The sequence below is a fragment of the Sphaeramia orbicularis genome, chromosome 17 (assembly GCF_902148855.1).
Source record: "Sphaeramia orbicularis chromosome 17, fSphaOr1.1, whole genome shotgun sequence".
NCBI classification, from domain to species: domain Eukaryota; kingdom Metazoa; phylum Chordata; class Actinopteri; order Kurtiformes; family Apogonidae; genus Sphaeramia; species Sphaeramia orbicularis.
This window is the reverse complement of record NC_043973.1, coordinates 9782810-9926988: the sequence shown is the minus strand read 5'-3', so window position 1 is coordinate 9926988 and position 144179 is coordinate 9782810. Positions and strand designations below refer to the sequence as shown.

The 144179-nt window shown below is 37.6% G+C and overlaps 6 protein-coding genes across 9 annotated transcripts in view; 1 reads left to right on the top strand and 5 right to left on the bottom strand.

The window, feature by feature from the left end:
- Positions 1 to 34252: 34252 nt before the first annotated feature.
- Positions 34253 to 63996, top strand: LOC115437327 (protein APCDD1). Its single transcript, XM_030160544.1, has 5 exons — positions 34253 to 34616; positions 45359 to 45542; positions 46570 to 47095; positions 59817 to 60138; positions 62767 to 63996. Exons 1-5 carry the CDS (start codon positions 34577 to 34579, stop codon positions 63228 to 63230), a joined length of 1536 nt encoding a protein of 511 aa, XP_030016404.1. The 5' UTR covers positions 34253 to 34576; the 3' UTR covers positions 63231 to 63996.
- A 5242-nt stretch (positions 63997 to 69238) lies between these two features.
- vapal (VAMP (vesicle-associated membrane protein)-associated protein A, like) lies at positions 69239 to 85577 on the bottom strand. Its single transcript, XM_030160545.1, has 6 exons — positions 85422 to 85577; positions 78883 to 79035; positions 76250 to 76353; positions 74214 to 74294; positions 70977 to 71156; positions 69239 to 70374 (listed from the first exon to the last, which is right to left on the bottom strand). The coding sequence occupies exons 1-6, from the start codon at positions 85477 to 85479 to the stop codon at positions 70213 to 70215; spliced, it is 738 nt and encodes a 245-aa protein (XP_030016405.1). The 5' UTR covers positions 85480 to 85577; the 3' UTR covers positions 69239 to 70212.
- Positions 85578 to 88935: 3358 nt separating this feature from the next.
- Positions 88936 to 99178, bottom strand: rab31 (RAB31, member RAS oncogene family). Its single transcript, XM_030161175.1, has 7 exons — positions 99022 to 99178; positions 96196 to 96275; positions 95866 to 95947; positions 94831 to 94902; positions 92821 to 92927; positions 92546 to 92655; positions 88936 to 90875 (listed from the first exon to the last, which is right to left on the bottom strand). Exons 1-7 carry the CDS (start codon positions 99055 to 99057, stop codon positions 90778 to 90780), a joined length of 585 nt encoding a protein of 194 aa, XP_030017035.1. The 5' UTR covers positions 99058 to 99178; the 3' UTR covers positions 88936 to 90777.
- Positions 99179 to 100906: 1728 nt separating this feature from the next.
- Positions 100907 to 111536, bottom strand: ralbp1 (ralA binding protein 1). Of its 3 annotated transcripts, none has more exons than XM_030160571.1 (10): positions 111452 to 111536; positions 109348 to 109650; positions 107067 to 107498; positions 106376 to 106725; positions 105666 to 105827; positions 104204 to 104335; positions 103659 to 103769; positions 103393 to 103514; positions 103176 to 103296; positions 102488 to 102832 (listed from the first exon to the last, which is right to left on the bottom strand). In XM_030160571.1, exons 2-10 carry the CDS (start codon positions 109595 to 109597, stop codon positions 102488 to 102490), a joined length of 2025 nt encoding a protein of 674 aa, XP_030016431.1. In that variant the 5' UTR covers positions 109598 to 109650; positions 111452 to 111536. The 3 variants fall into 3 exon arrangements, with proteins under 3 accessions (XP_030016433.1, XP_030016431.1, XP_030016432.1); XM_030160572.1 differs by lacking the exon at positions 111452 to 111536 and adding an exon at positions 111358 to 111375; XM_030160573.1 differs by lacking the exon at positions 111452 to 111536 and having other exon boundaries at positions 100907 to 102832; positions 109348 to 109597.
- A 764-nt stretch (positions 111537 to 112300) lies between these two features.
- On the bottom strand, positions 112301 to 137506 carry twsg1a (twisted gastrulation BMP signaling modulator 1a). Its single transcript, XM_030160565.1, has 5 exons — positions 137228 to 137506; positions 134936 to 135096; positions 119684 to 119783; positions 113526 to 113786; positions 112301 to 112867 (listed from the first exon to the last, which is right to left on the bottom strand). Exons 2-5 carry the CDS (start codon positions 135062 to 135064, stop codon positions 112686 to 112688), a joined length of 672 nt encoding a protein of 223 aa, XP_030016425.1. The 5' UTR covers positions 135065 to 135096; positions 137228 to 137506; the 3' UTR covers positions 112301 to 112685.
- A 4253-nt stretch (positions 137507 to 141759) lies between these two features.
- Positions 141760 to 144179, bottom strand: part of ankrd12 (ankyrin repeat domain 12) — a 37161-nt gene continuing 34741 nt past the window's right edge. For both annotated transcript variants that reach the window (XM_030160560.1, XM_030160561.1), the window contains 4 exons: positions 144000 to 144098; positions 143665 to 143808; positions 143434 to 143529; positions 141760 to 143006 (listed from right to left, as the gene is read on the bottom strand). In XM_030160560.1, the coding sequence (XP_030016420.1) occupies positions 142821 to 143006; positions 143434 to 143529; positions 143665 to 143808; positions 144000 to 144098 (525 nt within the window). In that variant the 3' untranslated portion in view covers positions 141760 to 142820. The remainder of the gene's footprint in view (positions 143007 to 143433; positions 143530 to 143664; positions 143809 to 143999; positions 144099 to 144179) is intronic.

The window sequence follows — 144179 nt, the reverse complement described above, 5'->3', positions numbered from 1 at the left end:
ATCAGTGGTATTGCCATAGACAGAGTGGACAGAAGAACCATGACTTCACTCACTGGTTGAACTGCTGCTTTGAAACCATCAGTTTGCAGTTTGGTCATCTCTGTGTTGGCTTTTTGTTTCTGAAACCAGAAGTGACCATATTTTATGACACCAATTTTATGATATCATTAATCATTTTATAGTCATGTTTGTGGAACCTACTAGTTATAAGTACTCGGGAGCTGTCGGGAAAATGTTCTATTCCACCTTGAGATCTGATTAACTGAGGAGAAATGTACAGATTGTCCACCAGATTATTTATGAAAGGGTCAAAATAAAACAAATCAGACCAGAATTACTCTTTGTGTTTTTAGAGAGAAGTTTAGTGTAGTCTGTGGAAGAAAGGCTTTTTGGAGCCAACCCCAGTGGCTGTCAGCAGTATTACACTTTAACATGCTAACGTACTTAACCTAACATAATGTAACATACTTCCACTTCATTTTGGAGTTGATGTCCTTTTTTTTTTTAGATTCCTTCGCATTGGCTTCAATTTTACGTCATGGTTGTTGCCTCTTGTGATGAACCTGCGATAAACTAAAGCACAGCCAGCAGCTAAAAGGTCAGATACGTCCCTCAGGGGTTACTGGAAATGAAAATCTGATCTAAACAAGGAGTGTATACTGCTGCTTCCCAGCGACAGATAAAAAAATTAATAGTTCTAAAGGTTGGAGCAACTGAATAAGTTAGGTTTGTGTTTGTTTTTTTAAATTATGAGAGGTTGTGTAAGTTCATCTTCACAACAAAGTAGTGAGTATTTAATGTCACTGTAAGCCTTAGGTTTTGTTTTATTTTCCTTCTTCAGTATTTGTAAAATGAATCATTCATTGGGCTGAAATGAAATCCTCCAGTGAGGTCATGACATTAGGCTGATAACAGTCTCTTAAACTCAGACGGTTTGGAAGGAACATCAACCTCCAAATGACAGTCTGTCACTCCATGTGGCTTTGTCAACAACATTCGGCAGAGCTTCTCCATCCAAACATTGCACAGCAGTAACTGTAACAGTCTTTGGGTTCGTATCGGGTGCTCGAGACTCCTACGGGTCAGGAACCTCAGAGCCATGGAACAGATGCACACGATTAACTCAGGCTACTTCAGATTAGTCGCCTTTTGAAGTTCAAGTTCCTTTTTTGTGACATTTTCTTTTGGAGACCAGTGATGCTTTGTAACCTGAGATGAGGAGGAGGGGTGGGGGCATTGGGAGGGAGGGGGTGGTGTTGGGGTCTTTTTGGGTGGTCTGCTCTGAAATGAGGAATGCTAAGAGTTTGCCTTTCAGCTCATACAGATTGCTCTGTGGCCCAGTATCTGATTTGGCCCTCTAACCCCAATCCTTACCAGATTTGAGTGTTCCTGTTGGATTCTCAAGCTCGACAAAAATGCATCAGTGTATTGAACCAATTAATACTGCATGATTTCATATCAAGAATGGGTATCAAAGTTTATCCATGCTTCAGCAGATTTTAGTGTTTCATGAGAATCAAGTGAAGCACAGTGTTTGTGTGTAAAGCAAACTACGATCCTCACGTCATATTGTTATAACATGAAGTCTATGAAATAATTCTAACTTTTAAAAAAAAGTTTAAAAAAAATATGTTGTAACTGTCTCTTGTTCCTGTCTGTTTTGCCTGCTACATCGTTTTTGTTCTGTTCAATTACAACTCAAATTGCACACATTTTGTTCATTTTGATATAATTATTTAAGACTCGTGTTAACTTTTGAAACATTCATTCATTCATTCATTCATTCATCTTCTGAACCGTTTTATCCTCAAGAGGGGGGCGGGGGTGCTGGAGCATATCTCACCGACGTTCATCCCAGGGCTGATATATAGAGGCAAATAACCAATCACTCTGACATTCACACCTATGGGCAATTTAGATCAACCAATTAACAAGGTCTCAGTCAAATTTATTTAATAGCACATTTAAAATAATGCAAAGTACCTAAAGTGCTGCACAAAGTTAGAGATAAGATACAAGAGATGCTAAAACCTATTGGTGCATGTCTTTGGATGGTGGGAGGAAGCAAGAGAACCTGGAGAGAACGCACGCAAACATGGGTAGAACATGCAAACTCCACACAAAAAGGTCCCCACCTCTGAAACAGTTTGAAATAAATGAACTGTAACAACTCTGTTTATTCTGCTGTTTCTCTTTCTCTCTCTTTTTCTCTCTCACCTCTCAGCCACACCTCCCCATTACTCTCTCTGCCACACCTCCTCATCAGCTGATCACCTTCACCTGTGAGCACAGCTGGGCTCATCAGGCGGGGTGTATATATTCACCTCTCTGCCCTCTGTTGTCTGCCAGATTGTTTCTACTCAGTGTGTGACTTTCTAGTGTTTGTTCCTGTCTGGTTCTTGATCCTGATCCTGATCCTGATCCTGATCCTGATCCTGATCCTGATCCTGATCATCATCATCATCATCATCATCATCATCATCATCATCATCATCCCTGACCTGCCCCACCTGCCTATCTGACCACGTCTGCCTGTCTGAGCCTGGTAACCTACCTGCCTTTGTTCGACCATGTCTCTCTGTCTGATTCCCGGATGACCGACCTGCCTTCCGTCTCTGACCACGTCTCCTGTCTTCGTCCCTTTGGTTTCGTTTGGATATCCTGGTTACCAACCTCTCGCCTGCCCCCGACTCTCCTACTGCCTGCCCCTTGTCTGTTGCTTGTTTGTTGGACAATAAAAACGGTTCATACTGAGCCCCTGTATCTGCTCTTGGGTCCTCTGTCGTACTCGTTACATGAACATTAAATCACAAAATCAGACACAAGAGGTTCAGTGTGTTGCATTTTCTATGTATGAAACATGGATTTTTTTTTATTGTTTTGTTCATTTTTATTAAAAGTGGTCTCCATGCCTGGACAAGGTCCAGTAATGCAAAATAAAACTCAGTTATTTCCCTCAAATGCATTATAACTAAAGTGATAAGAAAATTTTGAGCATGTAATGTATAGTACATAGATATTTTGGGAATAAAGGAAAAAATTAGGAAAAATAATCAAGCACACCACAGATTTCTGTAAACTATGCTTAAATTGAGCTGAAATCCAATCCAAATAAAAAATATACATATAAATATAGATTAACTTGATGTTGTTTCCTGACATTATAGAAAACTGAAGCTGTCTTTCATGCTTCTGTGTTGAGTTGCATCTGGGTCAGAGCTGACAGTTCAGTACAGCTGTCAGTCATATTATTAATGCATCTACCTTTACAAAAACACTCGTGATTAGATAAAATCTGTGTCACAGGGTAGATTTTCTACACGCTGAAAAAACAAAGCAAGGAGTAGAAGCAGAAGTCTCGTTCTTTCAGAGAACCAGTCAAACATAGAATCTTGCCCAGTAATGATCAAAAACAAACAAAATTAAGCAGCTTTACACGCTAATGTGCATCATTAGATTCCACCTCTGCTTCTTTTTGGAACCGTTATCTAGCCACAGTTATTTCAAAATGCTTATACTGTAGGAAAACAAACAACTCTTAGCCTCAGGTTCAACTTTTTAAAATCTTGTTCAGTCTTTGAAACACTTCAGTCCTGTCATCAAATGTTTACATCTTTCAAATGTGAACATACATAAATGTTAAAGTAAAGAGGTTTATCACAGCCACAAAATTAAAAGCCCACATGACCCTGTCACATTCTGAATGCACTCCAAAAGATATGGATCCATTTTTTCCTTTGTGTAGATGTCGAGGCTTCAGGTAATTGACATCATCAACATGCGTGTGGGTTTGTGCTAATTTTATGAAATACTGAAGTAATCGTAAGGAAGCTCTTTAAATTTAATATAGTTAGATGAGTCATACTGGTTAGGACAGAGTAAATGTATTCCTCAAAATACAGCCCTGCAAATAAATATGCAGAAGAATGTCTGGTGTACTGATTTATAGGTCTAATAAAAGTCTCACTTAAGGAACCAATATTGCATTGCATGCATGTAAAAAAGAAAAAAAAGAAGGGGAATAAAGGTTTCTGGCTTTGAGAAGCAGTTGCTGTTCACAAAGGTTGGGGACTCATTTGTCCTTTACATAAATGTGATATGTATTTATAAAATGGGAACCAAATGTTCATAAATGATTAATTACTTGGCTTAATCGAGTCACATATGTGTCACAGAATTGGATCAATATGTTTGTTCGTCTACTGCATGCTGCAAACTGCACGCAACCAAAACAGAAAAACAAAATCAGCAGTAAACACTTATCAGCATACTTCTGCATAAGCAACAGAGACATAGATGAACTGTTTTCTATTAAACCTGATGGAATAATCATTCAAAGCAGCTAAAGGAATTCTCTTTTATAAATAGAAGTAAATACAAACAAAAATGAAGGACACGTGTGCTTGCTTTGCAGTGACAATTATGCTATTAACAGAACTGAGAGGACAATCATCTGAATCAGTTATTTTTGATCAAATAGGTTTTATTAGTTGTAGAAGTAAAGCCAAACAGCAGGAAGAGTTGAATCCATGATCCGAACACACAGAATGATTGGAGTGTAGCTGTTTACTAAAATCTGCAGCTGCACTGCTCTGATTTCCTTCAGATCAGGGCACGCTGACAGATCATGAGGCAAGTGTTAGAGATAGTTTAGATATTGTCAGACATTTTCTTAGTTACTCCTCCCATCTGTCTTCAACCTGCTAGAGAGCGACCAGACAAAATGTCCCTGCCAAGAGATGGAGTCAGTGAAATGTTTGAAAATCCATTGCCTCGCAACTCATCAGTAATGGCATGTTTGAAACAGTGTGGGTTAGGAGGGAGGGAGCAGAGAACGAGACGGTTTTGGACCCTGTGACAAATTCCCTGCAGATTTCTAATGGCTCAAAGAGTCAAACAACACCCTGAACCGGCCATTAATAAACTCACATGTGAGACTCAGAGACAGAGGAGGTTTTGCAGGAGTCTTTCTCATAATTAGTACTCAACAATTTCATGGATAGTCCTGCATTTATATGGAAAAAAAAAAAACTAATTCTTTTTTCATAGGTTCCCCAAAGATCAGGCTCCATATGAGGTAACTTCTCTAATAATACCATTCCTCCCAGTTCTATGTTGTACATAGTTCTGTTGTTGGTACCACAGAAATCTTCAAATAATAGTTTATAGACAAGAAATCCTGAGATGCACTCTTTGTATTATGCAACCTAGGAAGTCATTTTGTGTCTTGTTTGTTATATATTTTTGAATCCCTTCTGTAATGTAACAGGTAAAAACCTAGCGTGACTCTTAGATGAACACAATGTTATTTTCCATTGACTGATATCTGCCTCATTTCTAGTTTTCTTTCCTGTCTTTTGTATGAATGCATCTCCAATATGTCCATTTGATATTGCTGAAATGAAACAGCTACAAGAGTCCATCAGGAGACTGTTTTATTCTGTATGTACTCTTGTAAATTACCAATAAAAAACTCATTTATTATCCAAATTCATTAATGCTTTATAGCATCTTTAAGAAACATGATTGATTGATTGATTGATTGATTGATTGATGTATTTATTTCAAATATGAATGTCAAAACAGAAGAAAATAAACAAAACACTTAAAAATAAGACATAAGACATTTTATATATATGCAAAAAGGAGTGAGAAGAAGCATAACTTATAAACTCCCACCCCTTATCCTTATATAATTAATAACAGTAATAATCTTCCTAGTCTAAGCATATCTATACTATATACTATGATATGCCTGATACTTATTATTAAATCATTTGGTTTCTAAACATGATCATCAAACACTGCAACATTCTCTTAGATTCACATTATCATGATCATATTCATGTTGTTATTTGATACATTACTTCTTGCAAATAGTAAAGGTGGCCACCCCCATAGTTTGTATAGATCGGATGGAAAAATAATTACATAAAACAAATGGAGATCCTTCATCTTCACTGCATCAGACTAAACTGAAGGTGGACTGAATATTCTGTAAATAATTCACTGATTACTATGTTGATTTTTCTTGTCTTCAGCAAAACATTTAAACAAAAGAAATGACCGGTGACAGGTGGTCATATTCACAGTGTGGCTGGGCAACCTCACAGTCTTAAATCGTAATGGATTGCTATTTGTCGTATACTTTGCAGACAGATCAGATTAATATTATATCAAATTAAAAAGCAAATAACATTTTCAAATCAAGCTTACATTTGTTTTAAGTGACCTGTTTATCAGTATAGTAACAGTTTATTACAGAGATTCATATATGTATATTGTATATATTGTTTACATATGTGTATTAATATGTAAATTTATAGATTAATATAGGGGTTTGGACTCTAAATAACAGGTTGCCAAGCTGGTGAGTTTCAGTCTTAGTCTAGTGTTTGATTTTAGTCAAACACATTAGTTATATTAACTTGCAGAGTTTCTGTAACTTATAAGTGGTGGGGGGATCGATCCAAATATTGATAGTATCGATACCAAGTTGGTATCGGTATAAGATCGATTCTAGCATGGTGAGATCGATACTTTAGTTTCAGTTTTTCTCTTGTACACATTGCTGCGGTTTCATCAAAGAGGTGAAAGCCAGGCTGAAAATGAGACAACGGCAAGATGAATAATTTGTAAAAAGGCTATAAGGTACAGATCATTTTGATTTCATTTTTGTATCATAGTTTCTGAATACTACCTGAAAAAAATAATTTGTTTTCTGGTGATCATTTTGTACACTTTGTTTATTTAAGAAAAAAATTCCAGACATGACAATGTATGGGGCAAAATTGTTTTGTTACTGTTCTATTGTTTCTGGGAAAAACTGATTTTGATAATAAAGTATTTTCTATTTAATAATAAACTTTGCCCAAATTCTGGGTTTTAATTATTTAATAATACAGAAAGAAACATCACAAAATGCTTAAAGGTCATAAAAATTAATTGAGATTTAGCAATTTGATGATGCATCCACCTTAATTATTGAAACATATCGGTATCAGTATTGATATCGGTGATACTGGCCCTGTAGTTACTTGGTATCAGATCCATACCAAAATGTGCAGTATCGCACATCACTATGACTTATTGGTTTGCTGCAGCTGAAGAAGTAATGGTGAAGATGCCCTATATGTAAAAGACCAGCTTTTGAACCCTCATGTGAAGTGAGTCTTATTTACACAAATGGTTTAGACTTGCTTGCGTAGGAAAACATTATTGATTCATTATAAAACCCTGATGGGACAAAATATGCCGCCCCAATCTAGATAAGTAATGGAAACACCACAAATATGAATGTGTATGTTTACTTCATTTAGATATTGTCAAAATGGATGAATGAATGATTTATTTATTTTTGAAATGGGACAGTTCGTATTAATGAACATTTACATGTAAATACAAGAGATTATAGACATACGGCTAATTTCCATCTTGAGTCCCGTTGGCAGGTAAAGGAAAACAACAAAACAAAAAAAAACAAAAAAAAAAAACAGCTTACAGGTAACAAAACATAGACACACAATTATATTATAAGTATCCCATTATTACAAATAATGTAATAATTTCAGCCTAAAATGATGTAAAAAAAATATATATATATACAGTTTTTTTTGTCATATACAACAACAAAAAGCCTTAACCAATCAGAGAAAACTATACAAAAACCTAGTTTGGTTGTAACTTGCCTGTTCTTAAGCGGTCAGAAAATTATGAATCAGGTCATGGATTTTACCTCATCACCTGGCACTATTCCATGGTGAAAAGTTGTTGTCAGGCAGAAAAACAACAATACTACTCAATTATGAAAGTCAGTGTGAAGAGTGAGGGGGATATATGAGGATCTAATAGCAGAAATGGAATATAATATGCATAATTATGTTTTCATTAGAGTATAATCACAGAAAATGAGTATCACAATGTTTTCATTACCTTAATGTGAACTGCTAATATCTACAAAGTGAATGAGTTGCCTCAACCATGTTGCATTGCCCTGTTTCTACAATAGCGCCAAATGTACTATCGCTTTTCTTTTTTTATATTAAGGTGCATCAATGTCATTTACTATGTTTGAGTGTGGACCATAGTTGATATGCCCTTAACTAACAATCCCAGAAAGGACAAAAAAAGAAAGAAATTTAAGGTCTTTCATGTTTTTTGCAGTAATTGTTGTCAAGAGTGAGAGTTAATCATTTTATTACCACCTGCAGCTTCTCTACTAAAGTTCAATACATGGAATAAAGTCCATAACAGTGTTAGATATGTAAAGTTATTCTGATAAAACACACAGAGTAAGAACATTATTTTGTGTGATTGTCTTCTTGTGAATATGTACTTCATGATATAAAGTTGGCTTCACCATAGAACACAGGTGTCAAACATGTGGCCCAGGGGCCAAATCCGGCCCGCCAAAGGGTCCAATCTGGCCCGGGGGATGAATTTGTGAAATGCAAAAATTACACTTTAGATATTAACAGTCAGTGGTGTCAAAATCATTTTAATTCAGGTTCCACATACAGACACATACAGTCAAATTAGATTTCAAGTGGGTCAGAACCAGTAAAATATTATCATAATAACCTATAAAAATTGACAACCCCAAATTTTCTCTTTGTTTTTTTGGTGTAAAAAAGTAAAATTACATGAAAATGTTTACATGACCAAACTATACTTTTATAAAAAAATAAAAAATAAAAAAAAAACACACAAAAAAAACCAAAACGTGAATAACCTGAACAAATATGAACAAATGGAAATGTCTTAAGTTAATGTAATTTTACCAATATTCTGCCTGTTACTACATGTTTTTTGTGATTGTAATGCACATGTGTAAATGATCAACTGATAAACCGAGGCATAATATTGTTAAAATTGCACTTGTTTTTCTTAAGACAATTCAAATTGTTCATGCTATTCAGATTTTTATGGAAACTTTACAGATGTAAACCTGATCATAATAGAATTTTACTTTTTTCACTGTTATTATTTTACTGGTCCGGCCCACTTGAGATCAAATTGGACTGAATGTGGCCCCTAAACTAAAATGAGTTTGACACCCCTGCCATAGAATTTTAAATGCAGAGAAAAAGTGTGTTTTATATAAGAGGGTGGTCAGTGATAAAAGAGTAAAAATAACCAAACTAGACTTAAATTTCCAAACTAATCATTTTCAGTATTGTGTGCACTTAAAAGACCATGTTTTGACAGTAGTGGATTAAATCAGTTGTGTCTGGTTTTTATCTTTGTTCTTATCGTCACCAGATCCAGTTTCTAATGTTATCTTGGTCACCACAATTGACTTTCTAACATTTCATCCCTGAAGAGGACATTCATTCAGCATTGTTTGGAAGCAGGAAGAGTCAGTGAAAAAATGTACATACTAGGGAAATTAATGATGTAATTTTGTACGTTCTGATCCAAATTTTCCTTCAAACAGTTCAGTAACCACTGCTTTAGTATGAGAGGATGTTTTGGCATTATAGAAGATTATTATGGATCTGCAAAGCATCAATCAATGAACATTTTAAAGGCATTACGTACAACTTTTATCTTTCGCTGTCTGACTTAAAGTGGCCTAATATATATATTTACGTACTCAGGCAAATCGAAACCACCTTGGAACTTTAAAAACTCAAACAAGCTATAAAAATTATACATTAAATGCAGTGGAGCCCATATTTTATGTCCTCTACCCACTCATACATACGCCTGTGCTTCACATTCATTGTTGAGTGCACCCCACAGTACGACATAAAAGAATGGGGGATTATCTTTTCAATTTGCCCCAGCTCTTGATGTTATGCAAACAAGATGGAGGGAAGGAGGGTAAAAATCCTGTTAGTCGAACACTGTGGAATCCATTTCTTGAGCTCAGAAGAGTGAGATCTGTCAGGCTTGAAGTCCTAATGTGCTGCAGCTGATTCCTCCACCCCCCCCCCCCCCCCCCCCCCACCACCACCACCACCACCACCACCTCCCTCCGCTTTCACAGCCTCATTCCATCTTTCAATCATAAGATTAGAACAGATTCTTAATAGGACACAGACTCGACGTTCCCCCACTCGGTGAAGGCCTACAGGCATCCTCATCATATTGTTCACATTCAGCTTGAAACACTCTATCGATGACAAAAACTCTGTGACAAACACACAATTTTCATCAAGCAATGGCTCTGGAGGAGAACGACATGATGATGTGCACATTGAGCTTACTGCTTCACTGGTTAGTTTCAACTTTAAACAACACTTAAAGGTTGCAGGGGAGCATTTGTTTATGATCTCGGCCTGTAAATATACCCAATAAACAAGATCAGATCTTTGGAAACTCTTGGTAAGACTCATGTATCCAGGACTGACCATGTTTACGGTTTAAGGAGACCCTCCTCCTGTAAAAATGACCTCCACTTTGCCTGTGCAACCAACTTATCATGATCCATAGCTATGTTTTGTTGAGAGCAAGACATGTTATATTACAGTATATCTAACCACATATTACACTATTCCATTCTCACATATTATTAAGTTGTAGCCACAGAATATTTTTCACCACATATTATAGCTTGATATCAGATCAAAAGCAAATATTTTGGCATTAGCAGCAAGTCTGTGTTGCATATAATATATAATTTTGTTTTATGCCCAAGTGTGCATAGTGATGAAAAATTTTCAAATGACACATGATCAATTTTGACAAATCATTTTGTTCATCTGAATAGAGATTTTTCACAATATAAAGTCTTAACTGTCCATAAAACATGAAATCAATCATGGAATGTAAATTAAGTGCTTTCACTGGTACTTCATATGAGATACTTATCACTGCAATGCATTTGTCAGACAACATTTCATCCCCTTACAGCCAAAAACAAGTATTTTTCAGTGTTCATTCACTGTAATGTTTGACTTTGACTGAGCAGGATGTCTTTGTAGATTTTTGGCAGGATTTGTCAAAAATGTGTGGAGGAAACCAATCCACAAATTTTAGCAATTAACTACATTTGAATATTTAAAGACATCAACCTTTTTGAGGGAAAAATTACAAATCTCAATAGTTTTCCAGTGCCACAGTGTGACCAACTACTTGCACATGTTGAGGTTCAATGTCATATACTAATGTTGGATTTTTGACACTGTATGTCAGATCTGAACATAAATGCATCATTATGTACTTAACTACTAAGAGTAAATGAAGTATTTAAGATGAGCTCAACCTTAAATATGTAGTGTTGTAAGATATAAAAATACAATGTAAAGCAGTAAAACAGTGACATGGATCATTTTACTGAACAGTTACTACTTAGACTTTTCATGCTTTCGATACTTTTAATTCTAATGATCTCAATACCTCAATATTCCCAGTGCTTGAAAGGACAGTTTGTGAGTAGATGTGATAATGCTTTGCTTCTTCTCTTGGTCAAAAGAAAAAAAGGTTGAGTCTTGTGTCGTAATCATGTGTTGGGCAAACACGAGAGGCTCCACAGTGACCTAAGAGCTCAGCATTTGAAGACGTTTTCTGGGTCACTGATGCAGAACTCAACACCCTCTCACTTCTGTCACACACGCACACACACCTGAGAAGAGATTGTGTATCACTCTAAACATGAAAGATGTCCACAAACACACAAATGCACGCAAGAAAACTGACATACAAAGTATATGTTGTGGAGTTAAATTACACACAAGCGTACACCAAAGGCAAACAGGCATGCACGCACATAGACAGTGAGTTATGGGAGAGCGAGACACTGCTGAGTGGTTGCATTGTTGATGACAAGGGCCCGTGAAGGAAGGACAGGCTTCCTGTCTGTGATCTTGTTGTCGTGGAGACAGCAGGGCCCGGTCAAATAGATTAGCTCCCATCGTTTGATCTTTAAGAAGGAAACCAAAGAGGATCCTTAAACTGGCACCACTTTTCCACATGAAATAAACCACTGAAATAGTTTTGGAGTTCTTCTGTCAACGACTTTCATCTGACTCAGTGTGCTCTGGAAAAATGCATTTAAAACCTTTAAACCAGCCTTTTATAGATTTAGAAACTCAAGGATTTGTTTGAGGCAGGAAACATTTTATTGAACAAAGTAAATATTGAGGGATGCAAAATCCAGAAGGGCCTTTTTCTGTGACTTGCAATTTACCTGGAAAGTTAAAGCACTAAGAGCACTTCAGGGACACTTGTATCTTGTTCACATTGGACAAAACACCAACAAACATCTGGCTCTTGTCTTCAGTGTGAAAGAATAAAATCAACATTCATTCCAGAGTCAAATGACTCTGAAGTAGTCATGGGTATTGGCTTCAGAAATGGAAACTGGAACCAATAACTGCTATTTTTCACCTCTTTTCCAGCACGATGCCATAACATGCATCACCATCCACAAATTCTAACAATTTCCATTCAAGCAGTCCTTGAAGAGCTTACTGCTGCTATAAAGAGGGACTGAAGTAAAAGATGTAAAATTGTAACCACCATTACATTCACTAACTGCCATTATGCTTGGCACCATTCCTCATCTTCTGGACATTTGTGACACTGAATATGACAAAACAGAAAAACAGACTACTTTTCCTCAAGCCACTCTTTCTGCAGGCAGTAGGAAAGCAATAATTTACTCATTTGTAGTGGGTTATCTTTCTTTTTGTTTGTGAACCTGGATACATGCAAACTTAAAAACTGTGTTAGAAAGGTATTGGCATGCATGCCTAGTTGTCAAGCTTCAATATTTAATGTTCACATATCACACACTCATGCTTATATGAAGTAAGTGCCTGGGTCTGATGGGCTCGTTGTTTTATGACATTAGCTAAGTCAGTTTCTAAGCGAATGGTATCTTCTGTTGAACAATGTTGCTGCTGAAGAGGAGGAGAAGACAGGCATTGAGGAAACGAACAGAAAAAATCTGACCCAGGATCTTTGCTTTTACTTTATCCAGTGTTTGTTTAGACAAATATTTAATGTGTAATGTGTATATTTTTGCCTCCTCTGCTTGTACCAATATTTAAGGAGAGGACTCAGGTTATTATTATTATTATTATTTTTTTTTTTTTTTTTTTTTTTAAATAAAAATCTCTCAATTACTTTCAGTGTCTTTAATAGTTTTCTTTTTGCTCTTCTACAGCATCAACAATGTACAACAAAAGCTACCATTAACTCAGAAATTGGAATTAGCTTTCAATATTTTCACTTTTGCTCCAATACAATCAGTTCTTGTACTTTCACCACAGTTTATTTACACAAGGAACAATGTACCTCTACAGGAGCAAAGACTAGGTGCACTTTTGCAGCCTTTTACGTTAGCTAACTCCATTTCTGAGCTAATGGCTGTCTCAGCTGTGTTGTGTACTGTTGTGTGTGTTGTGTTGTGTTGTGTTGTGTACTTTCAATGCTGAGAAGTTGTTTTTTGGTTTGTTTGTTTTTTGTGTAAAAATCCTTATGCTCACTCCTGAGTTCATCGATGCTTCTTTTTTGTTCCTCAACAGCAGCTTATACTTAACCCAAGCTGCCATTAGCTTAGAAGTAGACTTAGCTAACATTAACTATACTACCAGCTCCTAGTAGAATCTTTGCCTAAGCACATGAGCATATGTGAGTCTTACATCCATCTTACAGTTCAGTGGTGGCTGCTGGTCTTTAAAACCGGGGAAGCTCATCTTATGGCTCCATCATAAAACTTGTTGTATTATAACAAAGCAATTAAAAATAAAAGGAATGCTTAATTGAGGCTGTTATGCTTCATCTATACCATAACACCACAGCAACACACACTTGCAGGTGTATGACTTGACCCTTTTTCTCTTCAGCTGATGTAGTCACAGCACTTTGGCAAACGACCTCTTTTCCACTGATACCTGCATGGGACTGAGCTCCAACATGCTCCGATGTCGGTATGTTTCAACATCACTGTCATTCATGACAGGTTCAGCCTTTCGAACCAATACCTACTCTTTCAAACAGTTAGTCCAATCCAACATTCAAAGTCTAGCATCCTGGCCCACCAACTGACCCATTCACCCACAGAGACACTGAACATCCATGGGAGGGTTTTGGGTGGGATGATTTTATGCATTTAGCCAATGACGACCATGCTTCCCTGTAGTGGAAAAAAAAACAGCTCAGTGCTGCCTCATAGACAACCCACAGATGCTCAACGTCACTGGGGAATTCAACAGTGTAGGTTACTGATATGAGAATGAATCAAGAAATTTGCATCAGAAAGCAAACGATAAACAGCTGACCACAACGACATAGCCATAAAATTAACTGCATGCTTGCGCAATTTTAATGTAAAGGAAATTCGTATCTTTATTGTAAATTCAACAGTCCAATTCTGCCCATTAATTTCCTGAAATGTGAAGGGAAGTTCAGCTTTTCTTGCTGTCTCAAGGCAATCGCCTCTGTTATAGTTGCCTTTTTAAACAATAGCCCTGGGGCAGATCATTGGGGCAGTCATTCTCTGTACCTATCAATCTATATATATCCATCAGTGACCTGAACATGACCTGTACCATCTCATTGTGGGCTCCATTTGACATATGTTGAAAGCTAGTATTTGTTGTCTAAATGACCACATGACACTCTCCATTCTGTTTATTGTAATCAATGATTAAAGTAATTCTGATCCAGCCGCTCATTTAAAACCTCTTGAAATTCCCTATCACCTCAAAGCTCAAAGTCTGTCACTCACTAAAACCACGTTTCATGCTGTATTTGTCTTCATCCTCTGTAAACAAAATCAACTTCTAGCTGTTTTGTTTATGCTCCACCGGTTTTGACTGACCTCCAATCAAAACAGATATATCATTTCATTGTAGTTAGCATCCAGCATCCATTACACAGGCCGTTCTATTGCCCTGCTTTGGTTTACTGCATAAACAGTTATCTGACATGTAAGATAAACTCTCCATGTCGTGTCTGCCTCACAGAGACTTAGAAAGGAAGGAGCAGAGAGAAGGAAGCGAATGGGCACGAATGGAAAACACGATGGAAAGACTGACTCTGTCTGTCATAATCCTTTCATAATTTTTGAAGAGGTCGGATTAATCTTTGTGTCTGCAGATGTCTTTTGTTTTTATTTCTTCTTCTTAGAAACATTAATGTCCCTTTTGACCGACAACCAGAGGGAATTTGTTTTTGTGGTTGTAGCCAAAGATGGAGCCCTGTAGGCATCCCTCCAAAATCTACAGTGTCACATGAGGGTCATAAATCAAAAGTATTATGAGGTTTGTGTAATGGTACAGTACCAGCAGTTACGGGGAGTCATGGAGTAGACGGATTCGATCCAGCTCGTGTTTTGTCATCCTGCTGATGCGGGTGGTGTGGTTGTTGGTGGCCTGGTGGTCAGACAGACTGTCCTTCAAACAGACGACAACCAAAGCACCAACACGCTGTGTCAGCAGATTTTTTTTTTGCCCACTGAAGTGTTGTTAGAGGACAAATCCACCCGGAAAAAAACATATCTTCACAGCCACTGATGTGATGTATGGTGGATTTTACGATTTCACTTTGGTGGTTTTCTTAATCTGGTAACTGACCAAAAGTTCACCAAAGATCATGTCATGTCCAGATATTTCCAGAACAGCAAACAATAGAGGTTATGGTTGGAGTGATTTTTAGTTATCTCATGCTTTATATGTGCATGTCAAGGTCAGGGTTTATTTTCTCTTTCGCAATCCAAAGTGTAAGAAGCAGAACAAAAACAGCCGTGAGTCTCCTTAGACTGAAATAACTCACTTTTACTGCTGCCATCACTCTCTCCACCTGCACAGAAAACCACATCTGTGATGAGGAACATCAGGCAATTTCAGGCATGTTTCTGGGGTGTCCTCGCTAGTTATTCTGGGAAATGTAGGAGGAAACCACTAAGTGAATGAATCTGATGAGACTGGCACATGTACTATGTGTTAAGTTTTTAAACTGAAGCTTGACTTACATAACTAGTGGGAAAGGAAGTTTTCACATCCTTCACTGAAGTAGGAGTACTTGTGCTGTGAATATACTCCACTACATGTAAAACTACTTCATTCAAAACCGCACCGCAGTAAAAATATTATCAGTAGAATGTGACGTATAAAATGTCAAAGTAGTCATTGTGGAGGTAAATGGTCTCTGTGATGTTTTGCATTTCACTGCTGTATTCGTTTACATTTCACTGCTGTTAATGTTTAAAGTTGAGGTCATTTGAACTTCTTACTGTTGTGTAATTTAATCTAAAATAATGCATCATATTCTATGAGATTATCATATGTTGGAAATCAGCTTTCCATGAGCTCAGACAAAACAGGATTGTTTTCAGCTTTGAATCAGTGCATATTTTAGTGAATCCAAGAGGGTTTTACAGAGTTTGTTTAGCTCAAGGAGGAGAATCTCAAACTCAGTTCAGAAAGGAACACTTCATCCATGACTTCATGACAAACATTCAAATTCAACACATTTGGAGACACTGGGTCACACTATGGATTGAATAATAATTTGAGTTCAGTGTAATTTTTCTCCAAACAGTTCAGAGATCCAAGTTTTTAATTAGCATCTTCTTCTTCGATGTTAGAGGGAAGTTTATAATCTGTAAATATGCAAATATTGTTCATTTCTAAATCCTCTGTGATGGCATCAAGTTTCAGAGGAAAGATGTCTTAATGGCAGCAATATTGTTAGCCTCATAGCATAATTGCCTAAGTCATTATTTTGGCCAAATTGTGATACCTCTCTTAACACTGCTGATTCATTTTTTATCATTAGCTAAAATCTGAAAAAAATATGACTAAGGCAATTATGCTATGAGGCTAACTCAGCTCTCTGTCAAACTCCAATGCAGCCCCAGACCATCACAGATAGTGCTGTAATACTTTTGATGTTACAGTCTGGATGATGTTTTACATCTTTGACACACACACAACCCAATGTCTTTTTTTTTTAACCATTTCAAATATGGAATCAGCTGACCACAGTACATTTCCACTGTGTTACAGTCCATCTGAAATGGGCTCAAATCCAGAGATCGTACTGATGATTCCATAAAGAGATTCAGAGTATCCTTCTGAGGGCTGACAGCAGGTTGACAGCAGTTTCCACTGTTGGCCTTCACACACTGAGATTCCCCTAGAATGTTATTTACTGTAGTTGGTGAAAGACTTCAATTCTTTGTAGTTTTAGACTGAGAAACTTTTTTTTTTTCAACTAAGTGCCAAGTCTCTCAAAAGGTTTTTGCACAAAGTCAAGAATGACAGCTCATCTTTTGTCATCATCACTCCTTTATCCATATAGATGTGATAGTGTTAATTATATAGTTACATACATGGTAGAGGTTTCTAATATTTGTACTAACAGTTGCAGTAGTAGTATATCCACTATTAATACTTGTATTTGGAGAAGTAGTATTAACAGTTATGGACATTTGTTCAAGCTATTGGTAATTATTAACAGTTCTAGTTCAGTTTGCTGTGCATTCATGTGTCTCCCCCTGTTTCCCCCTTCTCCTTTCCCGAATCTCTCTCTCTCTCTGTCTTTCTCTGTTTCTGTTCTTTTAACCCTCTCTCTTTAACCCCAACTATCTCAAGCTATATAAATAAAATTTGATTGATTGATTGATTGATTGATTGATTGATTCATCTTTGCTAACACTGGATACACCTATATGCCCTATTCACACTAAAAAAATGACCTCTTGTCCTGACATAGACAATGTTTGAAGTTGCAAAAATAGATGATTAAAAACCCTGGTTTCTGTGTATCCATGTGTTCATGGAAAATGAGGCCATCATAGCCCATTTTGCTCATGTCTGTTATTACTTTGTATAATGAAGCTGCACCTGAAACATCAAATCCAGGTGTGTAAATCAGTGTATGACCCGCACTAGACTGAGGTCAGCAGGGAAACCTTTGGGAGATGGACCAGACCGGTGTTATGGACAAATCCACATCATGTAAATTACACACTTTCACAACCACAACCAACACTTAAGGAAACTTATGTTTACAACCGAAGCTGTCACTGTCCTTATGACAGGTGACCATATGTGAACCTCTGCATCTGCCACACCCACAGTTTTAAGGCCAACAGAATGAATATTTGTTCTGAACGTAGTTTTTGCGTTGTGGTTGTTTTATAGATATTTCATAAAATGAAGGTTGTCAGGACAGAATTTTTACAATTAAAAACTTTTAGAAAAAACATATCTGTGTCACTGTGGACAGGGCATTAATGTTGAGTCATAATCCCCTCATTTGTTACCAATTAACCTAATACTTATTTGATATGACTCAATAGTGCTCTTTTAGTCTATAAACTTTTCACTCTTATTTTGTTGGTGAGTGAACATATTGAAAATCTTTTATTTGTACTCCTTATGAGTTAAATAAAAATTCACATAAACTAAAAAAAAATCAGATAGTTTTCAGTTTTTTCTGCCATTTTAGGAAATTTCCCAAAATCACACAGGTGGACACTGTATAAAATATATCCATGTTCACATTGTTTTATTTCATCACTGTAGATCACTGCTCTTCCCTCATACCTCAGTCCATCTGGTTTGCTGAGGGTAGCTTTACAGTAAACTTGCCTGACATTGAGCCCCCCACCCCACCCCAACGCCACCAGCGCCACCTCCTCCTCTAGCCCTGCACCCATCCTCTCTCTCTGTTTTATATATGCTCCTCCACCATAAGCCAGTCCAAAGAGCATCTGGATCCTCTTGGGCCTGCGGTCACAACACTGACAGAGCGCCACATCAAAGCTCCCTTCCATCCAGCCCGCAAAGACGAACAGAGCAGAGGAGGAGGAGGAAGAAGAAGAAGAAGAGGGAAATCTGGGACAAATTCTGTTTTACACACACACCGCAAATCTGTCTTTGCTCATGGAAAAATTGTAGCACTCATCATCAGTGGTGTTGCGTTGAGAATCCATCACTCCCTGCCTTGACCGCCCCACTCGCACACAGATTGTCTGACGTCGGATCCCACGCTCGGCTTTCTTTCCACTTTGGCAACAACTTTTCAAGCTCTACAATTTGTTGTCAGTTTCTATTGTATTCAGTGCACATCATGATCAAACTATTATGTCAACACAATAGTGATGGCAGCCTTCAACAGTGTCTTTGCTTCGTGTGTATGATAGATCTGATAGAACATAATTGCATCATTGCGTACTTACCTATTAACAGTAAATAAAGTATTTCAGATGAGCACCATGTATATTAGTAAAACAGTGAGATGGATCACTTTACTGAACAGTAACTACTTTGACCTTTCATACATGTTCAAACTATTATGTCAAGAAAATAGTAGTGCCAGCCTTAACCCGTTATTGGGCAAGTGACTATTTTTTGGTAATTTTTACACACATTATAAGACAGTGACTAGTGACTACAGCAGTTACAGTAAGGAAAGTGAGGCAACAATCTCAGGTCCAATGTGGTCTGCAGTCTGTAAGGTCCACCTCTGCTTGAACAGTGAGTGTAACTGCTTTGTTAGGTACCATGAAGTAATGGTACTAATGTAAGGAATGATCTTCAAAGGGATAATATGTATGTTAACAGGTATTTCTAGCAGCACTTATGTTGTTCTAATGCTCTGAAATACATGTTCCTTTCACATAATATGTGTTTTTCTTGTATTTTTTTTTAATATACAGGGTGGGGAAGCAAAATTTACAATATTTTGAGGCAGGGATTGAAAGACAGTGTATGACCAATTACTTTATTGAAAGTCATGAGAATTTATTTGCCACAAGAAAATTTACATAATAGAAAATGTTTTTATTCTATGTGTCCTCCTTCTTTCTCAATAACTGCCTTCACACGCTTCCTGAAACTTGCGCAAGTGTTCCTCAAATATTCAGGTGACAACTTCTCCCATTCTTCTTTAATAGTATCTTCCAGACTTTCTCGTAATAGTTTTGCTCATAGTCATTCTCTTCTTTACATTATAAACAGTCTTTATGGACACTCCAACTATTTTTGAAATCTCCTTTGGTGTGACGAGTGCATTCAGCAAATCACACACTCTGACGTTTGCTTTCCTGATTACTCATATAGGCAAAAGTTTGTGAAAAGGTATGGATAATAGTGTTAGGTATGATTATGACATCAATATATGTTTGGTTTCAAAACAACTGACGTAGTGCCTGCTGAGAAAAAACAACTAAATGTTCATTGTAAATTTTGCTTCCCCACCCTGTATATTTATTAGATTTCTTTTTGGGGTTTTTTGCCAATTGTAGGTAAGGAACCAAATATGGTAACTTCATTGACTTTGATTTTCTACATGACAAAACAAAAGTTTTTGAAAAACTTCACAAAAGTAATAAAGTCTTATTATGGCCTCTAAGAACACACTAAGGTTGAAATATTGAATTTCTGAGTATTTCTATGAGTGCCCTGTAAAGGGTTAAACAGTGTCTTCTCTTCATGTACTTGGAAGTCCCTTAACTGCCAAAAAGCTGTGTGAAAATCAAAAATCCTCTTAACGTCTTTCCCATCTTCAGGCTCAGGCTCGCACACGAACACCAAAACAGAAAAAAACAACCAAAGGAAGAGGATCAAATGTTGAGGGGTGTGATGGTGCGTTTTTGAAATGTGACCCTCTAGCAATTTCCCCGTCACTTAAAAGCACCAAAATACAAACATGGGTGTACCTGCTGCTTCCTGCTGCTCTTTGTGTTCAGCAGCTGAGTTTTCAAAGAGCAATTTTCCCTCTGCACAGACATGTTTTGACATTCGGTGTGAACGGCAATGAATTACCGTGACAGTACATTTCATCTCTGCTCTTTAAGTATCTAAATTAGTAACAGATGAAAGCAATGCAGTGTGGGCCAAGAGGGTGGAACGCACATTTAACCAAGCTGGTCAGTGGTGGAGAGGTAGTCGGTGGATGTGTATAGTGTGATTCAGCTTGAAAAATATCATACAAACCTGACTTCCACAGGTAGAATTTACTAGAAAAAGGCATTTTCTCTGCCATGTAGACCTGTACTCAGATCATCATAAAATAAACAATAATCCAAGAAACGCCAAAGTAAAAGAACTCTTCGCAAACCTTTATATTATAACCTTTATTGCATTGCTTGGTCATTTTAAACTCCATACATAGGCATTTTACCAACAACATTTCATCAGCAAGTCAAACAGATCTACCAGGTCCTCATAACTCTTTTTGCTCCCAGAAAATGCCCAACACAAATTTCTTTCAGTAATTCAGAACCTTTTTATTTTAGTTTTAGTATTTTGCTGTCAGAACAGCCATTTGATTAGAAGAATATGTCTTACTTTGAACTTCCATCATCCAGTTTAGAAATGTCGCTGGCTTGTCTGATTACAATTCATTACATTTCTCAAAGTATCTTCAGCATTCGTGAAACAGGAAGGTTCTCAACAGTTCGCTCAAACAGCACCACACAAGGCACTACCTGCTAACAGGGGAGGGAATTAATATGGTTTTATTGATACTTTTACCATTTTTGATTCTGCTTATTGGTCTAGTTACACTTTGTTTCCTTCAATTCCTGGTCGATGTGTTAAAAAAAAAGTAGATCTACACAGGACTTTTTAATATTTTGTTTCTTGTTGTATGTTTCCAGTAGCTAGCACTGTTTAGCAAAAAACATGCCAGAAAAAAATGCCAGTATCTCCAAAAAGAAATCTGATGAGCCCTCATGGAAACTTATACACAATACTTGACAGATTATGACAGCTGGTTTATGCTTTATGCATGTAATGAACAATGCCAAATAATGAGGAATTACTTTGGAGTTGCTCTCACGTAAAATATGTGTTTCATTTGGGTAGTTATGAAAAAGAAGTGTGATGTCATGAACATTTTACTGCCAATGTTGATCTGTTAAAAAAATTTTACAAATATTGTGTGGACATGTAAAGATGGTACTAATCGCACAATGAAAATTTAATTTTAGGAGATTGGGAAGCAGTTAAACTTACTGTATGGTACAGTGCTTGGATGGATGGATGGATGGATGGATGGATGGATGGATGGATGGATGGATGGATGGATGGATGGATGGATGGATGGATGGATGGATGGATGGATGGATGGATGGATGGATTTTATTTATCCCAACCTGGGAAATTACAGTGTAGCAGCAGCATGACAAACATACAATAAGAATACAGTACTACAGCAAACATAAGTGAAAAACAAATACAACACAAGAGTAAACACTGTACATAATGAACCTGAAGTCCAAGAAGATCTGTGTAGGATCTGGATAATACCTGTAATGTGCTAAAATACAACTGTAAGGTGCAAAACAAGCTGTAATATTAAGAATGAAGCATTAATTGTTTATTCAGAGATTTTCCTGAAGGAGACACTATTTTAACCATTTTCACATTATTGTTTTATTCGATACAAAGTGTTTTAAGGATGTTTTATGAAATGTCGATGGGGGATCTTTCCTTGAAAATGATAGATGGAGGTTTGACTCTTTTCAAGCACTTGATCTTTGGTTTTAACGCTGCTCCTTCTCTTCACCAAGACTCTGATGGGCGAGGCTGCTCTCCAGTCGTCTTGCTCTCGCATGTGAGCCAGCAGAGCATTCTGGGTACTCGCAGAGTGTTTCACAGCTTCCTGTTCCTCCTCCTCAGATTCATGCCAGAGCCTTTGATGCGTGCAGCTGCCTGTCACACCCAGGGGAAAATCACAAGGACACAAATACTAATCTCTATATCTGACTTTGTGGCAAATGTGAAGAGTTGTTGTTTCGTGTTGATGCTTTTTTTATGTTTTGTTCACAAATTTGTGCCCTGTCACATTAGACCACTAAAACACTTTTGGTATTAAAGGTTCAGTGTATGAAGTTTGCGTGTGCGCTGTGTACTGAAGCTAGGAGTCTGTTTGCCGGATCCTTTTCTAAGTTAATGGTAGCTAATATTTGCCACTGTAGTGAAACAGAAGCGAGGAATTGAAGCACACGCATAACGATTTTTACAGAAAAGTACAGACTGTTATCATGACATATGCATCTGAGACAGTAGCTTAGAAATGGAGTTAGCTAACATCAGAAGTGGCAAAAGTACAGACATTCTTTGCTGCTGTGGCGGTACATACTTGTGTAAATAAACACTCTGGTAAAAGTAGAAGTACAGATTAAAATTCTGTACTACAGCAAAAGTGAAAATGTATAGGAAAATATATACAGAATATACATGAGTACTGTACATGAGTACATTTATATCTAGACTGGGGCGCCGCTACCAATTGTGGACCCCGTGGAAGGTAAACGTTGAGGGCCCTTCATAAACTAAATTATCTATAAATGTGTCATCGGATCAAAATGGGGGGTTTGTGCGTTGTGTAGGGACTGAGGGTATAGGGGTGCATTTCATAAGTACCGTAACACCCACAAGTGGTGTGAAACCGAAACTGAAACTTAGCTTTGGACGTCCAACTCCTGGCTTCTACGCCTCTCTTTTACTCTGGAGCTTACTCAAAATATTCACAACTTCTAACTTATATCCACTGGCCCCCTGGAATTGTTGGGCCCTATGAATTTGTCATGTTTACCCCCCCTTTACTGCACCCCAGTATCTAGAACATTAAAAAATAAGTTTGCTAGCTATATCAGTACATTTCACAACAAACTGCTGCCACTTAGCTGTATCTGTGTAAAGCTAATCTCACAACACATTTCTAGATTTCTGAACCATTCTAAGATCAAGTCCAATAATAAAAGCAAAAAATGCAAAATAATAAACTTCACCCCAATATGCAAATCAGATCTCAATGTCAACACTTTTTCACTCATTTACACCTGTTTAATCCTTGAAGACCTAAATAGTTGCAGATAAAAGCATCTATTGATCTAAAATGTTTAGTAACTTCTGAACCACTGGTCCAATCAATACATTGAAACAAATCAGGTAAATGCAGTTTCTCTGCATTTTAGCAGTTTGGGTGATGACCCAACTGGATGCTCAAAGCTTCCGTGAACATGGAAGCACCTTTAGGTCCTACAACTACACATGTAGTTTGATAAATCACAATGGAAGCAGATTATTGTTTTTATGTTCAGTTAATGATATTAGATGAAAATGACACTTTTTCTTCACCTTTCTCTGTTTGATGTTACAACCTTTGAATTTACTCTGAACTTTTATGAACATCTACATGAGCAGTAAATGAACACAGACATGGACGTACAGACATAGAGTTGCTACAAATTTAGTTCTAGATTTTTAAGGCTTTTTATAAATATATTTGTTGTATGTGATATGCACCAATGGAAAAACCGAGGATTGTTTTTCTTATATGTTGTTTTTCTATCCATTTAGGTTTAAGTCAGTCTCAATGTTGGGAAGGTACAAAATGCAGCAAAATTAACATAATTCAAGCATGTTTTGTAAATGTGAGAATGTAGGGACTAAAACAAAACATGTCAAACAATAACTACTCAGGAAATGTAATTAATGATGCTTGATGACAAAAAGCATATTTTTTATTAGTATTTTTTTTTTCTAGATCAATTACTAGAAATTTCAGGTGACCCCATTTGAATTCCAGGTGACCCCACATGGGGTCCCGGCCCCAAGGGTGAAAAACACTTCTTTAATACTTGTCAATATGGCACAAACATTTAAACCTTGACTTTGACAACATCTGGCCGCTGTATTGGTTTGTAGAATAGAATAGAATAGAATAGGTTGTGCAACGATATATATATATATATATATATATATATATATATATATATATATATATATATATATATATATATATATATATATATATATATATACACACACACAGGTTGGGGAAGCAAAATTTACAATGAACATTTAGTTGTTTTTTCTCAGCAGGCACTACGTCAATTGTTTTGAAACCAAACATATATTGATGTCATAATCATACCTAACACTATTATCCATACCTTTTCACAAACTTTTGCCCATATGAGTAATCAGGAAAGCAAACGTCAAAGAGTGTGTGATTTGCTGAATGCACTCGTCACACCAAAGGAGATTTCAAAAATAGTTGGAGTGTCTATAAAGACTGTTTATAATGTAAAGAAAAGAATGACTATGAGCAAAACTATTACGAGAAAGTCTGGAAGATACTATTAAAGAAGAATGGGAGAAGTTGTCACCTGAATATTTGAGGAACACTTGCGCAAGTTTCAGGAAGCGTGTGAAGGCAGTTATTGAAAAAGAAGGAGGACACATAGAATAAAAACATTTTCTATTATGTAAATTTTCTTGTGGCAAATAAATTCTCATGACTTTCAATAAACTAATTGGTCATACACTGTCTTTCAATCCCTGCCTCAAAATATTGTAAATTTTGCTTCCCCACCCTGTATGTATGTATGTATGTATGTATGTATGTATATATATATATATATATATATATATATATATATATATATATATATATATATATATACACACACACACACATATATGTGTGTGTGTGTGTGTGTGTGTGTGTGTGTGTGTGTATACGTATATGCATGTGTTTGTGTGCAATAGAGCTATGTGCTAATTAGAGATATGTATAGTGCATGAAAAAGTTGCAGTGCAAGAATTTTATTTAAGTCTATTAAATCCTTGGCGGCTTATATTCGCTTTTAACAAACAGAACCTAAAGAGCTTATTTTGGTTTTCTGCTCACTTACAGAATGCTTCCTCCGTAGTTACGGTTGTGCTTTTGCTTCCATGTACAGATTCGAGTCCTGCCCATGAGTGTTTTGACCAAGCAGCTGGCACCACAGAGGCACAAACAGGGGCCTGTCACAGGAGGGTCAAAGGCCACAAAACCACATGAATCCTGACTCTGGCATGGGAACGCAACAGCTTCAGCCTGTTTTAGGTCTGTTTAAAGAAAGAAACAGCTGTGCTGTGTCACAGATTTCTAAGAATCTTCAGTATTTCCCCTTTTCACTGGTTTCATGTCAGCGAGCTTCTACTCCATTTTTGTTGTTTTCATTATTTTGTTATTTTTTTCCCCTCAGGAGTCATTTTATGCCTTATGAAAAATAATCTCAGCAGCCCTGAAAATCGCCCGAGGTAAACAATCCATCACAGAAAACATGACAGCTTATAGGTTCTGTCAGTGTCTCGGTTTTATCATTATTTCTCTGCGTCGCTCTGAAGGTTTTATATCAGCACTGCATTACGTTACGCTCTGCTTACTGTCAATCACCTGACACCCGCAGTAAGACCTGGAGGTTTCCTGAAAGAAGTCATTTTTCTAAAGCTTGTTTCCTCATTAATGTACTGTAACATGTGGGGCTTCTTGTCAGATGATATTAAAAGCTCATGGAAGGTTGGATATTAAAGCACAGATTTGGAAATGACACAATAAATTGGAAAATGAAAAGAAAACAATGTGTTTGTTGGCTGTATGTTCACTGTGGACTTTTTTTCTGTTCATTTTCTCTCTGGTGTTCTTGTTTTTCTGGGACAGTTTCTCCTTGACCCCCGCTGGACCGCTGTATGCCACATGATTTCAGAGAAGCTCTACACAATAGGATCTCTCACACATTGCACATGGGAGTATTTACCAACACAGATGAAAAGACACCCCCTCCTCCTCTTCTAACTCTCCTCTGTGCTTTTTTTCCCCCCGTTTCAGTCTGTCCCTCGGTTTCCCGCTTGTAGTCTGGATTGATTTAACTGTGCCGATTGTCTACGCAACAGCAGATGTCGGCCATGTTGAACACGAACTTGGAGCCAGTCAGACCCTGTTGACTGACTGGGCTCTGGGTTACTTCACATTTGACTCATTGTTTGGCTGCTGAGTTTTTATAAGGGGGGGGAGGGGGGGGGTTAAAGGGGTGAAGAGTTACAGCTTCTTCAAGAGTGTGTCAAATCATGTTTGCAAATATATTCAACTTTATGTGGCACAGTACAGATTTTAGACAAAATAATCCTCATAATGTCACCTGAGTTATCTTAGCATAAAAAATGATTGTCAACCAAATCATCAAAGTAAAAACATTGCCATTTTATGTTTTTGTGAACTGCATATAGTAATGTGTAACCTAAATCTTGTGATATTTTAGTATTAGCCAATAAAAGAGGTTAAGGATAGGAAAAACAAAGTCAAAATTTTGACAAATTTTTTGCAAACCTTTGCTTAATTTTTTCGTCATATCTATGCAAACCTCATCTGTATTAAACCAAGCTCTGGTATCTATCTTTAAATGTAACAAGAAAATCAGAGATTACAGACTCTTACATTTGTAGTTCATATATACTATGTTGAATGGTTCCACTATGTTGTGAATATGTTATTTAAAAAAAAACAAACATATGTTGTAAATCAGTTCGATTAACCCTTTAAAATACTCCTAGGATTTGGATTCATGCTTTCATCATAATTTTTTTTTGAAGTTACTTGGGGTGAAGTGGATTTAACTTCAGAGCTGTACATGACCCAAATATTTATTAAATAGTTACATATGATCATAACTTCTAATAGGAGAAGTTACAACACTATAACAGTGATGCACAAGAAATGTTGTGAAATGTAGTTTTGATTCAGAAACATGAATTTTTTTTTTACTTTGGTAAGTATAGGATCCAGTGGTAGAAGACAAGACTCTTTAATCTGCATTGTCTATTGTAAGGGAAAAAGGGGCCAGGACCCCAGCTCCAAAATCAAATCAGTTGTAATATCAGTAATGGCCACTAAGATGCCTTCAAATCACCCTAGCTCCGTAGATGTATGTTGAACTTCTTTTTAACAAAACTAAGTCAATTGTTTTCTTCCAGGGGTCATTTTGGACTCATTCCTTTTATTTAGACCCTCTAATAATCTGGCTGTCTATCTTTACATTTTTCCTCTATTAATCAAATTTCAGAAACAGAAGGCTGTTGGGTTTCCTTGGGAAGAGAATAGGAGATTTAGTCAGGAACAGGCCGTGTCAAAACCGGGGGAAAATGCTTGCGAGTCATGCATACTGCTAGGACAATCTGGCAATGAGTGAATGAACCAGAGGACTGATATACTGGCCAGTTGATTAGGCACAGCTAGGAGCAACAGGTGGAACTGATGTGGTTGACGAAGTGTGGAAAGGTGAGGGAGGAGACAGCAGCAAAGTAGACTGTGACATATGTATGGATAGGATTATAGTGGATCAGCATTTATTAAACATTTTAGATCAGCAGACAATTTGGTTGCCAGCAGCTGTTTGAGTCTTTGAGGGTTAATTCAGTTTTCAGAACTTATTCACAGATAGGCTTAAAGGGGTCATATTTTGCTAAACCCACTTGTATTAGTCTTTGGTACATTTATTTGTGTATTTGAACCCTAATAGTTCATAAAGTTTGAATTTGAACCCTCCAGGTGCTGCAAAGGTATCTTTATATTAATTCAGGCAAAAATCAAGTGGATTTCTACAGCCCCTTTCAATTCCTTCTTAATTTGTTACGTTTTATAACTACACTTAACAAAAATATAAACGCACCACTTTTGTTTTTGCTCCCATTTGTCATGAGCTGAACTCAAAGATCTAAAACTTTTTCTGTGTACACACAAGGTTTATTTCTCTCAAATATTGTTCACAAATCTGTCTAAATTTGTGTTAGTGAACACTTCTTCTTTGCTGAGATAATCCATCCACCTCACAGGTGTGGCATATCAAGATGCTGATTAGACAGCATGATTTTTGCACAGGTGTGCCTTAGGCTGGCCACAATAAAAGGCCACTCCAAAATGTGCAGTTTTATCACACAGCACAATACCACAGATGTCACAAGTTTTGAGGGAATATGAAATTGGCATGCTGACTTCAGGAATCTCCACCAGAGCTTTTGCCTGTGAATTGAATGTTCATTTCTCTACCATAAGCCATCTCCAAAGCTGTTTCAGAGAATTCATGAAGAAGACTGTGCGAGGAAAATGGTGGTCACACCAAATACTGACTGGTTTTCTGACCCCCCTGGACCACCCAATACAGTAAAAGTGCACATTTTAGAGTGGCCTTTTATTGTGGCCAGCCTAAGTCACACCTGTGCAATAATCCTGTTGTCTAATCAGCATCTTGATATGCCACACCTGTGAGGTGGATGGATTATCTCAGCAAAGGACAAAGGAGAAGTGCTCACTAACACAGATTTAGACAAATTTATGAACAATATTTGAGAGAAATAGGCCTTTTGTGTACATAGAAAAAGTTTTAGATCTTTGAGTTCAGCTCATGAAAAATGGGAGCAAAAACAAAAGTGGTGCGTTTATATTTTTGTTCAGTGTAGTTATGTCATGACATTTGCACATGTAAGGTCAAGACTTCCGACGAACATTTCTCTGAGTATGACATACTTGTTTGTCACCAACAGTGATTGTAGTCCGTAGACTGAAAATATGTCCAAATTTCAAGCTCTTTACCTAAAATGTTCCGGTGTTGGTTGTATTAACGAACACAAGTGGCTGAACAGGACAGAGCAGTGCAGCCAACAACCTGGAGGGGGTGGGGCATGAAATGACTCATTTGCATTTAAAGGGCCAGCGCTCAAAATGACCTTTCTCGTGTCATTAGTCAGAAATAGGGTTGAAGATGGACCTGTGGAGTTGAATTAATGAAGAATTCAGACCCAAGCAGAGCATTTACAGTTTATGTAGGCCACAGGGAAATGTTTTAAAATGCATAATTCCATTTAAAAAAGCGAAATATCACTCCTTTAAGGTTGGAAAAAACACTAAGCTCAAACTCATACCCAACTGATGAGAATGTTTGTTGTATTATTGTGTGGGTTTCATTGTGTTGAATATGTCATGGTTGTGGTATGCTTCATTGTTATCAGTGTGAAATGTCGTTGGATGTCTCCATGTTGTTTATTTTATGAAAGGCACTCTGTCCCATTCAAAGACAATAGAATTTACCCACTTCTACTGTTTTCATCAACTTTAGTTTTACATCCCATTTGAGCCTTTTCAAGTTGTTGATTTTTTTATTTTTTTTTTAGTTATTACATTCACATTTTCTTATTTGACATGTTTCACATAATTGGAAGTTGATCTCCACTACAAATTACAATAAAATCTTGTAAATTTGAAGATTATTTTTTGTAGTGCCCAAGTATGAGGATGTTAGAGTTTAAATAAGGGTTATCGTGTCCCCAAAAACACAATGCTGTCTAAGTAGTCAGTAAGTTATTGTCTCTTTGGTGCTCATATACCCAGTAACAAACAATCAACAATTAATGTGCCATAACTCAGTGAGAGTTTTATGTTCACTGTGCACCACTCCCTTCTCATTCTGTCTTTTACAGCACCCTCCAGAAATGACACAAACGTCTACAGGGAGACATGAAAAAAAGAGGCAAACAGAAAACAGTGCAGTCATCCAGCTCTTCAGAACAAGGCCTTAATCAGAAACAGAGAGACAACAACTTTGAAATGTCCCCTCTCACATTCATCTGCACTGACATGTTTAGGGACACTGATGCAAAAAATATGTGAGCATAATCCCTGACAGTTTAAAGAGAGATCAATTACAGGAAAATCATAATCAGACTGCACAGTGACACAGTTTATTATTAGAAATTATCCGAACTCTGTAGGAAATGTGACTGCAAAATATCGAAGGACCAGTGTTTCAATAGCTTTACTGTCTCACTGACCCTTTTGACACCCAAAGCAGTCTTATTTCCTCCTCACATTCCTGCAGAGACACAAAGAGAGCAATGCTTTGATTAGCCACACAGGACAACACGGGACAACACAAGGGTCAACACACCAGAACAAACCCCCCAGTTTCACCCCCCCTGCCTCTAGCCTCTCCTCTATACAGCCCCCTTATTACTAAGACTCTTTCCGGGGTTCTCGCAAATCCCATCAGTGTGTTTGTCCGGATCTCGGTCTTCAGCTCTCCGGAACCTGAGAAAAAGAAAAATTGAGAAAGGAGGGCTGAAGTTACTCTCCCAGAGCGTGGATCCAGGATTAGAGGAAACAGAGCAAACACCGTAGAGCGTACCATGGGAGGCAGCCGTGAGGGTTAAGACTCCAAACAATAGAAATTAATTAGAATTTTCTCAAAGGAGCAGTGCTCTACTGATTAAGGATTGGAGGATTATTGGATAAGCACATGAAATACCTGTTTTCTACACAGCAGGTCTTTCACTATCATTTCTACATGTATGTGAAAGCAAGGAGGCAAACTTTACACTGCAAAACCTAGTTTAGTGGTTCATTTGAATTTTGACTGTTTTCTACCTTAAGGTTTAAAATAATCTATCATAATCTGTCATAATATCTTACTACAGTATAGGCTATTGGAAATGATGTTTTTTAAAGACTTTGCAGATAATAGAGGTAAAGTCCTGACCCTTGTGTCCGATGGGACCTAAACTTCAGGGGGAAAAAAATATGAAAATCAGCAAGCAATTATTTATGCAATTTGTATTCCATTCCATATTCAGTTTGTTGTAAAATTGCTTAACTATCTGTGAAAATACGTAAATACAAAGACCACATACCTAAAAGTCAGAGAGGATGTTGATTGCTTCGCATTTGTATCTCCATGACTCTCCATAACAAGACTTACAGTTATTTTCACCTCCATCTATTTGTTTATGGTGAAATACCTCAAGACAGAGGTCACTTTGGTGTTGCTCTTGTGTTTTACATGCGTTTTACACATGTAGTACACTTAGCTGGTAACAATATATTATTCACCATCTTTCCCACAAACTGTGACAAAAATTATTTATCTTTTGCCATTGACCGCTGTCTGTATTTTTTCTGGTTAAGTCCCATGGGGCAGACCGTAAAGGGTGTGAAAGTTAAAAAAAAAAAAAAAAAATCATTTTAGTCAACCTTCCACATAAAAACCGTAGACAAAATTACACAAAATTATGTTTAATTTTCAAACATTAAAATTATGTGCTGTCTGGGTTGAAAGGTTTATTGGGGGAAATTTATCTTGTGGCTACTTAACCTTTATACTTAGCCAACATTTGGCAGTTTGCTAACACTAGCTAGCTGGCTATCCTAAAATGCTATCTAGCTTCTCTTTAGTTGCTTTTCATTGACCCTCAAATTGCACAAATATAACTTACACATAAAAATTCACCTAATAGAAAAATGACAATTTCGCCCAAACGTTTGTTTTTCGATTAAAAGTTTTTGCGCTGGCAAGAGGTGGGTTTTTTGGGCATAGTACAAATGGTATATCACGCAAAACTGCAAAAGTCCTTTTTCCGCAACTAGAGTCACGTAAAAAAAAAAAAAAAAAAAAAAAACAGATGTTGATGGACATTACAACGAGCAAAGAAGAAGAGTTTTAAATGAAACCTGGCGCGGTATGTATGGACACACCAGGAAACTGTGTGATTTTTTAAATTTAGTACGGGATAGAGGTTTAATATATAATAATAATGAATATATCTGTAAATCAACACAATATTTACTTTCCTCACCATATTTCTGGCATGACTTCATGTCTCATCTCGTGATAAATAAACAAATCACTGCATTTGTGACTTAATGGAAAAAACAACATTATGCACTTTGTTTTTTCGTCATTTAGTAAATATCGGTAAAGTTTTGCACATTTGCCCAATGGAAAAGCAACTTCTGTCTTCAAAAAATTATATAAGCAAAAGAGTAAATTATGCTGGTTTAACTATCAATTATTTATTTAAATAAGTCCGTCAAAATGATTTCTAAATTCTCCTTTCTTTTCAAATCATGTTTTCAAATTAGGTCATCACTACTTTGTAAACTAATAAGTGGCCCACTGTTTTCACTAAGGAATAAAAACCATCTTTATGAGGTGTTCAGGTGAGTTTCAGTGCGTGTGTAAAGGCATTCATTACACAGCTGGCCCATTCTCAGACTGAGTGGATGAATGAAGAGGGGCTGGAGAGTCGCCTCAGGGTTAAAGATCAGAAAGACAACGGCAAGGAATCACAGACTGACGGAGACACAGGGTCAGAGACTCAAGGCCAAGGTCTCTGAGACTGAACAGGTGTTGGAGCAGAGAAGACTCTGAGGAGCTTTATTGTTGTTGCTTCCTTCAGGCAAACCATATAATTAAAGCCACAGTCAGGAAAAATGAGTATGAATGAAATGGAGGATGTAGGACAAATGCATTAAAATTCATTCACTGCCCTCCAGAGGCTCAGTTGAATCTGAGAACTTTTAGTTTAATATCAACAAAATAGCCATAATAGACTTTTGTTTTAAAGGCATTTAAGAAAAATTAACCCAATAAACCTAAACTCCTCACACATGGTTGTAGTCTGTTCCTGAGGGGGTAAACAAAATGTGAGTTTTATTGACCTCATTACATTTTAACACAGTTACACATCTGTAATATTGTGAAATATTTGAAAAGAAGATCCGGAAAAGATGATCTCTACAAAAGTGAAATGAAATAGCTTAATTGTGTTTCCTAGTGGCATATTATGTAGCTTTTTTGTTTTAACCTTCTGGAGCCCAGCATTTTGTCCTCTGTAGGGGACAAGAATTTCTCAGCTTTACTTAACAAAGACCCAAACAGCCTTTATTAAGTAATAACAGCATTTTACCTCAATGACTGAGGAAAAATGCAGTTGCTCAGCTTTTCATGATCATCAGATATGACCCATTTGAATGTTCAGCGGCTGTAGTGAACGTGAAAATGTAGTGTAAAAAAAGTCTCTTTTTTTTTCAGTTTTCTCTTTTTTGATAAGCTAACCTTTGAATTTACTCACACTTTTCATGATGTGTGAATTAAAAACCAGGAAAATACATGATTTACTCTGAAAAATGCACAATACAGAGGATAAAATTATAACAAATGGTGATAAATCACTTAAGAAAGGTTAAGGAGAGAGAAAAATTCATTTGGGAACTGACACAAAAGTAGCACTGGGTCGTTATGGGTTAAAAAAAAAAAAAAAAAAAAAAAAAAAAAGAATTGTCCACTGCATTCCCTAAAAAAAATTTTGAAAAAACAAACAAAACAAAAAACAAGAACAAAACAAACAAACAAAAAAACTTGCATCATGCTGTTTCCAATAAATATAATTATATAATGTTAAAAAAAAAAAAAAGCCACAGTTTTTACTTTCCTGGTCAGGAGGAGATGATCTGAATGATCTGATGTTTCTGTGTTTTAATATTCTCCACATAGATCTTGCCTTTTTGTTCAACTTCCTTCCTCCCACACACTTGTACACTTTGGATTTTTTTTTTTTTTTTTTTTTTTTTTTTTTTTTTTTGCCGTGTGCACCTAACGGATGAAAACTTCTAAGACGGACTCCACGCCCATAAAAGCTGTACAGAGGCGGGGGTGGGTCCCATCCACAGCCACTCACCCGTACGGACACGGTGCTCCGAGGCGCAGGGCGCAGGACGCACCGAGGACGCGCGTAAAAACGCGTAAAAGTGATTCAACCAGACTCAACTCACAGCGACACAGTGTTTCATTCCTACCGGAACTCCCGCAGACTACACCTCGGACTTTTCTTTGTTTCCAAGCTCTGTCTCCTCAGATGATGCCTGTGTTTCTCACATGGAATGTTCGCCCAACACTTTGGATACATAATGTGAAGGTTTGTGTCGGAATAACCACAGACGCTGAGTGAAGGAAATCTAAACTCCCCAGTTCGACCATTGAAGCTTGTTTCAAGTCCAAAAGTGCGGGATGGGGCCGTCATCTACACTGCTTTTCATTGCTTTTTTGGGTAAGAAACTTTTCTATGTTGGATGTCTTTTTATTGCTTCTTCACTGATGCTCAGTGTAGTGTTGATAGTGTGGAAGTTTGTAGGACTTCATGCCTCCAGAATGAGTGGAGAGCATGTTTTACTCCACGTGTGCATAGAAAACAAAATAGTCCAACAGCATGTGATGGAAGATTTGATGTGGAAATTAATAAGGAGGGGAAAAGTAATAATAAGGTTTTCCAAAAAGTAAAAACCACTCTGGGGCAGCGTTTGTCAGGTGAGTCTGACATGCCTCTTTTCACCTGAGCACACCTGTTTACCCTCATGTCTGTGTTTGTGTCTGTGTCCAACAGTACTTGTAATAATATTGGCCGGTTAAGTTATGCCTTATGTTGCAGGGTATGTACACGTCTGAAGGCTAAAAGGCAATAAAAAGCTTCCCTGGGGCTTCATGGGGCAGATGAAAGCACCAGGAGAGTTAAGAGCCACTTAAAACATCCATCCCTGATGAAAACCCTGTCTGAGCAGCAGAGGATTATGGGACTGCAGTTGACCCAATCCATCTGCTGCCACTGACAGTGGAAGGCAGCGTTTGGCTGGAACTTCAAATGACCGGGTTGAGATAAAACGATATTTTGGAGTCCACTTATCCTTAAGTGTGTTTAAGTGAATCTAACGTTCAATTAAGTGGTGTGTTATTGCAGCCTTCCATAGTGGCAATGAAAATGCACTGTCAGCCTAGATTAGTGTGTGCTGTAAGTTTACCGAGGATGAAAAACCTCAGCAGGCCTCAGAGAGTGAAACAGCAGAGTTAAAATAAAAAAACAAAAACACTCATTCTCAAGAGTGAATGAACTGGGCTTCTATTGAGCAGCATCTGCTTGTACTTCAGCCTTTCACTGATATGAATCGAATATGACTACTGCTGGACTGAAGTGAAACCTCAACGTTTATTTCATCTGGCAGTAAAAGAATTGTTTGAATAAAAGGGGAAAATAGTTTAATCAAATAGGAACTTGCAATACAGCTGTTAATTGTGAAGTATAATGTAGAAATGAGCCAGTTTTAGCAAAGTTACATGATGAAAACGGGATGTTAGAGGTTGAGTGGCCAAAAATGTTAATCAAAATGATAACAATAGTCAGTATCAATTCTTATCATAAATGTCAGATCATCAGTATTTTTTAGTTTAATAGCCGATTGTTGGTCCTTAGTGAACACCACTGACCCAACAGCCAAACATTTGACAGATCTACAGGTAGAACATCAAAAGCAAATATATTAGAAGAAAAATCCGGATAATGGTACTTATATATACAGATAAACATACAATTTGAGCCTTTGATGATGTGACATTTTATTCCTATTTATATTAATGACACAAAAATTAACATCTCTATAGCATCAAAAGTCTGCAAGAGGTATACTATTTTGTTTTTAAATAATAAAACAATGAGTGCAAAGATGTCTTCTCTGGAACAGTAGTTATGTTTTTTAGCACAAAAAAGAGGTCAGTGTTTGTATATCAGCCTTCATGTACATGTATAAGCTGATGATGCATTGCTTATTTATCATGTTGGAGATATTTTGAAGGTCTTTTTCAGAAAATACAGACTAAAAGATGAATCAGTTACACTAGAAATTAGTAGTAGTAATTAATGGAAGTAATCAACAGTGAAGGAGAGACACCTTCACCTCATTCAAAGTACTGCTGTCAGAGATACTGCCTCACTTGGTATAAATATTCTGTATTAATGTGGTAAATGTGCTGATACTGAACCCTTTACAAACCACTTTATATCAGCTCTCATTATTCTGAGGGAGTTGTTTGAGTTTTTTGTATGTTTGTGGCTGCACAGAGCTCCTCTGGTCAACGCTGGCTTTGTAAGTTGAGTTTTAGGGCTGATTTTTGACCTTGGCCTCTGAAAACCTCCGAAGTCTAGTTACTTAGTCGACTTTATGGTAAGACTGAATGAACCCCAGGCAGCAGTGTGAAATTAGCACTGGAAATAAAAAGCAGACGAAAACCAACTTTAAATCATCTTTGACTGAGGGAGGTTCACATAATTTAATGTCATATATCACGTATGATCCTCTATCAAGAGTGAAGTGGCCATATGTGTGCGTGTGTCTGGATATTTTGGTTCATAATAACTTATAGAGATTAACCACAGGACCATTCCTACATGTGCATACATATTTCTCCTTATTAAGACAAAACCAGAAAATACAGAAATATGGACACAGTATTTAAAGCACACACTAATGTAGAGCTATATTATATCACTTTCAGAGGCAAAAGTTAGTGTTTAATGTGACCGCTGTTTCCATAACAAAAAGACACCAAACGCTGACGTGTTAAATGAAACTAGTGTAATCTCTATATCTCATGTTGTCTATCAAGAGGAGAGTTGAGTGCTAAGGGAGGTCACACAAAATACTTGGCATTTTAACCTGTACAAATCTGTGTTTCTACTTCTCTTTACATATTTCCTGTATATTCAGTTTGCATCTTGATAGAGAGAATATGATGTGCATATGTATGGTACGGTCATTATAAAACTAAAACAATAAGCCTAATGCTAGTCAAAGACTTTGCACAACACTGTACTGAAAATATCTTTTGTTTGGCCTAGATACACATGGAGTTGTTCCATTTGTAATGAGTTTCATAGTGGGTTTTTAGCATTACACCTAAGATGAAGAAAAAGTGAAAAGTAAAAAAAAAAACAGAAGAGGAGGAGACGTAAAAGCGGATGTTACAAAGCTTATTTTCAGGAAGAATAAGCTTGTGGGATGTTGTTTCTTATTCGCAAATTCAGAAAATTAGAATTGTGTGATGACTGTTTTGCATTTCCTTGAGTCACATTCTAAATATTGCAATAATTTAGGTCCAGAGTGTTTTTAAAAATAAAAAAAACATAACCTTAAACCTTAGCCTTCTAGAATTCCACAGAACACCTTGTTCTATATGTGCATATGTATACATTTCCTATATAGAAATCCCATGCGTGTACACATTATATTTGCATTTGAGTCATGATTCTAGTTGTAAAAGCTGGTGCAAAACAACATTTGTGTCTGAAAGGCAGTCGCCGTGAAGGAGAAAATGTAATAAAAATGGCCTATTCAGAAAGTTAAAGTATGAATAAGTGCTGTATTTCTAACTAAAATACTGTACAAAGTCTTGCCAAATCAGTAAAGCAGCAGCCCGACTTTAAAAGCATTCTCTACTCACATGTCATACAGTATTTGGACTTAACTTCCCACCTCTGGATTTAGTCGTGGAGTGTTGTTTTATTTTCACTCCCCACTTGAAATCGTAGTCGCTGCCAGAGTCTGAGATAACTCAAAGAACAGTCCTTTGTCTGGTCTCTGCACTGGCACCGCGGGATTTTTCTCTTCCCATAAACCTAGTGGAGTCCCTCTGCTTGTCAGGGGTCCCAGTGCTGTTACCTCACCAGTGGGACCGGGCCAACTGGAAATGTTCTCTGCGGCTTTAGGACTCTGGGAGTTTTGTGGGCGCTTTGATTTCGATAGAAGCAGCAGCATGGGAAGGCAGCGGTGAGGGTTTGAGGGGAGTTGTTCACATTATTGACTTAATGAGGGAAGAAACTATTGAAGAAACTCCCACTGCTCAGACATTCAACACTTATTAAATGCGAACATAAGAAGCAGTGCAACTTTTCCGTTTTTAAGAAGTAATTTTACAAACAAGCTCTGCATAACCTCTTTGTAATCATTTCCTCATTTATTTCCCCGAAAGGCTAATTTCCATTTTTGTCCTTGTTTGGCTTAAAATAGATTTTTCCTGAATAAAGCTTATGTTTCATTGTAATTATGATTTTTATTCAGCCACAAAGTCTTAACTTGTCCTGGTCTAACACTGCAGACTCTGAATCAGCTTTGTTGCTGCCAATAAGAACATTTCAGCCATGTTTCATTTATCTACACTTGTAATTAAAAACTTTTTCAGCTTCTTCATGCAGGTTCTTTACACATTTCATGTTACATGTGTTCATAAATGTCCCCAAATAAATCACATATCCTGATGTAGGTCATTTCCAAATAACATTACATCTCAATAAAATACATCACTGTAAATTCAGTGAATAAATAGTTGATGTAAGATGACCAAATTAGCCTCATAGCATAATTATTTAAGTCATAAACTATATGGACAAAAGTACTGGGACACGACGAATTCAGGTGTTTCTTTTTTAAGAGGGGTCTGGGATACAAAACAATAATGACAAATGTCATATATATTGTGATGAATATCATTGCATTGGTTAGTTTGGTTAAAATTGTTATCTTTGCTTCTTTGTCCTGTTCATGCTGATTTCAGATATAAACATCAGTATTAATAATCAATATGATATTTATCACAATATAAAACTATATTATGACCGTTGTCATTATTGTTTTGTATCCCAGACCCCTGTTAGAAAAGAAACACCTGAATTCAACATGTCCCAATACTTTTGTCCATATAGTGTATGACTTGGGCAATTATGCTTTGAGGCTAATGATGTGAAAAAATGTTGTGGGGAACAGTCTGTTTTTGCAAAGTACAGTTATGGACAGCTTTTTGCCAAAGCATGTCCACATTTTTTCTTGTCTTTTTCTCTGATCGCTGGTTTGAGTCCTTCTCATACTCAGAATTGCCTCCATTCTGTGTCATGCATGTTCACTGTTTTTCATATTTGTATATTAAGAGGAAAGCAAAGCATCGCAAATGATGGAAAATGCTCCTGTGAAAAGTGTGATATGCAACACAGTGAATTGTCTGACATGTCTCATCATCATATAAAATGGCATCAAAAGAAACTGGAGAGAGAAGTTGCAATTTTAAAATCCTTAATTCAGTCTTCTTTTTTTCTTTTGCTTTTTTGCCATTTTAGCGGTTTAACCACAGGAATAATCCGAATCCAAATTATTCCTTATTGTAGTATTTCCAAAAATTTAGAGAATCTGTGTGTAACGGGCACACATCAGTCAAATTCAGTTTAGAAATCTGCAACAGATCTTTACAGGATCGTTCTTCATATCTTGTTCATCTCCTCCTCAGGTGTTATTTATTAGATTTCCACTAAAGTGTTTGTTTGGATTATATGAAGTGGTTTAGTAGGAGGTACTTGGTGAGGTACTTATCTGTAGTCACTGTATAAGTTACAGTAAATTGCAGTCAGTGCAGAAGAGAAACATGGAAGATTCCATGTTTGTAGTCTTGTCTTTTTATCCAAACTGGAGACTTGTTGGAAAATGTCCATGGGCTCTATGTACTGTATGTAGTGAGTATGTTTTGCTATATTGCATCAATTCTCACAAACACCATATTAATTTATAATATGTAATCTATATTTACATGCAGGCAGTGGTTCATTTTGTGTCGTTTTAAGTTTGTAAATGGCTGTCAGTGGTGGTTTATTTGCACAGGTACATGTTTAAGAAAACAAAAGGAAGGGGCAGCTGCCTCCACTTGAACCCCCAGTAGATCCGAGACTATGTCCATAAGCTTCTAATAACACAGAAACACTCGTAAAGGGAAGTGTTTCATTCTTCTACTCCACTACACCTCACAAGCAATTATTAGTATTATGAATGTTTTACAGAACTTAATACAGTCGCAGGAAAAATGATTAGACCATCAAAAGTCATCAAAAACAACGGTTATGCAATCAAGTACTAACTCCTGTGTGTATCATGTGACTAAAACCGACAGAAAAGAAAACACGGAGTGCCTAAAAGCGCTGGTTTTGGCAGTACAACGCTATAGCTATTGATGTACGAACTTGGTTATTATCAAGAAAACCATGGGAAATGGCTAGATATCAGCTCTCAAATTAAACTCTTATGAGTTATTTTTGTTGCTATCATTATATTTGTCCAAACAAATGTACCTTTAGTTGTACCAGGCATCAAAATGAACAAGAAACTGAAGAAAACAAGGGATGGTCTAATAATTTTTTCCATGACTGCATTTCTTTGTAGTGGAATATCTTCATTTTGCTATGAATAATGTTACTTTTTAAGAGACGCACAGCTTTGTTAGAAACTGGTTTTGCTCCTTTTGTGCATTAAGGACTCTTTGGTAGTGTGTTAATACAGGACTACCCATGACTATGTAGTACACTGTTGAACATACAGATGGAATCATATTGTTTTCAGACACATTTACCTTTTCATTCTTATTCATATGCACCAATAATCACCTTTTTGTCCAGGTGCAATGATTACATATTGAGTCCCAGTTACACTTTAAGAATAATTCAGATTGTCAGAATCATTTCATGAGAAGAGGTAAAAATATTTTATTCCAACTCGATGGGTAACGATGCATATTATGATATAACTGAGTTCTTTCTTTATTTATTTATTTAGGGATCCCCATTAGTCTCTACCAAAGTAGAGACTAATATTGGGAATGGATCCCAGGAAGAATAAAGCATTACAATTTTTACATTTACATTTATATATGATATAACAATAAATAGTTTGAAAGTTTTTTTTGTGGAAATTTTGTTCCATTTACATTCCATTACAATCCATTTACATATGCAGTGTATATGGGGATTCCCATTTGCCCTCCTCCCATGCTACCCTGTGAAAACCTCCTTCTACCCTGTGCAGGATTTCCTAGATCCGCCACTGGACCGCATTATTTACAAATGCAGAGCCCACAGTTCAGGCATATTTTTTTTACTCTAATTTTTTCCCCCAACATATGCATATTAGAGTCTGACTATACCATAACAGTTTCCCTAAAATTATATATAAATTATATATGCGCCACTGTTTGCCTTCAGCATCAGATTGTATTGTAATATATTGAATCATAACCCTAGTATCACAAAACTGTAACATTAGATTCTTGTCCATGCAGAGTACCGCTGCCAACCACCATCGAACATAATAACACCCTGCCTATGAGTACTCATAAGGGACAAACAACACAGAGGTGGTGAAACTACACATATAGTTTATTCCAGTAGAAGTACAGATTCTTCTTGTACTTCTTACTTCAAATATAGATTTATCATCTTTACATGAGGCTCTGACACTATGGGAACATTTCTACCAATTGTTTTTCTGCCAAGCAACATGAAACTCATGTCATTAAAAATAATACTTCAACAATAAAATGTTCAGTATCAGGAATAGAACTGGAAATCTTATGATCCTTATCTGTTTTCTCATTACATTTTGTATGTCTTGGTTTTGTTGTGAGTAAGATACACCAGTGGATTCACCAAGGGGTTGTCCTTCCCATATGCTTTTGTCCGATCCATTTCAGATGGATTGTGATGTTGTAAAGATGAGCATTTATGCCAAATAAAAATAATAATTCCTCTCCAAGGTATTAAAACTAAAGTAACAAGTACTATAAAGTACAATGACATATTTGTACTCAGTTACTTCCCACCATCTGATAAAAGACACCTCAAATAAATCTCAACTAACCCTGTAAATGCTTGTCAATATCCCCACATAATGTTTGTATTTCCATAAAATCCAGTATTTAATAGCTCTTGTATGTCCTTGAGTGCCTTTGAGGGAAAATGAATATGTGTGGCTGTTGTACATGTATTTGTGTTTTTCTAACATCTGGCTTTATATGTGTGTGTTCTACCCTGAAGTTCACCTGCCATTAAACCCTGGGTGCTATTTCACCAGCGGAAACGTGCGAGGTTAAAAGTGTGTTTGCATTCTCCATCTCACCAGGGTTCCTCTAAATTCACACACTTGCGTACATACACACTACTTGTTTCTGCTCCCCTCATTGTGAAAACAAGCTGTTGGCAGTCGCTCAGGGTCTTTTCCCTGCACAGGGCCTGTCTACAGGTGCAAAAAAAACTGCCTAACACACAAACACACATTTAACACTCAGCAAACTGTGAAGCTTTTTCTTTGATTTTTTTTTTTTTTTTAGCACAGTGGAGCAGCGTTACTAATGCCACCAGCTGAGTCTGGGGATCAAGTCTCCCCACTGTCCAGTGTTTCCACTGAGCAGCGCTGTGATGTGGTGATTTACACACAAGCCTCAGCTAACATGCATCGAAGCCGCCTCGCTGGGTGTAAAACAGCTGGATGGTGCTTTGTTCTCCACGGAGCTTTCAGGTTCTTTTAATCAGATGTTTTTGTTCCTCCCTCTGTGTTATTAGTCTCGAATTAAAAGCACAGCGGCGACCACAGCAGCATTCCAGGGCGTTAAATGATACTACCAGGCAAGTCAGGTCCGATAGAAGGAATTTTAGGCAAAGACTTCATATTTCAAGGTTGATTTTGACGATATTAGGGTATTACATGGAATAAATCCTCACTGGAATGTGAGCTTTAAGGCTTTTCTTTGGCCGCAGGCTTTGAAAATGCTTTCATTTCCGATATTTTATCCTCTTTAGGCTCGGCCCATTGTTGAACGTATTTTTTCATGTGGTGCATGGAGGATACACAAACAGGGTGGGAACTGAATATTTTCTATGGTTCCTTTTAAATTTGTTTGTAGCTCCATGTCACAGAGATCTCCTCTAGACCTTTTGGTGTGAGTTTAGATCTGTTATGGGGAGCACAAAGTCTCCTTTTGATCTGCTCTAAGCTGTTCCTTCATCACATGATTAGCTAATATTAACTAATAAATGCTGCGCTCATACCAGGTGTTGCAGGTTCCTGATAAAGCCCTGTAATCCTCAGTTGATGACATGAGTTAAAGTGACTATATTAAGGCCTTGAAACACTTAAGAAAGGCTTAGAAGTTAGAAAATGTGAAGTGGAAACATGAGTGAACTTTCAGGCAACAAAAGTCAATATTTATTTTCTATGCAGACGTAAAGTCATTCTTTAGGTTTTTTTATGTGACATTCAAGGTCAGGTCAGTTCAGTGTTCATACATACCACATCTCTTTACGCAAAAGATTACAAAACTAAGACTTGACCACTTTAATTTACTTGACAAATAAACATTTTACAAAGCCGTAAGTCCCCTTTAAAGACTTGAATATACTATTTTAATAAACCACCATATAAGACCCAAAAAACCCCCAGCAAATCCTTACACTGGAGATTCATGTGTTGCCATTTCTGATATTTTCACCATGTTTGGGTAATTGTATTAATTGTTACACCCCTATATAGAAAATCTAACCTTACACAAATGTCATCCAAGTTACACGCTGTCTTTGTAACTTGAAATGTCTCTGTCCCATGACACACAAATGTCTTATACATTTGATGATTTTTTTGAGGTTGATAAAGTTTATAGACTAAAATATTTCCTAAAATAAAAAACTGAGTCAGTCCCAGTCAGTTTTTTTTTTTCCTAGAACACTCATCTGAAATGTTCGACCGCTTGTATCAAACATTTCAGATGAGTGATCTAGGAAAAAAAAAAAAAAAAAACTAATTTCAACCGCTTGTATCCGGGATCTTGTCCTTTCGGTCATGACCCAAAGCTCATGACCATAGGTGAGGGTAGGAACGTAGATTGACCGGTAGATCAAGAGCTTCACCTCTCAGCTCAGCTCCCTCTTTACCACAACCGACCAATACAGCGACTGCATCACTGCAGACGCTGCACCGATCCGTCTGTCAATCTCACGCTCCATCCTTCCCTCACTCGTGAACAAGACCCCAAGATACTTGAACTCCTCCACTTGGGGCAAAGACTCCCCACCGACCCGGAGAGAGCAAACCACCTTTTTCCTTTTTCAACAAGCGGTCGAAATGAGTTTCCTCCGCAGGGTGGCTGGGCGCACCCTTAGGGATAGGGTGAGGAGCTCAGTCACCAGGGAGGAGCTCGGAGTAGAGCCGCTGCTCCTCCGTGTCGAGAGGAGCCAGCTGAGGTGACTCGGGCATCTGTTTCGGATGCCTCCTGGACGCCTCCCAGGGGAGGTGTTCCGGGCATGTCCCACCGGGAGGAGACCTCAGGGAAGACCCAGGACACGTTGGAGAGACTATGTCTCTCGGCTGGCCTGGGAACGCCTCGGGGTCCTCCCGGAAGAGCTGGAGGAGGTGTCTGGGGAGAGGGAAGTCTGGGCATCCCTGGTTAGACTGTTACCCCCGCGACCCAGCCCCGGATAAGCGGTGGACAATGGATGGATGGACTCATCTGAAATGTAATGTTCTGGTATTGTCACTGCTGGTGTGTGGCTTTCTTTTTCAGCATAATGTCAAAGAGAATAGATTCTAATCCATTGAAATATAATATCCTTTTGTTTTGTAATGGTTAAGGAAGTGTTGGATTTGTGAAAATGCACATTGCAACACTTAGCGTGGGTTTCCTATCAGGTGGTCCTAGCTATTAAAAATGGGTACATACAGGTTACTTCTCCTGTCAGTACCCCTGATTATGATGCTGTTGAAGATCTGGAGTTGGTCCTCAAGTGCTTTCAATGGCTGCTCACTGCTCCAAATGTTTAGTGTGCGTGTGTGTGCACGTGTGCGTGTGTGTGTGTGTGTGTTTTAGGATGGGTAAAATGCAGAGATTGAATCCCTCTATAATATGAATAATAATGCAAGTTATTAAGCTTTAATCTTGTGAACATTACAAACAGGAGTGGTTTAAAACAAGGTGATGGACTAAATAGGACCATATTTAGTACATATTAAACAGAGGAAATTAGTATTAAAGGCTCACTACCTGCTGAAGTTAAGGAAAATAAAGGCCTCAGACGCTATTTGAGGACATACAGGGGTCCTTTTTACAAAGTACAACCCATGGCAGCATTTCTGATCTAAGCCTTCATTGTCAACTTTGTTCCCACAGGCTGGGCTGAAGGTTCATCTCTTCACTTCTCAGACGGCCGCTCCAGCCGTCTTTCCCTGGAGAAAACCTTCGGTCGGTCAGTCAAAGACTCCCAGTGCCAACACATGCTGAAACACCTCCACAACGGAGCCCGGATCACTGTGCAGATGCCTCCTAATGTAGAGGGCCACTGGGTGTCCACCAGGTGAGCAGCTGTGGATGTGTGACTTTGCATGTTGCTGTGAATATTTTGCATTTCCCCTGTAAAAGCCCTATATTCAAAACAAAAATGCTAAGTTTTAGGAGAGTTTTAAGTGCCCAGTATTGGTGTCTGTTCATGCCAAATCTTAAACGCAGTGTGTAATTTCTACAACTACAAGTCTGAATCAAACAGCAATAAAACATGTGGTAGTAGATGAAGTGGAATGGGATCATGTGATTTGTTGTTTTTCACCACTGTTGCTCTGTCTAATGTTACTCAGGCGGCAAACATGTTTACAGTTTTATTCACATTATATTTCATTCTACTCAAGGAGCCATAAAGCAGTAACAGGTGAAAAAATAAAATGGGTCGATACACTGAAAAACTTTGAATCTCTCTGAATTGGAACATTGTTGGAAACACTGGTGTAAGTACGCAAGTAAAAACAAAAAACCCATAGGCTGAATGTGGAAATGTTACTCATCATATATTTATATGTAAAATTTGAGATTTTGTAGGCAACACAACAGAGAAGTTTTTATTCATTTCCCTACAAGGGTTAGTCACACATATCAAGCATATGAGTCATATGTTTTGGTCAAAGACTTTGTTCTAAGATGTTCAGTGCAATGATTTATCATCTCAAGCAGAACATTTTTTCTGGAGCGGATTCAAATCTACCTGGGCCCAGTTTAGGGTTAGAGAGTTAAATCACGTTAAATACAGAAACTAGAAAATGGCTCCTTTCAAATGCATTATAACATGCATATCATCCCAGAAGGATGCCAGAAAAAAGTGGATTTTAAAAGGTTAAAAATGGGCTGAATTTATGGCTTATTGAAAGAAAGAATCTTCCACATACAACATCAGTATGGTTAAGGTTGTGTGCGTTTCATGTAACTCTGGTTTAAACCTAAAGCTAATTTAACCATAAAGAAAACAGAATTTGTGTCAACACATAAACATAACTCCACAGACATGTTGTTAAAGAAAATACACTAATAGCAATTTTGTTTTTTTTCTGTTGCAGCTGTGAGGTGAGGCCAGGTCCAGAGTTCCTGACTCGCTCCTACCGTTTCTACTCCAACAACACCTTCCAGGCCCATCAGTTCTACTATGAAGACAACCACTGCACCAAGCCCACCTACACGCTGGTGGTCCGAGGGCGTCTGCGCCTACGACAGGCTTCCTGGATCATCCGGGGCGGCACAGAGGCAGAGTACCAGCTCCACCGAGTCCAGATGGTTTGTCACACCACCACCGTGGCCAAAGAGCTGAGTCAGAGACTGAACCGAAGCTGCCGAGGGCCTGTGAAGGGTCCCTGGGAGCCGAACGTGATCTATGAGCTGTGGAGCGAGGAGGGTGGCTACGACTGCTCCAGGGAGCTTAACTTCGCCATGCATGAGCTGCAGCTGCTGAGGGTGGAGAAGCAGTACATGCATCACAACCTCGACCACCTGGTGGAGGAGCTGTTTCTTGGTGACATCCACACGGAGCCGTCGCAGAGGTTGTACTACAAACCGTCCAGCTACCAGACCGCCCTCCAAAATGCCAAGGTCAGTTCAGAGGCCGCAAAAACTTGACACCAGTTTTGTTAGATTTGAGTGTGGGTCACTGAGCTAAAGTCTCAGTGTTCAAGATGAATTCTAAGACTTGTGATATATTTGTCCACGATTTAGCTACAGATGATAATTTAGGTTGGTAGATTCATAAACTAATTGAGTACAATAACATTTTACACATCACTTACATTGTATCCTATACTGTAATGATTTTTGAATAATTTTCTTTTCATCTACTGTTGCCATTGGGTTAGAGTTTTAATTTGTCACATTCTTCAGTTTGGACCAAATACTTTATCCAAAATGAAAGTTTCTTTTCCTTTCTCCAACATATTTTATTCCCTCTTGCACGAAGAAACACTCTGTATCCAATCCAAGCAACTCTAAACCTGATCAGAATGTAATTGTAGCATCTGCAAAGGATCTGTTAAATCTGTTTTTTATCTATTCTCAAACTGGAGGTTCTCTTTCCAAACATGTTTGATCTGTTGACGTCTGGAGAGTTGTCTGTACTGACCAGTGAGGGTCAGTAGTGCAGAAACAAGGAGGAGAATCCTTCCCACCCGCAAACTCGGCTTCCTGTGTTCGTTGGAATTGATGATCCAGAGCCACGGCTTGAAAATGAAGCCAATGTGGAAGTATGTTCAAGTGCAATAGTTGACCACTCACAACCAAATCCAAAAAATTCTGGCTCCAAATGACTCCCAAGTAAATATGTTTTTCCATGAGTCAACAAGGCCTCAAACACTGTATGTGAGCCCTCCAATGATAGTACCAGTGATTGTTTTCTGAGATTTTAGGGTTAATACAAGGGGTCATTTGCTGTTTTGGTTTTATTTAACAGTGTGTTATCTGCTGTGTCTGACTTGTAAAGCTTGTTTTGGAGTTTGTTGAATAGGTTTTTCTTGACAGACAGCTCCATTATAGTTGTGGTTAAGAAGTTACACAAATTGAATGAATGAATGAATGAATGGGATTACCATTGTTTAATTACACTAACAATCTGATTAGCATTATTTGGCCACATTAGGTAATGTTAATTTGTTACTGCAGCATATAAATTTAGTTATTTGTGTATTTATGTATTATGGGAGGTTGATGTGAGATTTTAACTTGAAATCAGTTGGTGTTCTCAGTAAGTTAGAAGTGGTGTGAAAGGAAGCATCCTGAACTCATTTAGAAAGTCCTGGTTCTGAGGAGTAAAGATAGTGGGGACCGTGATCTGCTGCGTCAGACTGGCTCCAGTACAATATGATCCAATCCAATCCAACTTTATTCGTAAAGCACTTTAAAACAACCACTGTGGACCAAAGTGAAGTATAGAAGAATAAATTTTTAAAAAAGCAAAATAAGGGAACAAAATGCAAGAATAGATTAAAAAAAGGAAGATGAAACGCATCATTACATCAGTATAGAGGCTATGGTTAGAACATATGTGACCAAACAGGAGGTATCGTTTTATTTTCTGTCCCTAGCCATGTTCTCTGCGAAGCGTCTGCTCCCACTCCACTCCCACTTTGTCAACCATTCACACATAACAGAAACTGCATAAACAGACATTAAGAACAGACTTGGAGAGTGGGTTATTTGAAGAGAGGTCTTTACTTTTGTTTTGATACAAGACATGTCCACTGAAACTGATCATAACTGCTTGGAAGTCTCCCATTTATAGATTACTGTCTTAAAATCCTTTCCTTTTACTTTCTTAAAATTCATAGCCTCATAAGTAACACTCTTCACACAATGTTAATCATATTTAAGAATACTTAACCACAGCTCAGAGCAAGAGGTATTTTTTAGATTAGTGCTAAAATAAGCATCACCACACAAACATGAACTATGTTTAACCCAAAAACAGGCACTGTAACATGTTCACTGTGATGATTTCAAATTTTAAATCTTTTTTTTTTTTTTTTTAAATAAACCTAAAAACAAATCTGAGTAGGTAGTGTGATAAAAGATAATTTTATTGTGTTTTTGTTGATAGACACTGAAACTGAATTGTTGCTCTAAATAGTTAAAATTGAATACTAGTTTCTTTCTAATTCAGTGTTCATATTCTTACTCCTCATACACTTGCACACATTTGCCCCACTAGAAACCAGAAACTGTGTGTGTTTGTACATACTGATTTCATCTCCCACATATGTCGTAAAGAAAGAGCCCCTCTTTTGGCTTACAGGATGTAATTTCTCTATTTACACTGCTGAACAGCAGTTTCCCTGCCGGGTGAAATCCTAGCGTGATGTTTTCACTGTCACCCTTAACAGAGATTACAATGAAATCCTGTTCAGGTTTACTGTCTAAATAAACATTCATTTGTAGGGGGATGATGGGGCTTGGTGTTGCTGATCAGAATGTAAACAGTGTGGAGTGAAGAGCTGTGATCGGACAAGCTCCCCTGTGGTGTTCCAATGACCAGAGCTGCTCTCTTTAAGCCCTTCTGGTCTGTACAAGTGCAATGTGAAACCCCAGCATATCTCTGGGAGCGATCAACATGTGGTATTCCTAGAATTTGGAATCATGCAGCCATATGAATTATTCTAGCAAGCACATACCAGGTCTGATTTCATGCATGCCTGAGGCTCGTATCAAAGAGTTGCATGCTCACTGTTCCTCTTGGTCTTTACTGTATCAAAAAGAAGAATGTGATGCTTGTGCACAGATGCACTGTTTGGTGCACTTGTAAAGTCGCAGTTAGCATCTTTGGAGGAACTGTTTAGTTGTGGTTTTGTTTGTCAGTATTTGGAGATTTGGAGTCTTGGATTGAGGAAAAAATCTCAAATAAAACCACTGGAACATATAGCTGACAAAGTTAACACGTACATTAAAATAGAGTTAAAAGCAGAGGAAATACTGAAAATAAATTAATCATTGAGTCTTAATAAATGTTACAAGTTGCGGCACCTGTTGGTTGTGTAATTAGGGAATGCAATGTTTGCAAAATTGATTCGTTTGAATTGTAAAAGTTTTGAAGACTTGGAGAGATGTGACTACCCCAACGGCAGGTTCTCATCCATGGAGTCTAGAACACACTGCCTCTTCACAGGGAGCATCCAGCATTATGATGCATTGCCACCTCCTAGTATGTTTGATTGTGGACTAGAGGTCATATCTGATTGACTAAAAAGCCCAGAATTGACAAGACAATACTTTCTTTAACAAGAGCCCAATTACAGTTTAAGTTTCAACTGTAAGCTTTACCTCAGGAATGGGTTAAAACTGTCGTGACTTGTGATCAGTATGCATTGTTTACAAAATTTTTTATTATTTCATAAATTGTATGAAATGTCTCTTTAAAGGTGCCATGTGTTATGTTTTAGCAGGATCTAATCATAGGAATGTAGTATTCATAATTCACTACCGGCATACCAGAGTACCAGCAGATGTATGCTGCATGTTAATGCTAATGCTAGGTGCTGTGTGTGTGTTTTAGGATGGGTAAAATGCAGAGACTGAATTTCCCTGCAGGAAAGCAAGTTAACCTTTAGCCTTTTAATTGTCATAATTCTAATTGAATTGAAGTATTTATATTTATATCAGCTCGTCCACCATGTTGCACTTCCACTGTTTCTACAGTAACTCAGAATGGACTTATTTTTTCCATTTTCTGGTAGATAACAAATGAGAATTACACAGTTTCAACTTCTGTCTTAGAAGGGTGTTGAGGTTAGAGTGGTGTAATCTTCAACATCACCATCAGATGTCACAAAATACTACACACACTGAACCTTTAAGCTTGGTAACATACCACTACAGTATATCACCAGTGGGTTGCTATGAATATTCTTAACACCTAAATGTGTTTTTCTGGTGACTTTTGGGTGCAGTTGCTCATTAAGTAGGTACAGACTGTAAACTAGGATTTAAATCATGTATTTTCTTTTGGTGGTAGAAAATATCTCACTGCTTCCTACTCAATTTGACCATTTCTTGAGGTTGTAATGGTTTCTTTTTGGGGATTTTTATTGCCATAGTGACTATCCGATCCATTACTCTTTAGTGCTGTACCCAGAACTGGTCCCTGTCCAGAACATTTTCTGGTGCCAGCATGTTCATTTGTGGTTACTGGGTGGATCAGCAGTGATGCAAGAGCTAGACTGTGGACTGCTTTTAAGCCTGTTTTCTCCATTTTTGTTTTTTGTTAGGGCTTTGCTGCTTGTGTCACTGAAGTGGAGTAATGGCCACTTGATAATGATCCCGACATCTCTGTGTGTTTTTATATTGCTGCTGTCGTTTCGGTGGTTGTTATGTTTTTACATGCTCTGCTTTTTCACATTGCCCCTTAATCCTATTCTTCATGTTAGTCTAAATTTACACAACATAGGTTTAGCCTTTGGTGCTTCATTTTTTCCTCATGTAAAGCGTTTCTGATCTTTTTTTTTCCCTCTGAATTACAGTGGTAATACCTTGGCAGCTTCCAAATAAAGTGACATTCATTTCTGATTTTCCCTGATCTGCTGTGGTTTGGATTGTACCTCATTTGTACGTTACTTCAAAAAGAAAATAAATATACGGCCAAATGTAGAAGTAAAAAATTAAATTAATAAATGTCATTTAAATGATGCAAAGGCAGTAATATCCTTGTTTCATTTCCTAATTTTCTTCAGTTCCAGTAGGCTGTAAAACAGGCCTCCAATCTGAAGTGTAGCCAACAGCTCACAGCAACACAACCCGTACTGTACCTGTTGAGTGTTATTTGTTTTATACTTTGAAAAGTGCAGCATTTTGATAGTAGGCTAAAATGTTTGCTATAGAATCCTGTTTGTTGGTTATACTGCCTTATAATTTCAGCTTCATCTGATGCTGAGAACCAAAAGGACTCTTGTTTTACATCCAATGTCATCATTACCTCATTTAAGGAAAGAAACCAAGTGAAGATGATGTGCTCATGTGGAGCCAAATGCATCCCAAGGGGTTAAATTTACCACTTACCACCATCTTGGCAGTTGATAGAGTCCGAAAACCCAATTTTAAGCTGTGAGTTGGCAAACAAATGGCCGCTTAATCATGGCCAAGAGTTAAACGCTGTGAGGTAAACATGCACCCAAGCTAAAATCTTGTTTAATGAAATAATTTCTTCTAAAAAAAAACCCCAAAAAACATATAAACACACATAGTGAAAAAGGTATTGAATGTGTTTGAGTTTTTTGTTTTGTTTTTAGAGTTTAGTCCAGAATCCGCTGCTCTGTCTTAAGTACTGATGGGAAATGAAACATTAAGTCCAGTTTAAGGAGCAGCTCTGGTGTCCAAACACAGCGCAGGGGCCTGTAATCCTCTAAAACAGGACTTTTTCACTCTGGAGAGTCTTTAATCTCCTGTGTGTATTTGATTGGCCTATACACAGCTTTAATGGATGACAGCTTTTCTGCTGTTCTGCCCAGACCCCTCTGCTTTGCCACACCTGTTGCGTTGCCAAAACGGCCTCATTCGGACAAATTAAGTCTTTTTTTTTTTTTTTTTTTTCACAGAGCCTGAATGCAGCTCAGTTTTATTTTACATGGGTCAACTCCAATTCTGTGCAAATTTCCTCAGTGTACGATCCATCCACTGAAAGGCATCATTTGATCTTATATTATTATTCCAAATAGCCAAAGTACACGCAATGTCATAGGAATATATTAATTAATTATTTATAAGCAGAGGTTATAAAACTTTTGTTGCATGGAGCTCCCGATGCACCTCTGGGCTCTGGACAAAAAACTACACAGGTTGTAGGTTTTCTTTGTAATTAGATTATCACTATTATAGCAGTTATTTAGGTAGAAAATGCTGCAATTTAAAGGTTCAATGTTCAATATTTATCTTTGGTTTTACTGTGAATAAAGTCTATAATTACTGTAATTTAAGTGGTCTGGGGAAAAAAAGAGACCTCTGCACCACCTCTGGACTGTGTCCCAAGGTTTTGGCCGAGCACATTTGTCAGAGAAATTGTGGGTGAGCACATGATCGATACCTTTTGATAACTGATTTTTATGAAAGTTGCTAAGATTGTAAGTCTGCCTTTTTACTCTGTAGATTGATGCAGAAGCATTTTAGTTTCCCTTTTCAGCATTGGATCATTTATCTTTATGTTTGGTCTTGTCATTTTCATTTGTTGAACTTTTTTAGCAAGACAGTTTAGTATGATCAGAATGGATATAATCTCAGCTTGTGTATTGGTCCATTATCATTTTGCCTCTGCAGGATAACTGGAAAAATCATTTCATGTTAATAGTTTTCCATCAAATTTGCTGCAGTTTGTCATTACGTCTTGGTTTGAGATCTCAGTATGTTTTTCTTTTTCAGAAACTCGTTTGTGGTTCCTATTGTACCACTTTATAGTTTTTGTAATCCTCTGATAGCTGCCATTTATTAATACTTGTTTGAGTCGAAAAAATACACATTTATATAGTATAATAATTGGACATCTGTGCATTTTTCTCAATAACCAAGCAAATGGGCTGACTGGATGTACTCTTCTGGAATAAAGGCGAATATTTCTGTTGTGCTTTGGCTGGATTGTCACCTCTGTCCTTCAATTATCTGTGAACTATCACTTTGAAAAACGACAACCTCCGAGCTGCAACCACACCCTGAAAACGACAGTTTTGACAATTTTCTTTTTTATGGATTTATTGATTTTAATACCATGAATTCCTCATGCACATGTTCTACTTAAATAACCTCCCACTTAACCCTATTTAGCAAATGAACAGCATCATGTCTTCACTATGACTAAAACAACCCAGATAACTTTCTACACTGAACAAAAATATAAATGCACGACTTTTGTTTTTGCTCCCATTTTTCATGAGCTGAACGCAAAGATCTAAAACTTTTTCTATGTACACAAAAGGCCTATATCTCTCGAATATTGTTCATAAATTTGTCTAAATCTGTGTTAGTGAGCACTTCTCCTTTGTCCTTTGCTGAGATAATCCATCCACCTCACAGGTGTGGCATTTCAAGATGCTGATTAGACAGCAGGATTATTGCACAGGTTAGGCTGGCCACAATAAAAGGCCACTCTAACATGTGCACTTTTACTGTATTGGGTGGTCCAGGGGGGTCAGAAAACCAGTCAGTATTTGGTGTGACCACCATTTTCCTCGCACAGTCTTCTTCATGAATTCTCTGAAACACCTTTGGAGATGGTTTATGGCAGAGAAATGAACATTCAATTCACAGGCAAAAGCTCTGGTGGAGATTCCTGAAGTCAGTATGCCAATTGCATATTCCCTCAAAACTTGTGACATCTGTGGTATTGTGCTGTGTGATAAAACTGCACATTTTAGAGTGGCCTTTTATTGTGGCCAGCCTAAGGCACACCTGTGCAAAAATCATGCTGTTTAATCAGCATCTTGATATGCCACACCTGTGAGGTGGATGGATTATCTCAGCAAAGAAGAAGTGTTATCTAACACAAATTTAGACAGATTTGTGAACAATATTTGAGAGAAATAAACCTTGTGTGTACACAGAAAAAGTTTTAGATCTTTGAGTTCAGCTCATGAAAAATGGGAGCAAAAACAAAAGTCGTGCATTTATATTTTTGTTCAGTATAGAATGATAGTGGATGGTACCAGACCTGTGTCCAGCACTGGTCCAGTGGTTACATTATCAACTGCAAATCACTATATTGCTTTTTCACAAAATCACTTTTTAAGTGTTGGATAATCAGTATTCATTCATTCATTCATTCATTTCCTGAACCTGCTTTATCCTCACTAGGCTCATGAGGGTCACTGGAGCCTATCCCAGCTACTTATGGGCGAAGGCAGGGTACACCCTGGACATGTCGCCAGTTCATTGCAGGGCTGACATATAGAGACAAACAATCAGTCTCGCATTCACACCTATGGGCAATTTAGATTAACTGATTAACCTATCAGTGCATGTCTTTGGATGGTGGGAGGAAGCCAGAGTACCCGGAGAGAATCCATGCAGACACAGGGAGAACATGCAAACTCCACATAGAATAATCAGTAGTAACATGAAATAAGATTTTACAGTCTGTACGAGTAGAGAGTGCATCAACAGAAGGATATGATAATTATAGCATGATGATTTTATATCATGATAAATACTATACATTCTCTCATCATGAGCTAATGTTTTGTTGTTTACTTCATTATATTTTGTTCTTGAACAAATGCTTTCTGTCTGAAAATATCCATGTTTGGCATGTTCTTAAGGCTAGTTCAAAACCAGAAGTGGTTGTAATGATGATAATGATGACGATGATACTGATGATGATGAAAAACTGAGTTTATTGAAAACTGCAGATCTGTGTGGGTCATCAGCGTCTTCACTGCCTTAGAAAACTGGCACGCTTCCACATTGACCGAACCATTTTAACTTTGTTTTATCATTCCTTTATTGAGTCTGTTTTATCTTTTTGCCTGGTGGCATGGTTTTGGTCAGACCTCAGTTGCAGAGAGAAACTCACTGAATCAAATAGTCAGATGGTCCAGTCGCCTGATTGGTGAGTCCCAGTTTTGTCCCGCCTCCCTGTACACTAAACAAGTACAGAGAATGGCTTCATCAGTTCTTAATAATGACTCCTATCCTTTACGAGGTGAATTTCAGCTCCTTTCTTCTGGACGGAGGTTCTTAGTCCCAAGGTGCAGGACACAGCATTATAAAAACAGCTTTGTTCCTGTCGCCGTCACTGAGCTCAATACGAAATGGTGACGTTGCACTTTATTAACTTATTTTAGATATTTATTCTGTTTCTTTGCTCTATTTATTATTATTGTGACTTCAAATTTTTAAATGTTATGCTCTTATCCTGGTTTTTATCCCAGACTGTTTTCATCTTCCCTGGGTTTTTATTGTGTTTTATTGCATCTTGTTTTTATTTATTTGATCTTATTTATTTATTTTATTCTTTTACTTATCCATGCTGCTATACTGATGAATGGTGGAACACTGAGCACTTTTTGTCCTGTGTTTTTGTCCTGTCTGTAAGCTCGATCAAGTTCCTGTCTAACATGTTCAATGTATGCCTTGTTGTAATGCCAAAGCAATCACCTCAACTGCAAAACAAATCTACCCACAGGTACAAATAAAGTAACCTTGAACCTTGATGATGATAATTGTAGTAATATCTGGTTTCATCAAGTTTCTCTCGGCACTGAAATTGAACTTTTATCTTATAAAGAAAGAATGCTTTGACATTTATTGTGATCATGATCTCTGTTGACGAGTATGTAAATGTTCATCATGGTTCCATTTTTGTTCCTGTTGCTCAGAACATGTAAGGAGGCCACGGTCAAGGTCCAAACAGTATTCTGGAGTTTTATGGGCTTTAAGTTCCTGCAGATCTGGAACACTTTTTCCACACCTGCCACATCTTCCCCTTTCCACTTTCTCCTTTTTTTTTTTTCCTTGCAGCATATTATGCAGAAAGTCGATGTTTAACCAAATGTACGTGGACTTCCCCTTCTGCATACTGTATGACCTTTTCCCTCCATATACATTTCTGTTCCGACAACTGCACAAACACACACTTGTAAAATGACACACAGGAGGCCTCTCTTCCAGTCGTCCCATTAACCTCTCACTCAGAGGTGTTTATGGAACTGCAGTGGGATTATCTCATCTGATACTCCTGTTTTTTTTCCCTTTTTTAGTTATTGTTAGACTCTTCATAAATCACTTGCAGACACAATGATGTCTGGGAAAAGAGTGATTGTGTTAGGGAGGTTAGGTCTTAAATTCTGACCACCCTCAAATAACTAAAACTCCACTGCCTCTCTGGAGTTTAGGTCTTGGGAGAGATTTTATGAAGACTTTCAGGCCCGACTCTATTTTTCTCAAGCCAGAGACCTGCAGCTGTCCTGTCTGTGGATACTACGACATCATGGGGCTTTCATAAACCAGACAGGATATGAAGTGAACATGATTAATGCTCATTCACAAACCCTTTTTGACAATATGACAATGATCATATCCCGGTTCTGTTTTTTGAGCAGCAGGACAGTTCGGCCTGCCGTTTGCAGGGCGACTTCCTGTTGTCACTGCTTTTTGTTTGAGCAGACATCTGTCTTTTTACAGTAAATGATGTGATCACCCTGAGAAAATGCTGAAACCCTGTCTGGCTTCCAACACCCAAGAGGTTCAGACTCAGGGAAATTGTTTTTCCTCCTTCACCTCTGAACACATGCCAGCGGCCCTTTATGTGGATTTCATGACACAATATAGTGATGATAGAATAAAAACGCTTCCAGCTCTGACAGATTTCATAACACATGCTGGACTTCAACTTAGTAACATTCAGTGGCAGCTTGAACTTCATGTTTTTATCAATTTATAGCCACTGCAGTCTGTTATTGATGTCATGAGATGGCTTCATCACCATAAGGCAGGTCCTGTGCAGTTTTCACCTGTATGAGTTCTACTTTTTAGCATCATTAGAGATACTGATAGATTTGCTCACATTAACCAAATGCAGCATTAAAGCTGAAGTTATTAAAGAAGGGGTGGGGGTGGGGTTTGGTGGTGTTTTCCTGTAATCTTTGATGGTCTGTGTTTATTATGTCATCAGCAGGATTTGTTATATCACTATTAATTTTTAATGCCAGGGTGTGTGTTCGGATGAAATGTGCTACTTTCACAAGTGCAATGTAGATACATGCAGACAGCATTCCTCCATTTAACTCAAAAATGACTTGAACAAGAACATTTGTCACGGAAGTGCACTGCATTCACTTAAAAACAACAAAAACAAAAAAAAATTAAATGTGTTTCTCATAATTGTGACATCAGGATCCTGCAATTATGAGAAGTTGGATATAGTTGTCAAGCACTGCCATATGTAATGAAAAAACTTTAAAAATGTACATTTTTACATAAAAATAGATACAAAATAGAAGATGCTCTAAATGGTGATAAGTCACTTAGGAAAGGTTAAAAATAGAGAAATTAATTTGGGAACTGACATAAAAGCAGCACTGGGTCTTAATGGGTTAAGGCATCCAGTGTTTTCTTTAATGAATGTGATGCATTTGAGGGAGCTGAAGGACATGTCAGTTTTAATCATGTTATTTTATTTATTTATTTTACACTTTCATTTTTATGATAGAAATAAACAAAGGGACTCAGACACAGATAAGTAAATGCAGAGTTCATTAAGCAGGCTTTCATGCCTGTGATGTGCAGCATAGCAAACAAAACAACGGACTAAAAAGCTCCTATTTAGTATCTATTTCCTGTTGAATAGTAGCATTATCTCCTCCTGTGTTTTTGTCCTTGGTTTGTCTGTAACCGGAGCGTGAAAGTCATCTTCATGAGGTGTATATAAATGATGACTAGAAAACAGTTCAGAGTTAGGGGGGGTTCTTTTAAGCCAATATTTGGTGACAGCTTTTTTTTTTTTTTTTTTTTTTCTTTTTTACAATTTTAAAGCCCCAAATCCTAGATATTAGATGCTTTACATTTTAGCAGACAGTTTGGATATGTGGACATTACCAAATATGTCCATGTGTGGGTATATTTGATGCTAAGTATTTTCTTTTTTCTGATAAAATGGTTAGGTTAGTCATTAATTATTTTTTTTAAGTTGATTTTACCTCACAACCCTTCAACATCATGTTTTGGTATACTCTTCTATAATTATTGTAGAATAGAATAGATCAGATCTTTATTGTCACCATTTCAGGAACAATGAAAATCAGTTTAGCAACTCAGTTCTGTTTACCAGGAGATTCCAAAACTGTAAAAAGAGATTGTATATAAAAACTATCACACGAAAATTAAACAATGAAGAAAAATAAAAAACACTGAAAAATGTACAAATGGCCAAATCTATTCCACAGATAGAAGAAATATGTGCAAGATATATATATATATATATATATATATATATATATATATATATATATATATATATGGTGGGGAAGCAAAATTTACAATATTTTGAGGCAGGGATTGAAAGACGGTGTATGACCAATTAGTTTATTGAAAGTCATGAGAATTTATTTGCCACAAGAAAATTTACATCATAGAAAATGTTTTTATTCTATGTGTCCTTCTTTCTCAATAACTGCCTTCACACGCTTCCTGAAACTTGCACAAGTGTTCCTCAAATATTCGGGTGACAACTTCTCCCATTCTTCTTTAATAGTATCTTCCAGACTTTCTCGTAATAGTTTTGCTCATAGTCATTCTCTTCTTTCCATTATAAACAGTCTTTATGGACACTCCAACTATTTTTGAAATCTCCTTTGGTGTGACGAGTGCATTCAGCAAATCACACACTCTTTGACATTTGCTTTCCTGATTACTCATATGGACAAAAGTTTGTGAAAAGGTATGGATAATAGTGTTAGGTATGATTATGACATCAACATATGTTTGGTTTCAAAACAATTGACGTAGTGCCTGCTGAGAAAAAACAACTAAATGTTCATTGTAAATTTTGCTTCCCCACCCTGTATATATATATATATACACACACACACACACACACACACACACACACACACACACACACACACACATAATAAAGCATATATACAAGGTCAAATTAAAAACAAGGTACGTGAGTATTGCACTGAGGAAGGGTGACATGTAAAAACTCTTCTGTATATATGTGTTGTATATCTCTGAAATATGAGTCTTTTTTAAAATGTACGATGCTGCATTTTTAATCATATTTTTCTGTCTGTAATGTATGTTAACACGTTTACACATCATTTCGGTACAGACGTTGGATGTTTTGTCTCCTCAGAACCACGACCACGGCTGCATTGCGTGTCGGATCATCTACCGTTCAGATGAGTTCCACCCACCCATCCTGCCGCCCCGGGCCGACCTCACCGTGGGTCTGTATGGCCAGTGGGTGAGCCAGCGCTGCGAGGTCCGGCCCGAGGTGCTCTTCCTCACCCGTCACTTCATCTTCCACGACAACAACCACACCTGGGAGGGCCACTACTACCACTACTCTGACCCCATCTGTAAACACCCCACATTCACCATCTACGCCCGCGGCCGGTACAGCCGAGGCCTCCACTCCACCCGCGTCATGGGTGGGACGGACTTTGTCTTCAAAGGTAAAGGCTCATATCTAGTCATTTACAGCAACACTTCTATATATAACCCTTTAACTTCTGTATATAACTCTTTAACCCATAAAGACCCAAACCACCACTGGTGACTAAAACCATCTGCTGATCTAAAATGTTTAATACCTGCTTATCCACTAATCCTATCAATACATTTAAATAAGTGGTGTAAACTACCCATTTGGACTCAACTACGGAGTTTCTGAACGTGGAAACACCGTCATCTTCTACAACATTGATTCACCAGTAAAACCCATGGAGTTTGATCTAAGACAGTGGATGGACACACTTGTTTAAAGTTCAGTTAATGATAAATTTGCAGAAAAATTCACTTTTTCTTCAGTTTTCTCTGTTTTTGATATAATAACCTTTGAATTGACTCTGAACTTTCATGAACATCTAAATAAAATATAAGAAATTAAATACAGGAAAATACATGATTTACTGTGAAAAATGCAAAATAAAGAGGATAATATTATAATAATTGGTGATAAATGACTTAAGAACGGCTAAATAGGGAGAAAAATTCATTTGGGAACTGCCACAAAAGTAGCACTGGGTCTTTATGGGTTACATAGAACAACATATTTAATGTTACTTCCTAAATTATATCTTGTAATCCTCAATTTGTCACAAAATTTTCATGAACACACTAAAGCCACTAACACATCAGCTCTGACTCCTAAAACCCACTTTCAACCATGACGGTAGTTCACAGACTTTATGTTTTATAGTGTCCCAAAAATGATTATGTTGGACACATTTTCAGGTATATTTTGCACAGTTTTAAATAATTCAGATTCAGGTCTCAAAGGCTTTTTGAGATGGTCACAAGTTTAATTCAGTGTTCAAGTAGTAAGGCCACACTGGACAATGTTTACGTTTCACATTGTTTTAGAATGCTATCATGATAGTAAGTGTTCCCTGACATGTTGGGTTGTTTCTCTGCGTGTGTGTGTGTGTGTGTGTTTGAAGTGTTTGCCTCCAGGGGTGCTGTAGGACGGCAGTATAAATTTGCTCAACTTTGCATATTCCAGAATTGTTTGAGGCCATTTTCATCTTTCATTTTTAAGGTGTTAAAAAGCACTTCCTGACATGTTTCAGGGTGTTTTTGGAAGGCTCTAAGACAGGGGTGTCAAACTCATTTTAGTTCAGGGGCCACATACAGCCCAATATGATCTTAAGTGGGCCAGACCAGTAAAATAATAACATAATTATCTATAAATAATGTCAACTGCAAACTTTTCTCTATGTTTTGAGTGAAAAAAGTAAAATTACATGTCGAAATGTCAATAAAATTAACAAACTGACATTTATTAAGAAAACTAAGTGTAATTTTAACAATATTATGCTTCAGATTGTCATACACAAAACATTTAGTAACAGGCAGAATATTGTTAGAATTCTACTTATTCTCTTTAGACATTTCAGATTGCTCATATTTTTTCGGGTTATTCACATTTTTGTGGAAAGTATAGTTTGTAAATGTAAATATTTTCATGTAATTTTCCTTTTTTTACACCAAAACAGAGAAGAATTTGGAGTTGTCATTATTTATAGGTTATTATAATAATGATTTACTGGTCTGACCCACTTGAGCTTGAATTAGGCTACATGTGGCCCCTGAACTACAATGATTTTGACACCTTTGAATATCTAATAATAGGCCTTGATGTTAGGATTTAGGACATTTGAGTTTTTCAAAGTCTATATTTTTCTATTTCAAAAATTCATCCCACAGGCCGGATTGGACCCTCTGGGGGGCCAGTTTTGGCCCATGGCCACCCCTGCTCTAAGATGTTGTGGACAACAGCCTCTATTAGTGGAATAGTATGACGGTACTATGTGCTCTGAAAGTGAACATTTTGGACTGGGTTTGGTATGTGTTTCTAAAGTGTTTTATATTACTTCTAAGGCATTACATGCTCCTCCACATGTTCTCCCCATTTCAGGTGGTTGCCTACTGCCTCCTCTGGTGAAGTCGTACAGTTGTACTGTGTGCTGTGTCAGTTTGGACTGGTTTGAGTGTATGCTTCTGAATGGTTTTAGATCATGTCTTAGCCTCTATTAAGTGATTTATGACATATTTCAGGTTTTATTTGAAGGTTTAATATGTGGCCACAGCTGGTGCGAAAGTCTGGCTAGGATGTGTGCTCAAAAAATAATTTTAGACATTAGTGATCCTCTTCTCATTCTGGATGTACAAAGTGGTACCAACAACACAGGAAAGGATGGGGTTAGTCGACTGGACAACAAAGCTGTTTTATGACATTTGTCACACCTTATAGTAAATATAGTAAATTTCAGTGAGACTGACAGACTCCTGACTAAATAAAGAAAACGATTTTATTGGAATAATAATGAGAAATTCTACATAATTTTTTTTTTTTTCATGTTTTGAAGAAAAAATGGTTCTTAATTGTATTTTTAAAGTACCATGTTACCATTAACAGAAAAAGTACCAGACACAGCGGAAGAAAAAGAAGACATTTTCAGAAATTAGTTTTAGTGTTCGTATCTGGCTAAAAATAGTAGAACTTCAGTCAAAGTTCAGTCAAAATTTAAAAAAGGATTTTAGCCTCTGGCTGAGCTCAACAGATCTGTCTTCTCTTGTAGTGAACCACATGAGGGTGACGCCTATGGACTTGGCCACTACCTCCCTCCTCAACGTCTTCAACGGTAATGAGTGTGGAGCGGAGCGGTCCTGGCAGGTCGGGGTGGAGCAGGATGTCACCGTGACCAATGGCTGTGTGGCGCTGGGCATCCGCCTACCCCACACAGAGTACGAGCTGTTCCGCATGGAGCAAGATGCTCACGGACGATACCTGCTCTACAACGGCCAGCGTCCCAGTGACGGCTCCAGTCCGGATCGCCCGGAGAAGCGTGCCACCTCCTACCAGATGCCCCTGGTCCAGTGCTCGGCCAGCAGCCAGTCATCCGAGTACGGCCGGGGGGACGACATGGACAGGCCTCCACGGCTCCATAACAGCTGCAGGGGGCGGCACAGGGACGGCCACAAACATGTCACGGTGCCTCTCATCCTCTTTGTCACATCTCTGCTTCTTTGCTGGCAAAGCTAGAGGGCAGTTTCCTCCAGAGACACAACAGAGCCAACATGTGGATTACAAGAAGACTGAGCAGACAGAAACCACAAACTGAACCCTTTTATTTTCCCTTCCTTTCTGAGGATGAAGTCCCTCTACATTTTCCAGTTACCAAAGACTTGACACTGCTGCACCACATTAACTGCACTTTAAGTGGATCCAAAGACCGACCTGTCTGTTTCCACAAATAGACAAAGAGATCTCTCCAGTATATTCACCACTCAGAGTATGTTCTATACTGTCCTTTAACTACAGCCATCAAGTCATGGCTCGGTGCTGCAGAGATGCAATCACAGACATGGAAACTTTTTCTACAATGAACTCTTGACAATAAGCTTCCTGTCTCACCCAGATATGGAGTTATGCTTTTGGGTCATTGATGTTTACAATGAAAGGGAACTACAATACTTATATTAAAGCCTTCTCTTCAAATATAGCCGTACGAAGTTGTGAACTCAGCAGTTGTCTTCTGTTCTGCATACAGATCTTACTGGTTGGATGCTACAGTGAATCTGACATCTGCAGACAATTACTTTCTGTGCACTCTGAAGAGAAACTGTTGTACTCTATTGTACCGCACAGACAGTCACATCCTTTGTGGCCAACACTTGTTTCCACTGGGACGATTCTGAATAGTTCATACTTAGGTTAAGAAGCTTCATCTGGGGAAAGGGCATATAACAGAGAGTTGCCTCAACAGTGTAAGAGTTCACATACACCAATAAAAAAGTTTTTTAAGTCATTGTTTAAAAGTGGTCTGTTCATTATACATACTGTGTGGCCATAAACCAGCTTTTCATGTTTTGTTTCCCATTATAAAACCAGACTTCAGTTCAATGGAGAAAACACACATACATCCCATTCAGATGTCACAACTATTCAGTCACGGATCTCAGTCAGTCGTCCAGAAAAGTCTAGACATAATCTACCAGAATGTCCACATGATGGTATCCATGGCACCAACAGGAAAGAGGTGTGGTCTGCAGCAGTTCAGTTGCATTTAAAGTGGCAAACACTAGCCACTCTTACACAGAGATCCAGGAAAAAGGTGAGATGGTGATCCCACTTTTTTGCTACCATTGACTGCTTTACACAGCCAACCCAAAGGAGTAACAGAGGTGAGACAGGCTGCACTTTTACACAGCGGACCTGAATTCCAGAATCAAAGGGTTGGTGAAACAGCGCAGCGTATACTGTGACATACAACTTGCGCATTGGAAATATGCCAACGGCCTGATCACAATCAAGGGTACCAGAAAGGGTGCACATATAGATAAAAAAGTCACATCCTATCAAAAAATCAGAGAGGCCATTTTATTTGTCTGATATTTCTCTTTTAAAGTCCAAAATATTTTTGTATTATGGTGTCTACTAAAAATTTCGCAGGCTTGCGAAATCAGAAATTATTGGGTGTACGGACACTCCAGCCTAATAGCCTCCATATTTAATGCCTACAAATATATACAAATGTTTCAGCACTCAGGATAATCATGCATTGTTTATTGCAGAGACGTGTCCAAAGCATGCGTGCTGAAAAATTCCATATATTGACAGAAACAATAAAATTAGACCCACATATTTTGATATGGTGTATGGACACTACTTGGTGTACGGACTCTACAAGATTGGAATGGAAATCTGGCTTAGCACATGGTCGCATCTCTGTTAGATCTTTAAGTCTTCCTGGTACAGGAGTAAATAAACATTTGTGAACAAGTTAAAACAATATATCTATAAGGCATATACGAGATATTATTGATGGAAGTATATTGGTGTTCGGACACTACATGAATTTTGGTGAACAATGCGCCATTGAAAACATGCGGTTCGACGTAAACATCCGTTTGCCACATTGTTACCAAATTTTCTGCAGCCAGAGAGCATACCAAAATCTGTCTAGTTGTGCATATTTAGTCATAATAATACATCAATAACAGGTTCCCATTCTATTATAACAATTAAAGGGCTGTAAAAGAAGGGTTTTCAGAACAAAATGGTTGATTACCTTAATACTGAAAATAAGAATTGATAATCAAACAGCTGTTGAACAAAAATGATCAATAAATGAAAGGCAATGTGATGTGTATATTTTGTAATAAAAAAGACACAGGAGTTGAGTAGTAATTATTTATTGTGTTACAAAACATTATGTACAATAATTTTGCTCTCTTATAACAATGAAATTGTGCACGTTTTCACGCTCATTGGGTTACATTTTATCAGTTTTTATCCAATTTTCTTCAAATTTGGAGGATTGCAAGATCTAGTAATAAGATGGCCAAAGAAACATTTTGGGAATGGTTCTGGGGGTATTTTTTTGCAATACTGATTAATAACTGATGCAAATATACTTGTGCACCTTGATTGTTATCAGGCCGCAAGCATAGTGGTGTTGGCTCTCAAAACAACAATGGTGGAAGAACACAGCGCAGCGATGTTTATTTTAGTGACAACAGCACGCAGATCTTGGCATCTCCCCAATTCGACATCTTTCTGGTCGCGTTATGTTTGTTTACTGTACACAGCCTGCATTCATTTTTAAACCCTCCCCACCCCCCTATCCTCAACGCGGGGGGTCACACATGCAATATGTCATCAAAATGTCACACCTTGGCTGTGCAACTAGAGGTGTTCCTTTTACATAGTGTTCTGGAATCAGGATTCCACCTTTATCACAGCTCTGTTCCTACCTTCAGAGGCATTAGAGCCGTGACAGACGTGGAACCAAATGATCCCAACATTTCGTTTATACAGATGTCATTCCGGAATAAAGGTAAAATATTCCCGGAACAGAAGTGCTGTGTATAAGGGGCTTCTGAAACGGCCCATTTGGAGCAGGAGTGTACAGGCAAGGAAGAATGGAATGACTGAGGTTTTATGAGCTGATATTTCAGTTACTCATCAGTCACAAAAACATGCAAAATAACTGGTTAATTTGATAGAAAACATTACACATCCTTCATTTCTTATTCTTTTATTCAGGATGTCTCACTGAGATCAAGGTATCATTTGCAAGAGAAAACGGTACAACATATACACAGCCCAGCAAAAAAAGAAAAAAAAAAGGCTCAGTGTAACATGTTGTGTAGCTTTGATTATACACATTCACCATTGCATTTTTTCGATAAGCTTTTGCAGTATCCCAGCATGGATTTCTGTCATTTCCTGGACACTGAACCTGAACCTCACCAACTGAATCAACCCCAGATCACAACACTGCCCCCACAGGCTTGTGCTGTAGGCACTAGGCATGATGGGTAATGACTTCATCCACCTCTCTTCTCAACCTGATGCATCCATCACTCTGGAACAAGGGTCAGTCTGGACTCTTTAGACCACATGACCTTGTTCTATTGAAACAGTCCAATCTTTATGCTCAGTATCAAACTGATGGTTGTTTCAGAAATGAGACACTACTCACACTGCAGTAATTATCCAGTGAAAGGATCTGAAATATTTTTCCAAGTTAAATCCAAGTGGCCCACATCTGGGCTGTGTATATACTGTATATGTACTTATAGTTTTATAACACTACTCATTCATACATGGTACACACAGAAATAGCATTAGTTGAAACAGCTGTAAGTATCAGTAGAAATAAAAATAGAGGCAAGTAGAGTTTTACAATCACTTGGCTGAATGAAGTTCAGGCTGTGGTGCAGTTCTTTCCTGTGAAAAAGTAAATGGAAACCAGCCTTCCCAGTTCTGTGCTGGTTTAGGCAACTTACAAATCCAACTTTTTGACCAACTCTACTGGTCTAGAAAACAAGTGAAAACAGTGAATAGTAAAATTATAAAGGAAGACTTGACGATTACTTGGTTAAAACAATATCAGATGAATTTTAATAGTTGTTTTAGCTTTAAATAATATTTTTATATTGATCAGCAGTCAGTGTGTGTCATGTACTTTGATACACCCAGTGGACATTAAAATGTGACTGTAGTACTGTCACATGGTGATAGAAATATTCAAGTCCTTCAGTGAAAATACTAATACCACATCAAAAATACTCCTTTGCCTTTATTAAGGATAGTGTAGAGCACAGGTGTCAAACATACGGCCCGTGGGCCAAAACTGGCCCACCAAAGGGTCCAATCTGGCCCATGGGATGAAATGCAAGAACTACAATGATATTAATCAAGGATATTAATATCATTTTAGTTTTGGTTCTACATACAGACAGATATGGTTTCAAGTGGGTCAGATCAGTAAAATACAATCATGATAACCTATAAATAATGACAACCACAAATGTTTCTCCTTGTTTTGGTGTAAAAAAAAAAAAAAAAAAAAAAAGGAAAATGATTTGAAAATGTTTACATTTACTAACTATCCTTTTACAAAAAATGTAAATAACATCAACAAATATGAACAACCTGAAATGTCTTTAGAAAAATAAGTTGATTTTACCAATATTCTGCCTGTTACTAAATGTTTTGTGTATTTATAGATCCACTGTGATCTGCAAGTTGTAATGCACATGTGCAAATGACAGACATATTATTAAAATTGCACTTATTTTTCTGAAGACATTTCAGATCATTCATGTTATTCAGATTTTTAAGGACATTTTGGAGATGTAAATATTTTCAGACTGTAATTTTAATTTTTTCACTGTTATTATACTACTGGTCCAACCCACTTGAGATCATATTGGGCTGAATGTTGCCCCTGAACTAAAATGCATTTGACACCCCTGGTTTCGAGAGACAGGACCCCAAGTTGCTGTGATGGGGCCTTGGGCTGTGTGGGAAGTACTCCACCAGGTGAACCACCACAGCACCCTGAATCACACATGTAAAGTAAAAAATTCTCTGCTGCTCTAAGTTCAGTGTTAAACGCTGCACTATCCATTTGAGTGATAGTAAAATGTACTGCATGAAAACATATCATGTTAGAGATGGACGCTGTCACCCACTCATCCTGTGGAGCTTCTGTGTGTCAGTGGGATGATATAATAAAACTGAATGAATTAGTTACTGAAATGTTGAGTAAAAGGTTAAGATACCACCAGTAGGAATGAGGTCCATGGTGTGATGGTGAGTCTGTCCCTGTCAGATCGCCACAGATCTGGAGCTGCTGACTAAGTCTGATCTTGTACCTGCAGTAAAACCCTCCTCTGGACAAAACCCTGTTAGGGATCAGACTCGTTTCTTTCCGAGACAAACTTTACAAAAACTTTTCAGTAGAAAACAGACAAAACCAGCACCAACAGTGTATTTCTGTGATGGATGTGATTCATTATGGCCTTGACTGTGCAGGAGTATTAGGCAAGGTCTGATCACAGATTTGTTTTTTCTCTTCTCATGGGCAGGACACAGCATTAGAGAATTTGATCATGGTTAACAGGGAGATTAAAGCCCCTTTGCCCTTACATGAGAAAGGATTTTAATATAGGTTTCTTTTTTTAGATTCAAGTATTATGCCTCATTATAGAGAATACAGCCATTTAACTTACACCAGATCATTATTCCTTTCTCTGCAGCCAAGAGGGAAAAAAAGCCCCCGTGGTCTTTTCCCATGCTAGCCTTTCCTCTGGGAGTCAAAATGAATCATAATTTTGTGCTTGAATAAAATAATTGTAGGTTTTCCTTTTGTGACAATAAGAACATTTCATGTTTTAACCATCAGGCTGAAATGACAACATTTGAGGTCAACCATTGAAAATGTTGTCATACTCTAAGTACCAATACAGCCCTGGGGCTTGAGGTATGGGGCATTTTTTCCCCCCATACATTTTAAACCTCCAACACCTTTTAAAAAGTGTAGATAATAAGCAGAAACAGTTCCAGTTATTCCTTCAGTATCAACATGACGTTACACCAGTAAGAGGACTTCAACTTCAGTTCAAGATTATTAGAGGATGCAAAGTTTTACTAGTTTTGGCAACTAATAGCTGAAAAATGTCAGCTTAGTGTATTTAAAACACATGGCAGACTCACACTTTTTCTTCTTTCTTTGTCATGACTTCAGGGAAAGGAAAAAAAAAACAAAACACAATCTCCAGTTCCCAAACATTGGCTCTGATACTGACAGAAACCTTGGCTCATGAGAACAGCAGACTCATGTTAGCGTTCCAATTAAAAAAAAAGAAAGAAAAAACATGAGTGTATTATTGAAGAGAGACGCAGGAAAAGACAGCTATCAAAACCACATTTTTAAAATTTTATTTCTTCAATGCTTAATACCATGGAACAGGATTGTAAGAATGGAGACCTTATTTCAGTCAATATTTGCCTCAGAAGGAATATACGCTGTGTATGATAATAATAATAATAATAATAATAATATTAATAATAATAATAATAATAATAATAATAATAATATAAAGTCTGCATTGGTGTGTGTCAGGAAGAGGAAAGGACAGAAATATACAAGAAAGAGGCACCTATATCCCCAGCTGGACCTGAACATTCCATGACAAGTAGAAGAAATTACAAACTGAACAAAATTACTTCAGAGGCAATCCAGCAACTGGTAGCAAGGTCTTCTTGATTGAACTCATTTCCTTTTGTATTTAAAAGGATTTAAAACAACATTTACAACACACCTAAAATTCCATTGAACTCCTATTAAAAAACAAGAGGAAAAAAAAAAAAAAAACCCTAGTTGTTTGACGGCCTCTTGCCCATGGGTGTAACTTCCATAACTGATGATAGAATACAACTTTCAGTGTCCCACCACATTACCTGGATATCCAGCCATCAAAAACAGAAAAACAAAAAAGGGAACGATCGCTTTTTTTGTCGCCTTTCCTTTCTCATCTCTTTCTTTCTGTGTGGTGTGTGTGGACTAACCGTGTGAGATTGTAAAAAGGCGACGCCTTCAAATGATGCTGTACAGATGTGTTCACTACCAATGATATGGCAAAGTCAACAGAAGGACTTCTTGGTTTTTTTACTTTTTCCGAGCCTTTTTGATTCCGGAGGGGGATACGGCTGGCATGCATCTCCCAGTCTACAACATGAACTTCCCTAGGAAGAATCCGATGAAGATGGCTGCTATCACAACAAGGAGGGAGGGCAGGGAGGCAGGGCTGGCTTCTCTGCCCAGGAGGCTAGTAGAGTTTGATGTCATGTGGTCTGAGCGGGGTACCTTTCTCAGTCTAAGACCTTCATCCTGCAAAAAAATAAAAAGGTACACAGCATGTTAGCATTTCACAGCAGAGCAGCAAACAACTATGAGAAATAAACATGTGAGAAATTAATTCAAGGTTTACAAAGACATGAATTAATTAGTCCCTAGACGAAAAACGAGAGAGCAGATTTCCAGATGAAAACAAGGCTTTGGACTGAATTTGACCATTAAACCTGCTCTTCTTCTGAGGTAAATAAAGGTAATGGCCACTAATGAGGGAATGCAGTGTATTAGTGGACATCATACATCTGTGTGGATTCTCTTATTAATGATTACATCCAAGTCTTACTAAAAAAGAAGCACAATGTGTAGTTCAAACACACCTACTACTTTTCCTGTTCAGTGATCAGAGCAGCTGTCAGTTATGCATTTATCCCTCCTACCTGTCTGAAAAATCCTGTGGTTGCCTAAAATCTGCACATCACAGGGGTAAATTCTCTAGAAAAATTTTTTTTCATTTTTTGCCTGACGTGACATCATTTTTGGCTTGTTTTGTCACTGCAGTTCATCTTTATACATATGAGACAGGATGAAAATTAACACCTGAGGTATTTGGGGAGTCATTTCTCATTAAAGAGTCCAACCTTTAATTGCCGGTTCTCCTCGGCCAGCTTGCTATTTTCAATCTGCAGCCTCTTGCACTTGTCCTGTGCTTTCTTCAGGTCCGAATCGTCCGGTGAGGCAGCGGCGGGCACTGTGGATGCCAACGACTCGGCCTTCACAGAGTTCATCACCGGGGCTGCTTTGATCGCCTCCACTTCATTCTACTCGACAGGGAGAGGGAAGAGGAAAAAGGCATGGAGTGAAATCCAGCATGCCCTGAGCTAAGTGGGGAGGTTAGCCTCGAGACGGGAGCCCAGGCCAAAGAAAAGGCAGCCTTGTCCACGGGCCCAGAAGCTTGATGTAGCAGCAGATCAAAGAGACCAAAGAGGAAACGCATCTCTCCAAAAAGTCATGTTTGATGTGGCTTTGTTTTGTGGCACAGACAACATGACGACATGGAGAAATAGAAGCTTGCATTGTGTAAATACAGCTTTTGTGTTGCAAATGCAAGCTGACAAATATGCAGGATATGATGTTACGCTTGTGCCACGATCTAAGACGAGCATCTATACACACCCTATGAAAAACACAGGTTATTTGACAAAACAATGCACTGGATTATAAATCAATAAGTTAGATTACAAGTATAAGGGCTCGTAGGACAGACAATGACCTGTTATGTGTTTGTGGTTTAGTAGCTGTTTGAGGAGATGCTGCTTTTCATGTGGTGGTGTTTTATCAATTCAAGAAACTCAGAGCTAAAGGGTGCATTCTGACAGTTACACAATTAAACACACGTTTCTTCTTCCTTTATTTCCAACTTGGAAAATGCAAAACATCATCTAAACAAGTGACAGCAAAACAGCTTCACCTAAATAAACCTGTCAAACAAGATTAGAAGGTTTAATGGTGTCCTTTTCTATTACATTACATTTCAATTCCTGTTGAAAAAGTGAAATTTACTCTGCTTTGCTTACTAGAAAAATGTTAGTCTGACACATGTCATGTGAAGTACACACACTGAAGCAGATACTGTGTGGACTCAGCAGCCCTCACTGTAGCTGCTTAGCCTAAGTCCAATCCATTTGGTCCCTGGTGACATTTTCACCTGAAAGCACCGGCAGGGGTCAGCTGAGTTATCAAACTACACTGCTTATCTAAATCCAGATTACACCAAGGCCATGTTTACACAGGCTCCCAGTGTTCAGGGTGCAAACTCATGCAACGCAATACAACAGTGCCAAGCAGTAATCTGCTTTGGTAATGCTGTGTTGTTTGATGACCCTGTTGCAAGTTGAACACTGTGGTAACTGGGAGACTGAATATGGATTTTCATCTGTATTTTTATCTCAATCCAACAAACCACCCAATTCAGATCCTACCATTTTTGAGGTTTCACATCTTTGGTGGGAGTTACCTGAAGCTTCACCAGAGTGGAAGCCAAATCAAGTCAAGATTTACCTACCGCTCAGATTACAATGTCTTAAAGGAAAAACAACTTTATAGTGTTTTTTGTTGTTTTTTTTTTAACAATAATGCCATCTTTAGAAAATCTGGCTGTGAGGGGTTTGATGAGGCATGGATTCCAGGCAAACACTACAGTTGCCAGCTGCAGATAACGGTCTGCATTTCATTTCTTCCGCTCCAGAGGACCAGGATCGTATCTGTCATGTGGTCACTGGGTAGTCTGGCTTGTTAGGAGTACTCTGCCAGAATATGGGTGAATAATTTAGTCTGAGCAGTGGCAGGATTTTCATTTGCCTTTCTTCCCGTATTTGTGCATTACTGCTTTGAAAGTCTCTGAGCTGCAACTACAACCTGAAAATAGCAAGTTTTGGCACAGCCTCATCTTTTTATGTGCCGTTTTCTTTTGTAGGGATGTAGTTATTAAAATATCAATGTGTACCTGATGTGCACACACTCTACCAAAGCAACTTCTCTCTTGGCAAATGCCCTAGAAAATCAATATTCAACTGAATGATGGGATATAAAAACCTGAAATTGATTTTTTTCATACAAGTGAATGAGTAAAGTTTGAAGTCTGACCCTTTTACTCAGTTCTACACTTCGAAAAAGACAAACTGACACTTGTACAACATGATAAAAAGTACATTAATGTAAGCATTCTTGTTTATGATTTTGCACTAATATAAGAGGTTCCATGTACCACCATGCAGGATTAGCTCTCTGAGAATCCCTTATAGATCCCAGCAAAATAGTTACTAGTTTGAAATTTTATTTGTGAAACAGTGGTGATGTCCTTTGGGTCTGTCCAATGTCAGTAGTGACATTACAGGAAGGCTACAATGCTCCAATTTGTCATTCAGGTTAAATATCTTTGCCTGAAAATGACTATGAATAATGAATGTTGCAGAGTAATTAATAATGTTGCATGACTGTTATTTCTTGTGCCATTTAGGGTTTTGCAAATACCAGTTTGGACATAAATTACCAGCAGAAGCTTCAAGGCATCAGCCCTTAATTAAACAGTGCAAGATCATTTAACCCTTCACTGTGGGTTACATGGCTCTAGTTTTTCGATAAATGATCTACTAAATAACAGCGCCCGGGTATAAAACGCCTACATCTACTTTCACACTGAAAAACTTTTCCCAGCAGCTGCACTTGTTACTCATGCTAGGTCTACTTGGGTTCACTGAGGGTGGAAGAGCTGACGATCGCTGCTAAAAGGCAAACTGATACCGTTCAATCATTCAGTAATAAAACATGACTATGACCAATTTTGCTCAAGACGTCATTGTTGCTGCAGCGACTTTTACTTGAACAACACTGTTGTCATCCATATTAACAAGAAATAAAACATTATTTGTCAAGAGAACAATGACTGCCATCTGTGAAGCTGTCATCATTGTTGTCTTCTTCAAAGCAGGTTGGAGTGTGTCTGTACCTATGAATGACAAACTCACGGGCTGAGCTTCGATAACCATCGGCTGAAATTAAAAGGCAGCCATTTTATATTTTATAGTTTTGTTCCAGTTTTTCCTCATTTTCAATCTTTCTCCAATTTCTAAACTACTCCAGGAGTTTCACTATACTAAAAAAGTAATATATGTAATGTGCTGCGTAGGAGGGAAGCATCCATGTGAAAAGACAAATGACCATGAATATCACAAAAAGGTAGAAAAACTGGGATATTCTGGAAATTCTCACAGTTCAGCATTCAACATCAGCCCTTCATTTACAAAATTATACCTCAGCTAATGATTATAGTTATGTGGAAATAAGCTGCTTTTACAATGTGCAGCGGCAACTCTTACCACTTTATCGTTTTCAGAAGGCAGCTCGAAGACACATCTCAGCTTGGAATCCATGAGATCATCGGGTTTTGCATCTTTCCACTGGCGGAGATGAAAAATGGGCATGTTATTCATCAAGCCAAACTGCTAGCAGCTGGATTCTATCCACACACACATACATACATTTCAGCCTTCTTTATACAATTCATATGCAATGCTGCCGTGGATCTTTCCACTGATTTTAAGTCTGAATTTTCTGAGTCTTTTCCAAAAGTCCAAATCACTGCGTATAACTGTAGTTTTCCTTATAAAATATGATATACGTCTCTGGGAAGCGAAAACCTAAACATAAATCAATGGTGTAACGGAACTGCAATTAGGTTGAGTAACGCAATATAAAAATTACAACTGATCAGTAATCTTACTTGATTCCATATTAGTTATTATGTTCAGTCATCTTTATTGCACTACACTTCCTGGATTCTGATTGACATTTAGGACGAGCCTGTTCATGAACGCAACACAGCTACAGGGAATGTGTTTTACTGACTGGGCCTCTGCTGCCCTCTGGTGGACAAATTGAGAATGCAGTGCAATGTAACTTTCTTCTCTATTGGAAACGTAGTAGAAAAACTGTCTCAGCTGATGGTTTTATGTTTATCCACACAAAACTACTTCTGAAGTTTGCACTTCACTTTCACGACGATCAAAGTCTGAGCCCATGGGCCACAAGAATATGCATCTGAATCATTCATATTTGACTTGTTCGTGTTCAATAATCTCATTGAAAAAACTTAATTTTATTACAATATTTAAAAATCCAGTTATCAGCGAAGCTGTGGTTTTCTCTTGTTCCAGAGATAGCCCAAACTCTCTCTTGCGTCTAAATCAACAGCATGCACTGTAAATTTTAACACACTAATTTAAGTCACACTTGCTCTGAAGTGCCCAACATCCTCTGTAACATAACTTAATAACTGAAATTTCCATCAGTGCTACTCTGAACATGTACTATAACTGTAGTATATTGTATTATAACTGTATAACAAACAGTCTCTATAAAGTGTAAGAAAGCACATGGATAATACCTGATGTGTGAATGAGAGGGCAGAGATTACAGTTCAAATCAATCATTGCAAATGCATTACAGTGAAATCAGTTGTAGGTTGGGTAACTACTATCAACCTAATATGATGTTACTCTCCTGACCTGAATGAATGTGTCTGGGTATGTAGTTATATTGTCTTTATGAATGAGGACATGAAGCTGTGTGTGTCAAAGGGACACAAAAATAGTGTTTGTTTGATTAAAGCCATCGGTGAGTAGGTCATGACGTTACTATGAGCCTTAGAGGAGAACAAATAGATACTTAAACTCCTTTATTCCCTCTGCTATCAGGCTGCTTAATGAAAGAGTTGTAGTGTGCCTGTTGACTTACTGTTTTTTTTGTCCTTTTGTGATGTTGTGTGTACACATATGTCAATGACGCATTAAGCTGCTCACTGACAGTATATACGATGATGATGTCTGAAATGTCGATGTCTCTGTTTTTGTATACTGTAGTATCTATCTATCTATCTATCTATCTATCTATCTATCTATCTATCTATCCATCTATCCATCTATCCATCTATCCATCCATCCATCCAGTTATTTTAAAATGCTTTACAAAACAACAAGAGAAAGAGAGCTCAATTGTTAATCTTCCCCAGTAAGTCGCTTTGGAAAAAAGTGTCTGCCAAATGCATAAATGTAAATGTAATGTAAATGTATCTACAGGTTTCAATTGATATTCCCTTAAATTACCTAATTTTTGGTAAAAATCAGTGAAAAATAAAATCACTCCTTTGCACACTTAATTGACCTCTCTGTCAAAATACTACAGAGAAAACAAATGAGTCACTGTTTCAGTTTCACATAGCTCAACACTCCGACTATAAATGCTTTAGTGCTGGAGAGACTTTGAAAGATTCAATACTATGAATGTGACTAATTGTTCTAAAAACAAATGGATGCCATCTTTGAAAAAAGAAATCACACAAATCAAAGATACTCACCAATGAATCCATGTCAGACACATTTGGTGGTGCAAAAATTGTCTGCACCATGAATTTATGTTTACTTTTTTCATTGGGGTCATAGTCGAAGGGCTGCAGCATGACTGTGAAAGAAAAAAAAAAAAAAAGCAGTGTTAAAACACTCAGAAAGCATCTCTTAAGGTTTTCCTAAACATTATGTGATACACATAGGAAATCTTCTGGCTGGAGGATCTCCACACACACATCAAAAGCAGTAGAACCCAAAATGCACCTAAGCCTCCTGAAAGCCTACCGCTCTACACAGAAACTAACTCTCTTCAAACTACATTAAAACCAATATGTGCATGTTAATTGGATAAACAGTACCTTAAGTCATGAAAATGTTTATTATATGTGTCAATCTGAAGTGCATTGATTTAACCTACAGTCAAAGCCTTATTGACATCATGTAACTAGCTTCGTTTAGTTCATTCTACCATCTCCTATTCAATTTGAAGGGGGATTTTTTTTCCCCCCTAATTTAATTTAGGATATCTAAATTGCTAATATGATTGTCCACTTAAAGTAGAAGACTATCCATCATTCTAGAATCAAATAATTCAGTTCAGTCAGTTCTTCAAGGTGGCTGTATCTTCAGAGGTTGTAATGAGCTTGAAATTATGTCACTGTAGTCCAGTAGCAGCAGTTAAATGGAGCGATACTTTACCATATTCAGGCAAAAGAGAGTGTGTGAATCATAATGACCAAACAGACTGAGGAGAGGTGTAGGGGGGTGGCTTAAGAGGTTTTTAAATGGACACTGCGACACCTTTTCACCAACTGTGAATGGTACCATTGTAACAGTGCAATTTGCATGAATTCAAGCCCACAACAGGCGCTGAAAACAACTTTGACTGTCTTCTCATATCTGTCTGCATGTCTTCTCTTTTTCCCATTGGTTTTATGAGTACCCATGACGAACCAATAAAGAACTGCTAAAACAAGATGTGACATGGGAATAACACTGGATTTACTTACACAACATACAGTATGGCCAAAAATTACAGGAACAACAAGGCCAAGACCTTAATGAAATATTCTGTAACATCACAGAATCCTTATCTCGTGCCCTTGTGGAACTCTTATTTGACCATTTTTCTAAACTGTGGTTTGTAGAGCAATACACACCAGCTTCACACCAACATTGTGCTGTCCTTTAGTAGTTGGAAATCAGCATGTTGATATTTGGACAGGCTCATTGTTATTAATATTTCCTTCAGTAATGTAACCAAAAAGGAGTATTCGGAATCTTTCTGTCTCTGTGGTTTTTCTAGCATTAATAAATTCAGTGAGATTTCTTACTTGCTGGGTATCAGTGTTTGTAATGTTACTTCAAACTAGTTATAGTTTACAAGAATTCATGCTACTCAAAAAAAGTTTTTACCTTGTTTACTTGGGTTTGGCTAGAACTACCTTTGTACTTTCATTGCATTATGTGTGGAGAAAACGGATGTCAAAATAATAGACAGAAATAAGATATGTGTAGTCTGTTTTAGATGTAAATGAACAGGGTGCTTGCTCTTCATCCAAATAAAAATTCCAGACTTTTTCAAAACTGCTATTTTTTTCTCCAAGACCTTGACTATGTACTTTAATACTTGCCTACTGTTTTGGTTGAGATTGTACCTGTTGTGTGTAGTTGAAAAGTTCATTATGATAAATGTATGTATGAATGAATGAATAAATGAATGCTTAATTTGCAGTGAATTATGTTTTACTGACAGAATCATTCCAGTACTGACCGGTTTGTGATATCATATCAAGTTTCTTATATGCTTTCCTCATGTATTTCTTATCTTAAGATTATGTGCCTATGATCATACTCTAAAATTCACCTATGAGAGGAACTTTTTCCATACTTTAGTAAGACTTTCACACAAAATTCTAGACTTTTCAAGGTCTGGAAAACAAGTGTTTCAAAAGTCCATACTTTTTAAGACTTTCAAGATTTGCGCAAGCACCCTGATGTAAGATGTAAATCAGAATCATCACTTTGTCAGATGTATTTATTAACACACTATGGAAAGAGACACTTGGGTGAATAAGGTTATGTCCACACTACTATGTTTTTGATTTAAAATGCATGATGTCTGCTGGGGTTACACCTGTGTCTCCACTATTCGGGTGTTTTAGGATTCTGAGAACAGTTCTGAAAATGTTGCTGACCCTGTTTCACGTGGTTGACTCCAGGGTTATGTTATGTTGTCTGGACAGACAGGAATGAAGACTATTGGAAATGATAACGTGTACACCTGACTTCACCACATGAATGGATAATATGTCCTGCCTTGATTTGTTGCGCCCCTATCACATGACCCCTTCACAGAAAACAAGACCTTAACCGTGGTTACAAGCTGTTAATTCATGGCTATAGAATTGCACGTTTTTGTTTTAGTTAAAATCTGCAAGTTATCATGCCACTGCTGACTATGTTCACAGGAGACAGGCTGTTTGAGCGATTCGCAACGAGTCCCATGTCAGGTCACGTTGTCAGTCCCCACTTGTCAGGTGATTCACGTTTCAAGCATGTTAGAATGGATGAAGATTTATATTAGATAGGCTATGCATTAATGTGGTGGTGCCTCAAAATCTAGATTTCTTCAAAATCTCACCAGATATGTTGACAGCTGCTCCGGCTTCGATGACACCGCTGTTTGGTCGTACACAGTACCTCCGCGGTGCTGTCGTCTTTACCTTGAAACATACTTTTCTGTCAGAGGGGTTCTTCAGTTTCAGATTGGTGGTGACTACATCTGTAAAAGGACCTGACAGACACACAAATAACAGCTTGTTAATTTTTTTGGTATCTTGGGAGTCCTTTCCTCTTGCTGAGAACATACTTCTAATGCAAGAAAATGAACAAAACCACTTTACAAATAATATTCTTCTTACCATATTCTTATTACCTTATTCCTATTAAGAATATGTTCTGACGACACAGTGTATAGCAAACAGCTCAAAATAGGAAAGATGCTGAAACTACGGATGCACAAATATAGGCTATCTGCCGACATTTGCTGATATCAGCCAATACTGGTACCAGCATTAGATGTCATGTCACTGATGGAAAACACACTGACTAGTGATTGAATCAGGCCCTTCACAATTACTACTTGATACTAGATAATTTTTTTACTCATAAGGTTTATAAAACACACTTACTTGTAGTGGAATATTTTCCACTTAGTGTACCTTTATTGACAACTTTTAACACCACTGCTTTTATGCATGTGGCTCAGTGAGCACCATGATCAGTTCACACTGGAACCTGAAATTGGGCCCCATTTTGACAATGTGAAGTAACAACAAAAATCAGTTGCATATGAGCAACAAATCTGACCTGAGCACCAAAGCTGGTACTGTAAACAAGGAGAAACATGTTCACAGGAATTTTAAGATCATATGAATACACAATAATAGATTATTACATACTGAAGGATACTGTTTGTTGCATGTTCACAGTTACACAGAGGAAATTCAATATTTCAGTTGCACCTTATCATTGGAAAGGAGACAGACACGCAGTGTTTTGGTGCCAATGTTCAAAAACAGCTTTAAAAAGATCAGTTGAAAAATACTGTCAGTCTGCATCTCAATCAGGCCCACATGATTGGGAAGACTAATCAAATAGAGAGAGTCTTGGCCTAAAGCTCAAATGCAGGATAGCTCCATGATAAAGTCTCAGTGGTAAACCAGGTACATGGAGATGCAGCAGGAAAAAATTTGACATGTCAAAAATACAAAACATTTGAATTATTACAAACTTAAGCAAATTGCTTCAATTCACATGGTTTAACATTACAGTATAGCCATGACTGATGAGCACCACTACATACAACCTAAACGATGCAAAGCTTGACACGAGAAAACCATCAATATCAGGATCTTCAAAATGACCCATGTCCCCTGTGTATGTTTTCCGCTAGCTACAGCCTTACCACCTGAATAAATTAAGTTTATTTTCCAATCAGCTAATTTCATAAAGATGTCCCATGTTCATATTAGAAATTGAGGTCCTGACCAACTCAGGTCATATAACAGGAGATCAATAGTTAGCTCTCCATCTTGTGATAGTGCTTGTTTCAAATTAGGTCCTTAACCATGGCCAGCAACATCCAGCTTTGATGAGCCATGTCATGTTGAACACAGCTGGATGCCAAGTCAAAGGTACCCCAAACTCGATCAGTACAATTAGCCCGGGAGCCTAGAAAAAAACAGGTCCCATGATGCACGGGTAGCTCGCATCGAAGCGGTGCCATGGGCATTGGACTACGTATAATGTGTCCATTTATACAGGGTTTCTACAGGTTTCTACAAGTTAAATTTAAGACTTTAAGACTACTTAGAACAGAATTGAATGCCCATTTCACAGCCTATATCATAGCCATAATGGAAAAAGTTTGTGACTCCTAGAATTTAGGAAAATGTATTCATTTACTCCAACACCTTGGTTCCCATTGTTCCAAGTAATTTCTCACTGGGGGCTACAAAGTTAGTGATAATTTCAACATAAATTGCCATTATTAGACTAACGTTACTTTCTTTGCAGCTTGGACATTTCCCAGACATATTTAAACACAATACAGCAAATAAGTTTATGGCAATATAACTTAAGACCTACCATATCAAATTTTATACCTTTTAAAAACTTTTTTTAAAGGTATTAAACGCAGATTTGTAAATTCAAGTTTTTTAAGACTCTTTAAGACCCCAGGGGAACCCTGCTTATAGTTTTTGCTCACTGGTAATATGAACTCAGGCATCAGAAGAAATCTCAGAAAATGGTAAACACTGTTCCTAACCTAACAACTAATAGGCAAATTCCCAAAGAAAATCTTAAAATCACCAAGATGTTCCAAGAGGTGCTTTTTGGATGTTGTCTGTGTTTTATCTCTAGTTTTTCTAAACTTCAGTAGAAAGCTACCATTATGACAATGTTCTAAAATTTTGTGAAATACAATATTCTTGTTGAAAAACATAACATATTCTCACATTATCACCCCAAACCCACCAGCTTTCAACATAATTCTTCCCTAGTTGGAAAAAACATGAACCCAGAAAGCACCTAAGCCTTCTGAAAACCTAGGGGAAACCCTGTTATGGCCTGATATTCATACAACATACTGCTTTATCAAGTGTACTTCAGGAAAATGTTGCATATTTTCCCTTTGTGTTAAATGACACTGTAGTAAATAGGTTTATATATTTTGTTATCGAACTGCTTTGAGTACTGGAAATTACTACTGAGCAGAAAAATAAAAATATTTCTACGATAGTAGGGTGCCCTGGTGGCTCTCCTGGAACAGTGCATATCTCATAGGTTGAAGCCTGCCCTTTAGCTTACTCAAAAACACGGACATAGTTCAGGACATATTATGCATGAAAATATATCTTCTGTATGCTACAGCTGGACTGAAAGTCTGGAGTTCACCAAGCCTTTATTAAGCTCTCATTCACACCCAGTGCTCAGAGATAAGAAGCAATGCATGACCAGAGTGAAGTAGCTCCACCCCACTAAAGCCAACATAGAGAGTTATGATCTTGACTGAACCACTGTTTAACGCAGGTGAGTCACAAACACATTCCAACAAACCTGAAAAACCTCGCCCCTAGCACTGTCCATAGCCCATGACATTACAGACACACACACACACACACACACACACACACACACACACACTCTTATCTGTGTAACTACTAGGCTACAGGTTTCATGTAAGGGCATGGCTTTGGTCTCAGCATTGGTGGGTACACAGCCCCTGTCACCTTAGGACCTCCACTGCGACACACCTGCTGCAGACATTCCGACTACTTGCCTACTGATGACAGAAGCCAGGGTTATCTTAAATTGTCTGACATGAACTGGCACACTTTTCCACAGTGGAAAGGCTGGTGAAATTTATATTTGTCAAGATATACATAATGTAAATGTATCTTCATCACATCCCCTAGCTATCACTGATGGATGTAAGTGTCAAAGAAATTTCAATCCTATGAATAATAATCTTTAGAACATTGTGAATGAGAAAATAAGAGTTGTTCATAGGATTTAACAGAACAACAGCACTCAGGAGACACAATAATTACAGCTTCACAAGTCTTTCATTCTTCTAACTTTGGACATGCCTGAGGTATTTCTGTTTCCCTGTACCTGCAATAGTAAGCAAATGATTTGGGCTAAAATCACACTATGAGTGCCCATAAAGCAGAAAAGAACTCACTTTATAAATGAGAGAAACAGCTCAGATAAACACTGACTGTATTCAACAAAACCCCATGTTAGGCAGGCCTTAAGACCTGAGACAAGCATGTAATCGCTTCTGCAAAAAGGAATTTAAGTCTGATTGGAATAATTTTGTACCATCTATTTTATAGAGTGTAACAACCGTGAGCATGGCGAAAACCACACAGATATTATACAGTGAAGCAGTTGTTCACATCAGATATACGCCCACACAGCCTACATCAACTGCCTAACTCTGAGATGCCACCTTTGCTCGAGCAGCGTTCGCACCATCTCTCTCATCTCATTGCATGTATGCTGAGTTAGGGTCCCCCAGGCCAGTCCTATTCTAAAAATACCAGCCAAAGGAAAGGAGGGCTGCCCCCTCTAGCTTGCTGGAGGAATCCCAGCAGAGGCTCTAAAACAGACTAGCTCTCAGATACATGCAGACCGATTTAGCTCAGTCTCTGTGACAGTAAAGGAGCTGTGGTCATCTTCCTTCTCCTCATATTGCCTCTCAAAGGGCAGAGCGGGAACCATTTCATTTAGGCCTCCTCAAAAGAAAATACTGTGATACTTTCTTTTCCAGGGTAGATCTGATCAATTAAACATTTGATTTCACACTATTTGTGGTGAGCAATAATTATGTAACAAAGGGGAAAAAAACTCTCCGTAACACACTGTAATCTAACCCAAGCCTGTTTACACAGGAAGATAAACGCAGGACTAGTCAAATGATCAAAAATTAAAATTAGTGAAAACACCACTGCATTTGCACCTGTTTTACATGATAATTTCCATTTCATAGTATGCCATTTGTAGGAGTTAAAGTCAGTATGACGTTTTCCTCATGCAAGTGTTGTGACACTGATTGAAAAATGACTGTAAGTTAATGATTCTGTCAGTGTCAACCTTACCTTGGCCTTAACTGTCAAATGAAGCCTCGATTCAGTATTCAAGGGTTCAAAATTTGATCTCATGAGAGAAAATGTAGACCTTGTGACTGATCAGTAATCAGAAAAAGTCTCATTAGAGCAGAATTTCTTAATCAGGTAAAATGAGGCGGTCCCTGATCAAATTATGATGGACTGTGTCTGCCATCAGGCTTATTCTAGATCTAAATATGAAGGTTCAACTCAAGGACAAACATTTATTTAGGCTATTATTTAGCATTTAATATATTTATCATGTATCTGGTCTGAGCTCTAGCTAAAAATTGTCAGCAACTATCAGTATCCAAAATAATCTGACTACGGCACCCCCACTTGCTGAAAACTGTACACTTTTGGGCACAATTATAGTATTCTTAAGGTTAAAAGTAACCATTACAAATAAGTTACTTTTAAGCTTAACCTGGCAATAGAAGAGGACACATCTCTTACTTCTAAAATTTCACTGACTTTCAAGTTCAAAAAGGTCCATTCATTCTCTCTTCACCACCTCAAATTCTGAGCAGGATGACGCAGTAACAGGCTTCCTTTCACACGAAAAAAAAAAAAAAAATCACAGCCTATGGAATCATCAGCAAAGCATCAGTGAAATCAATCTGAATCATGATTATTATTATATAATAAGTTTCAGGTTCACATAGTATAATTCATCAACAAAATAACCCCCACCACACCCAAGCAGGACTCTGAGTGTGGTATTTGAACTGGTGACCTTTCTAGCAATCCTGACAAGTCCAGGCTCCAGCTATTACCCACTCATACCAAGTCTAACAAAGTAATCAGGCACTTAGGATAACAACAGGCTGATTCAGCACAATTAAACAGAGCCTTAATTGCAATAATACCTCTGTCAGACACAACCTGTTATCTGGGACGAAATAAAAGAAATGCAGTGAAATGTTCTGGGTTAAAATAAATAATGATCAAGAGAAAAGGTAGTTCAACGAAGAAAGAAATGCCCGCTTTTCCCTACAGTTGTAAAATCACAGCTTTGGGATTTCAGTCCCATCCAGATTCCTCTTGACTTTTAACACTGTGTATGGTCAGGAGCAACAGTTGGATTCAGCATAATTTCAACGAATGAAAATACATCTGGTTCAATAAAGGCGAGAAAAGGTTGATAGTCAGGTCTGCGAGAGGAAAGAATGGGTGTTTGTGTTGGAGGATACCTGTAATAACACCGTAGCCACATATTAGAACTTTTGCATTAGCGAGTTAGCCTATGTTAGCCAACTGTTAAGTGACACATCACTGAAAGTTATTGCTTCCAGTTTAACCAGTGTGCTTGACTTTTAGTCTACTAGCAGGTGTGTAGTAGGAATAATACTGCTGTCTAGTGTTGAACAAATAAAACTAATGTGAATGAACACAGAGTACCCATTTAACGTTAGCTACTGAAACCTATAGGGTGATATTTATTGTAGTGTTAGCTAAGTTTGTCATCACAACTGTCAGTCATTCTTCTATCTGGACAAAACTATGTCTCGACCACAGGTGTGTCAGGCTGGACGTTTCATTTCGCACTTTAAAAACCTACATTGTTCCCATATAACGTGTCCTGGTTATGTTAAACATTTCAGGGAATAGGCTGTGCCCTGGAGAAACAACAGTTTGCTGCTGCTAACACTAGCAAGCAGAGTAGCTCAGGGTGCCGCTCAAGTTAAGTCTGTAGCTAAAACAGTACGTTATATGTATACTTTAATTGTTTTGACAAGCCCCAACCCTGGTCCTAGTCTGTTCCACACTTTGCTACGTGTTGTCAGCTAGCTGCTCAGGCCGTCTAGATGCACGCCACGCCGGCTATCCACGTCACTACAGTTCGAGGATACAGCGGCCCGTCATGTCCCTGGCTAACTTAAAATGGCGGTGAATGCTAGCTAGCTGAATTCGCTGGAGGGAGTGTAAAATTATTTCAGTCAGGCAATTCTCCGCCAGCACTCAGAGACAGCTGCTCACGCCAGAAAACGGGTTCACCTACCTTTAAATCTGAGGTCGGAGGGAGGGTCGAGGATAAGGACCTGGTCCAACTTTGACATTTTAGCTGGGGATGCACTTGATTTCGGGAGCAACTGACAAGTGGAATTCCTAGATCCCTTGCCACAACTGAGTCAAATGCTGACTGAGCTTTGAGAACGAGCATGTGGGTACAAATACTTGAACGCGCGAGTGCACAACCCTGTTGCGCGCCCTCGTGGCTAAGCAACTGATGTGATTATGGTACAGTGAATTAGTTCCCTTTCTGCATGCACAAAAAGACACGGGAAGGAAAACATTTAACTTGGTTCTGGGCTTAAAAAGAAACTGAAGGCTATTCTCTACACTGCAAAATGCATTTGAGCCACAACATGTGGGCCTAATTTGTTAACACCTCACGCTGAGTGAACTATACTTAAAAAACAGAGGAACACTCACATCCTGCAGACAAAACAGCTCAGAAAAGTATTAAAACTGAGCAACACATACCATCATAACACTATTTCCACATGTTGAAATACAAAACGGTAAGCACATTTTTAAAGATTTCAAGCAGAATTAAAAACATCATCTAATGTAACAAATTTCAACCATAAGGCAAAATTGTGGGTTGAACAACAACAAATCCGTGAACACTGAATGACATTCAGTATTAATCTAATCTGTCATTAAGATCTTGTTTTACATAATTTTGTTTTCTTAACTTGAGGTGTTTGACTGTTTCTTGACCTGTGTCAAAAAACCTATGTATGTTGTCAAATATTTAGTCTTGGCTGATTTTAATGTTGTTTTGTCGTAATGTTTTTTATTTGTTTCTTTGATATTGCATTGTTTGTTATAAACCTAACCAGGGACATGGTCTGCAAATGAGCTACAATGGCTACAAGTCCCATATATATTTTATTGGTTACATATTTTTCAATGTAACAATGGTTAAATGTATGGTTCCTCTCAGATAGATAGATAGATAGATAGATAGATAGATAGATAGATAGATAGATAGATAGATAGATAGATAGATAGATAGATAGATAGATAGATAGATAGATAGATAGATAGATAGATAGATAGATAGATAGATAGAGTACAGCCTATTCATAGTCTGCACTTACTAACTATAATAACTTAATATTGGCTGGTCAATTCTGTACATACATTTCCAACTTCACATATTATGTAAAATATTATTTACTGAAGTTGCCTTCTGTGGATGCATGTAATTGAGCATGGTTCCACAGTAAACAAACCTAACTGTTGTCACAAGATTCAGGAAAATCACATCAAGATGTCTGATTTCATAGGTAAAAGTAACAAAATGTAGTGTGACAAGTCCTGGCAGTACAGCAAAGGAAAGCCACACTGTGTTAGATCGCTGTAGCTAAACATTCCAGAGTGTAGAATTATTTTTCAAGCCATGAAAATCAAGCACAGATGAGATATGTGCAATCTGTCATGTTTTAATGCCACGTGATAGAGGACGGACCCTTTAAGACAGATCTACATGATATAATGTTTGATAGAAAATACTGTGTGTAATAATAATAATAGCAGTTTGAGAATATGCACAGACTCCTGATACAGCAGTGCAGTCTGAACCGTTTACTGATTCCAGTGACAACTGTGGCTGTGGTTAAATCCATCTTCGTGACAAGAAATGCAGACCCTCCCTCTGTAAGCTGCTGAGACGGTAATCCACTACAGCAGACTGAATAAGGCCTCAGTCTGTATGTAATTTGTACAGTTTACAGTTATTTCACGTTTACAACATATGTGCAGATATTACACATGACTAATTTGTTAAGTGTTTCTTATTTTCAACACTGTGTTCCTTACTTTGAAGCTGTAGAGGTTAGTACATACATGACGCTTCCAGACACAGGTGTGTGTGAAAAAAGAAACATTTGAATCTTTCTAGTTATCGTTAACCTCATAGCATAATTGTGAGTGTTTTGATATATATATTTGATATATATTCAGAGCTATATATATATATATATATATATATATATATATATATATATATATATATATATATATAAGTTTGTATATTTAGAGCTTTATATATGTATATATTTATATATTTTTCCTTTTCTTTTTCTGTTGTTTTGATAATTTCTTTCCTGCTACTTTTTAATATACTTGAATGGAGTGACTGTAACATCCAATAATTTACCCCTGGGATTAATAAAGTATTCTGATTCCGATTAATTAGCCTAAGTCATATATTTGGCCAAATTGTAATATCTACATAACTTTACTCTTCTTATGTTGCTGCTTAATTTTATACATTAATCACAATTTGGCCAAAAATGTGACTTAGGTAAGTATGCTAAGAGGCTAATGTTCAGGGTGAAGCTGTCAAGTAGATTACAGTAACAGGGACAAAGTCTCCACATCATCTCTATACCAATAAATGTGCAATAAATGACCCTGTTTTACCACAGTCACTTCCTCAATCAAATAAACTGCATTAGGGTTCAGTGACATCATGATAATTATCAGTCTACATTATTATTTTTTTTATAGAAATGAAAATCATTATTTTGATACACATTCATCTTTTGTCTTTAGGGTTTGTTTTGAAAAGTTTTTTTTCGCTAATTTGCTGACAAAATGTTTTTCCATATTTTGATGTGGAACAAACATTTTATCATGATACTTTTTTGAGCGTAAAGAACAGTTTAAACAACAAAACAAAACACACATTTCATACTGTTATCTCATGGTATTAATTAAATCAAAAATAAAGAAAATGCAAAACAAAATAACAAAAAAAAACTGTAAAAAAAAATAAAATAAATAAATAAATTAAACCTTATATAATGATCTGGTTTCTTCAACCAATGATGTATTTTTCAAGGCTGATATAATAACAGTAGTTTCCAAGTTGATTGGCATCTAATAGACTGATATCCCCCCTGAAAAAAAATCAACACTGTTGGAAATTTTACTGTTTCTGACTATATAAAAAACTGGATAACTGCTGAACTGAACTTGTCAGTTTAACTTGTAAATACAGAAACTGAAAATCAATCAATCAATCAATACATCTGGATCTCTAAATATGAAACTCAGTGTAATTAATCAGTACTAATAGAACTGAACGACTAATTGTCAGAAATCTTAGCAGTGGATTTTTTTCTTTTTGAGGCATTATTTATCTGAAAGTGAGAAACTCCTCTTGAGAAGCTTAATATTAAGTATCACTGCCAATATCCACTCATACTTGTTTGTAAAACATCGTATCAGCACTGATTAATCAGCCAAAATGGGTAATCACTCTATCCCTCATTTAAACTTAATAGAAATACTAATTCGACACCTATCATGGCACTTATCAATTAATCAGCAATAGCACCTAAAATTAACATTTTTACTGTAAAAACATTTTATGGTCATGTCAACCTGTCCTTGGATTGACTGTAGGCCAATAAAAACTCAGTGTCTTTGATGAGCAGTTAAAAACATATTTATATCCTTTCACTCAATTAAGGTGACACAAAAAGTCAAACAAGAAAGAATTTTAATACTTTATTATATCGATTAATAAACAAATGTTAATCTGTTCTACAGAGTATACAAAGGCAGCATGTTGTAGGCATACAGGATGGTTGCAGATAATTGGCAGTTTAATACATACAATACACATATACATACACTTAGAATTAGTCTGTACTGATTTTTCAGACAAGTAAGTCATGCATTATTTGAGGATTACGTATGTGCACTTATGAGCCGTGACATACAGTAATGTACATGTACATAACGGAAAATATTAGAAGGCACTTGAATGGCAAAAAAACACAGCACTTCCTGTGAATTTGATCACAACTGTGACATGTAATCTCCAAAAAAAGTCAATGGCAGAATACAACTATGTATCTAATATTCAGAAAATAGTGTAAAAAAAAAATACTTCAATACTTGTGCAATTATGTTTTTATTAAACAATTTTTTTTCTGTTTTTTTTTCATAGGTAAGGTCACAATTGTAGTTTTGAAGGGAATTTGGAAGGACACTCCATATAGAAACCATGTATTATGCAGACTATAAATGCATTGAAAACATTTTAACCTAACAAATGCATCATACACATTGGTAAAAATGGAAGAGTTTTCTCTCTGTTTTCTGTTAGCACTGTCAGAGCTGCAAAATTGCTGTGTATTTTTTAGTTTGGTTAAACTCAATGTTACAATTGAATGGATAGTAAAATCACCATACATCGTCTTAGTTTATACAGCTAGGCTAACATCTGTACTGATAATGTAATGTATTGGCTTAAGGTAATATTCCCACATGTTCTTTGAGTTTTGTTAGTTTGTAAAACCAGCCTTTTGGTGCTTTAATCACTGGTGACAGGTTAAGAATAAAACATATGCAGGTCTATTGATGAAACCCTTCTTTAGGTAAACAAAAGCAGTCGCTTACAGTCATTCCCTGTAGTGAAACTCAGACAAAACATTTCAGCATGTAGAAAACATCTTCGACAAATCACTATGTAAACAAATCTAGTACTGGTCACAGTGTTTCAACGTGGGGTGTCATACTGTAATTACAATTTTTAGGCCTCTTAACGGTTCATTCTGCAGCATTACAGTTAAACCCTTATACAGCAAATGTGCGTGAAAACACATGACAAAGTGGAATGTAAAGCTGCTGTGTTTAAGCTACAGAACCGAATGCTCACCTAGAGTTAAATCTCGACAGCCTCTTATTCAAATATTTCAATATTCAACACAAGAGTGAGACATATATGAACACAAAACTTCCATAAGGAGAAAAATGAAGCCATGATTAAAATAAAAAGACTATCAATAAAAGTTGTGTGCCATTTAAGAGCCACAGTGCAATGAAAATCTAGACCAGTTGACTCTCAAACTAAAAATGCAGATTTCTCAACAGCCAAAACCTGACTATATGAAGCACATTAGTTGAACACCTCAGTGGCTCAATATTAACTTGTGCCTCAATTTCATTACTATGTAGTAAAATCTTTATTTCTGCTAAAGGGGGAAAACACTGATGTTTTGATGTAATTTAGGCACGACACCACCTGAGGGGGACAAACTGAAGGCTTCCTCCAGACTCCCATCACAACTACTACTAATACATTTGGGTAAAACAGATGTGCCATGTGTTGAAATTTGCACATAGATCTGTATAATATTGCTGGCAGGTTTCTCTGTTCAAAGTTACAATAAACCACACATGTAAGCTGACCTCTATCTGTCCACGGTGTTGTCTTTCACTAGAATAAGACACTGTGTGCATTGTGGACGATGTGCGCTGCTGGGATGATGAGGGAGGGGTGGTGGAGTCCCTGGTGCTGACACAAGTAATCCCATCAGTTCCCGTTGGTACTAGCAGCATCTCCTGGCAGATGGAGGAGGCTGTTGGGTGAGTTTGAAGGACTTGTTGCTATCTACCTCAGGGTTTTCCAGGGGTGGAATCTGTTTACCTAAAACACACACAGAACATGGTTATTCACATCATTTCCATGACAGATTTCACCCAAGAAAATAAAATGTTAATAAATCTACACTAGAAGAGAGACGAGTAGTCCACTCTTCTCCTTCCAGTGATATTAAACCACAAGCAAAACGCACACTATGAACAATGTTTTCCTCCTTTTTATAAGTTGGTTTAACTATTACCATGTTAACCAAAGTCTTAGTTGTAATTTGTCAATTGTAACCAGTGGTCAGTTTATGTGTTCATTTATTTTTTTAATTGAACTGACTTACCACTAGGCTACATCCACAGGTATATCTGCTGTGTTCAGTCCTAGTGGCTATCACCAGATATGAATTCAATATAGCCTCTGAATTCCTAGTGATGTCTTTGCTGTCTTTTCCAATAACTGTGTTGCAATTGGATTTATCATGAAACCACTACATTCCCAACAGGCAAGTTGGCATTTGAGCTATTTGCAACAAAATCCTGAGTGTAGTGTTTTGGTTATCACCATCTAGTTTTGGGGGGGTTTTCTGGCCCTAAAAGTGATAATATTTGGGCAAAAGGCTGGTGCTGAGGTGTTAAGGGTAAAGTACTAACCTCTTCAAGGTATCTGTAATGATAATTTGTTGGAATCTTGCAAAGTTTTTGTGAAATGTAAGTAAGTAAGTAAGTAAAGCTTTATTTATATAGCACGTTTTAAAACAACATGTTACAAAGTGCTTCACATAAAAGGGAGATAGATCAAATCAAATCTTAAGCCAATTTACAGAAACCCAACAGAATCCTCCAGGAGCAAACACTTATGACTGGTGCTAGCAAATAATGTCATCAACTAAATGTTGACACATACAGTTGTGTTCCATAGCAGTGGTGCAGTATAATGCACTACTGTACAACGCCAAACCAATTATGCTATCAGGCCAGGTAAAAAAAAAATAAAAAAAATTAAGAAACAGTGAAATTCATGAAACAGTTATGTAACAAAATCTTTTGATAGTCTTTTTTGTGTGGCTTCTTAACCAAAAAAAAACATATGTGTTATTCAATAAATAGAAGCTCTAGCTCAGCAGGAACTGTCAAACGCGCCTGAGAAATAAAACCAACATGAGAAACAAGGTCCTCCATTCACCCTCATATCTAAGAAACACCAGGGTCTAGACAAAGAAAGAATACTAACTCATTGAGTGAGATGTTTGCAGTTTTTGAATACAGTCAAATAGAGTGAAGGTTGTTTTTGGAGCCCTAAAGTGGATAAGGATGATATTACACTTAAGCGCTTCACAACTATTAAAACCATAGACTGTATAGGCAGAGATCTGATTAATGGAGAAATAATTTTAAGACAAACCACCAGAATACTTATTAGACGTACCAAATGTAAAGAGGAGCCTGGAATGACTCCTAGAAAAAAGTTATTGACTTAGTATTTTTAAAGATAGGTTTAGTGTTAAGACATGGAAGTCAATCCCAGTGGTCATCAATGGTATTACAGCTTAAAGATACCTCTGCATTGGCATTATTTTGGAGCCGAGGTACTTGTGTCTTGTTAAACATAAATATAAGGGCTTTTCTCCAGGCTGCTTTGTGGTAATTCAGTTCTTTTTACAGTAAACTTCAAATACAAAACAGTTTCTACACATGACACATATGCAACTCGTGTTTGAAACCTACTTATTTTCTGAAAGAGCTCCTCAACGTTGACAGCATTTCGGGCACTAGTCTCAATGAAAATAGCTGCAATTGATTCAGCAAACTCCTTGGCTTCCTTCATAGGAACTTCCCTGTTTAAAAGAAGGATACAGAAGTCAAGTGTGAGCAGATTTACAAGAATTTATTAAAATCTGACACCAAGCACCGACAAGGTAGACTGTCTGTCATCCTTAATCTTTTAGACCAAAGTATCCCTGAAGTTTTTTTACAGCCTGATAAAAACAAGATGAGCTCACCTGATGTCTCCTAAATCATTCTTATTCCCTGCTATGGCTACAACTATGTCCTCTGGACCATGTTCCTTCAGCTCCTTCACCCATTTCTTCAGTGTCTGGAAAGAATCCTGGACAACAAGTTCATATTATGGTCAGTGCTAGAAGTGGCAACTGAAGACATATTTTTGGGAAGGCCAGGGGAATATCCTGGTCATTTTATGAGAATCTAGCCAACATTTTTTAGCAACTTGTGTCACACATTTAGTGCATTAGAGAGTGTTTTTTTCAGACAAGTTTCCATTAACAGACCAGAAAAAAATGACATTTGTAGGTCATGGAAGGAAAGGAGAGTGATGGAAACGTAATTGAATTTTACATTAGGCTCAGAGTGTGAAACTGGCTCCTACAGTTTCACATATTAAGTACACCAGGGAGTTGTGGAGGCAGCGACAGCTTTACTGTTACAGCTCTAGATGAAGGTCATCGCTCAGGACAATCAACAGGAAAAGCTGTGGGATGCTTTATGTTCACTGTTGTTACTGTTATTTTATCAGCTGGAAATATGATGGACTGTCACTGTTTTGGTTTAAAGACCTTAATATGGACAGAGAACATACCCTTACGTGTAGTTTGTTATATTCCATTAGATTACTCAAAGTGAGAAATTGACATTGTCATGACATGAATTATTATTACTACATGTTTATTCTTGATTGCATAAAGCTCAGTCAAAATTGATGTTTACATTTGTGGTATTTGTGGTGTAACTGCATGTACACATAAGAACCAGTGTGATGCTTTGTCTGGCAAAAAGGATGATGGCACAATTGTTTTCTTCATCATTTGGTTACTAAATCATTAAAAATGAAAATAAAGTTATGCAAATTTACATTTCAACAGTAGAGCATTTAATTTTTACTTAGTTTCTGAAATACATTTTGTTATCTGCCTGATGACTAATCCTTCAAATAAAAATAACACCAGCAATGTCCCTTTCTACTCTTTCACAGTTTGAAATCTGTGAAAAAGATCATATAAACATGTCCATTTAGAGTCCACACACACTTTTATAAGGCAAAATTTAGAAACATTTCCGTGACCTTTCATGGACAGATGATATAATTTTCATAACTGTTCACAACTTTTAAGAACATGAACTGAAGTGCACTTTAGTTTATCACTATATGAAAATAAAATAGCAATGTTTTTCATTCTCTAACCACTGGATATTTTTCTTTTCACTAACAAAAATACTACTACTACAAATAATTATTAACCTGAATTATCATATAGATTGAAATGATATAGAAAATTATGGAATTTTATGCAAAACTACACTGTGCAAAGTGATCCTAGCCCTTAATCCCAATGGAAAACCCTGAGGTATGCTCTATTATTAACATTTCTCTTCAGCGTCTTCATCAAAATCTGATAGGCTTGATTTCTCTTTTGTGAGTTTCATTACAGACAAAATCTGTGGATGTACAGTTATCAGGGGTGAAAATGATGGCAAAGATGCAGACCCCTTTGGAGGCCCAGGGGAATGTCATAAAAGAACATTTTCAATTTTCAGTTTTAGCTTGTAGATTTACAATCACTTTTTGCATAAAAATAGGGAAAATTCCTTAATTATTAACTTTCACTGGAACAAAACTAATGTAATCTAATTAATTTCACTGAGACCTTTGACTTCTAAATGTATGTGGTAAGAATTTCACATTTTATTAAAGGAATTCTGTAGCTGATTTTACATGCTATAATTTCATGACTTTTACAAAAATATTTGACAATTTTGGTTACTTTTATGACTTTGCCAGGCTTGGAAAATGAAATTTTACAATCATGTTCTTTATGACTATGAGAACCCTGGGATGGCAACTCCGTCCTCCACATAGATCAATTACTATAGTGCAGATACACTTTCATTACAACCTATTTTAACTCTATTGCACATGTAACACAGTTAGACGTATCTTATTATATATACATTTATTCCCACAATCCCAGACACTGATATGCTGTTGTTCTTACCAGTTTTGTAATGTCATAGACAATAACAGCAGCAGCGGATCCTCGGTAGTACATAGGTGCTAATGAGTGAAACTACAAAAGACAACATATTGATGAGGGTTAGCATTGTCAGTCTATTACACACCTTACAGTGTCTTATATGTCTTATAAACAAAACATCTAAAATTGGGTCAGCCAGAAGGTTGGAGATGGGCTGATGGTTCAATTCCCTGGACCAGCAGAGAAATGGTTGGCTGATGTGCCATTGAGCAAGGCTCTGAACCTCCCATTTGCTCCCCAGGTGCCTGAAATGGCAGCCCACTCCTCCTGGTTTGCACTGTGTGGTGTGTTCCTACACACCTAATACAAAGGGTCTATTTCAGTGTGTATCACATGTTTGTATATAAAATATACTGATAAATAAAGATTCTTCTTTGTCTAAAAAAAGGCCTATGAAGTTTATGCTTAAGAAAATCTCCTCACTATTCCACTTGTTCCAGTGTTTAGAAATGTCTGATATTCTATACAATGGGAGTAGTCCTGGCCTTCTATATAACACTTTCCTTTGCAAAGAGCTTTGCAGAGTTTTTATTTCAAGATTTCCCACTTTTGCTATCTATAACCTATGCTGTTTACCTGTTAGTTAAAACAACACGCTATAACTGAGATGACCAGAAAACATGATAAAGATAGAATTTTAAACTGCGGTTTGCGAAATGCCTTAAAAGGTATCATTTTCTTACACAAGCAGGAAATACTTGGCCTAAGTTTTCCATGCAGTAAGCATATCTGAGAAGCTCCAGCTACTCACATCAAACTCCCATCCACAATGAATCACTGCGATGATACAAGTCTCATGACCTTTGAACCCAACGTGAATCATCCTATTTCACGCCTAATAATAACTCCATGTCATGAGGACCCCCTAACAGTGACAGGTCTGTGTCACTGCTGGAGCTTCCTGATGCAAAATGTAATGGAAAATTAACTTTAAAAAATTGCAATTCATAAAGTGACGTGCAAACATTTTTTGCAGCTGATAGTCGATGAACTCACCCGTTCCTGTCCGGCTGTATCCCAGATCAAAAACTTGTGTAATTCATTTCCACATGGCACTGTCTTGGTCAGGAATGATGCTCTGTGGGCAATAAGGAGCATTTTAGAAAAATGTTTCAAAGAAAATTCTTTACAAAAAATCAAGTAAACAAATGAGTTAGTCAACAATATAAACGCTGAGAGTAAAGAGCCTGGAAAAAGTGCAGCGTGATATTTATTTGGACCTTATTTGATTTCTGAACTATTTTTAAAGTTAAAAGTGTGTCAGGGCACCTGCCTGTGTGGTAATGTAATGTGTGGTCTTTTATGACGTAAACACACTTATCTTACCCTATTGTTGGACTTATGTTGTGATCAAAGTGGTCCTGAACAAATCTGCAAACAATACTAGATTTCCCCACTCCGGTGTCCTGGAAAGAGAGGATCACAAGTTCATGGCAGCACACATACACACAGTCAGTGGTCCCTATTGAACCCAAATATTTATGCAACAGTCTGGTCACATGTCCACCTCGTCAAATAAGTGTTACTTCACCAAATGTGCAGCTTACTCTCTAGTCAATATTACCTGTGCAAGACAGTATACCGTACCTTTCAATAACTGATCAAGGCAATTAAAATTAAAATATTTTAATCTGTTTTGTACCCCATGGCATATATAGTCATGCCTTTTTTGTGAGCCAGGTTTCAAAAACATCTGTCATAACTAGTGATAGTATGTGAATAAGTATAATCAAGTCCTGCACTTAAATTTGACATGTACTTTTCTTAAGTCTTTCCATTCTATGCAACTTTATACTGATAATCACAGCATCAAAGATTTTAAATGAATAGGCTACTTTTTACATCTACCACATTTGTCTGACAACTTTAATTGCTTTTCAGATTCCAATTTTTCCATTCTTCCTGTCTAACAAAAACTACACATCTCCAACTTAAAACATTTGTGATGAACTGAAGGATTTTTCCTTTGTGGGTTGAGGTTGAAACTCCTCATTCTTAGGCTAAATAAACTCTCGTCCCAAGACCGCCAAGACCAGACCTACACCCGGACCTGTAAAGATAGGTTAAGGAGTTTGGGCATCAGACAGAACCTCAGAGTAGAGCTCTGTGGTTCAGGCATCTGGCTAGGATGCCCTCTGGATGCCTCCCTACTGAGGTGTTTCAGGCATGTCCACATGGCAGAATGCCCCAGGTAAACCCTGGATGCTCTGCTCTGGAGAGATTATACCTCTTGGCTGGCCTAGGAACACCTAAGGAGGGTGAGGGAAGTGGGTTTCGCTGCTTAGGCTCCTGTCTCCATGACCCAGATAAGTAGTAGCAGACCTGCAAACTCAGAGGGGCTGAAAAAGGTGACAAAGTAAATCGCCACCTGGGAGTCGTCTGACTAACAATTAACAATTATTGCAATTAACAATTACTGACTGTGTAACTGTAACAATAACACAGCATATAAACTAATAATCATACATCCACTCACTTTTATTTGACAAAAACAAAGTCAACCACATAAATCAATTTAACACATGGTTGACTGTTATAGTAATCTGAATAATACGGAAATCAACTTGCCTCATTTTTACAATTTTCTTCGGAAAATCTGCACAGGGGTACGACAGGTTTCACTACAAGATGTTTACATTGATAAGAATGAGGTTGAGCGTGCCTGGTGGTTTGGAGCATGCGCATATTTCTTAGGGTGTAAAAAAAATACAGGGGTAAAAATTGTACACGACAGCCGAAACACTCGCACAATGCATTCTATCAATGTCACTGAAGATTCTGAAATTCCATTTTATTGAGTGGCTTTGGAGAGTCAGGTGTAGGCCTACAGCGATGTTTGTGAACCTCTAGCGCTTCAATGTGCTGCCTTCGAAGGCCTATTTGGCAATGACTCTCATCAGCATGAGTGAAACCCCCCCAGAAAAAAACACTTCAACAAAAGGCGACTAGTTTGCAAGAATGAGTAGTAGGATGGATGGATGGATAGATGTTGGACATGTGGATGGTCATCCAACACTAGATTATCATGGCCTGTTTTTCTGAACTAATGAGGACTTGACAGGATAGTAATGCTACAAATACATAGCTAATTAAATCATCTATGATGTACTGCTATAGATTAAACTAACCAGCACCACTTTAAACATGTTCAGCAGTAAAATACAACATTAGAGTAGTAAAATCGACATTATATGTAACACCAAAACACTGACAGGGACCATTTTTAATGCACAATGACTACTTTTAGAATACTTTCCATACATTATCCACATTTTGCTGATAATGATAACGACTTTAAAGCCTAATATGTATTTGCCTCCTGGTGGTGATTTCAATTTTCTGACTTTCACCGATGAACTCTTGTACGTGCTCGCACAAGGGTATTAACAACTTATCCTGTGTTTCTGGAATCTGTCGTGGAGTATTTTCACGGTGTGGCATCAGTCCTTGTAGATAAATACAGGATTTGACCACTTCCTGTTCCTCTGTAGTGAATATCAGAGCTCAGTGATGAGGACAGTGAACAGACCTCTGAAGAGTATGTCAGTGGCCCCATTGCGGAGGAATGCACGGGCCTGGTAGACGTTACGAAGCTAACAAGTTGCTAGTTCGTCTTTAATTCATCGGTTAAGTACCAGTTGGCAGTGAAAAGTCCCTGCGTGTCCCTGTCACTGTTTATTCAGAGGAACTGAGTGCGATGTTTTGCTAACGCAGCAGGAAACTAACGGCTGTGCCTGCTTGTAGCGGCTCTATAATGACGTAATGGCCGATATACAGAGCCAGACGTTACACAAATGAGACAAAAACACACAACACAAAACCGTTTACTCGCTGTCTGAAACGTCTATGTTGGAAATAACATAAAGGAGCTAATGTTCGACTGCTGCGCCCACCGGCTGACGAGCTGTTTTTGCTCAACAGGCTATCAAACGGAGTTCCATTATCAAGTTTTCAGAACAAAACCAATGCGAAAAAGTGAAGACAGTTGAAAAATACACGACATTTGAGTGACTATTCGTTGTCAGTCGCATTAGGTAAACTCTATTAATGTGCTCTGAACGTCAAAATGTTCTCGGTTAGTTACAGTTGCAGCCGACTGAAGGAATTTTCCCCCAAAAAAACGGATCAACAAAAACATCTGTCAGGACTTACCCCTAAAAGGCAAACTTTGAGCTCCCTTATAGCCATGGTGGGTTCAGTACGTTTTAAAGCATCGTTTGTTTAATGTTCAGTCAGTGTCTTTGTCTCGTCATGCTTGAAACTTTAGATTTTTTTCCTCTTCTTCAATAAAAGACAAACCCAGCCCCTGACAGACAGACAGACTGGACCTTTCAAAATAAGACTCACACTGTCACTTCATGGCCCATCTGCGATGACTATGCTACTTATAATATAACCAATTATTATTATTATTATTATTATTATTATTATTATTATTATTATTATTATTATTATTATGTTATTTCATTAATACTAAATAAAAATGAAAAGTTTAATTAAATTAAAAAATGAAAATATTTAACAAGGTCCACATTACAACTCCTTATGGAAAGTTCAATCATGTTACTGTCTCTGCGCATGTGCGTTTAACTAGCATCCCTTTAACTAGCTATCTAAGTTAGCTACACTGCTATTACCAAAATGCACTGTCCAGATATCAGAATAAAATAAATACATCAGACCATTTTAACAGAGGAAACTTTTTACCCTTACTTTATTTTTTAAGGTAAAACTGCAGTTTCCGTTCTTTTACTGTTAATTTCATTTTACTTAACTGGGCTAATTATCAAAGTCTGGTGGTTCTATTATCTCTTTAACATTAAAGACTGTTCAGTTTCAAAGTGCGTTGTTTATCGGTCATTCCGGTAATCTAGTCCCTTGTTGATTTCACAAATGATTGTCATGTTTATAATGATAATAACTGAGGGGGATTAATAATATTAAATGAGGGGAAAGTTGTTTCTCCATGTTATGAGTATTCCAATAAATTACAGCCCTGACCAAAAGTTTGGGGAATGATGTTTGTTTGTTTGTTTTCCCAACGCCTTTCTGAGGTACATTGAAGAAAAATTAGAAAGTTTCAAAGAAATTAAAAAACAAATAAATCACATTTAAGCAAAGAATCATTTGTATCCTTCCCAAACCTTCTGTCCATGAGTTTACATGACAACATCCAAAATAACAGGGTGGAAAATACTGAGTTAAAACAACTGCACATGTTCAGGAATCCACATTAAACAAGTTAATCTTAGAAATGCATCTTTTATAACCATGTCATAGATGATTTTTTGTTTTGTTTATTTTTTGACTTAAACGTGCAGGATAAAATAGGCTAATAGGGTGGACTTTTAAGAGTGTGACAAGCATAAAAACTTTTCAAGGTGTAACACTTGAAGCTTTGAGTTTGCACGGCTAAATTATTGTAGGAAAAAATATTTTATCTGCCTTGAGGAAAAGGGTAAAATGGTCTAAGAGGAATTTTGGTCTTTTCTTTGGGAGGCTGTTAAGTACATACCAACAGGGAAGAGGACATCAAGGACATGGTAAAAAAAAAAAAAAGCTGTTTTTTTTTTTGTCTCGCCTGATTTGAGCACATGATTAGAGACAATACAGCCTACAGTTGTCTATAACATGAGGGAATGGTTTGAGTTTTTTGTTTTCATGGTTTATCATTCATTCACAGATTGCAGCATAAAATTCAACACATCAATAAAACAGTGTAAAAGTCAATATAGCATTTTTTAAATCTTGATTACTTCTGTTTCAGATGTCCAAATATACACTCAGATATTTGTTATAAAAAAAAATCTGGCTAATTTGTACAAGTTTCTATAAATGATAAAAACAGAAAAGCCAATGTGCACTAGGAATGTCCATAGGACAGTCTTGAAATAGATGGATGCGTGCCATTGTAATGCTGTGAAAGATAAGTTATTAAGAGAATGTGTAATAGACAATGAAAAGCACAAAATATTAAAGTTTAGAAGTACAAAAGCAAAAGTTTTGTGTTATCAGAAGAAATACAGAATCAGACAAATTCATTAGATTGACACTTTATTCTTCACAGCATTATTCTGTCTGCAACAATAGGCTATAAAAGCTTGGGACCTTATGAAAATAACCTTATGAGAAGCTTCTGAGCCCAACTAGCACTATCCGTTTCAGTCACAGGATTAATAATAACATCTTGAATCATGAGTCCAGATGAGATTGCTTTGATTTGCCTGTGACCAAAGCAGAGGCAGTCACACCAGCAAAACTCCATACAGGTCATTAATAATAATAAAAAAAAAGAATGTATGACAAAACATAAGAGCTGAAAATACAGTATGTTTGCAATTTTACAACAATATACAGAAAGAGGAAGTAGGCCATGTCTTCGCTTAAAACATAACTGAACAATGACAGTACTTTGCAACAGTCATAGATCAGCTGCGAAATGAAATGATTGACTTGTAATGAGTTTACTATTGTCACTTCCAACTGATGGCATGATCAGTAACTCCACACATGAAGAGTTAAATACCACGACCAAATACACAACAAAACTAAACCAGCCTCCTGTTAATCTCTGCACACATTATGGAGACAGTAATCATCACCACAGATTTGTTATTTCACCATTAAACTGCAGAAAAGTCTGTTCCCCATGTTTACATGTTTGTGCGACAGAGGCAGACACCAGAAAAGATGATTGCACTATAGACCAAGAGTTGTCACAAAAACTGACAGTAACAATGCAGCTGTGTTTCTACAGTTTGCAGTGATGAATATACTTTTGTTGCGCATTTGTTTGTCGTTCATGTTTTCATCCACTGGTCAGTCGTGAGGTACAACACCGCTTTGTTTATGTGCATCTGTTGCTCAAAGAAAAGAAAGCATAACAATATATTTATACATATATCCATATATTACTAAAAAGCTGAAATTTAAAATCAATGCATTTCTTGTATAGTCATTTGTATTCTTCAGAATACTTCTTAAATATATAATATATAGACCAATCATAAATTCTTCAGTGTCCAAAGAGTTTTTGTGTTAGTGGTTCTCTGGGGAATCTTGTCCAGTCTCTTCAGTTATGGCACAGTGGTTTTATCCGAATATGTCAAATTTGCATCTAGATAAAGGACAAATTGCCTGACAGGGAGTGAGATTAAATCTAGTGACCTTCTTTTGAGCCCTAACCAGTAAAAAATAAAGTTTTTGTGAGCTACTGGAAAGGTCTACCTTGCGCTCTCTTCTCTACCCGCTTTATGGATCCCTTCATTTCTCCTTTCACCCTCCTCCTTCATACAGGCTTGGCACTGCAAATGTATGTAAAAGTATGGTCCCACCGATTCTCTCATGTGAGTTGCCAACTAATCTGTTACAGCACATTCTCTATATCTACTGTTGTCTGCAAAAACAGGAAACCAAAAATATGTGATATGTGGGAAAGAGTCAAGATGACAAAAGCAGGAAAAGTGATTCTTCCATGAAGATATCTGGGTCACATGAACTCACCTATCCAGCAATGTGAGATCTCTGGTCAGTAACTAGTGACACTACAGGACAACTGACGAGCGATACAGACAAGACTGCAGCACAGAGCCACCAAATACATCACTGTTGTGGCATCTCACATGTTGGCGTCTCTCCTGTCTTTGCTCGGTGAGGGCTTTGCAGGATCCTTAGCTGCTGCTGCTGCCACTTTTCCATTGGCTGGGACTGCAGTATCTGCAGCAGCAGCAGCCGCCACCACCACAGCAGGTGCACCTGCAGCAGCGGCGGCGGCAGAACGTTTGGTTTGCTCCTCACTGCGGGCCTCAGGGCTCGGCTGTGTGGGCGGGGCTTGCTCTGTGGACGGCTGGATGGTCAGCTCCTGCTGAAGTTTGTGGCTCTGCAGGAGGCGGAGTTGGACGCGAAGCTCCAAGATGGCTTCCTGCTCCTCGTGGATGGCCTGGTTCAAATGGGTGTTTTTGTTCTAGTGGGCAAAAAACAGGGTTTAGGAAACATTCCCAACAATATTCAGAGAAAATTCTTTAAATGGATATTTTAATGCCACTTAAAAGAAAATGTCGAACAGACATGGACACATTTGTATGGACCCTATCGAGTTTCAGCTGAGAACAACCAAACCAAAAAAAGAGCCACATGTAAATCTGTACTCTCAATATATAAACTGGATTTGTAACTCGCTGGATTCATTTTAACGCCTCCAGAATCACTTCACACATCACTGGTCTCTTGTCGGTTATACTTCATGTACTACTTACACTTAAAGTTTAGAAGAAAGCCTTTTGCATGATTTAAAAACAGACACTCACCTCCAGTTCCTCATTTTGCTTTTGCAGATCTTCTAGAATCATCTGCAACTCTTCCTCATCCTCACTCTCACTTTCACTGTCAGATGAATACTCCTCTGTCTCACTGCGACCCTGTTGTCGACTGAGGGACACACGTGTAAATGAAATCCACTTCATTTGTAATAACTGCTGTCCATCCTAATCTGGAAGAACAGATTCATACTCCATCATCTCTTACCTCTGTATATCTGCTATTTCTGCACGCAGTCTCTCGATTTCTTCCTTCTCAGTTGCAATCTGTCTCCGCAGAACCTGCTCAAGAGAGATTAGCTCCTCTTGCTCTGTCAGGATCTCATTTTCCTAATTATGGAAAAGAAGACAGGAAAACATGAGATCAATCTGTCTCAGTAGTGCAGAAGTGAAGCACAATAATAAAAAATAAATAAATAAATAAATAAAGCTAAGAATTTGATTACCTTCAGCCCATTCTTAATAATGACTCACCTGGGCTAAGAGGAGGTTAATGACTTCTTCTTCATTCTCAGTCATTTCCTCTTTTGAAACATCTTCCTTCGATAAGCTCGCTATTTCCTGGGCAATCTTACTCTCACATTCCTGGAAAGATGGACGGCAGAAGACACAGAAATGGAGCAAAATGGTCAGGTAATTCTGGTTCCCGAATAATGTCAATGCTGCAACTACCTGTGATTTTTTTTAGCTACTTGTGAGGCAACACCATTTACAGACAGCTGATTCAATGGGTTGCTTTCATGTGTCCCAATAAAATACAGGTGGTGAAGTAAAACTGGTTGATATGGTCAAAAAATTTAATCTTTATTTTTTCAGTGTTATTGAAAAAATATATATATTGTTTTCTGGCTACATCAACTGAAGACAAAACATAATTAAAAATGATTTTAATATTTGTTAAACAAGAAATATCGGAAGTGAAATAATCCTAATGTTGTAATACAAGTATTTTTCATGTTTTTCAGAAAGCAAAACTTTGATTAATTGAATTCATTTGTTCACGACTAACTCTGACTCACCTGACGTTTGGCCTCCCTCAGTTTGCGCTTTAGTGCAGTTAGGATTCTCTGAACCTCCCACAGTCGTTCCTCTTTGGACAAGTCCTTCACGCCTGCCTGGAGGTCCCTGTGCAGGCGGTTTAACAAAAACTCCTAGAAAAAAACAACAACACAGATTTACTAAACAGACCAAAATGTATTTAAGTTATACACACAATAACTTAAAATTAGTGATTTTCCTTCATTAACTACATTTAACTGAAAAAAGAGTAAGGGTCACTGACTCTGGATACAAGCATTAGCTGATACAATCACAGAAAAAATTATTAGACCATCAAAAGTCATCAGAAACAATGGTTATGCAATCAAGTACTTACTCCTGTGGCTAAAACAGTCAGAAAAGTAAACATGGAATCCCTAAAAGCATTGTTTTTAGCAGTACAATGCCATAGGTATTGATGTAAGAACTTAAAAGATTTTCGTTATTATCAAGAAAACCATGGAAAATGGATAGATATCTGTTCTTAAATTAAACTCTTATGAGCTATTTCTGTTATCATTATATTTGTCCAAACTAATGCACATTTAGTTTTACCAGACATTAAAATGAATATAAAATTGAAGAAAACAAGGGGTGGTCTAATAATTTTTTCTGCGACTGTACATTGAAGTGAAATAAATGGCACAGTATGGTAATTGTGTACATGCTATATGTATTTTTATGAATCCAGTTCCATGAAAGACAGAGGATGTGGATTGATAGACTGCTCTAGTATAAAGTATGTGGTTGAAATTATGGAACACATGGTGAAAATATATCAAGTCAGTCATTAAAGGAAACCTGAGGCCAGATATGGTTCGATATGATCGGGCACTGTGACAAGAGAATGAACTACAAACAGATGGAGCTCATGGTACCTACTACACAATTATGTATCACTTCAATCTTCTCTGACAATTACCCATTGTTTAAACTAAAACAGATTTGAGAATATTTCTGAGTAGCAAAGACACAGAAAGATTTTGATATCTTTAAGTTGCTTGCTATCAAATAAGTGCACAAACATATTTAAACAAGAAGCAAAGAAACAAAAGACAATCCTCACCATTTCTGTTTACGGATTAAACCCTAAAACCAAGCTTCGTTTTTATATCACTAGCATGCCCAAAGAATTTACCATAAAAAAATACCAAGAAGCAAGAAAAACAATCACCTCTTCCCAAACATAAATGTAATCAAATTCCATTGTTTTTAATATCTTCAAGTACAAGGAATCAAAACAACTTCAGTCATTACTGTATACAAACTGTGAATGAATCAGCCTGTGAACATGGTATTAATGCAATATTAATGCAAGTAAATGTTCTGTCTAAATTATTCTTAACACATTAGTTGAATATTATCCTTTTTGTTAATCAATAAATTGCATTTAGGTTCCTGTAGTTAGTCATGAGATGGAGGCTGCTGCAGGATTGAACCCACCTGTCTTCGGATCTCCTCCTTGATGCTCTCCTGGGTCTCAGGCAGCGCCGGCATCGTCGCCATGTTAGACCAGCGCAGCGGACGCACCACCGGCTTCAGGACTACGTCTCCAAACAGCTCTCTCACATGTGTGAAGAACATGTAAAGGACACGGTTTCCAATCTGAACACAAAGTAAAAAAATCAAATAAGCGAACACAAAGCTCACCGCATTACATTAACATCATTAAATCCAGTAACTGCATCTGTTCTTACACTAATTGCTTCTAATTCGTTGCTTTGTGTGTGTGTCAGGCTGTCTCTGTACCAAAACATTCCTGCATATTTACTTATCTTGAATAAACTAATTGATAGTGGTCTGTATATCTGTGTTGTGGCGAGTGCTGCTGTTAGTTTAGAATAAGTGGGGCAGCCACAGTCCCCTATGGGAATAAATTAGCTTCACTAAACTGGGCCAGGGTCTCAGAAATGGATGTTTGATCCAAAAAAAAATCTTGGTTAGTTTGTTGCTAGGGGGATGCGTCTTATCTTCCAAAGAGCCTAAATGCAAGCCCTGTTATGCTGTTTGATGTTTACTTTTCTCGCCTGTTGCTGAAATGCTTTTCCTTGCAGCATTACCCCAAATTTACTTATTTACCTCATCTTTTTTTCCTTCTACTGCTATCTTTTCCTGTTAATGTCCAATAGCTTTATCTATGTTTTCCTTCTGACCTGTATGGTTGGGTTGAGGACGATGGAAATGTTCTGAATATTCATCTTGGTATCTGCCTCCCTGGTGATGACGTGGTCCATGTGTGCGACGAGCCAGGACAGAAGGAGGCGGCTCTCAGTCGACACCTCCGTTAACAGCCTCTGGAACTCCGTCACCTTCTCCGCCTCCACCTGCCGACCGCAGGCGTCCTCGAAGCGCTGAGCAAGGTCTCGGCCCAGCAGGTTCTCTGGTAGCTCCCGCAGGTACTGCTTTAGGAGACTGGCCACTGTGTGTGGGTCGTACTCCTCCAGGCAGGGGCACTCCTCACGGTCATACGCTGCTTTCAGTTCATCCACCTTGGACTTCATACCTGAAAAAGACAAGTTCTAATTTTTACCAGCCATCAGGTCACTGGCATCCAAAAGAGTTAGGGTTAGATGTGAGACAAGTTTGAACTAATGTACTTCATGTTGTTGTTTTTTAAACTCTATTTTAAACACAGAAACTAAAAAATATGCCCTTTCAAATTAAGTCTAAAACATGCTTTTTGACACTAACTCAACAAAGGTAGAGCTTAAGATTAGTGTTTCAGCAAAAAAGGGCGAATATGAAAAGGTTAAGACAAGGTTAAATACAATAAATTCTGACACTAGTTTTGTATTTTGCAATACTTTTTTGACTTTATAAAATGATCTTTCAAGGTTTGTATACCTGAGACCCGGTAGATACCCTCACACTTCATGCCATAATTCTCAATGTAGTCCACACACTCTCTGAAGATGGCTGGCAACTGGATGCCGTCGTACAGAGCTGTCCTCTTGACAGCCTCAGTCAGTGGTGCTCCAAAGATGGGCCTAAAGGTGGGTGTCTCCACTGGGACCGGCTCAACCTCTGTTGTAGGCTTCTTCTTCTTCTTCTTCTCTTTCCACTGTTTGACGACATCAGCGGCCGTCAGGTCCTTGGACTTCTTATCCTTGGCCTTGTCCTCCTTAGGGAGCTTCTCCTTCACCTTGAAGTCCTTCTCCTTCTTTTTGGAAAAGCTCGGCTTCTTGAACACGTGGATCCCCTTGGAGCGCTTCATCTTGGATGGGCTCTCCGCTTCATCTGCTGAGCTGTCCTCCTGAAAGGCGGCGTATCCTTCCGCTGGTAAAAGTAGTGAAAGACCACAGAAATAGGGTTACATCTGATGAGAGAAAAACCTGTTTTCCTTATCCTCCTACGACGACGACAGAACCATGATAGCAGTGAAACAGAAACAGGAAGAGAGATGTGCGAGGGAGAGAAGACAGCAGAGGAGGGGGAGAATGGGGACTTGGAAAAGAGGTCAGCCACTGATTTAGCATAGTTCCCACTGCACCTTACGCCTCTCCTCTCAGAGCAAACAGCCACAAGACACGCTCAAACACAGATATAGGCCTTTTCTTCATAGTTTTAGTCTCCTCAAATTTTCTTTACTTTGGGATTTCCCCAGAAAGCTCATTGTGTATCCCACCACTGACTGAGGCACACCTCCACTCGACTCTGTGGGTGTGTCCTGAAACTGTCCATTGCTTCCTCTATCCCACTGTACCCTTGTGCTAGAGCTAAATACAGATATGGAAAAATCCTGACAGAAAGGAGACAATGGGATCGACTACCACGTAGTGAAAAACATTCCAGTAAACCAACATTTTCTACTGCATAATAATTCATTTAGGATATCTCAAGTCATTTCATGGATTATTTTGGAAACAAAAAAAAAGTAAAAACATCAACTGAGATCCTGGTGACTGCAAAAGCCTGTGTCCATGCTGCAAAAAAGTTTGTTTTTTTCCCACCACTAGAACAGAGTGAACATCCAAGAATGGATTATTTTAATTTCCTTTAAACCCTTATATGGTAAAGTGTTAATATTCATCACAGATATGTAACATTCTGAATAACAATTCACGCAGGACCTAATAACTTTTACATACAACAGAATTATATTAATACTAGACATACTATTAAATTTGGTTGAAGAAAAAACTATTTATATGTACACATACTGGAAATTGCAGTATGGTAGGGTTTATTGGATGTTCATCATGAATTTCGATACAATCTAGCCTATTAAAAAACAAGCAACTAATCAGCTTGTGAATGGACATATTCATGATCAAGTTTAGCCAAACCTTTTAATTCTATGACTTAAAAAGGTTTTTGGACTAGATTTTTAACAGTCTGGAAAGTCCCACAAACTCAATACCAGTTTTCACATGATTCTTATCGAGAAAATGTATGATATGAACTAATGTTGCTGGATTTATATGTCCATCATTCAACGTCATTAATTACATTACATCGTGCACAACCTCTGCATAAAAATGAACCCTTGGGGATTATGGTCTCTATAGTCTCACACTGTGGCTTAACTACTTAACAATTTAATTGACTTTCACACCACTACAGGCAGAAACAGGCATTAGAACAGAAATGTATGAAGCTGTTTTTACTGTGTACAGCACTGCACAGAAGATTTCTGTCACCACATATATTTTTTTTTACAGTTAATTTAGTTTCTTGTTGAGTTTATTTTTTAAATGCCTGGTGTTTGAGTGTAATGTGGTAACTATCTTACATATAAATGAGTCTTGTGTGTTGAATTAGAAATTAATTATTCAATACATTAAGAATCCCCTCCTTGAGTTTCGTATGGGAATGTTTGTGGTTAAGTTCACTTGTGTCTATGACCAAAAATAATCAACACTGTCTCATATGTGCTTATATTTATCACTTTTAGTCTGGAATTCCTTGTTTTTACCTCCTGTATGGCAGAAACAATAAGTCTTTACAATTCTCAGAAATAACCAAGAAAAACATTTCTATGAACTCAGCAGAAGTCAAATCTACTAGGTGACATTATATGATACAAACAAAAAGCTCCCATATGGCCGCAATCAAAATAACTTCACTGATGTTATGTCGTCTGCCTCTCTCTAGTCAGTAGAAGTATTACTGGATCATATCTTACTTCTCTTCTCCTTCTTTTTAAATTTGTTCTTCTTCTTGCTGTGCTCTTTGTCATCATCTGAGACATAAGCATCTGGGGCCTCATGGTGATGACCATCATGTGGTGGCGACGGCTCGCCAGTTCGGTACAGCCCAGGGAACTTGGTGGGACTGATCTCTTCAGAGCTGGGGGTGCGGGCCACACCCCCCGGATGCTCAGCCCTGCGCTGCTCTGCAGGGCTGCTGCTGGGGGGCAGGAAGCACTCAGTCATGGCTGCTCAGCCTTGATCACTCCTGTGACTGACACATCATCTCTCCATCACACCTGTAGTGGGAGGAAATGGGAAACAGAGCAGGGTTTCAGATTCAATCCATGTGATGATGCTGTGTTTATACATGTGGACATAAAAATAAAAAAAAAAACTAAAAAAAACAGGTTTTGATGCAGCATGTGTTCATGTGGGAATTCATTTATATCTCTGCACATGTTTGACCTGCTAAACAGCATCTTGCAACACAGACTGTGAGATACATTTGATTCTGTAATTAAATACATAATATTTAAATGTTTAAGTTGTCATTTTAAGTTATCACTACATGTAAATAAGTTTACATTCACTCAGAGTTCAATATTTGCTTTCATGCATCTTGGAATACTCTCTGCCAGTCACGTTGCTGCTGAGTATTTTAAGCCACTCCTGGTACAAAAATGCAAGCAGATCGCCTTTGTTTGATGGACTGTGATCATCCATCTTCCTCTGAATCACATTCCAGAGGTTTTCAGTTGGGGTCAGGTCTGGACATTTGGAATTTGATTTCTTAATTCTTTCCAGAGTTGGAAATCAGAAGACACTTTGGGCCTTGGATAGACTGATCAATACACAAACTTTGTAAAACAAAAAATAACAATAAGCTAATGGCCAATTAAAAGGTCTAAATGACAAAAATATTTTCACATATTTTCAGTTGTTTGTTCTTCATAATCCTTCAGGTAAACTGCACATAACTTTTAAACTAAAGTCAAATAAATCAACCTAAAAATCGTAGTAATAGTAGTAGTAGTAGTAGTAGCAGCAACCAGTAGAAAAGTCAGAGCTCTCTCATGTTTCTTCTTCGCTCTTTTTTTTTTCTCGTATGTTTGATGAACAGCTGCAACAGTAATATCCACCCACCAGATGGGGCTCTGCAATGCAGACTTCAATCTACTTCTCACATGCCAATTCTAACATTTACAGTTAGATCTCATCAGAACTACAGTTAACAAACTATGCTACACTTTGCAGTACTCTATTAAAAGCCCAATCTTTGTAGAGCACTTAGAGACACCCAATTATCTGATGACCTGGGAATTCAGGTTCTTATTGGACCCACAGTCTAACAGTTTGTGTTATGTTAAATTGTGCAGAAAACGGGAACTCCTCAGCCATCAGGTCAGACGTGTTTAAGGAAGTATACGTATAAACGTAATCATTGCTGGGATGTAGCGTCATTTAGAGGTCTAATTAGGTTCAATCATTACTGATTTAATGCTCTTCACAATCTGTCAGTGCACGTAAAATCCCTGTCAAAATTCAGTGTATCAGATTAAAGTCTGACCGGCATTCTGATACACCCAGAGTTAATTTCCATTAAACGCGGCTGCTGTAAGAATGCAAACGTGGTAACTCATAACGACAGTTGCACATTTACTGATACAGCACTGACTGAAAAACTATTCATAAAGGCTCTCTGACTGTCTGACATCTTAACCTTCCTGCGGTTAGGGCCGTTTATCTTCGCTATTTCCTCGCCTTATCTTATCTGTGCAGGAATAACAGCTCCTCACATACCATCGATTTGCTGGTAAAAGACTCACACAAGTTTATACACTCCTAAATGTAAGCATATTTACATTTAGTTCAGTTAAAAAGTAGCAGCTCTCCTCTGAATGGAGGGGCCCATATGCTAGCGTTAGTTCAGCTAGCTGCGAACCTGCTAAGTTAGCTGATTAGCCCAGCCTACCCGTCGCGAATAAAGCTGCAGTTTCGTCCACATGAGATATATAACTTGCTGCAGTTCGTAAACTATATTTTGCAACTGTTGTTGTACCGTTCAACGAGTAAAATACAAAAGCCAAGAAACTTTACCAAGTGCTATTCCGTTCGGTCAATTTCAGAGTGAAGCTTCCGGCTGTCTGTATTCCAAATAAAACCGTCTACGCATGCGCATTCTGACAAGTGCATGATAGGAAATGTAGTACAGGAACTAAACGCTTCAGTTAATATTGACTTCGCCCTTAAATGTGTAGTTGTTTAGCTTGGGGTTTTTGACAAGAATAATCTGGAATTATTGAAAAATGTTTAGACTGTGGTATGATTTTGATCTTAACCACGCGTCTGTGTATGATACAAGTTTGTGTATACAAGAAATGGTCTGACAAGGCTTTGAATAGCAGCACCAGTCTAAATTTGGGTAAAACCACTAACTATTCTGAATCATATGTACTTTCCTAAATGCTGTGGTTGGGCTCAGAGGATTGGTGGTCATCCTGACATATGAAACACATTAGTCTTGTGATCTTCGCTGGCATCGTCTGTTCAAAAATCCCACAGCTGCAGTGGCAAAATGAGGTCATCATCAATATAATAATAAAAAAAAAAAAAAAAAAAAAAAAAAAAACAGACAAACAAGGTCTCATTGTGTGTCCAGTACATTAGTCTTTGCAAACTGCTGTTGCATGCCAATTGGGAACGGAATCAGAGATAGGGCACCCTGCTGCCTTTTGAAAAAGCACTGGCATTACAAAGAGCATTTGTGTGTGGCAGTGAGAGATTGGCATCGGCAAAGCCCCCCTCTCCCTCCATTCGCATGAGACGGTCAGTGAGCAGAGGAACACCTGTGAACTAGAATGATATAATAACAACGTTGTTTCCCCAGGAAATGATGCGTTTCCTGACTCAGGCAACACTAGGCTAAGATTAGAGTGGGAGACAGGCAACAGGGAAAACAAACATTTACTATTCCATTCATACAGAGCAATTTTGTACAAAATCATTTGAAACTTGTGGTGACTTATATCAGACAAAACATTCTATAACACCAAATTTTCTTTATTTGGTATGAGACTGGAATTTTGTATATCATAATTGTAAAAATACATTATACATATACACCTCTAGTAAAAAACACTATTGAAAACATATCTAAAAAATATACAGTGAAACAGGACAGCAGAATAAAAACAATTTGCATGGGTTAAGGGGGGTCAGAGGGTGTATTTTACAAGGTAACTGAGGAATGCTAACACACAACAGTCAGAATTTCTCTGCCCTCAGTCCGCTGGTATGGTCCAGACATTTGGTACCAATATGTGCCCACACTTCAGAAGAGACAGTTCATGCACTTCACAGCCTTGCTGCCGTAGTCCACACATTCAGGCCCGATGCACTGGCAGCAGGCGTTGTGAAACCAGCGGTACTTGGATCCTCCCATTGACTCGCAGTATTGTTTACACTGACGGATAGACACGCAGTCGTCGAAGTAGACCACTGTGCACATGTTCTCTGAAATAGGAATCGACAGGCAAGAAGACATGAGTCACACAGCCAGTAAACATGGTTTATGAAAAACAAACACCATTTCAATTAACCCTCTCTTCCTACTTTTACATTACAAAAAGGAGCTTGCTGGATCTAAGTGTGACCATATGCTTTGGTGAGTGTAATGAGTTAACAGCTCAGCTCTGTGGGAGCACTGTTATTATGAGTGTATCTTTATAGCAAACAGTACAGCCTCAGAGGCAGAAGGCCAAAACAGCCACACGTGGAAGTAAAAAAAAAAGGCAGCAAAGCAACTCCTTTCAACCTTGTTACAATTCCCTTAAGTAGAGGTCTTTTGGCAGTCATAGCCCTGAAATGGTGAAAACCTGACCCAACCCAAACTGGTCTCAGTTCAAGACTTTGTAGTCCACTTTAGCTCTGAGTTGAGTTTGATTTTATTACTACGGGTCATAGTGAGTGTCAATAAATGCAAATGAAAAATGTGACTGGACCTGACAGGCCCAGAAAAGTACGTGAGCACAGAAAGCATCTTGTGGAATGTAAATCAACTCATTCATAAACGTGAACAGCTTGAAACCACTTTGAAGATGTAGGTTATTAAACAGTAACCCACCAAACCACCCCCCGCCCCCAACCTGTGAGTACTTAATGAACGTGTTACCTTGAGTGTCATAGCTGGCATGGATGCTGTTTCCTGGCACCGACACATTCTGGGGCTGGTTGTCCAGTGACTCCAGGAAGGACACGAGGTTCTCGTGATGGGACAGTTCCTCTGCAACGGGGAAGGACACCACCATCATGTTAATGGGAGCATCTCCTTCTGTGAGGGCGCGGAACAGGGAGGGGATCGGACGGTGCAGCTCCTCCACGGTGCTCTTCGACGTGGCAGGGGAGTCGCTGTAGTTCTTGGGGTTACACATCCCTGAAAGAAAAATGAACCATAGTCAAGGGTCAGTTTGCAAAAAGGACATTTGAACATATTAAGTTATAGAGATTTTAAAACATGGGATTTCTTCTATACTTCAGTGAAATTTATTATGTCATTTCTTAATACCACCTGCAATTCATAATAATAAGACACATTTTCATTCTGCAGTATTAATAACAAATTTGAGAGCTGCATTTTGTAGGTTGAAGCTTTTTCACACACTTTTTGAGGAGCCCTGCCAAAACATCGTTGCAGTATTCGACCCTGCTGGAAATTAAAGTTTGTATGATATTTTCTGGTCCAATTTTGACACAGTTTGAGAATGTGGCCAAATACATACACACAACAGAAATGTTCTGTTTTTAAAGCTAAGTCTTTGTGGTACTTTTATGAGAATATTTTGACAGTCAGCATTTCAAGCTCAAATATTCATGGCACGAGATCTTGACTCTGTACATGTACGGAATAAATTCAGATGAGTCTTCACCACAGACTGTATGATAAGGGCAGAGAGACAGTCCCTCAAAAGTGAAGCTAAAGTCTCCCTCTACGGAAGATTGAGACATTTTGGCTGCTGTAAAGCTCAATAATCCTTCAAAACTCTACATCTGTCAAAGAGACAAGTCATACTAAAATCTTTTTTAGGCAGATTGCAAGAGACTCAGTTCTATCCAAATCATCATCGTTCTGATCAGTTTGTTTATAAGAAGTTATTTGATGGTGGAGAAGCAGGGGTGATGAACAGCTGTAATGAATAATTATGGTTGTTAGAGTAGCCAGAACCCAATCCAAAAAATGTTTATACAGTGAGAGGAAATGGCATTGCAGCGTCCATCTTTATCTATAATTCATGGTTTGTGACCAAGATACAGTATAAATACTTTATTATTTTGCCACATGTTAAAAATGGGGAATTTTTGCTGACATTGACCTTTGACTTATAAGAGTCCAAATGTAATCATCTATTGTCACACACAATAAAGAAAACTTGCATGATTTGTCCAAAATTGTCAACAGAAAAATGGTGGCAGCAACATAATCTCCGTGGTGGAAGTAATAACTAATAACTTGGTCGGAGGGGCCGTAGGCGCAGATTGGCAGTCACACTTCTGTCTGCCCCAGGGCAGCTGTGGCTACAAATGTAGTTTACCACCACCAGAGCGAGAATGTGAGAGCAAATGAATAATGGATCCTCTGTACATGCTTTGAGTATGCGTTCACAGAAAAGCGCTACATAAATCTAATCCATTATTATTATTATTATTATTATTATTATTATTATTATTATTAGCGGCAGCAGCATGTGGTTCTTATGTTAAAATGCATAGAAATCTGTGGTGTTCAGTCTGGTTACTACAAAATGTAGACTATTACCATTACTAAACTACATAAAAATGTAGGTGTTATTCACAATCAACTGAAAATATTTGAAATATTGAATATTATTACTACATAATGCCATCTTTCTTACATAGCCTATTATTACATTTCCAATTATGACAGGGTGAATTAAAATGTATAAAATTAAAAGATTTGTATAAAGCCACAGCGGAAACCTGCACAGGGTATCCTGTGACATTATTGAATCACAACTTAATTTAATAATATTGTATTTTGAACTATTTTTTTAAATGCAATGAGAAAAGATCAGTTCACATTATTTCAGTTTTGTGGAAGTCTCAGGATTTTAGACAAACAATTTAAAAGATCAAATTTTCCATGAAGAAACACTATCTCCTCTTATCTTGACTCACCACTGATACAATTCTTATTTATCTAGAAACAGGTTTATTTTATCATTAAAATGCTTAGTGTTGTTTTCTGTGAATTTTAACTCCCTCCAGTATGGTCTTAATATTGACTCAAATCCTCAGAATCCTCCTCTACACAGTCAGATTTGTCACCATGGGAGAAATCCAATTTATTTGCATCAAAAACAGCAACATTTGCAAACAGTGTGAACAAAACATCAGAATGAACCTTTAAAACCACAAAAATGTACATGTGTGTGCAATTACTCAATAAAAATTCCTCTTACTACAACTGAACCCCACAAATGGACAGAAAAATTACAGAGAATATGACGCAATGTTCTCCGTCCTCAACTGAGGCGAGGAGGTGGAAATCTCAGAGAATAAAAACAAAACTTTCTGCGTGGCAACATACCGCTACACCTTGTGAATTGGGGTGAACAGAGAATTTACTTGCAAATCCTAATTTTTTGCATAAATATTTATTGTAGCTGGAGCCGTTTAGGGGTCTCAAATGGACTCAACAAGGGCACTTATATAAAAACAAACTACCGTCAGTAGAGTCTTATCTCAGCTGCTTTTAACACTTCATTTCATTTCCAAATACAGTAGTAATCACTTGACAAAGTCCCCACATCCTCCGATATGATCTGAGTAACCCTTTAAATGAGTCAAAGTGAATTAGAGCTAATGGAGTAAATCATTTAATGGGGACCGGAGTTTGACAGAGGAATTGGATTACAAAGCGGTGCTAAAAGCAGAGCCGGAGCAGCTGTTTTCGATAAAGAGTACACATGGGTCCTCCCTCCTGCCCTCCCAGTCGTCTCCTCTGCTGGGCTCTAACCGCTCACAGATACACACTTCAAAGTAGCCAGCATTTGGCACAGATAACATGTTTAGAGTGGAAACTTACTTAAGTGGTCATAAGGCTGTGAAAAAAGAAAAAAAGCTAAATAAGTCGTATATGTTGCTCCAGCTCCGGGCTGTCCACAGTGGACTGCATTAAAGTTTGTCCAGGAGGAAAAACTCTACGGCCATAACATCTGTGCAGCAGCAGCAGCAGCAGCAGCAGCGGAGTTCAGCGCTCAGTGTCAGACGCTTGTATTTGTGTTCCACATGAAAGAGCTTTAATAAAGCCTCCTTGTCAGCACATACGGCAATATCTGTCTGTCAAAGTTGATCTGAGCGCCTGCACCGGTTTGAAGTGGCTTTCAGACGAGGATCGGACTTAACCGGCCAAATGTTTTCTAGTTTCTCAAATCCAGTTGTTTTGGATCTCCCTGGGATTTTACACCCCCCACTGCCACAAAAACCTGGGCAAAGAGGCTGAGAGTCAAAGTTCATTCCAGCAGGTCGCCCTCCTCGTTCCCTCTCTTTTCCGGCTCCTTCTCCCTTTGATCCAATGGATGGCCTCAGACTTCTCTTCCAGATCATATGTCCTCTGTTGGTCCTCTGGTCAGTCTGACCCACTTTTAGAAGTTTGCTTTAATCATAAGTGTGATTTTTATTTTCATTAATTTGCCCAAAAATAACACAGATGATTCCATGTTATGCTGTTTGAAAATATAAATAATGATCGTGACCTTCGGTGAATTCTGGATGTTTTGCTCCTGTTGTCTGTGGTTTGATTGTATATGAAGCATCCACCCACACCTGTGTTGCACCTGTTTATCAAACTTCACTCCAGCTCATTACCACAACTTCTACTCTACATTTATGTTTCCCAAACATAGGGTCAGGCCCTAACATGGAGCAGGGAGCCATTCTTATTAGATCGACATTTGTCACAGTAAAATACATAACAATGATATGACATGTGAAATAATGTCATTATTAAAGTTGGAATAAAATATTTTTACCTCTTCTCATGAAATGATTGTGACAATGTGATTTATAGAAACTGGGTGTAAATCAACTCCTGGTCGAAGGTGATTACTGATGTGTATAAAAATAGGAATACATCTGAAAAGAAAATTATTCCAATTTTAACAGGCAACAGTGTATAATGTTGACCTCTGAAGTGCAGAAGAGAGGTAGGAGAAGTAATAAAAGAAAAATGATGCATGTAAGGGAAAAATACAAGGTAAAGGACAAAATTAGAAAGAAAAATTATGTAAAAAGACTGCTGGGGAGTGTTAAGGTTAGTAAAAATAAAAGACACAAGATGGAAATGGTTTAAGAGAGGCAAGAACAAAACAAGATGTAATAAGGATTAAAAAAAAAAAAAAAAGATGTAACAAATAAATAAAAAGACAGTTTTAGAAAAAATAGATGAGCAGGAAGTGTTGACTGTATTAATGATGGAGTTTAGACAGGATCCTGCAGAGAAACATCACTTTTTCATGGCAGCAGATAATAACACCTCTCTCTCTTTATATTATATATATATATATATATATATATATATATATATATATATATATATATATATATATATATATATACACACACACACACATACACACATGCATACTACATACACATACTATACATATATATGTGTGTATATGTATGTAAATTAGAGCAACATTACTCCATTACTTTCCTGCTCACTGACAAACTGTAACCCACCACTCATATAAAAGCCCCTCGTGGCTCTGTGCTGCGTGGGCCAGTATCTGGCTTCTGTCACCTCACACTCATCTGGTATCAGAGCGGTAACACTCTGTACAAACCGGTTCCTTTTAAAACCTGCACTCTACCCACCTGTCAAGTACATTAAAGCCACAATCTCATTTTTCACAGGCTTTTTACACAGACAAACTGCTCAGCGACAGAGAGATGAACAAGGCAGCCACATCACAGGGGTTTGACATGTATTGAAGAGACACAGTCACTCTGATAATGGAGTCAGGATTGATATCTGAGGTACAAACTATCTGTCACAGATATGACTGTAAATCTACAAATGAAGCTGAAGGAGATAGAATTTAGAAAAATGACATACAGCTAGTAGAACTTCATGAGACTGAAAATTTAATCAACATATCATCTAAGCTACAGGAGTTGCAATTTTTAATATAGATAAAATGTGTCACAACATACCATGATAAACAGAGCACTGTGGTGATAGAGACAAATAACTGTTCCCATTCTCATATCTATCAAAATAAGGAGTTTTAAAGTATCATTCAGCACTGGTTTATACATCAAATAGTGTCAAACTGTGAGAGTTATTGATCAATGGTTGTTGTCAGTTGTTGTTGCATCAAACTTTAATTTTTCTTAAAGTTTAGGCTGAATGCAAACTTGCCCATATTTCATTTCTGCAATGTCACTGCAATATCATGCTGAGTATTCGCTACAGCATTAAATGAGCACTGTAATGCTGTACAATGGAGATGAAGTCTTAAAATAAACTATATCTGAATATTTTACCTTAAATTAATCATCAATCAAGTTTATGCCTCATCTTTACATTTTTCCTAATACACCATTATTTCTCATTTTTAGACTATATTGCAGATTCTACATTGATGGTGGGACTCAGAGACAAACCCACAGCACTATCATGACATGTTATCCAAGTTAACAGTGGTATCATGATACAGTAATTCTGTGATATTTAAAACACAGCCTGGCCAAAAAAGTCAAAGTAAATAGTTCAGATCCTTCCATTGGATTTAGATTGAACTGTGTTGAATATGACCTTTAACTCTGATATAGTGTTCATCTTCTCATTTCTGAAACAACCATCAGTTTGATAGAGGGCATAAACCCCAACTCGACCCCTGACCTATGGATGGGCAGGGGTAGAAAAATGTTCATCAGGTCTTAGTTTATTGCCTCCAGTGTTTGCCATCATTCCAGAAAGTAATGATACCAGATGAGTGAAAGTAGATGAGTGACACCAACAGGGGAAACTGTTTGTAGTTAACAGTATATTTTTAAAATAATATCAATATAATAGAGTATTTTATATGATGCATTAGAAACCTGTACTGTGCCCTATTCTCTAAACAAGAAAGTTCTTCAGTCATCTTTGACTGCAACACGGAAGGGGGTGTGTTCCTGACTACCACATTCAAATATGTCCAAATGTGTCCAGTCTTGATCCAGTTCTGGGCTAAACAGTTTGGCCCTTAGATCAGAAATCTTATCATGATGAACTGTTGTGACTGAAGGAGATACTGAACTCACCCACACAGTCACAGCACTCTTCCCACAGATTCCCCAAACACAGCATACACTCTTTACAGCAGGAACAGTTCCCATCAGACGGACGACACTGACACAGCTCCTGCAAACAGAACAACAGAAACAGTACACCATCAACACCGATACACACAACACCTCTGGGATGAAGACATAATGATGAATACAACGTGGTCCAGGTTAAACATCATCATTGACAATTTTGTTTCTGCAGAATTTATTCTGTATATTTGCTTTATTCAGCCAATATGTAACTTTAAATATGTGGTGGCAACAAAAAATAAAAATAACATAAAACATTCTTGCACGCACACACACACACACACACACACACCACTTAAAATGATCACAAATATAGTCAGAAGTTAAAGGCCTGTGATCATCAGCCTGCGTTGTAGTTTATTCTCATAGGAACTAAATATGTCAATATTTTACAACTTGGAAAACGAAAGGCCTTACAAATGAAAACTCATTTGTAATGAAAAAATGAAAACACACGGTTCATTCTGAAACTATTAGACAAACATTACTTTTGACCCAGTAATGGTGACAACTAAAATTTGGAGATTGCCAAAGTCAGTCTGTATCCTCTGTATCCTCTGGGCAGGGTGGGAACTACAGCAAAGCCAAGGGGAGTTTGGTTCTCTATGAAAACAAGATTTATGTTTTTCTTATATTAGTGATGTAATATTAGCAATAATACTGACAATAAGCCATTTCTAGAATTATTTTCCTATATATTCATCAGTATTTATCACTAGGCATTAAGTAAAGTGAATTAATTATTGATGCGTGATACAGTACTGTGCAAAAGTCTCAGGTCATCTCTAGGTCTGTTGTTTTTGCAGGGTTGAAATGAGTATACATATTTATTTCTCAACAAGAAAATACAGGAAATATATACACAGCCTTATCAGACACAGAAAAACTGAAATAAACGGGTTGTAAAGATTTAAGTCACTATTTAGTTTGACCCCTGAGCCCATGACAAGAAGCAGCACAAAGTTAGAAACACGTGTTCAAGGAAACCTGGTATAAAACATCAGTAAGTTAATGCAATAATAACAAATCGCATTTTGTCTGAACAAAAGGGTAAAAGACATGTTAAATGCAAAGGGAGGTCAGTGTAATATTACAACCTTGTTTTATGCAAGCTGTTTTTTCCCTGACACTATGTTTTTCCTGCTGTACATGCTTGACATCTATCCAGATTGGATCTTAATACAGACACTGAGAAATGTATATGTGATCATTAGAACTTTACTAAAGCAACAAACCTAAGATTGGCCAAGGACTTCTGCATCGTATTGCAAGTATGTTGAACATAACAGAAGAAGAAATCCGTCTGCACATACATCTAAAGGAAAACAAGATAATTTACTCACAAACTCTGAAACCATTTGACACATTTCTGTGGTGGTGCTTTTTTTATTCACATTCTTATAAATACAAATAAAAATGAATAAAAGCTTAATCAAGTGCAAAATGTTGCATATTGGCCAATGGATTTTTATAGGAGCAGAGATAAGCTGATACCCAGCTCATCGGCCAAAACCATCACTGCTGGAAATTAAATTTTCAGCTGTTTTTTCCATTGCCACTGTCAACTCACTTTGACTCAAATGGATTTTGGCATCAGTTCATTGCATTTCCAGTGCAGGTTTAGTTTTACCTCAGTGCAGCAGGTTTCATAACAACATAACATAAATTATTGTCATAAACTATGGTCAGTGTGACTACAGCTATGAGCAATGCAACAATGGAGAAGGAAGAAACTGTAGGTTATAATAACTTACAAGTCCAAGTTACAGTTTCAAAAAGAAAACATTATATTAAGATTCTTCATTTTCATTTGTGTTTCACTTGCATTTTTATTTTCCTGCACTGCAGCGTAATGATGCCCATGTGTACTGACACAGCAATAATTTTGGATCAACCAATCTGGGATCTGTACGGTTTTATGTCATGTATAATTTTGCTTTGGCTCACTTGGAACCTTGGCAAAGGAGACACTAGAAATAGTATCTGACAGTCCCCAGTGGTCTATGCTCTTACACAATGGAAACACCAAAAAATAGAGTGGAGTTAAGCTAATACTGTGAGTGGAAGACACACATTTGACTTTAACAGAACCTGGATAACTCCTGAAATAAACATCCAAGTCAGAGTATTTAATCAATAAATCGGGATTTGAATCGTTAACCCTTCCAATAATGGACAACCCCCTCTACCTACTGAGCCATACGGCCACCCACAAAAATATTGGGACACGGTGAATTCAGGTGTTTCTTTTCTAACAGGGGTCTGGGATACAAAACAATAATGTCATAATATAATTTTATATTGTGATAAATATTATATTGATTATTAATATTGATGTTTATATCTCAAATCAGCATGAACAGGACATCTTACAATTGTAGACATGATGTGTCCCAATATTTTTGTCCATACAGTTTATAAACTTCAATATTTTCTTAAAGTTTAACGGTAGATTTTTCTTGCAAAGTGAGATGTGAAGGAAGTAGATGGTTATTTGTGGTAGAAAATGATTGTTTAGTCAGAACACAAAATATATTTTAGAAATTTCGAGGTAGAACATTTAAAATCATGGATAAAAAAACAAAAAAAAAAAAAAACAAACAAAAATCAATATTGAGAGAAAATAAGTTAAAACCATCTCTGAAGCATTTTGGAAGCAAAGATAACAATTTAAACCAAACTAACCAATGCAATGATATTTATCACAATATAAAACTATATTATGACATCTATCATTATTGTTTTGTATCCCAGACCCCTGTTGGAAAAGAAACACCTGAATTCAACATGTCCCAATACTTTTGTCCATTTGTGTATGAGTTCGGCAGTTATGCTACGAGGCTAACAAAATAAATAAATAAAATGATTTATTCATTTGATAAGCTTTATCTTAGTCATTGGAGACTATCAGAGGTTAAGTTCTGCAGCAGACAGTTCCTAAAATCTGTCATTTTTGATTATGAACAAAATCTACTAGAGGACGGCATATCCCCATGGACTCTGCAAGAAACAAGCAAACAAACAAAAAAAAAAACTGCAATTGATAATCGTTACTGATGTTACCTCGGCCTCCTTGACTTAACCCACTGAAAGCACAAGAGCCGAGTAGTTTTAGAAAATGGGGCCTTAAATAAGTCAGCAACACACAACAACAGACAGTTTAGTGTTACTGTACCTGTAATAGAATGAACAACCTGGCTTTCAACACCTCACAATGTACTACTGTTATTCCAAATATATGACTGATTTTCAGGACAAATATTCAGTGTTTTCCAGTTATGCTCCAGAATTAAAATCATGACAAACAGAAATGTTGATCACTAAACCCTCCACCTTATATGCCGTTATATAGTGAAAATAAATGCAGTTCACACACCTCTTCTAGGTGTGTGTACCACAATTCATGCCAATTACTGCAATAACTATTGAGTCATTTCAGACACTGGCTCCTCTAGCCCCATGCATGGCAGGTCACAAAAGAGACAACAGGGCAAATAAAAAAAGACTATTATCCACAAAACCTACTGTTATGTGCGAATGGGGATTCATGAAAAAGTAAACAATGAAGAATGAATTAAGGGTTTATGGATTTGTACCATTTGCTCATGTATTTCTGGTTCACTGGGTTCATTTTGGTTAGTGAACCACAAACTCAGGCATATTATTAACAGAAATATACAGAACCTCTTGCAGAGAATTCCTCATGCTGCTTTTTATAGACAGAAGGTAATATTATTACAAGAGCTTCTGCAAACATCCAAAAACACGAACCTCTGCCCATCCCATAACTCTTCTCAGAGCACTTAAAAAAAAAAAAAAAAAAAAAAAAGTATGGTTTCATTCCTGTGTTTCAGCTCGAACACGTCGTCTCCGGGGACGTCGAGACAGCGAATGAAACAAAACCGAGCATGTAGGTGGGATTGAAAAGTGGGTGAGACTGCCAGAAGAGTTCCTATTTCTCTCCTGACACAGAACAGGGAGCACATTCCTCCAAGTCAAGGTCACTGAAATGAGGGAGGAGATGGCGGGCGGAGGGGGAGGACGGAGGGAGGAGGCGGGGGGAAGAAAACACCTGGAGAACAGAACATGGTGCACACTTTCCCCCTCCTTCTCTCCCTTTCTCCTTGTTTTTTTTCTCCTCCTTTCAGCCTCTCTCCCTCTTCCTCCTCCCTTTGATATTTTTCCTCCCCCTGTTCTTCCCCTCCTGCTTTCCTTTCTCTTCTTTTTCTTCTGTTTTCTGTTGATTTTCCCCCCTCCTCCTCCTCCTTCTCCTTTCGCAGAAGCAATCTCCAACACGTAAACAGCCTCGGCGTTGATAAAAGACTCTCCAATGACTCACCAGTGAGGGACTGCAAAACCACACACAGTTCACTTAATCACCAGCCTCTCGATCCCCAAACCTCTGATCAGGATCTGATCCCATGAGTAATTATGACTCGCAAAGGTAGAATTATAGAAAACTAAAACAGTGCCTCGGGAGAAACATGCATCAGCCATCTCACAAATCTGAAAGACTGGCTTTAAAAAAATATAAATATATGTTTGAACATTGGAGTCAAATGAAACCTGTTTACCAATAGTTAGATAAAAGTTTCATTTGTTTACTTTCATCAAATTCAGTTTGATTTTGTCTTGTTTTACGAATACTTGAGTAATTCTAGTTTAATTTTTTAGAAATGAACTAGGTTTAGGATGGTGGTTCAATTAGCTTTACTTTTCAACCATTATGAGGAAAGCCTTCATTTATAGAACCTGGAAAGCCAAACACCAAAAACCATTAACACAGAAGGAAAAAATGCCATACCTGGAATTCTATTTCAGTGGTGTTCATGTCACAATGCTCATTATAAAACACATTATTCATCAGTTTACATCAATTCATCACTTTACTTCAGATGTTATTTTTAGTTTTTGTTCACTACAATAACTCCGGTACCTGTCCATAAATCTACAACTTGCCATTTGAACAACTATATTCATGGACAGATTAAAGGTTCAATATGTAAAATTTGCCTGTGTTTACGTCGAGTCAGTTTTTTTTGTGATATCTAACAACTCCATTTCTAAGCTAACAGTAGCTGGCATCGATAACTTGGAAGCAGAGCTACCTAATGTCAACATGACATAACGTCCATATAAAGACACAAATGTGTGTGAATCTGCATATTTTGAACCTTTACTATGACTATAACATCCTGTCTGCAGGACACAGTATACAACATCTGTCCCTGCTCATATATTGACATGATGTTTATGTTGTTAGACCCATTTGTGCTAAAGAACTGTTTCAGGTGCCGACATCCACAATAACATTCCAACATGGATTTTTTTAACGTTCATTCCCAAGTTCCTCTTCTGCTCCTCTACAGCAACAACAGTGTCCAATGCAACCTCCATTTTCTCAGAAATACAGTTAGCTAACATCCAATACTGAGCGGATCCCAGCAGAAAAGACAGACATCAAGTTCACATAAGCACATGAGGCCACTTTTATGACAAAAATGTCTTGTTTGTCCAAATCACTTCATCATAATGCTGGACACCTCTGGTAAAATGGCCTACATTCTGAGTTAAACAGATCGATTCTACCCTGTAAGAAAATTACATTTGTCAAGTGAGTGTGACTTAGGCCTTAGGCCTGTTTTTGTGTTTCCTGAAAAATCTGAAAAAAAACTACTTTGGCAATTATTTTTGGAAGGTGATGATACTGAACATTTAAGAAAATATGTTTTTTCACACTTAGTTTTAGTCATTTTAAGATTTGTGTTTACACAGAGTTTAAAGTGTGTAACGTTCAGCAACACCTAGTCTAGAGTTGAGACTAAATACCCTTCACCTCACCTTACTCTTAGGCAGGGGCACCGCTACCAATTTTGGGTCCTCATAAAATTCAGTATCTTGTCAATCTGTCGGGGGAGGCCTATATGTATGTGGGAAAGCGGTCCATACGTAGCATCACTTACGGTAGCGTGAAAACAAAACTGAAACTTAACATGCTTTCAACGTCCGACTCCCGACTTCCGTGCCTCTCTTATACAGTAGATCTTACACAAAATTTTTACAACTTCTAGCCTGTATCCACTGGACCCCCTCCACTGCTCTATGGGCCCCCCACAAATGCTGGGCCCCATGAATTTGTCATGTTTACCCCCCCTTATCGGCACCCCAGCTCTTATGACTGCTAAAAAACAAAACAAAACAAAACAAAAAAAAAAACGACGTCAATCAGAGGTAATACTTGGTTTGTTTGTTGTGCACATTTTTGATAGGGGGTTTTACTGTCAATTTACTTTAAAGCTATAAAGAAAAAAAGAGAGAGAGAACAAAAAGAAGTCTGTTCCAATACACTACAAACATGGTGGTGCATGGCAGACTGAAGGCAACTCACTCTGTAATGCAAGAAAAATCAACATTTCTTACTTCCAGGTGATTAGACACTATTCTGTTCCTGCAGTTTGAACTTCCTAAACCAAACACAGTGAACCTTGAGCTGAACAAAAAACAGGTAGAGTCTAGTTTAATCCATTATCATTATGCAAAAAAAGTTAAAAACCCCTTGGATTGCTTGGCTAGTTTGCATTTCCATGAACAAAACACACTCATTTTGAACAGGGCTAAGTACAGGATGCATTGGCTGTACCTTTGCCAAACAATACCAGAAGAGAGGTTGTTTCTGTGGAGCCATGGTTTTAAAATAACTAAATCCCAATGACCCTAAGGCATATGAAAATTCATGCATCTTTGTCAAAATCTGGAAAAGAGACTGAAAATCACAGATAAAGAGGGTGGAAGGGAGGAAAATCCTGGCTGAAACAGTCACTCAATGACTATTTATTCCACTAGAGTGGATCCTGTTAAGGTCAGGTTTATTTATACGGCACATTTCAGACTAAGCAAAGTGTCCAAAGAGCTGTAAAAAAAAAAAAAAAAAAAAAAAAAAAGAACGTATACATACACAAGATAAGATATTCTAAAACTGATGTAAAAAAAAAAAAGATACGCAATAGTATGATAAATAGTATCTAAAAACACAACCAGAAACAAACAAAAGTCACATACTTGTATTAAAAGCCAGTACAAATAAGTGCAAGAGATTTAAAGTGCTCAGTGGACTGTGCACATGTGATATGTTGGGGCAGGTCGTTCCAGAGCCTTGGAGCTGCCTGTTAATCCATAAAAACCCAAACATCCACCAATGGCCAAAAGCATCTACTGATCTATAATGTTTAATACCTGTTGATCCACTAATCCAATCAATACATGTAAATAACTGGTGTAATATGCAGTTTGTTATCTTTTCATGCTCATCAGATATGACCCATTTGGACGTTCAGAGGCTCCGTAGTGAACGTGGAAACACTGTCATCTTCTACAACATTGATTCACCAGTAAAACCCATGTAGTGAATGGAGACACTTGGTATATGTTCAGTTAATGATAGATTTTGCTGAAAAAGTCACTTTTTCTTCAGTTTTCTCTATTTTTGATACAACAACCCTCAACTTTAAGATGAGCTTTTATGAACATCTACATGATTGGTCAATTAAATAAAGGAAAATACCTGATTTTCACTTAACCCATAAAGGCCTAGCGCTACATTTGTGTCAGTCCCCAAAAATCACGTATTTTCCTATATTTAATTCATTGATCATGAAGATGTTCATAAAAGCACAGATTAGAGTTGGGGGCATTATATCAAAAACAGAAAAACTGCAGAAAAAGTGACTTTTTCAGTAAAATCTATCATTAACTGAGCATAAAACAAGTACTTCCATCTACAGTTATTGATCCAACTTTATGGGTTTTACTGGTGAATCAGTGTTGTAGAAGATGACGTTCACTACAGAGCCTCTGAACGTCCAAATGGGTCATATCTGATGACCATGAGAAGATGAATAACTATTGAAAGGATTAGTGGATCAACAGGTATTAAACAGTTTAGATCAGTAGATGGTTTTGGTTGTTGATGGATGTCTGGGTCTTTATGGGTTAAAAATGAAAAATACAGAGCATAATATAGGAATAAATGGTGATAAATCACTTAATAAAGGTTAAAAACAGAAAAATTCATTTGGGAATTTAAAACAAAAGTAGCACTGGGTCTTTATGGGTTAAGAAAGAGAACAAACAAAATACAACATGAAGAATTGTTCCACAATGAAGACAATAATGCATCAGCTGACATGTCTCATCAGTCAACACAATCTAAAGAGGTTTTCCTTTCTGTAAAGTACAAAGGTTCTGTTTAGTTCAGCTGCAGTGAGTCAAAAGTACTCTGGAGAGAAAGTCGTCCAGCCGAGGGTAATCCACTGCCACACCCTGCTAAGTGGACAGAGTTTGTGAATCTCAGTTCTCCCCACTGTACATTTCTCTGGACTAACCTCCCCCCATCAGACAAACACACCTCCTCCTGACCTTAGCACCCCCCCTCTTCCTCCTCTCTCATGTTCTCCCACCCTCAGGGGTTTTGGGGAATTCAGACAAATGACTTGAGATGGCAGCAGAGCGTAAAGCGAGCATCACACAGCAAATCCCACTAATCAAAAGCAACACAGAGCTTTTACACAGAGGAGGTGAGAGACGAGAGGCGGAAAAAGTTTCTCCTGCTTCAAGGCACACACACCATCGCTCTCGCCTCTGACAGCTAACGAGTCAGTGTCAGAGAGGTCGTGGAAGCTACACAGTCTGTCGTCCTGAGCAACGGTTCACTGGGTGAAATAAGCCACCTGGAGGTAAAGGAGAACATGCACTCGACTGACAAATGAGAGGAAACACCTTAGGGGAGTGGGGTATTCCAGGATGATGAAGATAACCCCCCTCCACAGGGCATGAGGACACATTGGATGGGTCAATGAAAATGAACATCATCACAATGAGGGGTTTGGGGTCGATGTGTTAAAACAACTGTCTGCACCAACATCAGCAAAACAAGTGTTGGAGCGTCTTTCAGAAGAATAACATTCAATCACTTCAAGTTTAAACCTTTAACCCCCGACATGTCTGTGGTGAGCATTTTGAATGTATGATTTATTTTAAATATTCATAGAAATTCAGTCACTTGCTCAATAGGAAAAATTTTAAAACCTGTGGAATCACAGAGAAGTGAGTAAGACTGACTCGCTATAAAAATACAGTCGCAGAAAAAATTATTTGACCACCCCTTGTTTTCTTCAATTTGTTGTTCATGACACAACTAAAAGGTACATTTGTTTAGACAAATATAATGATAACAACAAAACAGAGCTCATAAAAGTTTAATTTAAGAGCCATTTTCCATGTTTTCTTGATCATAACCAAAATCACTTCAGTTCTTACATCTATAGCTGTGGCATTGTACTGCCAAAAACAATGCTTTTAAGGATTCTGTGTTTTCTTTTCTGTCTGATGTAGTCACATGATACACACAGGAGTTCGTACTTGATTGCATAACCATTGTTTTTGATTACTTTTGATGGTTTGGGCTGTTGTTGTTTTTTTTGTTTTTTGTTTTTTTTTAAACACACACTGTTGATTTTTATTTTTACTGTTGTTTGCAGTGTTATCATGATTTTTTTTTTTTTTTTTAAACACACACTGTTGATTTTTATTTTTACTGTTGTTTGCAGTGTTATCATGATTTCTTTTTTTTTTTTTTAAACACACACTGTTGATTTTTATTTTTACTGTTGTTTGCAGTGTTATCATGATTTTTTTTTATTTTTTTTTAGCTGTGTTTTTACCGAGTTTTGATCATGTAGCTTCTTTTTGGAGTTCAAGTAGGTGCCAAAAAGCAGCTGGACTGATTTAGGAAAAAAAAGAGCCCCAAAGACAAAAACTACAGGGCCAAAATTCAAATCCTTGTCGTTGTTCAGTGTGTTCCAGTTCACAGTTCATGTTCAACATCCTAAATCTCTTGTCAGTGTAATTTCTGAGTGCCTTATTTAGTAAAAAAAAAAACAGTAAAACAAAACTACTCAAGAAAAAGAACACAAGCACAAACTCACAGCAGCTTTTATGACACTGAAACAGACACAGATTCACAGCAGCACGTTTACCTGAAGTAATGTCTCCAGGGTTAAAGGGTTAAAGACTTGCAGAACATGGTGGTCCAACACCTTACAAAGACCAATTAAATCCTGTCAGCCATTACTTTGTGGACTACTGTTTTGAAACCATCGCTATCTTGGATTTTTGGAAACATGATGATTAGACAATGATTAGGCCAACTGCCATTGTCACATAAAACATCACCAATTCATTTAAAGTCTGTGATAAATGAGAAGAATGTATGTTGTGTCAACTTTACTTAATGTACAAACACACCAACTAGAGCTAGTGTTCCAATATAAATGACGCTAACATCAGCTATTGTACCTACGCTAACATATAAAGAGCCAAAGCCCCACCCCTTCCACTGTGCCCCCAGAAAACAAGCATCAGAAAAAGTCTGAATGGCTGAACGGCAGTCAATGGTGAGGGACAAATGTTGTTTTGATTCTGTTCAGATTCTGTCAACATTTACATATACAATGTCTGTCAGTTCAAATAACTAGAGAAAGCAAATATAGTAAAGAAAGCAGTTTTGTGTTAAACAGCTGTGGACTGAATGATGTCAGATACAGTTTACCTCAGTTTTCAATCAAGAGCGGGATGAAAAAGTATTAAAATAAAAATCACTACAAGTCTGGTCACGTTGAAACTCCACAGTCGTCTTCAGTGACTCTGATCAGATTGAGGAGGGAGAAGGTTACAATGGCGTCACCTCTGTGTTTTTTGGTTCAACAGTAGAAACACAAACAGGAACCTTCTTGACATGCAAAATTATCTTTTAAACTGATAAATATCACATCAAAAAAGCAAACAAACATTTGTGTCTCACCATTGACTGTAATACATTTTTTCCTCTCCCAATTAAAAAGGAACAGACTCTCTATTGAAACTAAGTACTTAATTTGTTTACTTTATATTTTCTTATCTGTCTCTAAGTAAAATCAGAAATCAGTATGAAACAGTATGACCTTTTTTAAATTACTTAGTTGATCACAGAAAAAGCTTGGTGCACTGTGTGAAATAGCCAAGTGCAAGCGACACAAGTCGGTGATTATTGAATAAAATATTAATACAATAATTTTTCAGTGTTTGTTGATATATTAATATAATAACTTTTTGCCAATAGTGACATTTTTTTCTGTATGTACATTATCAGCTTTTGTGTTCCAGTCTGCTTGGCGTTTCTCATGCAACTTTCTAGCTTTTCCTTAAATGATCTCTTATGCAACTGAGTGAAACCTGGAGCCCTCGTTGCAAACACTGAAATGAAGGAGGACACTTCAGCATCCAGCCAATGCACTTTAGAAAGTAACAATAATTGCACATTAATGATTCCACATTTTTTCAGTGAAATAGAAGTTGTCAATTTACCTATTTTTAATGATTTTCAAGGTCACTGAACTATTAGTCAGTGCGGACTATTTTTTTTTTTGATCATATTGTTAGCCTCATAGCATAATTGCAGATTTTCAAATGTAATTTTTCTATATTTGGGAAATTTACACGGTTTTTAAAAATGGCTCATCACAGTCTTTTCATCAGCACCAGATGAACTGTGTTTCGTTTTTACTTTTGCTTTTTTTCCCCACACACTTTTCAATGACTTTTCAGCTTTTCTTTTTTCTTTTGTTGGCTGCTGCAGGGAGGGTTTCCTTATAAGAGTGAAAGATGTTCTATCAAAAAATGAGATAGGAATTACATTTTTTTTTTTTTTCAGAATTCCCCTTCAACTCTTGTGCCATCACTTCTTCCACATATTTGTGTTAATTTGCAGCTTCCTGTACTAAGACTTCGACTGTCTTTGTAGACCTAAACTACCTGCAGCTCAGTCTGACTGGGGTCAAACAGGTGAAATGTCCACTGAGGTTAAACACAGCGCTGCAGATGTTAATGGGAAAGGCAGAACCACTAAACACACACACAGACAGCATGAGCAGCAACACAACTTGACAGGTGTTAGGAACACACGCCAACGCTTTTTATGATTTTTTTCCTCCACCGAAATAGCAAGAACACATGACAGAGGTACCGCCCCTTTTCCCATCACCCACTGGGCTGCAGGCATGAGGGAAAATATGACAAAGGAAGTGATGTTAGAAAGTCAACAAACGTCAAAGGGGCCAAAAAGCGCTGCTCACACAAATCACGGGACTGCAGCAACTTTTACCCAGAATGCCCGGGACCGTGTGCTATAAGAATTAACAGAGCACTGAGTATCATGATATCAGACAATTCTGTTCTTCAAATTCACTGATGTTCTTCTATTGTTGTTACCATATTGTTTTTGCCTGTTGTTTGTTTCTGTTTCAGGTGTTCAGTGTTTGTTTTATATATAACCTTGTCTTGTTCTCCATCAGGTAATATCTGTACAGCAAACAGAACTGAAGAAGTCTCTTGGATGAGAGACGAAATGTTTTCAAAAGAGCTAAACAGAGAAGAACTACCGAGAAGAAAGATGACCTGAACAAATGCAAACCTACACAGACATCCATACAGCAATGAAATAATGAAACTAGGGATGCACCTATACCACTTTATTCTAGACCGAGTACAAGTACAAATACTTACATATGAGTACTTTATAATAAAATTACAGTCTTTAGTTACTTTTGAAAATGTGCTTTATTGTCATTAATCTCAATCAATCCACCAGAGGGCGCCGCTCTTAATTAACCATACTTACCAAATATCACGAAAAGAGTAGCGTTTTTTGAGACGAGGAAGAAAAAAGTCAATAATAACATAACTGTGAACGTTACGCTGTCATAAAGTAATATTGGTGCGTTTGTATCGGAGCACTTTGACGAGTACAAGTAAAAGTACATGTACTCAGTATCGGACCAATACCCAATACTGGTATCGGCATCGGTGCATCCCTAAATGAAACCAAACCAATACAGGGAATTGATCTAAGGCTTAAAACCCTCTTAGATCAAAACTGTCAAACAACTCATGGCACCAGTACACTCATATTGGAGGCCAAATTGCAGAACAGGACAGGGGGAAAAATGAATTAACATCAGAGCATCTGGGGATGTAGAAACCAGGACAGCTGAGTCTCCGCTGCTCACACAGTACAAACCCTCCAGACTTGGCCGGGCTTATCACAGGAATGTATCTACATTCTTCACAGCAGATTCCATCTTTGTTCTCTGGTCCAAATCTGCATCTACTCCTGGACCAGGGCAGATTTTAACTTGACTTTGGCCTCTGTTGGGTAGAGGGACTTATGGGAGGTATCTGTACAGAACTGGCAGGCTAGATGTCAAAGATGTACCAACAATGAGGGGTATTTTCAGACACAAGAGGAACATTTGCTACTGCACTGAACCATCATATGAGACTGAGGCGTTGCCAATCTCCAGTTGAAATTCTGTTTAGTTTAGTTCAGCTAAAACACAGGAAAACATACACACACACAGCCACGCTTACAAAGGAAGTCTCCAACTTTAACTTCAGATGATAGTAATGACTTTTATCATCAGGGTGTCACTGCAAAAAAGGGATTTAAAATAGGCGTCTCTTTGGGAAATTAGTTTTATATATTATAAAAAGAAAGACAATTTGGTAATTTGTGATTTTCTTTAGAAATTTAATCTCATTTTTGGAAAATACAATATATATAAATGTCTTGATAAAATATTCAGCAGAATTATATTCAACCAGTAAAAGGAAAGACAATGAAACATAGAGGAACATTATGTTTTTCTCATTTCTTGAGTGAGACTAACTTAACATCTTCACAGTTTAAGAATATTAAGTCTGCCTTATATAACTGTGCTTTCAGTGCTTGTAGAATAACAATGTTTTTTTTTCTCCTTATATTGCTAGTAGGACTGATTTTAAAGGTGCAGAACTAAGATGAACTAGGACAGTGATTCCAACCTTTTTTGGCTCGTGACCCCATTTTAACATCACAAATTTCTGGCAACCTCAGACATTCAAGACAGAGACTTTTTTTTTTTTGGCTAAAATTACTTTAAAAAAAAATAAAATAAAATAAAATAAAAAAAAAAATAAATAAATAAATAAATAAATAAATATATACATATATATATATATATATATATATATATATATATATATATATATATATATATAATTTAATAGTTTGCTATACTATGTTGCAAATAAACATTAATTTTAGACGACATATAGACTATGTAATGTATATTATTATGGACGGAGGCAGAAAAGCCAGGTGTAGATTACTGCAAAAAGTAAGAATTTTATTTTCCTTGGTCAGGATATGTACAGTCAGTCCAGCTTGGATTTACAAGGCTGACAATTAGTACTGAACAAACAATAGCTCAAACTATGAATTTTGAAAGAGCTGCAGCATCTTAAACCGACCACAATGAACATTTGAAAGATAAACAGTACCACAGTGCTTCAGTTTCAGAGTTTGTCATGTCTTTTAAGTATTGGGATTGTCTCTCTTAACTCACCATTTATTTTTTATTACTAAGATTTTATTTTTATCAATTGCTAGAAATTTCAGGCGACCCCACGTGGGGTCCTGACCCCAAGGCTGAAAAACACTGAACTGAGAACATTGTTCAAGTTAAGGCCTATGACTGGGAGGTATGACTGTAAATGTTTGTATCGTGTACAAATTATCATTATGTTGATGTTGATAGTTATGGTGATAAAAGTCAAATAATTGTTTCATTCAAGTTTAAATGGTCATTATTGGCCCAGAGTGAAAAGGTGAAGAAACCTGATGGTTATTTGCAGGTTTAAGTTACCCATAAAAGCCACAATAAGTTGAAAATAATGATTCAACAAGATGCAAAAAGACAAAAAAACAAAAAACAAAACGTGTGGTCTGAGATTTAATGATTCGATGTAAAATATGGATATTTGTGGTTTTTAACTGTTCTTTATGAATCAGAACATGACAAATGCTCTGGAGGTCGAACATTTAATACAATTATAGTATTTAAATTTTGGGGCATCAATCATCAAAATATCCCAAAAGTATAATCACGTTAAATCAAGAGAATATTGAAACATTTTCTGTGTGGTTTTGATGATAATGTAAAGAAAATAAACCAAACTGATAAAAGAAAGTGTATCACAATAATATTTATCTCAATGCAAACTCACATTGCTCACATTGTTTTATACTGAAGATGTGCAGAGGCTGAGTGGACGGTGGTTTACCTGGATGAGACACTTGCTGACGTCGCTCGCACACAGGGCTTTGTTGCAGCCGGAGGTCAGAGACAGTCCCGATAGGAGGAGGAGGAGCGCAGCGGTGGCGGTGGGGACGATCAGCTGACCAGGCCTCATCCTGACGGCTCACCAGCACAGCACTGGGACAACTGAAGCCAACATCAGAGGACGGGGATGACCAAAAGGACAATCAAACAAACACAGGGGAGTGTGCACAAGTGGAAACAGTAAAAGTAAGGCTCTGCAGACGGAGCATAAGAACCAACAGGATGACGCATCATGAACACTTTGAATATGGAAAAGATGAGGAAGGTTTCCTGATACTGAGACCAAAGTGCAAGATATCTACTGATAAATCTGACACTTTTTTATTTTATTTGTAGCTTCTCCTTTAGTTCATAATGAAAACAAGTAGCTGAGTGTGGAATTTTACCTGTATGTTGCCTGAAAAAGAGTATTTTCTTGTGGAGAAGATGGAAACACTGCCAAAGATAATAATAATGATAATAAAGGCCTTTTGGTTTTAAGATGTTAGAGCAGAAATCTTACATATTTTTTGCTTTAAATATCTTTTTTCTAAGTAATTACCAACATTTTAATAACTTCATTGCAGCCTCTTCACCAGCAACAGGTAAAAATGTATTCCTCTGCATTGATTTTAATACAGTGTGGACTTTTACATGATATATTTAGACATTTGGGTGGGTGTTCAATATTTGCACATTTCCCTTAAAAAAATGAAGGTTAAACATTCAGAGGATTTCTGCATCAGGTCTTCTACATGCACTGAAGAAGATGGAAATGTGTCTTTAACAGAATATAACAAACTGTTGACCTACGATATTATAAAGGGGGGGGGGGGGGTGATAAAATAGAGAATGCATGTGTTTTAACCTCCTGTTCTACTGAACGGTGTGAGTTCTGTTCATCACACCAATGTTGTAATTCATCATGTTAAACATGATCTGGTCAGGCATGAAGGAGGAACTGTGGAGATGCTGATGCACATCACAGACTCATTTTTTGCACTTGTACAAAGAGAAACTGAAACATTGAGAAAAATATCTGATTGGAAAAAACCCCAATACACTTGTGACCAAAAGTTTTGGGAAAGATAGAATTAGATTTTTTTGCTTTTCCCTCTGAAAACCTATAGAAGTATAATTAATATAAATGTCAGATTCTCTTTTGTATTTTCATGTGTCATTCTTGAATGTTTTGCCTGTCTTTCTGAACTTTGTTTTTTTTTGTTTTTTGTGTATTTTTGCTCCTGCACACTGCAATTTCCCCACAGTGGGATCAGTAAAGTCAAATCTTATCTTAGAATTCTGATTGCTCTTCAGTGTACCTCAGAAATGGCAGCAAATTTTGCAAGAACAAAACTTGTGTCATTCCCAAAACTTTTAGCCTTGAGTGTAAGACCATGATTATTCTGTAACTAATACACTAATAGCTTTCAGGCAAAGCAAGCAATGAAAAGAGTCATTACTCTGCATGGTTGCATGTCAAACCACATGCAGTTGCTTGAAAATAGATGATTAAAGGCATGCATGACATACTTTTCTGCTTGAATGAGATGAGTTACAGAAGAACAGACCAAATGGATCATGCATTTGTGTAAAAGGACTCACACCTGGAACCAACCTGACCCTCACACATACACTACAAGTACAATAAGGCATAAACTGTATTAAATCTCTTAAAATAAATACAATCTAAGCATAAAATCCTGTGGGCCTGCCCTGGTCACTTTTAGATGCTTAAATGCAGACATATCACATCTTATGGTGTGGTTTTGGACAGCTGCACAGAACTCACTGACAACACTGGATGTGATCTCTGACAGAAGAAAGTGGAAACACGCTCCAAGTGAAACGAGACGCAGCACAGGCTCCGACATGTAAACATCACATTTCTTTTAACAAAAAAAGGCCCTGCGTCACATTTCATTCAAAGCCAGCTCTGCTTACTTTATTGTGGAGAAACAATACGCACACATCTGGCAACATCAGCCTCACCTAGTTTCTCAAAGTTGGTCTCGCTCTGCTCTTTTCCTGTGTCTTGGAACACCTCAACCTCGGTCCATTTCATTCGAACCGGAGGAGACATGTGAGGAACATTAGCTCCTTCAGTCATGAACGGCTTTTTTCGCTGTTTTTTTCTTTGCTACTCTCACCAAAACTTCGCACGCATTCAACAAGTGAACCGAGAGCAGAGGCAGCGAAGGAGGTGAAGATATAAATAAATAAATGAAAAGGGACAGGGAGTTTGCGGACTTACCACGACGCTCTTCAGGGGCTGGGGGCTTCTCGTTTTTTTTGACCAGAGGGATTTGCGGTTGTGTTCTCTTTGAACTTCTCCAGGATGGTGTGTCCTCTCGCTGCCGCCGCCGCCGCTCCAGCGTCCACTGTGTCCAGAGGGCGTCAGTCTCTGCGCAGCACAAAGCGACAGGCAGTCGGGCGCCTTAAAGGCACACACTCCATTTTCTGTCCAACAAGGTCTGTGGAAGAAAAAAAACGGCCCACACCGGCAGGCCTCAGGTCACCACTAAACCCAGGGGCTGAGTGTGTGCAGATAAACGTATGAGAATGATCCAACCTCTTAAAAATACAACAAGAGGCTGGATTTCCAAGCTGCGCCCCCGAGGGGGATCCGTGCGTAAAAGGCTTCATGCGTAAATCCGACTAAAGTGGGGTTATTCTACACATGTAAATCTTTGCTTGTAAGTCACCCCCACTCTGTTACAAGGCCCTTTTTTTTGTCTCTGGTCTTATCTGGAGCTTCTGATGAGGTGAGAAGAGCAGTCATTCGGAAGCCGCGCGTCTCAGGAGGCTCCCCGCTGAGACGCATTTGTAAGAACTCCTCTGAAGGGGCTTTTAACTCCACAGGTGTTTTTATGCGTGTTTTGGGCACTTCATCTCTCTCTCTCTCTCTCTCTCTCTCTCTCTCTCTCTCTCTCTCTCTCTCACACACACACACACACACACACACACACACACACACACACACACACACACACACACACACACACACACACACACACACAAGGCCACGCCACCTCCAGCCTGTAGGGGAGGAAGGAGGACAGGAAGAAGGATCAACGTCGTTGAGGAGGGAAGGAAGAGTGACATGTACCGGGTTATCAGATTTTAGGGAGAATGATGTGATGAAGAATGAGATCCAGGTGAAGAGCTGGGTCCAACTGTTGGGTATTTGGAGCTGTCTCTGTAGCCTCATGTTTTAACTTTAGAGAGAATGCATGGATTCAAGCTACAGGTCAAGTTTCAGTCCAACTGTCACAAATCTTAACCTAAAATCTGCAAAAGAGGACGTGAACTTGTGCAATAATGCAAAAATCCGAAGATTTCAATTTTATTTACTTCATCAAGGTACTGGAGGTTAGAAAAAGTTGTTTTTTTTAAAGGTCTTAAAAATATGTTTTAACCCACAAGACCTCGAGCTACTTTTATGGCAGTTCCCAAATGAATTTATCTCTCTACTTAACCTTTCTTAAGCGATTTATTGCCATTAATTATAATATGAACCTTTGTATCTGGCATTTTTCAGTGAAAATCAGGGATTTTCCAATACTTTATTTACTGATCATATAGATGTTCCTAAAAGCTCAGAGAAAAGTTGAGGGTTATTGTATCAAAAACAGAGACAGCTTAAGAGAAAGTGACTTTTTCAGCAAAATATATCAATAAATTAAGACAAAAACAAGCATCTCCATCCACTGTCATTTATCAAACTCCATGGGTTTTACTGGTGAATCAGTGTTTGACCTGATGACCATGAAAAGATGACAAACGGCATTTTATCAGAATTATTTACATGTATTGATAGAATTCGTGGGTCAACAGGTATTAAACTATTTACATCAGTAGACAGTTTTGGTTGCACACTGCTGCTTCAAGTGTACAGTCATGTTAGAGCCCATTCCTGAATTTAAGTATGAGTTATTGTCAGGGCCGTTTCTAGCTTTGTGGGGGCCCAAAGTAAGATGCTGTTTGGGGGCCCCTAGTTTGTCAAACTATGATGAAGAGATTCCTAAACCCTTTAGATGGTCTGCTAAGATGCCACAATCTATTACACTTCTTGAGCAAAACAGGCTACAGTTAAAATTAAACATCTTAAGTTGAGCCACTCAAGCAAGTTAAACTGATAAAAACTATAATACAAGGAAAACAACAACCCTCTATACATCAATAAATAAAACAGATTTTGAATTTTTATTTTAAAAAAAAGTTTACTTTAAAGGAGCCGTATATAGGAATTATGTTCCAGGTAATCATAAAATGGCCCTGAATGTCACCAGACATTAAGGAATCATGTTCGTTTCAAATACTGATATCACTGACAGTAGTAGTCCAGCCAGAATATTCACATTTGAAAAGCTCAGTGGCAGCCTGCAAGTAATGTTTATGTTGTCATTTTGTGTTTTGGTCAGAAATCACCAAGTCAGTAGCGTTTCAGCATCCAGGTTGCCAGTTCCCACTGAGCTGCAGGTGGAACATTTCTGATCACAAATGTCTGAAGTTACTAAACCTAAAAGGCCTCTCATTATTCCCAAATACATTGTGACAAAGTGAGAGACAAAACAAGGATTGTGTGTAGGAGAGGCTTTTGAAACATGGAGATGGCTGAAAGTGGAGAAGAATTTGAAGACCGACGCCGACTCTCCTTTAGTCTCCCACGGCCCAGCCCACCACCATCCGGTAAGAGCCACTGAGAGCCGGGCCGGGTCATGATCTCTTCACCCGGCCTGCGGTGTCTTCTCCCATGGCCCGGGACCGGGTGAAGAGACCAGGCTCGGTATCAATACCGGTGTTTGACACGTCGCTTTCCATGGTAGCTCCTTGTAGTAGACGCTCATGCTAGATCTGGCAACCCCTAGTCTGGGTGGAGGCAGAGGGAATACCATGCTCTACAATATTTTGAACGTGATTACAGAACCAGTTTTTGCCACAATCCTACATACAGTATGGCTCCTTTAAATAAGAAAGTACATCAGCCGCTGAGATAACTTCTTTTTGATGCCATTACGGTGTTTGCTTGGTTTAATACTCTCACTAACAGGAATGGTAGGTGGGGAGCTGTTCATCATTCCCATCACACCTGTCAGTGGCCTGCCATGTCACTAACTGTGCCACAGTGCGGTCCAATGAATATGACCTAATAATGTTACAAAAACACCAGCCACAGCTTATCATTGCTGTTTATTTTATTTATATCCTACATTATTTTTTTAAGTATATAAGGGATGTAATAAACACATGAGATAGCAACAGATAGATAAGACATTTTAATTTTCCTCAGATGAGGCTGAACATGCTGCTTTGGGGGTCCCTGGTGGCTTGGGGGCCCTAAGCATTCACCTAGTTTGCCTACAGCAAGAAATAGCCCTGATTATTGTAATAATTTTAACTCTGGCTTTCACAGCATGGAATCAAAATGAAAATGACTGCGTATTCTTTTTGTTTTCAAAGAGCAAGTGATGTGAAGTAAACCTTCAGAGTATTTTCTTGATCAATGATTTATTTAATATATGGTCAGAATGACAGATAGATATACCCAGGGATATTTTACGTCTGTAAAATAGTATTTATCTATTTTTGTTGTTATATTAGATCTAAATGTTCAGTCATATCTTTGGTGAAGCATCCTAAATTCTCCCACAAACATACACTTTGTTTTTGGGTTTTTGTCAGAACAAGGTCAGTTTTAGTCTGAAAGGGATCCATATGACAGAAGTCAATGTTTCACTAAAAATATAAACTTATTCTTAATGAAGTTTTGTTTGTAATTAATAAATGAAGCAGCTAGTTGAGACAAATAATACTAATAGAATTATTAAATAAAATAAACAATAAAACTAACAAAATGATTATATCCGACTAGATTGAAAAAGGGAAGTGTATTGTTATCATGAGTTGTGTACCATCATGCCTTCAATTGTCATATATTAAAAAAACATGTTAAAAAACCAATGTTTTATTTGAATAATCTTAAATCTGATACTTTAGACCTAATAATAAAATTAAATGAAATCCCAAATCTTCAGATGTGTTCTATGAATTAAAGCCCGGTCTATATATTTATAATGCGGTTCATATTGGCGGTTTCTGTGACTTCATTCATGTTTGACACTGATTCCAGTGAACGTGTGGTGAAGGTGTTGCGTACAGTGACATCTACTGGCCCACAGTGGTACTGAACAGAAGGCCGCAGGTCATGTTCATGTTCAGATTTACTCCATTAAGTATCAGAAAATGAACTTGTCCTCAGACTCCCCCATCAAAATGATAGAAGACTGTCAAAACCACAAAATCCTTCTATTTGAGTTAGACATGGGGAATATTTGGCATTTAAGTGTGATTTTTTTGTGTGTAGAACCACAATGATAAAAGATCTGGTATTTCAAGGACAGTTGTAATATTTTGAGTCAAACTATTAGAATAAAGTGTTGATATTCAAAATAAAAGTCATAACATTACAAGAATGAGGTCAATATTCTGAGAAAAGATTCAGATCCAAGATTCTTTTTTTTTTAATAAGAGAAAAGGCTTAATATTACTAGGGCTATCAAAATTCCCAGGTGACTTAAATGTAGCAGTGCAAATGCTGCAACTGCTGTATTTAATAAGATTCACAGTTTAATTACCTTACTTTATGCTACATGTTTTAACTTATCTAACAACAACTTCCTCAATAGCCCAAATACTCCTTTATATAAATGACTCAAACAAAACTGGTTTAGGATCTTCTATCAGCAGACTTCAATAAAAAGAAACGCCCAAAACCAGAGTCAATTTCATTTCACAACAAATAAATTTTATTCAATTATATATTACAAATATGTACAAGTTCATGTAACAAGTAAATATTAAAATAGACATTTTTAGAACTATCGTTCAAAAGGCATTATGTTGAAAAAATAGGTTTTGTTGTGATCTCACATTGAAACTGTAAAAGTACTGTGTGTTTTTTTTCCTTGGAAGCCACAACAGACTTGAAGTGCGCAAGACACAATGGACAACACATGAGGAGTGAGGCCGCAGAAAGGACGCAACACAATGGCGCAAAAAAAGCTGGAACACTTCAGTAAATCTCACAATTAAGTCCACAGTACAGCTTTTTAGGAAAAAGTACAAACAACGCAACGCATGCACAGCATTTAATTGCCAAAGTCAAAAAACACCAGCTGTGGCGTGGAACTCCAGATGAGGAAGGAAGAAAACAGTAAAAACAAAACAACAAAAGCCAACACATGCTTAAGATTTAAGCCAACAACAACAAGAACATCACTGACAAAGAGGACACTCGATATAAAAACCAACTTTGGTCCATTAAAACATGAGACAGAACAAGTTTACAATCAAAATATCTATTACTTTATTGTTTTTACAAGTTTAAAACAATAATTACATGGCTATTTACAAATGCACAATTTTATGTATAAAATAAGTTAAAAAAATTAAGAGCACAGTCTGTACACAATGTATGAACACTCACTTTGAAAACATTTGAAATCTTCCATCTGTGTGACCCTGCCTGATGAGGAGCAGTGGAAGGCAGACTGGTCCAGCCCTCGCTTCACACTGCTGCTCTCTGCACCGCCTGGTCCCGCCTTTGGTCTTTGCTCCATGGGCGTTCCCCCTCCACAGGCGTGGGCTCCGTGCATCACGGCGAGTCCTCATGGTGCCTGTTGGGACTGTCAGAGCTCTGGATAACAGTTTCTAAGTGCTCTTTTCGCCTCGTCGCCACATTCTAAGTGCTTCACATTTTTTCCTCTTCTTGAATGCGTGCGGGCTTCTTCTCGTGTCCACAGGTGTCGTCGCCGTGCCGACGCTGGACTCACCGAAGGGCTTGCTCATATTGGGGTGAGGTCGAAGTCGTCGTTGACCTCCACGAGTGGGATGTAGAACTCAGGGATCTCGAAGATGCTGGTGGACTTGTAGGTGGCTGGGTCCAGCTCCTGTAGTTTGAGCTGCCACTCCAGACGCTGGACAGCGTTCAGAGCCGCCGCCTCGTGCTGCTGCCTCATCAGTAGACACGTCTGGTGGAAAAAACACAATTAAATTAAATGAATATAAGAAACAAAAAAAGAAACACATCTGCAGAGATAAAACAATCTTCCTGCCATACTGAAATTTAGTTGCATTTCCAACTACAAAGCCAAATCAATTCTTCAAAATAGTTTGTCGTAGAAATCACACAAAATGTAATGACTTTTAGACAAATGATCTTCTTCTTAATCAAGTAAATGTATGTTTTTATGTAGGAATATGATTACTACACTGACTTTAGAGCTCAACTCAGCAAATAAAAATCAGATTAGAACACATTATGGTGTGAATTTAAATTTCACAAAATCCAATTTGAGACAATTGAATGCTTTCTGAGCAGTTATATTTATAAAAGTGAATTTCAGATTTTAATAATGACCCATTTGAAGATGAAACTGAAGTGAGCTGCAGTTTTACCTTGAGTTTATCAAACTTGTCATCGACATCCTGTAACCACGACATAAACTGTCTGGCGTTGAATCGATCTCTTACTGACGTCTTGCCATCATCGCTCTGTGAATTTGAAAAAAATATACAGCAATTTAAACAAAACACCTAAGCATTTACTATTTTATGTATCACCAATGAACTTAAACCGTTCTGTGGTACTGAAATAACCCACAGTGGTGGTATGACTTTGATGATTACCTGGACATCTTGAGGCATGTTGTACACTTCAGCATCCAATAAAACTGTACAGGCACTGAAAGGCAGAGTCTGATTGGCTAGTGTTCTTGCCGCCCGGTAATGAACTCGTAAGACTTCCTGTTCATTTGAAACAATCAGCTTTTCCTAAAAGAAAATGGAAAACAATAAACCTGTTATCCTAGGCAGTCCATAGATCTCATTCTTCTTCTTCAAGGAGGATCATATGTAAAAGGTAAACAAAGCTTTCCAACTAAATATTATTTTTAACAAGTGGTTCAGTTTGAGCTGTGGGAAGTGTCAGGATAAAGTATATGGACAGAGTAAATGCACCGTACCCTTTCAATGCTGTGTTGGAGCCGTAGTTTCATACGGACCACCTCTTGTTGTTTGAACATCTCTTTCAGCTGCTCGGGTAACGACGGAGGTGGAGTTATCTGTTGAGATGCAAAAGAGACAAACCATTCAAAACCTACAGGCTGCAGACACATAATTATAGTTACAATTCATAATGTAGG

Bases quoted from the DNA above. Each gene is read 5' to 3' on its own strand.
- LOC115437327 (XM_030160544.1), top strand. From the start codon at position 34,577: ATGGGGCCGTCATCTACACTGCTTTTCATTGCTTTTTTGG. The intron at 34,617-45,358 runs GTAAGAAACTTT...TTGTTCCCACAG, and splicing joins GCTTTTCATTGCTTTTTTGG to GCTGGGCTGAAGGTTCATCT. The intron at 47,096-59,816 runs GTCAGTTCAGAG...TTGTCTCCTCAG, and splicing joins CCGCCCTCCAAAATGCCAAG to AACCACGACCACGGCTGCAT.
- vapal (XM_030160545.1), bottom strand. From the start codon at position 85,479: ATGTCAAAGTTGGACCAGGTCCTTATCCTCGACCCTCCCTCCGACCTC. The intron at 79,036-85,421 runs GTAGGTGAACCC...TGTGTCTGTCAG, and splicing joins CTCCGACCTCAGATTTAAAG to GTCCTTTTACAGATGTAGTC. The intron at 71,157-74,213 runs GTAAGAGTTGCC...CCTGTCGAGTAG, and splicing joins CTTCTGAAAACGATAAAGTG to AATGAAGTGGAGGCGATCAA.
- rab31 (XM_030161175.1), bottom strand. From the start codon at position 99,057: ATGGCTATAAGGGAGCTCAAAGTTTGCCTTTTAGGG. The intron at 96,276-99,021 runs GTAAGTCCTGAC...CTCTCTTTCCAG, and splicing joins TCAAAGTTTGCCTTTTAGGG to GACACCGGAGTGGGGAAATC. The intron at 92,656-92,820 runs GTGAGCTCATCT...TCTTTTAAACAG, and splicing joins AATGATTTAGGAGACATCAG to GGAAGTTCCTATGAAGGAAG.
- ralbp1 (XM_030160571.1), bottom strand. From the start codon at position 109,597: ATGACTGAGTGCTTCCTGCCCCCCAGCAGCAGCCCTGCAGAGCAGCGC. The intron at 107,499-109,347 runs GTAAGATATGAT...TACTTTTACCAG, and splicing joins TAAAAAGAAGGAGAAGAGAA to CGGAAGGATACGCCGCCTTT. The intron at 103,770-104,203 runs GTGAGTCAGAGT...CCATCTTTCCAG, and splicing joins TGAGGGAGGCCAAACGTCAG to GAATGTGAGAGTAAGATTGC.
- twsg1a (XM_030160565.1), bottom strand. From the start codon at position 135,064: ATGAGGCCTGGTCAGCTGATCGTCCCCACCGCCACCGCTGCGCTCCTC. The intron at 113,787-119,683 runs GTGAGTTCAGTA...TTTTTCTTTCAG, and splicing joins AGAGTGCTGTGACTGTGTGG to GGATGTGTAACCCCAAGAAC. The intron at 112,868-113,525 runs GTAACACGTTCA...TTCCTATTTCAG, and splicing joins TGCCAGCTATGACACTCAAG to AGAACATGTGCACAGTGGTC.